At 44.2% G+C, this 144,179-nt stretch overlaps 1 protein-coding gene and 1 non-coding gene across 2 annotated transcripts; both read right to left on the reverse strand.

The window, feature by feature from the left end:
- Nucleotides 1-522: 522 nt before the first annotated feature.
- On the reverse strand, nt 523-67,607 carry Flt1 (fms related receptor tyrosine kinase 1). Its single transcript, XM_035443177.1, has 12 exons — nt 67,516-67,607; nt 66,927-67,153; nt 48,998-49,122; nt 47,805-47,967; nt 47,554-47,690; nt 44,744-44,918; nt 42,041-42,158; nt 38,976-39,145; nt 37,961-38,120; nt 20,531-20,645; nt 10,788-10,896; nt 523-4,279 (listed from the first exon to the last, which is right to left on the reverse strand). Exons 1-12 carry the CDS (start codon nt 67,548-67,550, stop codon nt 3,876-3,878), a joined length of 1,938 nt encoding a protein of 645 aa, XP_035299068.1. The 5' UTR covers nt 67,551-67,607; the 3' UTR covers nt 523-3,875.
- LOC113830990 lies at nt 40,773-40,878 on the reverse strand. Its single transcript, XR_003485047.1, has one exon. It is a non-coding gene; the product is annotated as a U6 spliceosomal RNA (small nuclear RNA).
- Nucleotides 67,608-144,179: the final 76,572 nt, after the last annotated feature.

Genomic DNA, 144,179 nt, shown 5'->3' on the forward strand with positions numbered 1-144,179 from the left:
CTACATGTGGAGGCAGCAGACCAAACAGGAAAATTCTGACATTTTCAAAGCTTTATTGGTTACTTCTCTCCCTCCATTCCCTTCCCAAATGCAAGCAACCAAAAAGTTAATTCAAGAGGCAGAGGCACAAATTGTAGGTTTTGCGCTATATAATAGCACAAATATTGTATTTTATATTATTTTCTCTTAAAACATACAAATATGGTACAATACAATTTATTTTAATAAAATGCCAACCAATATAGTACAACAAAAATGAACTTAATACATTAAGATGCAATACATTATAATATTAAAATCCCACATAGGAACCGCAGTACCCCCCAGGGCCCCAAATGAGTACAGTGTTTCTGTGTAAATGAAATAGACGGTCAGTCCTGCTGATGTGTATACATTCTAGTGAGGCGGGATTGGATCAGGGGCTCAAGCCCAACAGAGAATAAAGAAATGCCTCCTAACATGGTTTCCCACCCCCAAACCCCGCCCCAGCCCTCCTTCCCCATCTTGTTTATAAATTCTAGGACAGAAATCCCAAGGGTTTGGGTATGACTTACATATTCTGCACACTGGTCTGAGCTTTCTCTGACCAGGTTTGGTTCCTCGTCTTAGGGCATTAACACGGGGAGAGAGCAGCATAGGAATGGTTACTACAAAGTGATGCTGTGGCCTGGGTTCCATGTCCCCTGCAGAAGTCTGCTGCATCCCCACACCTTTCTCTTTAAGTCCCTGCAGGAAAACTCTCAGGGTCAGCATTCGTTAAGGCCATTTTGAAATCCCAGGTTAAGAAGTGTATCATCACATAACACGGGGAAACAGCAATAACGTGGCAGGGTTACTATCCATGAGGAGAGTTCTCAAGGGTTTTGGGTTCCATAGCTTATCATTAGTCTTCTTGTTTTACATAAAATGAAATTGGAAGGCAAGAGTGTTGAAGGAGGTGCTGGCTGATTAAAAACCTTCTTCCAGAGTAGGCTGCATGAGAACGCTCTTATCCTTGCCTCGTTCAGGGTCTCTCCTCACTTAGCTCACCCTCCTAGGCAGACCCATCCCTGCATTTCTGTGTCCCCAGTCTACGCAATCTGTCAGCTTCTCTTGATTGAAAATGCAGCCAATAAAAAACTTTCAATATATGGTAATTTGTGCATGCTCGCTCATTACAGTGTTGACATTGTTACAAAACATCAGTGAAATATGACAAGATAATAAAGAGCACATGACTAATTAGCATATAACAGCGGCCAACTGACTTGGACAGTTTTAAGCTCAAACTTAAGCACTTCCTTCAGCACATTTTATTATTACCAATATGTTAATTATGACAAAACAATCTATCACTTCTCATAGGCCTTAAAGAAAGTATGAATACAGGGCCTATAAAACACCGGTTACTTTCATAGCTACAGTTTATAATTTCATCTGTACAAATAGGTTTTGAGTTTCTCTGACAGATGTACTTAGAAGAGAATGCTTGTTTTAGCAAAAAACATTGCAAGGAACACTCAAAAGGCCTATTTGTCCGATACAAACTTCACACAAGCAGCATAAAAAGCTGTGGAATAAACACAGAACTCTCCATTTAAATATAAGGTTCATGCATACCTTCTGAAGCACACAGTATTAGGATTTGTCTATGAAAAATGTTTTCTCTATGCTAAGTGTCTCAGTTTTGGCTACTGTCTACAGGACCATTCAACCTAATAGTCATATTTTGTTAACTCTACCTCATGCTTTGTAACAATGTATTTTGACATTTTAAGTTAGAAAGGTACATGGAACCCATACATAGTTGGTAGAAACAGAAACTTGAGCCCTCTACTAAAATAATCTGAATTAACAGAATATTTTTGCTGGTTATCAGTAGCCAAAGACAACTGCTCACAAAGGGTTCTTTTCCTTTTTAGGTATGACCCCGGGTTGCTGGCAAGGTCTTAAGTCCCAGAAGATATGGTTTCTTTTCTCCATTTTTGGAAGGGGCCGAGGAGCCAGCCTCATTACCCCTATTCTTCAGCTACTCTCATCTCTAGGCTCTTTCTCTCTCTTTCACCCTCCTCTCTCTTCATACCCCAAAGAAGGACAAAAAAGAATCTATATAATAGTTTCTTTTCTTAAAAGAATCTTCTGGAAGGATTAATTATACAACAGACAATGAATGGAATTCTTAAAATTGTCTTTTGGATTACATACCTCCCTGTCCTCCCGGGGAAGGAGTTGGAAGGCTTTGCATGTTCAGTTCAGCTTTTCTGAGAAGGCGCCCTAAATCCTCAATTCCTTTTTTTTAAGCTTTCCTAAAAGCTGAGCCCCCAAAGTCTTCTTAACGGGTGCTGAGGTTTTGTTTCCTGAAGGAACACATTGCCTCAGAACGAACAAAGAGGTCAGGCCAAAGAACCATAGGTAAAACTTCAAGACACAATTGATTATTCTTTCCTCTGGGCTGACAACTTCCAGGCTACTGATTGTTTTCACAGCGTTTGGGGCTCCATAAAACCGGCATTTGGGGGAAATGCTATTGTTTACTCTTTCACACTCTTTCACACAAAAGCAATTCCCACGTGAAAGACAAGTTTAGCCATGGGACCCAGTCTGTTACCTAAAGGAGGAAACAGGCTGGTGAGTTCCCAAGGTTGAGGAGTTGTCATATTGTCACCTCCTATTAAACTGCCCAGCCACTGTGTTTCTCAGCCATGCTATTTTGGTCATTATTGCTGGCTTCCCCGACCCCTATAGTTCACATACAAAGATCAATCATACATGGAAACAGAACAATGCATATTAAAAGTACCTTTCCTTCAAATGCAAGTTGAAAATGTAATTGCTCTTGATATTTCAAAAAGGCACACATCTAAATAATTGCAATGCTGTTCTTACTTTTGCAATTTCTTAACCCCAGAAACATTCTATTAACATTTGCATATATAGAGAAGGTGGCCTTTTCTTTTTTTAGTGGGTAGATTTTCTAATAGATATTAAGAAGGTTGCATGAAATCTCTAGTCACAATATTTCCTGGATACATGGATTGTGGACACCTGTGAATGCCATGGAAGCATGATGAAGGGCTATAAAACAGTGCCCAGGGGTCATGAGTATTGAGAATGAAGGCTTGCTGTACTTTCACTGGCTGTCAGGGGTTGTTGGTACAGTCCAGGGCAGTGAGGAGCAGTGCCTAATTGCTGGACTCCCTACTGGGGACATAACTGTGTAATTACCTGGAATGGACAGAGGAAGGTGGAGCTGACTTATGGACCTTCATAAACATAATGAGACAAAGCTTTGCTCTTGGAATTACATCAACATCTTGTGCCCCTGGGAACCCATCTTAGAACCCCCAGTTTAAGGTCAACATACTTCATGTAAAAAAAATACTTTCAAATAAATAAGCATTATAACTTGTTATCCAGGTACTATTTACAAGTCAAGAGCAAATGAAACAGTTAAAAATAAAACCAGGTAGACACCAAACAAAGACTCAAAATGCAACTGTACTCATCCTGTGCTGAAAAATTAACTTATTCATGTCCATCTTTGGCAGAAACCAGCATTTGCTTAAATTATTCAGTTTGTGCAGCTTCACGACTTAAAAAAAATATCAAAAGAGGTTGGCATCAGAGTGGAATAAAAGGTGAGTCCCAGGTTGCTGTCTATCAGGCAGGAGAAGACAGAAGAGCAAACACAAGAGAAGGCAGAGTACAGGGATCTTCATCCAAACATACACCAGGTGGCCCAGAAAGTGCCCTGGGCCAGCAGGCACTGGGGATCCTTATTACACTGTCATGTCCAAACTCATTTTGAGAGGAACATCTCCTCTGGGCCTGAAAGTTAGCAACAGTAACAATAAACCAAGATGATAGGAGACAACTGTTACTTTTCAATGAGTCCTTTAATGTTTGACATTACTTTGTGTGGTACAATCATTCCTCCTGCTTTTAAATTTGGAGATCCGAGAGAAAATAGCCTTTTTGTTGCAGTGCTCACCTCTAATGAGAACTTCTGTCTTCCGAAGGATTTCTTCCCCTGTGTATGTGTTCCTGGCTCTGCAGGCATAGGTGCCCGAATCTTCTAGGGACACGTTCTTGATGACAAGGTTCAGAGTGATGGAGTACTCTTGAGTGGTGGCCATTTTTTGCTTGCTGATGCTGTGTTGCATGGTCCGGTTATTAACTGTCCGTAGCAGAATCCAGGTAATGTCTCTGTACAGGAACTTGTTGACCGTGCAGGAGAGTTTCAGGTCCTCTCCCTCTGTTGGCATCTTTTCCAAGGAAATGTGAAAGCCATTCGGTACATCTATAAAATAAGAATGAAGAACTTCAGACCACTTTTTCCCAAGGAGATACTCAGTTACAGCAAGCACCATTCATTCCCCCACAGATTCTCTAAGTATGAGCACAAGCCAGGACAAGGGTTCTGTTTTTTTGTGTCTGCGGAAGTGATGATCAAACAAAGCAGGGAGAACCTGTGGAGTTGAGCCCATCCCAAGTGACACAGGAAATGCAAAACCAGGGCAGTTTGGGGAAGGTAATGTTTTCTTATTTGTCCCCAGTTGCTCTTTATGGTGAAATGGGTTTTCCTAACCTCTTTCTCTATCTCTACCACACACAGTCCTGGTAAGTTGACATTTGAGGGAGTAAAATAATAAAATAACCAAAGAGCAATTTGTACCAAAACTCAAAGGTCCGTGTACAGGCAAGCTAGTTCCAAACAGCAACTTTCAACTGGGTATGGAAAGGCTGGTCAGAGCCAGTCAGTGCCAGTACTCCAGGGACCGCCCTCACTACACAGTGGCCTCCTCCCTACTAATTCTGAATGCTCCCAGGTCTCTCTACTAGTCCAGGAGGCCAGAAAACAACCAGGGTACTCACCCACTCAGGCTCCTCTAGTGGAATGACTGTACTCATACACAAAAAGCAACAAGTTGTCTTTTGAAAATGTAGGCAAATCTGGACCAGTTTCCAGATTCCAAACATGTTCAATAGTTTTAAAAGTCAAATTTAGGGCTAGTAGCATATCTCAGAGGCAGAGAGTTTGTCTAGTTAGTGTTCACGAGCTCCTAGATTTAATACCCAGCACCACAAGGCCAGGAGGTCATATTTATTCTAAAGAAAAAAAGGGGTGGGGCATGGAGGTGCACACCTGTCATCCCAGCACTTGGGAGACAGAAGCAGGAGGACTAGGAGTTCAAGGTCATCCTCAGTTATATAGGAAGTTTGAAGAGGTTCTGGGCTACTTGAGACAGTCTCAGAAACAATAAGAAATAGTTTTGAAGGTAATGGTGTCAACAAGAGCCATTCTGTTCAGGATCAGTTCCCATCCTTTCTCTACATCTCCTAAGCCCCTCCCCATTCCATGCCAGCCTGTGCACCCCACCTCTCAGTAGTCCTTCCAGAACCAGCATTTGAGTTTAGGCCCCCTCAGGGCCATTCTAGAACATTCATTGGAGGGTTTTAAAAATCATGGTTATTGGCATCGAACTGACTTATTCTTAATACCCCCCCACTGCTTGTTGCTGGTGATGTATCTATATTTGAGCAAAGAATTTGGGCCAACATTTTACAAAGAGCTTTGAAGATGAAAAGAGCTGTTGTCTGTTGTTATTATTATCCTCCGTACACAAAGCTATAAAGAGACCTTTAAACCTTAAGGGGACAATAGTCCAAAATTAGACATCGTATCAGCTCTTTCCTAAATCTCAGTTTGCTTGTTTTTCTGATTTTTCTGGCTTTGGCTGTATTATAAAATGTCTCGTCTGAAGAAATGCCAAAGTATTCATTTGAAACCTGGAAGCAGGGGGTAACTGAAGCCTATGAGGTGGGGTGTCTGAGTAGCAAGGAGTAGAGGGGAGACACTTTTGGTTGAAAATGAAAATCAGAGGATGTGACAGAGGACACAGCAGCAATCTGAGAACAACATATTTGCTGTCACCATCCACACACATATGAGGACAGAGGGCTGCACATAGGCTGCTTGCCGGCCATTTCCTAAGACCGGAGCCCTTCTACATCCCTCTGGATTCATCCTGGTGGGTTGGCACCCAGGGATACCGGTCACACCACAGAGGTCATGTACCGAGTCTCTATTTACTTTAGTGATTTGAAACTTCCTGTGGAAATAGCTCACAGGTTTCCTGATGGAAGATTTTGTTTATCTTTGCCAAGCGCCACCAGGAATCTCAAAATAAAATGCATTTAGTGACATTGGGAAACGAAGGAGATAAGACATTGCTGTTCCGGTTTCACCCTTGGTGATGGCTCACATACCCATAGTCACACCGGGTGCCAGACCAAAAAACAAACAAACAAACAGAAAAACAAAAACAAACAAACAAACAAAAAAGCACGCAAAATCCACCAGAAGGAGAGAAAAAACAAACAACTAAAACAAGCAAGCAAACAAACAAAACCACAGATCTATCTTGCAAGCCTGTTTCTGGCGATGGAAACGCAGTTCCTGAAGCCATCAGACAGTCCTTAGGATTGTCTGTTTCTCAGTGTAACCCCTCTCAGTGTTTGTTTTCAATCCACAGAAGACTGTAGACAAACATCTTTGTCTACAAAATAGGATTTTTCTCCTAATTTGTTTTAAGCCTGAGTATAGAAATGGACCTAAGAAAGGGCTCTTCTCCAGCTCTCCAATGAGAACAAGAGATGATTCCTCCCTAAAACAACCATCATCAATACCAAATAACACTGCTAATCTGGGTGGGGCTCATCCACAGTCTCCTGAGGGATCCAGGAGAGAAGCTGGCCTCACTCTGGAGACACAGGCAATCTTCTGTAGGCAGAGCATGCCTGAGTACAAATGGGCACCTGGAGGGCGTGTTCTCCTTCCTGGGGCGGCCCACATAGAAACGGACAAGGGTGGGTGTGATCTCATTTGGAACCCTGAACATTTACTCCCACTGCAAACTGGCAGTAATATTCCCTGAAAGAACAAGAATGGCTACTAGAGAGCTTTGCTTAGTTTCTAGGTACCAGGTACAAGTGCCAAATCAGGAGAGGACATGGCCAAGGATGCCAATGACCATAGCTAGCTGCTTCCCCAGGAAGAAGGGGAAGTTACTGTGTTTTAAGAATGGGGACATAATTAAAACGAGAACCACTAAAAGTGCCAAATCGATTTTCAGAGCCTTAAAAGTTTAGATGGCCACCTTAGGGGTGGGGATCCCAGGGATTGAACTCACTGCCACCTACATGATATTAGGGGGAGGGAACTCTACCACTGAGGTCACTGTGTAAGTTGCTGCCATAAGTTCAAGGCCAGTCTGTTTTACATAGGAGTTCCTGGGCAACCAGGGATACACAGTGAGTCCTGTCTTAAAATAAAATAAAATATAAAAAATCTGGAGCAAAGATTTAATATGAAAAATATAATAATTAGCTAAAAGCCAGTAGTGAATTGGCAGTTCAACCACTCATCAACCTACACATACACTTTCCAGGGCTGGTAGAGGAGAGTTGTGGGGAGAATATCTTAGACAACAAGACCTAGATTATGAACTGTTTCAGGCTTAAGTTAAAGTTTGTATGTTTTCAGAAGTGTTGTGAGTTTCCAGCAGTCTATCCTCTCCCAGAACAAACACTCCAATGTAAGCAAGAGGCATCCCTCCCTGGGCCTCTGAGTGGTCTGTTTGGTTGGACCCCTCCTTATAATGTGAAATATCCATGGGCCAAAGGAGTGTGCCTACCCTGAGCCTGTGTCACTCTCTTTCAATAACACTCAAGGGCCTTGGGGGTTCCAAAATTCCCAGAAAAAGACAGATGGTTCCCAAGTGTGCCTCTAGACTGGCTCAGTCTCTTCCTTTGCTATAGGGCAGGCCTCATCAGTGTGCTCACTGCAGGGTCAGCAAACAAGAAGTGGCCTAAGGAAAAACTCAATGAGGGGTCAGGGGACAGGCAAAGATAGGGGAGCAGATGTGGGCATGGATGTGGGCATGGCTCCCACCCACATGGATGGATGGATGGATGGATGGAGAGGCAAGCCAGGTATGGCTACAGGCTGCTAAGCAGCCCCCGAACAGCCTCAGGACTCCAAGCCTTGCCAGGCCTTGAGGTCCAGATGAAGGTACAGTTGTTGCTAAGAAGTCAGAACATATGGAAAGGTAGCAGAATGATTTTAGATGAGTCAGTGGCTAGAGCAGTAGCCCCAGTGGCACTGTCCCTTGGATCTGAACACACAGGGGTGAGCCCAGCCTCTTTCCTCATCTGTTCACATTCTTACCCAGTCCATTGCCCTCTCTCACTCTGCTTCCCTATCAGAGGCTCAGGGCCGACACTACAGCATAGGAAGGACCCTTTTAGCCACACATGGTTTTGGACCACTGGCTAGTGGTTTGTGTGAGTGAAGGTCTGGATTTTTAAAAAATATTTTATTTATTTATTATGTATCCAAAATTCTGCTTCCATGTATATCTGCACACCAGAAGAGGGCACCAGATCTCATAACGGGTGGTTGTGAGCCACCATGTGGTTGCTGGGAATTGAACTCAGGACCTCTGGAAGAGCAGTCAGTGCTCTTAACCTCTGAGCCATCTCTCCTGCCCCGAAGGTCTGAATTTTATTTCACTTACTTTAAATCGATTAACATTAAAGCAGAGCAGTGGGGCCCGAGTGCATGCATGTGTGTGTGTGTGTGAGAGTGCATGCATGCCCGTGTATGTGTGCACACACATGTGTGCTGTGTGTGCCTCAGTGTGTATGTGGCTGTGTTCTTTTGAACACATGACTGTGGGCATAGCTCAATGGTAAAACTCATGCATGAGATCTTAGGTTCAATCACCAGGAAAACCGTCCCCTAAATGTTGACTACATATTAAAAATATAATAGTATTTTAGATATACTGGCTTAAATAAAATGTTATTCTTTTTTTTTATTTTAAATGGGGGTGGTGTTTTGGGGCAGGGTTTCTCAGTTTAGCCCTGGCTGTCCTGGAACTTGCTCTGTAGAGCAGGCTGGCCTCCAACTTAAGAGATCAACCTGCCTCTGCCTCCCAAGTGATGAGATTAAAGGTATGTGCCACCATTGCCCAACCTCTAAATCATTATCCTATAAAATAAATGAACACTAGAAAAAATGTTAAAGATTTCATTTTGTTTTATGTGTATATGTCTGTGAGTATACACATGTCTGTGCATTTGCCATGGAGGCCAGAAAGAGGGCATGGAATCAACCTGGAACTGGAGTTTCAGGCAGTTGTGGGCTGCCTGATGTGGTATTGGGAACCAAACCCTAGTCTTCTGCAACAGTAGCAATCAAGCACTCTTAATCACTAAACCAGTGTAAGTTACATATGTGCTTCCATCTGTTGGACAGTGGTGGTACCAAAGAGCAAATCCAAACACCATGCTACTGCAACAGACGATATATACTGATTCTAGGACATGCACAAGGTAATACATGCTCTCATATTTTTTCTGGGGTACCTGGGCCCATGCTGATATGTCATCAGAGCTGATGTGTGATACTCCCCAGTGAGTGCCATCAACCATTGCAAGCTAGTGGACCGTTCAACACAGATGTGTTCAACACAGATGTGTTGAAAGTTCAAAATAGAAGGCATTGTCCCAGCTTTCATCTTCCAAACCATACATGCTTTGACCATGGATTCAGATTGTATAAACCTGTTTCCAACTAAATAAGAACAATGCAAACTTTTGTATTTAATTAGTTCAAAGCACCTGGATTTAATCTTGGACTAATTTGAGTGAAATCTCTATGAGAATCCATCCCCAGCATTTTTTCTGCTGGGTGTGAACACAAAAGATGCACTCCTTTCTGTTCCTGTAAGGTGAGACGGCAGGGGCCAAGCCTTGGTCTAGGGGGACTTTGCTGGTGATCTCCCCTCTCCAGAAAATGCAGGGCCACTGTTCAGGTCTGACCTATGAGAATGACCTTCTGGATGTCTTCATGGCCCAGATGCTTTCGGGCTTGGCTCACTGGCCACAGACTCCTATCACCTAACAACCCAAACTGTGTCATGAAATTAGACCTGCTTGTTCTTTCTGGAGACTTCTAGGCAAAATCAGCAGCAGCCTGCTTCAAGCACTGTGAAGTTTCCACAGTGTTGGCAGACTGCCCGGGTTTCCTCCGAAATTGGGGGAGCATGGAGCCAGGCAATTGTTTTTAGACTTTGAGTTACTTATTTCCTTCCTGAACCCGTGGAGGGACATAGGGAGTGCCACTTGAGTACCTTGCAGGTTTAAGATTTGCAGAGCCCATCAGGTTTAAAATTAAAAATCCCTAAATGCTCAAAAAAAAAAAAAAAAAAAAAGGCCATTAATTACGAGGAACAAAGTTCAGTTTCAGATTCTGACAGGAGAATCTCAGTCCCCCAAAAGTCTAAACGACTTCAACTACAAACTTCTAAGCTTAAAACAAACAAACAAACAAACAAACAAACAAACAAAAAACCCACAAACCAAAAACAACCCCCTCAATAAAAAACAAAAACAAAAACAAAAGAGTAAAATATAAACAACAACAACAAACCCTCTAACACCATAGAGGTTGGGGGTGAACTAGTTGTCTTTTCTGGGAGTGGGTCCTGAAGGGGGTGAAAAGCGAGCATATCGGCTCCCAAATTTAGAATCCAGTGTGGGAAAGAGACATAGACACAACTGAGAGAGAATTCAGGGAAGTGGCTTTTTACAGAAGCCAATGGTATTGTGGAATTCTACTCCTCAGAGCAAGAATGGAGGTCCTCACAGCTTGACGTGTCTACAGAATGCTAAAAGCAAAGAGGGTTGAAGAGAGACAGAGGCCACCCAGTCTCTCTGTGGGTGGAGACAATATAGCTTACCTGTGACGTAAAATTTTATGTTTCTTTCCACAGTCCCTATTTTATTGAAGGCCTTGCAGCTGTAGATTCCAGAAGTTCTTGAGTCAGCCACCACTAAGGTGCTAACCGTCTGCAAAAGAGACAAAGTTCAGCTAGAGGACAGAGATCTTTTGGAACAACCCTAAGCAACTCAGGAGGGCTGGAGTGATACAGCTATTCCTTCACGTAGCCTTTAAAGAGGGCATTGCAGGCAGGGGTGGTAGCCACCAGCAAGCTCTTTGCTTGTGGAGCCCCAGCACGAACAGAAAAATAACAGGAAGGCAGGTCCTCAGGAGACCGGAGCCCATGACATCCGACTCCTTGTAGGGTTTTTAGGCTTATCTCAGTCTGCTAGCATAACAATCACAGACCTGAAGCTGAGGTGTGGGACTGCACGTCCCACCCCACGAGGTGGTCAGTCCACATCTGTGAGAGGAACAGGTGATGCCCGGGCCTTTCCTTGTTTGGGTACCCTAAGAGCGTGGGTGCCAGCTGGTCATAGGAGGCATTTATGTGAGCATGTGAAGTGTGTAAGGACAGGAAAGGTGGCTCAGCGGTTTCTCGTCAATGCAAAAAGGGCGTGGCATGCAGCCCCCGGGGGTCTTGAAGGAGACAGGAAGATGAGAAGCTAAGGGAGCCGTGTGTATGTGTGTGTGCTTATAGATCATGCATTCTCAGTCTACAAAAATGAAGACATAAACTGACATTTTCACATTGTGATTTAGCAGGACTGTCCCCAGACAGTGAGTGGTCAAGTTGGTGTGAACTTGAAGTACTTTTCAAACGAAATAATATCTACTATAATAATGAGTTGAAAATTTAGACAGCTTAAAGACATCCCCCGTTTCCTTTAAAGAAAACATTAGAAATATATGGACACACTGCTGAATGGTCTTACATTGAATTCATCGTTCCATGAATAGGTTATGAGAAAAAAAAAGTAAAGATACCCTTTAATACTTCAAATTACAAACAAATACACAAAAATTGATTCAGTTACTTAGAGATCCTAGTCTGTGGTCATGGGCTGCGGGATTGTGGTATTGTTCTGAGGGTTCTAGATGAATTAGGTGTGCTGGCTGAAGACAAAGATTATGCCATATGAGGCCCAGACACTTTCCTGAGCAAGCATTCCCACAAGTGACTAGTCTTGGAGAAGGGTCTTAACATTTTCTTAGTGGTTAAGCAACATGGTGGACACTTTATGTGTGGTCTCTCAGCTCCTCTAAGAAATTAAGGCATTTCTGTTTTTAATCTACAAACCAAGAAGACTAAAAACAAGGACTGGAGAAATGGCTCAGTGGTTAAGAGCGCTTGTTGCTCTTGTGGAGGACCTGGGTTCAGTTCCCAGCACCCAATGGTGGCTGTAATTCCAGTTCCAGGGTTTCTGATGCCTTCTTCTGGCTCTGTCAACACCAGACACATATGTGGTGCACAGACATACATGTAAGCAGAACACTTCTTACACATAAAATATAATAGGTGGATCTGAAAAGACTACAAGCATGCTCAATGTTTTTAGCCAGAAAACTCCTGTCTCCACCCCCCACCCACCCACCCAGTGGTTTCCTGACCGTTGGAAGTATCCACTTAATCATACGCACTCATAGGTCCTCTTTGTGTTATCAAGACTCTAGATAATGAAGACGGCTGTAATATGTGGTATTTTAAATTCAGTTGTTTGAACATTCACCACACGGCTGTGAAGGCACTGCCAGGAAGTCAATGGGAAGACAAGAGAGTGCAATCCCCCTAGCCAATGACTTTAAAAGTATTTGGAATCAATCATTCCCTACTTAAGGTTCCAATAAATGCTATTTCTTTTGCAAGACGGGAGGCCAGGTCTGAAAGAATGTTCAGCTGTCTATTTTGATTGTTAATTTTAATTAAGAGTGGGGACTGATGAGTTCTGATAAAGCCACCTTCTTTTAATTATCATATACGCACTAACAAGAGGCATGGAAGAAGTGGAGAGTAGTGATGAGTCGAGCTTGTTGGGGGGAGGGGCACTGTGAGGGGGGCCGTTGGCTGGTGACGGCTGGAAGGACAAAGAGATGACCAAGCACATTGTGACCCCCAGTGTTGTCCTGGAAGTTTGGGCCCTGGCATGTCCAAGCTCTTCACTGGATGGTCAGAAGCAAGTGGCTGGACTAAGGCTTCCTCTGCTTGCAGCCAGCTTTATAGGCCAACTTCCTTACGAAGTAAGTTCTTACTGTTAACCCTAAAGGACCCAGGTAGACTTGTTTAGGTTCTTGGATTTATTGTTGTCCAGTAAGGAAGCAGAAACCCATTTCTGCTGGCTTGAGATTATTTGACATTTCAGACAGTCGCTAACTGCCTTTCTCTCTCTAAGTCGCATTTGTACTGTTGTTAGAGTTTGACTTTGCTGAATTCTGAGCAGCTGAGGAGCTGGGTTTTGTGGCAAGGTGAAGCCGACTTTCATGTGTATCTTTGCCACATTTAATAGCTGCCCACAATGGTATGAGTGATTGTTCTTGCAGAGGATCAGGGTTTGATTCCCAGCACCCACATGGTAGCTCACAACAGTCTGTAACTTCAGGTCCAGGGGATGGGATGCCCTCCCTCTTCTGACCTCCATGGGCACCAGGCATGCACATGGTATACATACATACATGTATGCAAAACACTCAGACACATACAGTAAAAATAAATAAATCAACCTGCCCAGACTGTCTGGAATGGTTACCACCATTTTAAATGGATTATGTCAGACTTTTTGTGTAATCAGAGAATAAAGCCGAGATGCCCAGAGGTGATATGACTCCATGTCAAAAAAATGGATCATGGTGAAATAAATATAATTCAATTTTTTTCTTTGCTTGAATGATGCCTTCCAAAACAAGACACCTTATACACAGGCAGGCATCCTCTAGAATTGAGCCTCACCGTGGTTTCTGTTCAAGTAGAAATTATGTTGGTGGGAGTGTTTATTATTTCTTTGTGGTGGGACCTTCATGTTGTCATTGATTTGTACTGGATAGCATTACCTCATTGAATCTTAGCCCTATGAGATGGGTGCATCAGTCTGCTAAACAAATAAGGCAATCAAGATTTCTAGGGGCTAAATGAAAAACCGCAAAACACCAGAGACCATAGACAGGCCTGAGGAGAGTGGCTGGCCTGGCATGTAGAACTATAGAACCTACATTCTTAATCTGATCGCTTACCCACCCAGTTCATAAGAGTCTGCCTACCATTTGAAAGGGATTTTCCTTGAAAGACCATTTCATTAGGAGCAGTTGGTGACATGAGTTAACACCGCTTTCCTTCTGGGATAGGATTTCATGCAAACAAACATTTTTTTTTAAGTGACATGATTTGAAATTATTGGTGAATGAAAAGGTTCTAACTAGAGAAAAACTTTTTACCATAAGGTGAAATATAAAACTTATGATCAATTTTACTAGAAGTTGCTTTGCTTCTAGAATATTCTTTTTCTAGCAAATATGTTTTAAAGTTACAAAACTAAATATCTTTTCATATAACATCAGAGATATAGGCTGAGTGTGGCAGTGCACACCTTTAGTCCCGGCGACAGGAGGCAGAGGCAAGCGGATCTTTGTGGGTTGGAGGCCAACCTGGTCTACGTATTGAGGCAGGCCAGCCAGGGCTATATAGTGAGACCCCTGTCTCAAAAACAACATAAACTCCATGAAAGATGTTTGACAACTATAAGCCAGGTCAGGGCAGAGATAGGGGCTTAAGTGTGACTGTCCTCAGCATCCTTTGTGTGGACTGGAGGACAGCTTCTCATGAGACAGGAAGGTTGCATGAGTTTCTTGTGTTAAAGGGACCAACCTGATAGATGCTCACAACCAATGGGGAAAGTGAATAAAAGCAGAAGAGAACACCAAATTATTCCCTTTACACTTTAGAAGAGAAAGTGCAGAAGATTTGAGATGTAACAGGTATTTAGAGTTGTAAACATGTATTTTCTAGGGCACACTAAAAGGACATCTCAAGATGCACTAATTCTATAATTAGTTCTCATTCTCCATAAATGAACGGAAGAGAACTGAGAACCAGCAATGAAGGCAGAAACATAGGCTAAACTCTAATTAGGATATTCACATTTGACTCAGTCAGAGAGAAGTTGTAACAACTCATTCACAGCGACTTAAAATCCACAGTGACCTTAGACAGAGGATGATCACAGCAAATTACAACATTAAAAAAAGATAAAAACCCTTCTGCTGATGGGCTTGTTTGGGGTTAACAACTTCTAGCAAGGTTTCTAGTCCAGCATACTCTGCATTCTTAAAGGTTTTGTGCTTGTTACACGGTCCCTTTTCTTTTCTATGACCCAGGGACATGCAACAAAACTGTCACCAGAAGCCAGACATGGTAGTGCACATCGTTAATCCCACCACTTGGGAGGCAGAGGCAGGCAGATGGATTCCTGAGTTACAGGTCAGCCTGGTCTACAAAACAAGTTCCAGGACAGCCAGGAATATATAGAGAAACCGTGTCTCAAAAAATAAAAGGATAAAAAAAGGCCAACCAACCCCCTAAAAAAACCAAAACAACAACAAAAACCAATCAACCAAAAACCTGTCATTAGTGAATGTAAGCTTGTATTTCTTCATATTCCTTCCTTCTGGTTTGCAAAGCCTTAGTAATGTTACAGTGTTGTTTGAGCCTCAGGAAATAGACTGAACAGAGGTAATGTGTCATTCAGCCTATTTTCTAAAACAAGGGTTTGTTTGTCTTTCTCTGTCCCACTAGCCAGCTCCCAAATAATGACACTGAGACTTCTTTTAATTATGAAAGCTTGGCCTTTAGCTTAGATTTCTTTCTAAATAGCTCTTTTTGTCTGTTTTTCAAGACGGGGTTTCTCTGTGCAGCTCTGGCTGTCCTGGAACTCACTCTGTAGCCCAGGCTGGCCTTGAACTTGCAGAGATCCTCCTGCCTCTGTCTCCCGAGTGCTGTGATTAAAGGTGTGTGCCACCACCGCCCGACTCTAAATAGTTCTTATAGCTTAAATTAACCTAGTTATATTAATTTATGTTCTGCCATGTGACTCACGGCTATTACCTCTCCTCCTGTACCTCCTGCTTGTTCTACATCTCCTCGAGTCTCTGCCTTTCTTCTTCGAGTCCTTCTCTGTTCCAGGAAGTCCCACCTAACCTCTTCCTGCTTAACTGTTGACCATTCAGCTCTTTATTGAACCAATCAGAAAGCTCCTTGGCAAAGACACAACTTCACAGTGTAAACAAATATTCCACAACAAGGATTTTTTTAAAAAAAATCTATTTATGGAATGGTGATTTTAATCTCAGGATGCTTCTAATACAGTTCTCTTTTAAGCATTTTAGGGAGAAATAGAAGTAGGTGTATAATGAAAGAGCTGAAATGAACCTAGAATGGCATGCTAGAACTACATGGTGGGCAAACAGAATCAGGGACTGTGTGGGAACTGGACTACAGCCGTAGTTCTGGGGTTAGTATGACTCTTTGTTATGGATTGTCTCGGATATTTACACACTTGCTTCTGTATCCTCACACAAGTCCTTAGCAATGTCACTATTTCAGTCAGACTGTCCCCATTCTCCAGTCTTCACAAAAGCAGTTCAGGGTTCTGTCCACCTCTGATTTTAGACCCACAGACTTCCAGACCTGGTGGTTCATTTGAACAATGTGAAAATTCAACACTCACTTTTAGCCACTTATAAATGTGGGCCAAAGCTCACCAACAAGGAAATGGAATTTGGGAATTTTGTTTCCCTCTGTGCGCTTCACTGACCTAAACAACAAAAAACAAAACCCCCTGACACTCCCCAGGGCTCCCACTGTGAAACTTCCCGACCCACACCAATCCACAGAGGAGCATTGCTGGGTAAGGCTACGGTGTGACTGTGACTGTGGAACTTTAGTGTACTTCAGACTGTACCAAAGAAACTAAACGGTCTCAATTGTAAAGAACATTGCATGCAATACCCGGCGTGGTGGCGCACACCTTTAACCCCAGCACTCTGGAGGCAGAGGTAGACAAATCTATGTGAGTTCAAGGCCAGCCTGGCCTTCAGAGTGAGTTCCAAGATAGCCAGAGAAGCCCTGTCTCAAAAGAAAGAAAGAAAAGAACAGAAAAGAATCAACATTGTATGCAATTTAGAAACAGCAAAACTATGCTATTAACTGTCGAATGAGGGATAGCTTTTTTCTCCCCGCCACACAAACATAAAGTTAATTAATGCTACAACTAAACACAGTAAGTTCTTCTAAATCCAGAACATGAAATCATCTATTTATTTCTAGCATAATTATATCAGCAACTGCCCGAAGCATCGGGGCTCTATGTTTATTTCCACTTCCTTTATGAAGAACATTAAACGTTTTATGATATAAATTGTCTTGGGTAGATACTCTTCATTATCTGTAACTGTGGCCTTCTGGGGGATTACACTGCAGTCTGTGTGGCAGTCATTGTGTTAAAGTCCTGTGTGTAGAGGGTCCCCTCTCCAGTCATTTCATCTTTACCACAGGAAACTAGGGAGGATAAACACCATTAACTCCATTTCTTTGGAGGAGTTGAGGGATGTGGACAACTTTGCCCTTGGCTAAGGAGGAGGAGCTTGACTTGGACCTCCTGAATGTGGGCCAGGTATTACAAATGCCAACTGTGCATAGAAGCATAGAAGTTCTTATCTATACAACTACACAACTATAAGACAATACATTTATTTCCAGCCTGAGTGGAAAATTGGGGTAGACTTTTTTTTTTAAGTCTCAGCCAAGATTTTCCTCTGCTCTCACCAGGTTCTTTATTAGCAGGCCTTATACATGGAGCCAGGTAATTCCATGAGTTCACACCCATCAGGAATCTCAACCAGTTTTTATCCTGTTCAGTTTTATTGGTCACTGTTTGCTTTTATGGTAAGAAAACAAGATAGAAATCCCACTGAAACCACGCTCATAAATTCTCTTTGTAAATTTCCAGGATTAACAGTATATTCACCTGTGTGGCCAGGAAGAAGCAAAAAATGAATGGACACCAGTGATCTCATCTGGAGAATCCTTGTGGCAGTACAAACTTGCTTTCTAATGTTAGTGAACATTATCTACCCAAGTCAAACGTTCAAGTTTGAGTAGAGAGAATTCCCTCTCGTCTAACTCTTTCATTAAAGTCTTTCACCAATGGCTAGACACCATGGAACTTTCTAGCTTCTGATAACTGTAATGTTAGGGGGGAAAGCTATAAGCCACCCCAACTACTGCAGTGCCTAAAAACATACCCAAATCTTAGCAAGTGACTGTTGATGTTGTCACAAAATGGACTCTAATTATTTTCTTTTGGCTTAGTTGGTCATGAGAGTGCAGAGTTTGGAATCTGGAGACTTTGGTTTGAATTTCTTTACCCTTTTATGCTGTGTGGCTTCGGGTTGTCCATGTTCAAAATGGGGAAACCACTCTAGCTTTCCAAAAAAAAAAAAAAAAGATGCTGACATTAGCATCTTCAAAGATGTTGAAAAATGCAGGGCCAGTTGTTGATGAAAGTTTTCTGGTCCCACCAGGTCCCGCTGCTTCAGCCCCAAATGAGCACACAGATGCTAGGGCTTCTTATTGGCTAGCTCTATCTTAATTTGTTAACCCATTTCTATTAATCTAAGTATTTCCACGTGGTTTTATCTTACCAGAGAATGGTTCAGACCTCTTACTCCTTTGGCGGCTACATGTTGTCTCTCTCTGGCGAGCTTTCTCTGCCTCCCTTTCCCAGAATTCTCCTCATCTCCTAGTCTCGCCTATCTTCCTGCCTCATTGGCCAGACAGTGTTTTATTCATCAACCAGCAAGAGAAACATATCTACAGAGGGACATCCCCCATCAGCCCGCTGTGGTGGTGCATGCACGCTGTTAATCTCAGCACTCAGGAGGCAGAGACAGGTAGATCACTGTGAATTTTTTTTTTCAGGCCAGCTAGGGCTACAGTTAGACCCTGTCTGAAAGAGGACTCAAGTTTGGTTCTTAGAACCTACACAGCAGCTCACAACCATTTGTAACTCCACACATACACACACACAGGCCAAACTGGAATATACACGAAGTAAAAAAAAAAAAAAAAAAAAAAAAAAAAACACAAAAAAACAATTAAGTATTTAAAAAGAGAAAAGAAGCATCCTACATAGGGAACGGTGTATCTGCTTTTCATCTTTTAATCCAAGGACACAGCAGAATAAATGGTTATTTTAAGTATAACCCTACTTGAACAGGCAATGGGATTTATAGAGACAAGTTCTACTTCAGATCAAGAGGAGCATGTAAAAACAGATGTTGGCAAGGGGTTATTTGGTTTGCTTTTAAAAACATTTCTAGTCCCATGCCCAACAACAGCTGGTTTCTAAGCACATCCTTCACTACTTCAAGGGGAAAGTGAAAGGTTCAGGCATTATGCTGGCCCGCCCCTGTTACCTGGTGAAACAGGCAGTACGCTGGTCAGCCCAAGGTTCCATGGGAACTAAGTCTGCACGCAGATACAGAGGACCCCTTTAAAAGATAGGCCCCTGCCCATTTACGCTCTCTGTGCTCTCTGTTCCCTCTCTCTGTTTACCTGCTCTGTTTCCTCTCAGCTTCCTTTCTACTCTCTCTCACCTATGCGCTCTCTCTATGGCAAACAGCCATGGCGGTCAGCCATTTACCCCTTTCCTCTTCTTAGTCTCCCCATTCTGCCAGGCCTTATAATAAACTTATAGTCTAATATCTCATGTCTCAGCATTTCTCTTTTCTTCTTTTTAAACAAAAGAATAACAGAAAGTATCTTGATTTGCAGTCCACAGGGCTTTTCTGACTCCCAGGGTGCCAGCTGTTTCCTCCGCTCAGAGGAACGTTAAGGCACAAGAGTGGAAGAGGAAAATACCCTGCAGGCCCAGTTAGTCTGGGGAACCTTGAGAGATGGTGTGTGTTTACATGCCCAGCCTAGACTTCACCTGGCAGGGACAGAAGAGCAGATGATATGTTGTGAGACAAAAAATGTTCAACTTTGGGTTGAAGCCTTATCCCAGTTTTTATTTACTAGAATCCCACTTTCTGTAAACCAGAAGAACCTAGGCACAGTTGTAAACTAGAATCACCTGGTAGTGTATGGCATTAATCCCAGCACTTGTGTGGACTCCAGGTCCCACCCCCAAAAAATGTGACTGTAATGGCAATTGGTAGAGGCTTGAATGTGTAGTTGGTATGGGGAGCCACTGATATGCACCTTCTTGGTGTTCATTAAGAATGAGTTCTCCAGGCTGGAGGAATAGCTCAGTGGTTAAGGACATGTATTGCTCATGCACAGGACCCAAGCTCAGTTCTCATTCCCAGCACCTACATGGGAGAATGAGAGAGGACACTCACAACCACCTTTATCTCTCGCTTCAGGGAAGCCTGACGCCCCCTTCTGGGCTCTGAGGGTACTGCACACACATGGCGCAGGCAGGCAGGCAGGCAGGCAGGCAGGCAGGCAGACAGACAGACAGACAGACAGACAGACATATATGTGTGGGGGAACAGGAAGGAAGAGGAGGACCAGGAGTCTGAAGAATTCAGTCAGGGAAGTATAGCAACTCGAATAATTTTAATGTGTGGTTTCATGAAGACACACCTAAGAGGTTCTCTTTCTCTCTGCATTTTGAACTTTTGGATTACATCTGGGTCTAATAAACCTAGGCACATGATCTGAGGGCATGTTTTGAGACTATCCCAACACCTGTTTCCTACAAATGGTACCTTGTTGGTTCCTTCTATGACCATCATGCGCTGAGTGATGCTCTCAATTCTGTTTCCTACATTGCTGTCAGGATCCAGGATGGAGGAGTCTTCACTCTTGGAACAGAAGTCATACCTATAGAAAAGAGGAAGCCATCACAATGTCACAATGCTGCCTTCAGCACAGAACAGGGAGATGGAGACAGTCCTCAGGGAGAAAACCACAAACTTATGAGAATCTTCTTTGTCTTAGGCCCTCTCCTCATATTTAGAAACTAAAAATAGCAACTGTATCTACCAAGTAGGGAGACATTCCCACAGCATGCTATCAAATGTTTTTCCTGATCCCAATATTAAAGAAAATACATAAGGTAGGACATTTAATGCCTGGATTTTAGTTAGTTAGTTCCTAGTGTGTGTGTGTGGTGGTGATAGTGGTGGTGGTGGGTGTGTTATATTAATGAATGGAAACCTTGAGAAAATAAGGGCATTTCACATCTATGCAGGGTGACTTCAAGTCATAATATTTAGTTAGGTAGACAATCTTTATTTTATTTTATTTTTTTTGATGCAAACAGCAAGAGGTTTTATTGCAGTTGTTTAACCAGCTAACCCCATGTTAGCTCAGGCCTTTCTCCCATCCACCATGGTGGATGGCTAGGAAAGACGGCAAGAAGCCACTGCATAGAGATCTTATAGGGAAGCATAAGGGGAGTGTGTAGGGGTACGCACAGGCTCGGGTTTGGTGTGCCTCCAGGCTTGGAGGGCCTGCCCTGTGTTGATTGGTCAACTGGTGGTTAATGGTCCTTAGGCCCTCCCATGGCGATTGCTATGCTCTGCGCATCATTGCTGTGTACTTTAAGGTAGACAATCTTTATCTACCCCCAAAGTTAAGTAAGTGTCCATGGAAACAAATATTTTGGCGTCATTTATTTAATTTAATTAATTTCTCTCCCAATTTGGTGTTAGCATAGCAAGGCCTTAACTCCTTGGGCTTCAAGTGTTTAATTATCAAAGGAAAGTGGTAACAGTGTTGACTTTTAAAGTCTATGAACTCCCTCTTTTTTAATTTTTAAAATAAGATGTATTTGTTAGTTTATGTGCATGGGTGTTTTGCTTACTTGTGTCTGTGCAACATGTGTGTGCCTATGCCTGTGGAGGCCAGAAGAGGGCATCAGATCCCTGGAACTGGAGTTGTGGATGGTTATGGGCGTTGAGAATTGAACCCAGGTCCTCTGCAAGAGCAGCCAGTGCTCTTAACTACTGAGTCATTTCTTTAGTAATGACTAAAGCTTTGTAAACATTTCATTGTCTTGTACTGTGGTGATATATTATTTATAATTTATTAAAGCTTCAAGATGAAGATCAGAAAAGCAGAGCAGCCTGGCCCTAGCTCTTACCTGTACCTCAGGCTGAAAGGTGATCCTGGCTCCACCAAACCTCAGACTGCTAGGCTCTCCTCAATGTGGCTGGAGAATGCTGAGACTGAATGACAGCTCTGAGACCTTGTTCCTATTTTATGTAACTCCCTAATGCTGGGGATTAAAGGCGTGTGATCCCAGGTGCTGGGATCAAAGGCATGAGCCCTGTTACTCTTCACTCTTGTGTAGGTCAGTGTGACCTTGAACTAACATCGATCCATCTGCCTCTTAATCCTGAGTCCTGGGATTAAAGGTGTGTGCCACCACTGCCTGTTAGAGAACTGACTTTGCCTTCTGAATCCTCAGGCAAGCTTTAATAAATCATAAATAATATATCACCACATGTTGCTCTCACCAGCTGGTCTAGAACTTTTGGTGGACAGAAAGCTTACTGGCCACAATTTAAACATAACTCAGGCAGAAGAACCTGGAGACTCTCAAATGGAGGAGTTTTGAATCCATCTCAAGGATTGAGTGGCAGGTCCTAAGTAACCCAGAGCAGTGATGACTTACATGAAATAAAACAGTAGGGGCTGGAGTGATGGCTCAGTGGTTAAGAGCACTGGCTGCTCTTCCAGAGGACCCGGGTTCAATTCCCAGCACCCACATGGCAGCTCACAACTGTCTTTACCTCCAGTTCCAGAGGACCCCAAGACCCATGGTAAAACACCAATGCACATAAAAATAAAAAAATTAATTTAAAAAAGAATATAGAAAAGTGCGACAGTAGAGCAAATGAGAGAGACAGGCTGGAGAGGGCAGGAGAGCCTCCAGAGGCCTTGAGCTGGGAATGGCTTCAGAAGGTTAATATCTGCTGGCTTAGGCCTTCCACTTCCATTGTATAACCCATAATAGTCTCTTGTTCTGCACTCCCCTGCTTCTGAGTCCCTAGCCTAGCCCAATGCTACATGAAGATGTGGTTAGTGTGTGTGTGTGTGTGTGTGTGTGTGTGTGTGTGTGTGTGTGTGTAGGTGTGTTTCTAAGGATGAAACCTAGCCTCAGGCAACATGAATGTTCTACCACCAAGCCATGCCCCGTCCCCTACTGCCCAGTTTTCATAGTCAGACATACAAGCTAAAGAATATGCACATCTTTTATTACAGCCACAATGTCACTTTGGTAACTAGATTAAATAATTGAATGCCTGTATCTGGCCCATATGACAGAGCTCTTCAAACGTCTAAGCTCAATTCCCACCACCACCACCAAAATCACCTTGCAGTTAAATGAGAAGATTTAAAATAAAAAGGGACAAAGGCTGATCCCTTCTTGGGGGCACTTATGAGGTTTCTATTAACTGGTTTTGTAATCCTCAAGTAATTAGAAATCTTTTTTTTTTTTTTTTTTTTTTTTTTTTTTTTTTTTTTTTGAGACAGGGTTTCTCTGTGGCTTTGGAGGCTGCCCTGGAACTCACTCAGTAGACCAGGCTGATATGGAACTCACAGAGATCCACCTGCTTCTGCCTCCCGAGTGCTGGGACTAATGGTGTGCGCCGACACGCCACCACTGCCTGGCAGAAATCTTTTAACAATCGGGTTCAAAGATGATTATGTGAATGCCACTTTCCCCTTGTTTGCATGATCAATATTCTGAGTCTCAGGCTACAGCATTGGTATCTTGAACTGTTAGTGACTGTCCACCCTTGCCACATCATCAGTGCCTACAGGAGCTCGTGCAATCTGTGTATGCACTCCCACACACTGGATTAGACATGTGCATTCGCACTCACTTGGTTCTCCACTGACCGGAAGAGGCTTCAGGTACCTTTTTTTTTTTTACCCCTCAAAGCGTTGAAAAGAATGAGGAGAGGCTTCCTCAAAGATCTTAAAACTTGTTACATTTCATCTTCAGGAAATGCAAAGAAATATGCTTGAGTAAAGCAAACCTAATCATTTCCCAAGGGAAATGCGGTGGGCTCAGCTCATTTGGGGCCACTGGCCTCCAAACCCCTTCCCCCACTGCTATCCTCACCTCTGAGGACATTTACCAAGACTCAAGCCCTACTGTGGAAACTAGACTTCACAGCTCCTTCCAATGAAAAGGACAGGTTCTGTGGCTTTTTCCCAATTTAAGGGCTATTATTTTTCTCTCTTTGTCATTGAACCATAAAAATAGAATGTCAATGAGGATCTGCCTCTATAACACCACTTGAAAAGAGACTGGGGGGGAGGGGTGCTTGCCCAAGTCTTAAGAATACATCAAGCTCTTGAGGAAGTAGATTGTGCCATGTTTGAAGACACAAAGATAACCACGGTGCTGGGAACAGTCTTGAGGGAGGCGGAAGCCGAACAACAAGAGGAAAGCAGAGCTTGCCCCTGGTTTCCCACAGGAAGCCCACGGCAGCTCCTGCCAGAGAGAGATAAGAAAGCTCCCATGCACTACTCTGGACAAGGCCACTGTCACCAGCTCTGCTCTGTCCTCTGCAGCACTCCAAGCCCCTGTCCTTTCCTAATGAGCATCAGGACTCCAGCCTCTGCTTGCATAAGGCCATACAGGCCATACAGCGTGTCAGCCACAATGAGGCAGAGGTATTTATAACCAACGAAAGGGAAATAATTCTGGGGGCAAGGGTGGGTTTGCCATCTCTGTCCACTGCTCTGGGGCTGGCTGAACAACTTCGTTAGGATTAGAGACCAGTATAAATAAATTAAAAGAAGTCAGCCAATTAGATACTGACATATGGAGCTGGGCCCCACTCACCAAACTGTCTAACTCCAAGCGGGACTGCTCAGAGTTCCTAGTTCCAACGTTCTTCCCTTGACACGCAGTGGGGACTGCCACCCTCGCTGCAGATGACAGAGACCTCTGTGTTTCCCATTGGTTTCTTTGTGGGGATGGGTTTGCACTGCTCCCTCCTGGCTCTCTTATAACCCAAAACAGGAGGCAGGTTGGGCCCACAAAGAACAACGATGCAAGTCAAAGCGCCCATCCTGACCATACTGCCGTTTTTCCCTTCTGGCACATTTCTGAAAATCACACTCAACTCTTTCACCTCATGTACCATGACACCCACAGACTGTCATCATGTACCAGGATCTCACTGTACTCTACGCTCCTTTAAGAAATTAAGTTTATTTATTTATCAATTTCTTTCATTGCTTACTTACTTATTTATTATTGTATGTTTGAGTTTGCACAAGTGCACAGCCACCGAGTACACGTGGAAGTCAGAGGACAACTCCATGGAGTCTGTCCTTTCCTTCCACTTTTCCATGGGCTCCAGGGATGGAACTCGGGTGGTTGGGCCTGTGTGGCAAGTGCCTTTACCCGCTGAGCCATCTTCTCGCCCCCCCCCCCATGCTTCTTTTTGTATAACAAGAATGCCTTCTGCTCTTTATCAATACCATTATGACATTGGGGAGTTTTGCCTTTTTTAAGCTCCCCACCCCCAACATGGTCAGCTTCTTCTCTCATCTCGGTATGCAATTTCATCTTATATATTGCTCACTGAGTTGACAAATTCTACAGCTCCTGAAGTCAAGGCCATCCCCATGACTAGCAAGTATGGTGTAGAGTGTGCACCTCGGAGCATTCCTGTGACTAACAAGTATGAAGAATGGAGAGTGTGCATCCTGTATCACCTGTGCTTTTTCTTTTATGCTGGCTTTGAACAATTTTGAGTTTCAGATTTCCTCAGGCCTCCTGTCTTCTCCTCTCATCTCAAACTTGGGCCTATTCTTCCCTTTCTTTGGAGGGTGGAGTGGTGCATCTGGTGGAATCAGAAGGGGGATGCTGTGTGGGCTTAGCCACTGATGAAGTGGTCCTTTCATTTGAGAAGGTGAGCACCAGGCTCAGGACTGAGCAAAGCTGACAGAAGTTCACCTTGTTTTAATAGGACTCCAGTACTTTAGAGGGCACCCCTATGGCGGGATTAGAGGGGGCAGTTCTGGGCTGAGTACCCCAACACCTACCAAATGCCTACATTAAGCCTGAATCATTGCCCAAGTGTATTAAATATATATTTAAATTTTAATCAAGGAAGAAAAATCAAGACTAGAAAATTCTACAAAGCCCCAAATCAAATGTTCTCCATTTCTTTGATTCTGTTCTGGAGAGTGATATAAGAGGATGGGCATGGGCTGAACTCATCTGTTTAATTTCAGTGAGATTTCATCGCTGGTGCTAACCATGGCTACACTCTGTAAAAAGCAGAATCATTACAAGTCAGGGAACAAAAGGGCAGTGGAGCAACAAAGAGAAAATGGAAGCTGCAAAATATCTTTAAAACAAAACAAAATAAAAACCAGGGAGGAAAAGAAAAACTTGCTTGGAGGTGGGCCAGAAGGGTCAGGCTGGTTGAAGTCTCGCCATCATGGCCTCCGTCCTGCAAGAGGGCCTGATGTAAACATCTCACTGCTACTGCGGGTGTTGTGTCAAAACACTGGTGATAACGAGTCCAAAGCAACAGATTGATAGACTCTGCCAGTGCTCTTCCCCCCTCCTCACGTTCTCTCAAAACAAATTAAACGATATGGGGAGAGGATGCTGACAGAAGAGGCGTGGGGCTGGAAGGTGTGTTTAGACAAAATGGTTCCTGCTCCCTCTGCTCAGGAAGAGAGCCTGGGCCTTCAGGGTGGTCATGGGGTCAGGCCAAGGGGACTCTGGAGGAGTGACTTTATTGGGAGACCTTGTGACGCCTTAGAGGCCATACTGAAAATTACTTCTTATTTCAATGAGGGGGTGGAGCAGTGAAGAGTTTTGGGGACTGTAGGTAAGCTTTGGGTCAGCTCCTTGGACAATGGTGGAGGGGATCCAGAGCCCTGGGCCACCCCCTGTTTAGATAAGAGCTTTTCCGTGAGTGCCTTGGCTTGGCTGGCTTCCTGCTCTAGAGGCCCCGTGGTCCATTCACACTCAGGCCTGTCCTCAAGCCTCTGCCTCCTGCTCCTCATGCTGGCCTCTGCACCCAGCTATAGTGTGAGCTCCGACAGCTCCCACCCCAACTCCCAGGGTCTTCCAGAGTTTTACACCAAGATCAGGGCTCCTCAGCCTAACACCTGGGTGGACCTGGAGACCAAAAGTGTTACACCCAGATAGGAACCTCAGTGAAAACATTTATTTTGTTCATTCATTTTTTTTCCTCTCAGTGAAGGACTGTTTGGCCAGCCGAGGAAGGGTGACTTTAATAACGAGATCTTTAAGGAAATGTTAGGTGTGGCTACCAATAATATCCTTTAACACACTCAGGAAGGACACGTAAGAGGCTGGTTCAATCGCTCAGTGATGAACATGTCAGACTGTCATTGTGGTTTGTTCTTGCAGAAAGGAAGACAGCTTACTTGCTAAACAGTAGGGCATGGAGTCATGGTTTAGCCCGGGTGGGGGTGGGTGGCTTTTTAGCTCATTCCCTCGGGTAAGCAGATGTCTGACTACAGGAATGATGGTCACAGAAAAATCGTAAGGACTGTGGATCCTTTTGCTTTCCTAAACAACTTCAAAATTTTGTCTTTGGATCACAGATGACAAAAATCATTTGTAACAAATTCTGCTTGGTGTTCTGTCATTGACCAACACTGAGCGATGTTATGATGACCAGCCCTGAGGTCCTCACTGTGACAGAAACATGGATATGCAGTCTACCTGCTGTGCCCCAGAGAGCCCAAGAAAAGTCCCTTTCTTAGATCCTTTTTTATCTTCTCTCTCTCTCTCTCTCTCTCTCTCTCTCTCTCTCTCTCTCTCTCTCTCTCTCCATCTGAACCACCTCTGGTTCTGTGGCAATGTGGTTGTTCACCTTGTGAATTGCAGCAAGTCAGCCCCATGCAACCATAGCTCACTAGTTTAGGTATTAAAAAGCAAATGGAAGAACTGAAAGATGACCCTTTGACATCAGCAAGCATCAAACTGCTACTGAATGAGTTAATTTAGACAACCGGCTGAGCATCATGCCAGCACACAGGAAGCAGACTGGCATATCCCTTATCATCTGGTTGCACTGAGAGCTACAGAGGAGCAGATGCTGTCTTACTAATCATTCTGAGCTGACTGCCCAGAGCGTCCACGTGGGCTCATCAGTGAGGAGACTGAGTCCCCACAAGGATGGCCTATCTGGATGTGGTGCCCAACTGCCATAGGTCACTGACCTCAAATGTGCTGAAAAGAGAGGTACTAGTGACCATCAAATGACCTCAAACCACCTCTTAAATTAATCACTATGTCACACCATCAGTGTCCATCCACTCAGAGTGACACTATTAGTGACGACAGGATCTGATAGGGACCAGGATGAAGTCAGCTTGGCAGAATCAGTGCCTGACAAAGTGACATTCCTGGACAGTCTCAGTGCAGACAGGGGTGCTGACATGGGAAAGAGGCATCTTCTAGTTTAGTGAAAACCAGGAGATGGACCACTGGCGCTCTTCTCCAGCCTGCAAGGGTGGGTAGAAGTCCTGGGTCATAGTCACGGCAGCATTTTAATTCAAACTACTTCCCGCCCCCTTCCTCATGCACATTCCCCTTCCTTGTCTCTTGGAAGAAGCAGATGGTTTTTGCTTCCTGCTTTTATTGAAGGGTGGCTGTGTCTATCAAAGAGACAAGTCACATTTATGGAAAAATAGCAGAATACATTAGAGACCATAAAAGCAAAAAACACCAAGAGCTGAGAAGAGGGCTCAGCGAGCATTTCATGGCTGAGGAAGAACTGGCTACTGTAGATACGGCTGCTGTAACCCTCCAACCCAAATAACTGAGGCAACATGTCATTTCTGGTCCTGTTTCTTTGGAGTAAGCTGTCAGAGATTTGTTGAAAGACAAAAGCATGCTCCTTGGGAGAGAACATTTGCCAAACGGCAGGGATCGTCTTGCGAGATGGTTGATGATCAGTATGCACAGGCTCTCATCGGGTGTGGTTTGGCAGTGAGCCACCCCAGAGTTGCCTAAAGGGCACCCTAAACGATCTAGGCAACTTCCACCAAAGAAGCTCAGCATATGCGATATGCTAGCCACAGGGCTGAGTGCGTCGGATACATTGTTCCTCTTAACCCTCCATAATCTGCCCATGTCAATGCCAACTCCATGGCACAATGAGGAAACACAGACTCAGAGCGATAGAGGATCCCATGGCTGAGAGACGGCAGTGGGTGGCAAAGCCAGATCTTAGGTTACACAGTTTATGTCCTTAAATAAATATGTCCTTAAATGTCCTTAGGTCACATAGCCTTTCTGCATCCTAACACCTTGGACAATGGCCTAGATGGCCACTCCTCTAAGCCACCATACTAGCCATTAGCCATCCACCACTGACCCATTTTGTTCAGCCTGATAATAAACACAGACCATGGGGACCCAATGCAGTTCTGGGATGGAAATAATAAAGGAGTGGAAACAGGGGCATGGCCTGTGGGGGGCTAAGTGCTTGCTGAATCCTGGTCCAGAACATTCATCCTGAACAGTAAATGAGTAAACGGAGCTTTTCTGTCACAAATCAATTGCCACTGCACAGTGAGAAAGTCACAGAGGGTCACTGTCACGAGGGAAAAGTAGACAATAAATAGATTCATTAACTCTCTGTCTCACTATTCCCGAGTTCACCCCTCAGCTTCGTTTCATTCAGACCTGCTGTTCACACTGGCTCACACACCTTTCCTTTTATTCTACAATCTGAAAATACCTGAGAAACAAACTCTGAGCTTCAGGCTCATTATGGAAAAACCAGAGAAATCGTAACTCCCATAGAGAATGGCTATGTAGACTAGAGAGAATGTATATAAAAGAGATGGACACACCAGTCAAATCTATGAGATCTGCTACAACGCAGCAGACCATTGTCTTAAGGACCAAATAAGGGGAATGTGAAGAAGCAAGGACCGGGAGTAGGTGTGCACTGTCAGGTACCACTGAGGCTACAGTCCACATCCTCCCATGCCTCCCATCTCCATTCACCAGGCTCTGTTTTTGTGCTAAAGGGGCACTGAGTTATATTCAAACTGCCTATTAAGTTCGTATTCCAACAAACAATTCCACAAGGTCAACGGTTACAGAGCTAAAGCATTCTCATCCAAGCACAGGTCTACGGTCCAGTCTATCATCCACCAGCTAAGGGTCATCCGTATCCAGATCACAATAAAAATGCTCACCCCATATTTAAAAGTCTTTCTCTACATGGACAAGGATAACCCGAAAGGCTCAGCCCATCTTCTTGAGGCATTTTCTTAAATTGTGTGTCACTGTCTTTTGCTACCATGAATCCTGGGAAACAATGTCCACCCCAGCTGAAAAGGCCACAATAAAACCCATGCAGCATGGACTTCCTAGGACACAGCCTTCTGGCTTAATTTAAAACACATAATGAAATGTTTGATAGCAATTACAGGAGACAGTTAATTCATTAGAAACAATCACTTGTTGGGTTCCCTGCAGTAGTATCAACAGTGGGAAAAGAGAAATGTTATGAAGCATGGGCAAGTGGAAAGGCGCATTTGTCTGGAAGATAAAGCAGCACTTCTCAGGACTGTGAATGAAATATTAATAAGGGCTGTTGTCTGAACACTCACATTGGGCAGTATGTGCTTCCTCATCCCACAATTATCCCAGAGAACATAAGAAGTGTCTCATTAGTAAGTGAGCATTCACTCCTGGCTAGTGATAAAAGTTTCCTGTATAAGACGGCCAGTCTTTTTTCGGCTTAGTTTGCTCTCACATGTCCTGCTGAAGTGCTCTGGGCAAGTGGTCTTCTTGAGTCCTCATTTGGGCTCTAAGGTTTGTTTGTGGCCAGTTAAAATTCCCACTGTGTGTCTGGTTCGAGCCTGCATGCCTAGACACGCCTGGCAAAGAGTGTATGTCAGACACTTGGGTGTAAGACTTCAGATTATTTAAGTAGAATGTGGTAGATACTAAAAGAGGAGGGGGGTGATTATATTTACAAAGATGCAGCCTTCTTAAATGACCACTTCCCTCAGACATCTGACCTACATTTTGCCCCCGGGGCATGCAGACTCTTTCCATTTAATTATGAAAACTCTCCTGAAGAAAGAAAGCAGAATAGAGGACCTTAAATGGTGACAGCATAAAAATAATAGACATTCTTGCCAGCCATCGACTCAATTGGGTCCTTGAGGACATGTCTAATTAACTACCAGCAACAATTGTTTTGTTTGTGTCTTGTTCACTCTGCATACCCCACCAATGCCCAAATTACGATTCTCCAGAACGAGATGAGCTATCCCTGACACATCCCTAATAATGCAGGCTCTCTTTGCTTGCTGATGTGCAAATATAAACAATAGAGAAATGCAATTAGGACGGCCCTTCTCAGAGGCTCGTCTTTCCCTGATTTTGTAGGCCACCCCTCCTCCCACAGGCGCAAAGAGCCAACAGCACTTAGTCCTGAACCGGTGAACTTGTTCTAGATGTGCACCCCCCAAACCCTTCTATTCAATATTTCAGAGATGGATGTCAAAGTGTCATTGCGTGGCAGGGAATATTTTTTTTCCTACTTGTCTTCTAAAATATATAATTAGTTTAGACTCCATATGTGACCTACTTAAGAGTTTTAGAAACAGTGATTTTTTTTTTTTTAAGGTCCATCACAGATCAATTGAGTTTTTCTTAGAAAACCCACCAGCATAGTTAAGAAAGTCATAAAAGTAACTCTACCCCCGAAGCCTTCTACAAGCTAAGACTTCACTGTCTTTCCCTCCCAGTGGGCTCAGGGGAAAAAGAACAAATAAATCAGAAAAAAATTTTAGAGCCAGATGGACAGGGGTGATGTCTCTGCTGGGCCATGGTCCAGGGAAGATGTGGGATGGCATCAGTGGTGGAGGATAGCTACACATTCATATTCTCTCTCTCTCTCTCTCTCTCTCTCTCTCTCTCTCTCTCTGTGTGTGTGTGTGTGTGTGTGTGTGTATTGCTGACATAGAATTTAGGGTTTCATGCATGCTAGGCAAGTACTCTAGCATTGAGCGCTGCCTTTTTTTTTTTTTTTTAACTTGGTAATTATTTGTGTTTAAATCACAGAGCCAATTGTACTTGGCAGAATATTACCTACATAAGCACCCAGCTTTTATCAGTTAAAAGGTTGTTCATTTGTCAGCTGGGTGCTTATGTAGGTAATATTATTGGCTAAGTTAATTCATAATTTATGCATGCAAGATTCATGCATATCATCTGGGATGTTATTTCGTGGCTTTTTGAAAGGAGAACATGTGATTTAAAGGGAGGGTTTTTTTTTTTTTTTTTTTTTTTTTTTTTTTTGAGCTCCTCCATTCCTGGGAATGAGAGGAAAGGGGAGACTAGGAACTGCCATTCACAGAGGGGAAGTTGCTCAAATTAACTAACTGGCCAGGGTCCCACAGAGGTCAGGGGCAGTGCCAAGAATAGACCCCATTTCCTTGATTGCTAGCTCTCTAGCTCCATAATAGTACATAATAGATATTCTGCAGGTACACACATAAGCAACCACCAAGCTGGATCCTACACAATCAAATGACAAGTGATGTTTAACATGACCAGTAGCTACTACATATTAATGTATGAGATGCTTGATATTGCACATTTGTGTTGAAGACCAATGATGTGCAAAAATCAATCTATGTGACACAGAAAATATTAATGCAATTCCTCCAATGGGCCATCACTGCTTTTCTTTTTTAAGACAGGATCTTATTATATAGGCCTGGCTGGGCTGGAATTTATTATATAGGCTAGCTTCAAACTCACAGAGATCCACCTGCCTCTGCCTCTCAAGTGCTGGGATTAAAGTTGTGCGCCACCACAGCCAGCACAGTTGATTCTTAAAAATGACATTTTTGCAAAGAAGTCAATACTGTCTAACATTTTCTCTATTGCAGAGACTAAATTAGTATGCTTCGTGACTGTATCTGTTATAAATGATCAATGTCATTTATTACTCTGAATTTAAAACTGTGACCATTAGATGGTGTCCTAGTTTGCTTTCTTATTGCTGTGATAAAATACTGACCAGAAGCAACTTGTGGGCAGGGCAGGAGAAGGATTTACCTGTCTTACAAGTTAAAGTCTATCATCCAGGGAAGTCAAGGCAGGAACTGAAGCAGAGACCATGGAGGAATGCTGCTATGGACTTGCTTCCTCTGGCTTGCTCAGCTACATGACATTGCCCACAGTTGGCTGGATCTCCTCATGTTAATCAGTAATGAAGAAAATGTTCCACAGTCATGCCCATGGGCCAACCTGATGGAGGTAACTACTCAGCCAAGATTCCCCCTCCCTGGGGGTGTTTAGGTTTGTGACAAGCTGGCAAAAACTATGGGAGATGGGAACAGAGAATTAAAGTAGCTTGTGCCCTATAGTAAAGACCCAGACATACTTTAAAAGCAAAAACTTGAGCTTTTAAAAAGAAGAAAACACACCTAAAACAACCATGTTGCTCTGGCTACTGGTGGGGCAGATGAGCTAAGCTGGCAGAAAGTACAAGCCAGAATGACCTAGATGAAGCCCACTCCCTACCTTGTGCCTGTGGGGTAAGATGAAATGAGCTCAAACATCATAGTCAGTTACCCGAAGGTCTCGTGAAACACACACAAACAAGAGCAGCCTTTGAACATCTGGATTCTTCCTGAGAAAACAGAGCTGATGACTGGGGGCACAGATAGACAATGCCCAAACTCCTCTCCTCATCCTCTCTTGGGAACCCCATATCCCCCGGGACAGGACGGACTCCTTGCTGCCAGTCTGTCACTTGTCAACAGAGACGGGCCTCTTTACCCTGCACAGTCTTCTGTGAAGTCTCCCATGTGAGTGTGTGCACCAGTGCTGCAGGGGCAGAGCTCATCGGGGATCCGCCATTAAAAACAATGTCTATGGCTGGACAGGTGGCTCAGTGGTTAAGAGCACTGGTTGTTCTTGCAGAAGACCTGGGTTCAGTTTCCAGCACATACGTAATGGCTCACAAACATCTGTAACTCAGGTTCCAGGAGATCGAATGCCCTCTTTGGGCCTCTCCAGGCACCGCATGTACCTGTTGCATATACATGCAAGCATACAAAGGTTCATATATTATATTTTTAATCTTTAAAATTAAGTAAGAGTTATCACCTGGCCCAAGAGGATTAATCCTATTTTATTCTTAAAAATCAAGGGCCAAGTGAATTCCAGGAACTGAGCATGGAACTACGGAGGAGGCAGCTGGTTCACCAGCCTGTCCTGTCCCACCCCAACGTTATCATCCTTGCAGGGCAGGGCAGCGCAGGGCAGGGCAGGGCAGGGCAGGGCAGGGCAGGGCAGGGGAAGGCAGGGCAGAACCACTTCCTGCCAGGGTGGGAAAGGATGAATGGGATGGTCACTGAGTGGGGAGTTGCATCATGTTTCCAGCCCTCCTCTCTGGTCTTCCTTTTACTTTTAACTCTTCTTCGTTCCTTAATTTTTCTTCTTCTGACTCTCCTGCTTCCCCCAGACTTACTAGATTTCTATTTTTAAAGCGAAGTTGCCTCTAACTTCCCATCATCTCTATTCACTTTTCAGAAATAGTCATGAACAAATCTCATGTTGTGAAATTGGCTGATGTAGGCAAACATTTTCCCTCCATGTCCCTTAGAAGTGTACTGGTCTTCGAGAAATGTGGTCCTCAATATGCTTTTAAGAGCCTAGTCTCAAATTTCTCTGTCACTGTGGGCTTTCCCCAGACATGTTACCTTTGCCTGTATGTTTAATCATCTTTATTTAATGTTAACAGGTGATGTGTGAAGTGTACCCAACATTTAATGCTCTCATGGAAGCTTCCTAGGTAGATGCTAGGCTAACACGGAAGAGGGTTAGCAAGTATCTAGAAGTCTCTACTGGTTGCTAAAGAAAACTAGTCCCCAAACCCTTCTTCACTCAGTGCTGACAATTTACTTCAATTGTGTGTGTGTTGGGGCGTGGTTTTTAGAGACAGGGTTTCTCTGTAGCTGTAGAGCCTGTCCTGGAACTCGCTCAGTAGACCAGGCTAGCCTCAAACTCACAGAAACCTACCTGCCTCTGCCTCCCAAGTGCTCGAGCTAAAGGCGTGCACAACCACCACCCAGCCAGACAATTTGCTTCAACTCTATTAAACATTCACAAGAAATTGTCTCCTTCTTTGACCACCTTTCCATACAAATACATAGGAAAGGGACATGAGAAACATTCAGTTACTTCTTCTTGCTCATTAGTTATACAAGTTTAAATAATAGCCTCACTTTATTCTTATGTTTTGTTAAGCTGATGTATGAAATCCTATAAACTAGACATTTTATGGGGAGCTGTGTGAAACTTTCATATGCATTAAATTGCAGAATGTTTAAATCAGGTTAAACATAGCTGGAACATTTATCTTTTTCTTTTTTTATGGTGGCAAGAACACTGAGTATCCTTTCGTAAATCCTTTTGAGTTATAGAACATATAATTGTTATTTATAGCTATCCTGCTGTGTAATAGCCCACCAGGGCATCTTACTAATGCTTTGCAAGAATGAATTATAGGGGAAACAAAAACCACAGTGTTACTCAGTTGAAATGGAGTTCATTTGCATAAAGCATTTTACCACATATTTTTAAGAAATTTCTAGCTGCATTGTACTTCCGAAGTTTTAAATTATTTGTCAGACTCCAGGAAATGTTGAAATTTGAGTGGTGTGAATCTCTCTTTGTATTAATTTGGATATATTAAGTGGTTGGTCATGGAAAACCAATGAATAATGTTGGGATACCAAAATAAACTACTGCTTGAGCTGTGGCCATAAACAGATATGCCCTTGAATAAGAGTCTCAAAGGTAAGCACTAATAATTATTCGGCACATATATAGTTATTACATTTAAAAGAATTCTAAAATGTTAGGCATATTTATAATCAAAGATCATGGGTAAATACTACCATGCAAATATGTAACTCAAAAGAGGCATAAGAGAATACCCTGAATCATGATTCATGCCACCAATGAAAGTTCCTATCTACCAATGAATCTAAGTTAATCAAAGATATATACAAATTTACACAAAGACACTTGTAAATTTTTAGTAATGACCAAGGGCTTCATTTGGGTATAAATCTAGCTTTTCCCTCCCAATATAGTGGAATGAAGTTGTTCTGTTATTTTTAGTGTGTCAAAGTCTCATTGGTGACTCTGAATACGTCTTACCCAGCCACCAAGCACCAAGTCTCAGGCAGGTACTCCATTAGTACCCTCTGACCAAAGAACAAAAGCTGCTCACAGGTATATACAATTTCTGCAGATAATTTCAAACAACACCATATTAAAAAAAGAACCATTATGGAGAAGAGTCAAACCATCCATGTTTGATCTATCTCATGTATTATTAAATTAAATTAAAAAATAATAAAATGACTTTAACAGAATAATTCCAATAGTCAACAAATATTTAAGGTGACACTTCTGAGTCTTGAAGGATGTTTTTACTAAAAGACGTAAGACATCTTTCCTTGGTGAGCATCCTCCACAGAAGGGGAGAAAGACCCCACACACCACAGAGACATAAAAAGGGAGGTTGGTGTTCACCTGAGTCCCCCCCCCCCCAGTCATATGTCATTAGTGTCATTCAACCCCAAACTCATAATATGGTGTCCCGTCCCTCATAACTGAATTTTTCTAACATGGTTACTGTTAAAATTCAGTAAGACTAGAGTTGACATTTTAGATTTGCTGTTATTGAAACAAAAATTTGAATACCTATAAAAGGCTATGCCATTTCATTAAAAAATGGAACTCTAAACTTTTATCCTAAATGACAAGTTTTAACTGTTTCATTTATTTGTATGGTAGTACAAAATTCTTGAAACAGGTGGACTCACGAAGTGGGGATTGATGCCTAACTCAAACTAGCAAATAATACAAAATCTTAGTAGGTGTCTTGTGTTCTCAACAGAACATACATAAGTCCTGAATATTTTCCATGTCTATTCTTAGAAAATGACTCTCAAATGAAAAATCAGATTTCTGTGGAAATAGCTGCTCTGCATGATGAATCCCATAAGTACCCAGTAACTTTCCACTATCGTCACACTGGTTCCTAAACAAGGGATTAAGACACATTTGAAGAATCAAGATTGTCAGGACAGCCTAGAAAACCAAAGAGCCATCATAGAATTATCCCTTGCTTGCTCTTTATCAAGCAAGTTTGGAAGTTTGTTTGCTTTGGTTTAACAGCTATTGTCTCCAACCTTCTGCAGGCAGGGTTAAAAGCAATAAGAATAGATAGGCATAATGGTAACCCATGGGTAGTTTCAATGGAATCTCCCTGTTGTACTTGTCCATTCTGTTCCTGTTCCTCCAGTTAGCTCCCATGGACTAGCACAGGTATCATGTCTCTAGACTAAACAAACAGGGAACAAAAACAAACAGGGCTCAGTCACAGACAGGATGCAAGGAAATTGTCATGTAACTCACGGAGGGTAGGGATGCATTCAATGTGGGGCAGCTACTGAGTATCTGCTAAGTGGTTGCAGTTAGCTGATCCAGAGCCTAAAGACAGACAAATCTGATCTCATGGACTGCTGTAATGATGATGGTGTGTGAACAATCGCAGAGGGAGAAATGAGCTGGAATGAGGCAGTCCAGAGGTTTCACAGAGAAGGTCACATAAGAGCTGAGCCTTGGGGCTTGATGAAAACCGGCTTCTTATGAGACAGACAATGAGTGGAAGCAAAATTGAGAAGATGAAAAAGCATGGGCCACGCCCAAGATAGGAAACAGTAGCCATGTGTTGGGAAGACCTTGGATTCCAGCCAATGAAGAGAAAAGGAAGGAATGGGAAGACAGGAGTAAGTGACACAGTGGAAAGGTCTTAGCAGTGCTACTCAACTGGGAAAAGTCACATGCAAGCTCCAAACAAGCCACATAAGAGCTCCCAGGTTCCAAGAAAACCATGGTTCTGTCCCATGCTCCTGTATACTTGAGCAAAAAGTGACCCTGTGAGCCCAGGGCACATGCCAATGAGAAACAGTAACTGTTGTCAACCTACTTGAATGCAGGAGAAGCCTCTGCCCAAATTCAATGCATATCCAGTGAGTGACTCCCAACTGTGGCCATTAGAGAATCTAGTTAACCTTTGAAAATTACTCAAGAAGTTAATTGTCCCTACCTTTCCTTAGAATGATTGTAGTAACAGGGGTGCCAGAGCCACTTGATTGCAGGCTGAGGGATTCCATACACAGTGCAAGTGAGGGCTTGTCTGCTGCCCAGTGGGTAGAGAGCCGGGCTTGCAAAGGACGACACAGACTTTTCATAGATCTGAGGTTTCGCTGGAGAGGAGGAGAAACAGAGAGAAGTCAGGGGCAGAGGCAAGGATTTCCTCCAGGGTCTCACATGAGAGACCAGTCACATTGGTTTTGATGTCAGGGAAACATCACCACAAATAAATACTCATATTATGTAGGAAAATGCCTATTTGATTCTATGGTATGAATACCGTGATGGTGGTAAGTAAAGCCACCTTGCCTGCAGGAGGTAAGAAAACAATAAGTAATAGCTGGGCATGGTGGAACACACTTTTAATCCCAGCACACAGGAGGCAGGGCCAGCCTGGTCTACAGAGCGAGTTCCAGGACAGCCAGGGCTCCACAGACAGACCCTATCTCAAAAAAACAACCAACCAACCAAACAAACAGAAAAGATGAAGTAGTCATGATGCAGGCAGAAGTGTGACATTTTTTTCTTTTGTTTCTCTCTGGCACTGGGGCTGGAGCCCAGGGCTTTGTTCTTACCAGACAAGAACTCTACTGTTGAGCTTCATCCCAACCATTAGAAATGGAATATAAAGATGTATGTGGGACTGGAGAGATAGCTCAGCAGTTAAGAGCACTGGCTGCTCTTGCAGAGAACCCAGGTTCGATTCCCAGCACCTCGGTGGCTCACAACTATTTGCAATTGCAGAAAAAGATTTTACATCTTTTTCTGACTTTCTCAGATACCAGGTATGCATGTGGTATACATACTTGCATACACCAGTGCAGGAAAAACACTCATAGAACAAAAGAAAATACTCAAAACCAAATATTTTTAAAGTTTGTTTTCTTTGACAGTTTATACTGACTTTTGAACTCACAAATTGTCAATAATAGCTGTAGAACCCAAAGATCACACAAAATTAAACTTACCATTTACAATCAGAGTGGCAGTGAGGTTTTTAAATAGGTTTGACTGCTTTATGCCCAGCAAGATTGTATAGTCCCCTGCGTCCTCAGTAGTTACATCTTTGATAACTAATGAATAGCCATGCACCGAATAACGAGCAGACTTCTCCGTTGCAGGTGAGCCATCTTTTAACCTGTGGTTAACAGCATGGTGAGTAAGTCACTTCATTTGCTTCATGGTGTCACTTTGATGGCATTTGCCATTTCAGTTTGTAACCTCAAGGGGAATCTTTGGACATCAGCACTGTTTGTTTGTTTATTTATTTATTTATTTATTTATTTATTTATTTTACTCTTTAAGCTTTAGGCACTTAACTGTTCAGTAAAATCAGGTGAGGGACTTAGACTGGGTGGCATTTCATCTTTATCCACAAGGAGGAAGGAAAAAAATATGAAGAAAAGAAAGTGGTAGCTTGGGCTGGAGAGATGGCTCAGAGGTTAAGAGCACCGGCTGCTCTTCCAGAGGTCCTGAGTTCAATTCCCAGCAACCACATGGTGACTCACAACCATCTGTTAGGAGATCTGGTACCCTCTTCTGGTGTGCAGATATACATTATATACATAATGAATAAAATCTTAAAAAAAAAGTGGTGGTTTTATAAACACACAAGGTACCTAAGAACCAAGTCAGAGGTTCTGTACTGGGTCTGTCAAGCTGTCTGTCAAGTTTTTCCTTTAAGGCTCCATGAGAAGTCCCAGAACAACTCTTACATATCAGATCAACTAGACCTGATAAAAATTAAAAATAGACGCTCCTATTGTGGGCTCATGTGGAGTTCTTATTAATTACATAAATGGTCATACCAATTGTCCCTTTCATAGAGAAACTGTAGTGAAATCAAAATAATCCCCCTCAAGGAAGAACAATGAAAGGCACCAGGCAACAGGAATTTAAAAATGTTTTTAATGTAAAATCAATGCCTTGATGTCATCTGTTTGTACTGAGAGTCAGGTGACCTAGCTCTGCCCTATCTTCCTGCTGCCACCTGTATAACAGATAGACCAACTTGAACTACAGTGTCCCTCAAAACTTCTAGAAGTTCTCAAGACCCCTTTGAACTCAGCTAGTCTATGTCTTACTTTCATATTTTGTTATTTTTTAAAGATTTACTTTTATTTGATATTTAAGTGTTTGCTTGTACGCATGTATGTATGTGCACCATGTGTGTGCAGTACCCGCAAAGGTGAGAAGAGGGCGCTGGACCCCTTGAACTGAGTTACAGATGATTGTGAGCTTCCATGTGGGTGCTGGAAATGGATCCAGGTCCTCTACAAGAACAGCCAGTGCTCTTAACCCCTGAGCCATCTCTCCAGCCCATGATTTTAAATGCACAGTTCTTTCAATAGGCCCTTTCATTTGTAGGCCATGTACTGTGTTACAGAAAGGTAAAATGGCTCTTAGGCTGGCAGACCAGGGGACAAACTCTCCAGGTATCAGCTCCAATACAGTTAATATGGCTATGCTGTATTTTGTGATTACAAATAGCATTTTAGTATTGTTTCAATTGTATTCTATTTTTCTTTTAAGTTTTTTAAATTTCATATGGCATTGCTAACCACAGTTCTCCCTCCCACCCCTCTATCACTTCTCACCTCCCCCCACCAGCCCATCACCTATCCACTCCTCTCACAGGGTAGTGGCTCCATAGTAGGTGGTCCACAAAGCCTGGTCCATTAAGCTGGGGCATAACCAAGCTCCTGCCCCCTGCATTAAGGCTGACCATGGCATCCTACCATAGGGAATGGGCTCCAACAAGCTAGAAAAATAGGGAACACTTCACAAATTTGTGTGTCATTCTTGCATAGGGGCATGCTAATCTTCTCTGTATCATTCCAATTTTAGTGTATGTGCTGCTGAAGCGAGTACCAGTTGCATCTTATGAATAAGGCATCATTTTAAAAGTAGATACTTTGTTTTATTTGTTCCTTGCTATTTAGTGACTGAATAAATCAGTATGAATAGACAAAGGGTGTGTTTAGACATGAAAGTGTGAGTATGCTTCGTGGTCATTAAATTACCGTGAACTGTTCTTTTAAATTTAATAATTTTTCTCTTCTTAAACCATACTTTATATGTCTAGCAAGAAAATTATAATGTTCTATTAACTTTTTAGACATTGTAAAATAAAAATATCCATTTATTTCCCACTGCAATGCTGCAAAGGTGCAGTATACAGTTTTGACTTGTTATTTAACTTCCTATTAAATATTTGAGTTAGATGCAAACAAACACTGAAGGACTGAGGGCCAGACAAGCTCTGGTGAGGATTTTCCAAATGGCAGGGCTTCTGTATTGTATGGATTGTTTTTCTAATCAACTGTGAATAGACCTGCTGTTTAAAATGTAGTAATTTAAGCCAAAGATAACGACATTAAAAAGTAATTTAGCAAAATGACTGCAGAGTCTAAACAGATTGCATTGTTTTACATAGGTGCTGTACTGGTCTGACTTTTTAAAGAAAAAAAAATGTGTAAGGTATTTCTGAATACTTCAAGCCAAAGAAAACCTTCATCAATTCAAGTTGGTCCACTTGTCTACACCTACCAACGAGTAAGTCCCACCACCATTAATGTTTGTTAAAATTTTAATACAAGGCTGAGACTTTCAACCCAGTTGCACATAAAGGAATTATTTTTAGCATCCTCATTACAAGGGCTCTCTTCTTCAGGGTTAATAGAGCATGCCACACACTCAAGATTCCTCTGAGTTATTGCCCAACACATCTCATTCAGAGAATGTTGGCATCACATGAAGGTTTGGAGATGTGGGGATTTACTATGTGTGAGGGACTCCTGAGCTGAATGGAGCACTCAAACCCTCACCTCTTGCTTTACCTCTGGGCACCACTTCCAGGCCCATCCTGCCCTCCCCAGTGTCACCACCCGGAAATCAACACAGTGTCCAGCTCCCCAGAGTTTCTCCAAGCAACTTCTCTTGGTGTCTCTTTCAGGACTGTGAGCCACTGAAGTTCCTAAGTTCCTACTTATAAAAAGTATCTCAACTGACATGGAAATGATTTCGGTCCTACCATACAACTTCTGGCGAGGGGAAGGCCTTCACTTTCATGGACAGCCGATAGGACCGCTTTCCCACTATGGTCTCTTGTACCTGCTGCTTCCGATGCTTCACACTGATGAATCCCTTTCCTTTGAAAGAAGAAATGAAGGCATCAGGAAGGGATGCACTTATGTAAACATAAGCTCACTCCTTCCTTTAGTGGAGATTCGGTCAATGAATGAATCATGGTGGAGCCTGTTAAAGGGCCCAAGTGTCAATCAGTGATGCCTTCAGGTCAACTGTCAGCAAGTCCTAGAGATGCAAAGCAGTGTATAGGCAACTGGAGCATCACTATAAACTGGTCACAATAACCAGTTTAGATTTCTAAAATCTACTCAGTTGATACAGCAAAGATGGAGAAAGTTGCTCTGGGCTGAAAAGTCAAGCTGAGAAAGCTGTAGGGATAGAAAGTGCCTCTGTAACCCAATTACAAAAAGACAAACATGGTATTTACTCACTCATATGCAGATTTTAGACATAGAGTAAAGGATTACCAGCCTACAATCCACACTGCCAGAGAAGCTAGGAAACAAGGAGGACCCTAAGAGACATACATGGTCCCCTGGAGAAGGGGAAAGGGTCAAGATTCCCTGAGCAAATTGGGAGCACGGGAAGAGGGGGTAGGGAGCTAGGAGAATGAGAAGGTGAGAAGAGGAGGGATGCAGAGGACATGAGAGAGCAGAAAGGTTGACTCAGGGGAAGAATAGAAGATAACAAGAATGGAGATAGCATAATAGAGGGAAACATTTTAGGTTTACAGAGAAATCAGGCACTAGGGAAATGTCTGGAGATCTACAAAGATGACACCAGCTAACAATCTAAGCAACAGAGGAGAGGTTACCTTAAATGCCCTCCCTTGATAATGAGATTGATGACTGACTTATATGTCACCCAATAGCCCTCATCCAGCAGCTGGTGGAAGTAGAAGCCAACACCCACAACTAATCACTGAACTGAACTGGAATCCAGATACAGAGAAGGATGAGTGAAGAGCAAAGGGCTCCAGACCAGGCTGTGGAACCCACAGAAACAGCTGACTTGAACATCGGGGAACTTTTGCTCCTCAGACTGATAGCTGGGATACCAGCATGGGACTGATCCAGACCCCAGGAACATGGATTTCAGTGAGGAAACCTCGGAAATCTATGGGACCTCCTGTAGTAGTTCAGTACTTATCCCTAGGATAGGTGTGGACTTTGGGAGCCCATTCCACATAGAGGAATACTCCCTGAGCAAAGACACACAGGGTGTGGGCCTAGGCCCTATCCCAAAGGATAAGATAGACTCTGATGACACCCTATGGAAGGCTTCACCCTCCCTGGGGAGCAGAAAGGATATATGATAGATAGGGTTTTAGTGTGTGTGGGGGGAGGTAGTAGGGGAGGCTGGGAGGGAAAAGGAAACTGGGATTGTCATGTAAAACAATCTTGTTTCTAATTCAAATAGAAAATCTGAAAAAAAAAAACAAAACAAAACAAAAAAAAAAACGAAAGTGCCTCTGATAGCATGGAGCTCTTCTCAGAACACTGTTTTCCTTTGCAACAATGGACACAAAGCCTTGCACTTGTCCTTACAGAATTTACATCTAATAATTAAGCAACCATTTGGGTATTCCATGATCATTAAACCGGAAGTAGAAGATCATGAATTCCATGTGATTTATTATAATTTTCTACATCTACTTGATGGCAGTATCAGGGAGATTTCCCCCAGATAAGGTAAGACTGATCAATGGGTTCTGTTTTGCTTATATGGGACAGTAAATGAGGAAGTCATGACTGCCCTACAGTCTACATTATTAACTGGAGCAAGCATGTAAAATCAAAACTGCCCAAATCAAAAGTAGTATTTTTGAAAGTTAGCATTAATCTGAGAATTTCATATAGTATATATTGATCATATTCACCTCCCCTTCTCCTTTCGTCAAGTCCTTGCAGATCTAACCCATCTCCCCACTGCCCAACTTCATATCCTGTCTTTTATTTAATTACCCATCAATTCCAGCTCATGCTGGCATATACTTCTGGGTGTGGGGCCATCCGTTGGGGGCACAATTGACCTACAATTGGCCACACCCTTAAGGAAAACTGACTCTCCCTCCCCCAGTAGCCATCAGCTGTCCATAGCTCCTCAGTTAGGGGTGTGGGCTTGTGAATCCCTTCCCTATCCATGTGGGAATGTTAACTGACTTAGTCTTGTGTAGACTCTGTGCCAGCAACCACAGCTGCTGAGGGTTCAGGAGTGCTGAGGTCTTGTCACATCCACAAGACATTGTTTTGCTCTGGTTCCCCCAAACCTCAGACTCTTATAATCTTTCCACCCCCTCTTCCCAAAAGTATTCAATTTAAAAACTATGAAATGGCTTAATTTGCCTTTAGGGGCTCAAGTGAAAGCAGCCTTTGTTCATGGTTGCATAACTCTTAGCCAAAAGAACATTGACTTATTTTTGCCTGCATGAATGTCTGTATGAAGGCATTGGATCCCTTGGAACAGGAGTTAGAGACAGTTGTAAGCTGCCATGTGGGTGCTGGAAATCGAACCCGAGTCCTCTGGAAGAGCAGGCAAGGCTCTTAACCTCTGAGCTATCTCTCCAGGCCTCCTTTTGCCAACTCTTAATGTCTAGAGTGCTCAGCAAGTACAGGGTAAGTCTGCTCGTCAAACTTCTGCTGCTTACCGTACACATGAACAGAGGCGTTGAAAGACCTGAATGATGATCCACTTTTCACACGACAAGTGTAGAGTCCCTTGTCGTGGCTCTGCACGTCACTGATCTTCAGAACGCTGTGGAACACATTGTTGTGGGGATTGCTTTGGTCAATCCGTTGCCTTATAGAAGCTCTCTTAGTTGCCTAGAAAGAGAAGGCACAGTGAGTGTAGAAGTCACCATTGTTTCCTGCTTAAAGTTCCAGAGTGTTAGCGTTCCTCAAATCAGGATTTAGATTAGGGGGCGGATCCACCACAGGACAAACATTAGGAAACTACACCTCTGGTCCAGATGTGCATCAAATACAAGTATTCTAGCCTTTATTTAGCACTCCGTTTCTTTAAATGGGCTTTCACACACACACACACACACACACACACACACACACACACACACACACACACACACTGTGTCAGTTGCTTTCTGAAAGCATGTGGTGAGGTGGGAGGGGCTTTGCGTTGTTACTGATGAGGAAATGGAAGTCACAAGAGCTAGCTATTGGCCATGGATACCAGGAATTTGGGGCTCTTGGGTGTGCATTTAGTGATTTCTCCCCATCACAGGCTCTCTTGTAAACAATAGCCTGTCCCCTCAGACTCAGCTGTGGCGTTCCTGTGAATAAACACAAGTTCCCCCTCCTACTGATGGGAATGAAAATTCAAGTCCTGCTTCACCTACTCCCATTTCGTTAGTTCACATGTTGAGTCACGTTCATCAGCTTCTGATGAACGCTGGTGAAGGGGCCGGGGATGTACACACCCCGAGGTCATTTCAGCCATCATCTGCAGGGTCTGTCCCTTATCTCAGGGAAAGACCTCATTCCGCTGTCTGGTTGGCTACAGTGGCTCACTGTTCGGAGAAGAAGATGCAGTCTCCTTCAATTGTTCCTCTTATAACCCACAACGCGTCATTTCCTCCTCTTAAGTCCTTCCCTGGGGAGGGTCATGGGAAAAAGATCTGGCAGCTATCCAGACAGAGCTGAGGGTCTTGGACCTAGTTCCCTCTACCATGCTTAGTCAACTTTCAACCACCTACCTTTTTAATTCCCTGCTGGCACAGACATATGTTTAGGCCATTTGCAAGGTTCTCAGCAATAACAAAAGATGCAACTGTCAATCATTGCTGTGAAAAGTCAGACAAAGTCCCCAGTGTAATAGACCCAGGAGCCTTTCGGCCACTTGGTCTAGAGGCATGACTTCCCCCTCTGAAGAGTTGTCTTCCCAAGTGTGTTGTTGGCACAGTTTGGCCCTTGGGAAATAACTCATCCAGGCCTCCAGAAGTGCCTTGTCCAGCTCTGTAGCCTCTAGCTGCATATGGCTGTTTAATGCAGTTAATCAGGATGAAGAATTCCTCACTACAGCTAGTCATACTTTATAAGTGTTCATCTACCACAGTGGTTAATGGATACTTTATTGTACAAGACAGGCAGAGAATATTTCTATCACAGAAAATCCCATTGGACAGCACTGTTTTAGAAGGTTATTGGTACTCGGTAGATATAGTACTAAAACCATCTTTAAATTTTTGTTATTGATTTTTTTTCTGTGTATGGTATGGGTGTTTTGTCGGCATGTATGTCTACACAACATGTGTGTTCCTGGAGCTTGAGGAAACCAGAAGAGGGCTTTGGATTCCCTGGGACTGGAGTTACTGACGGTTGTGAGCCACCATGTGGGTGCTGGGAATTGAACCTGGGTCCTCTGCAAAAGCAGCCAGTGTTCTTAACCTTTGAGACATCTCTCCAGCCTCCAGTATCAACATTCTTAATAGCAATAGGAACCGGATAAAAGTCTATTCCCTCTTGACATTTACTGAGAATTTTTATTTCTATCAGAAAGATTTTGCTTCATGTTATAGCATTCTTATTTAAATGAAACAACAGTATTTTCTAGAAAATTGTCAATATCTGATCAGTTCCTATAGGGAACAGACTACATCTTCTGTTATGAAGTTTTTCTATTTTCCACAGGTGGGGGGAGGGGGAAGAAAACAAGTTGGAGCTGAAGCATTAATCTTTTGTTCATTATTTAATCATAAATTGATTTTGATTGGCAGCCTGAATGACATAACAAACGCCCGTCCTTGGGATCTGCTACATAAATCACACTGGCACATGAGAAATGAGAGCGAGCGGGCCTCCTGCCAGCATTTCTTCCCAGCTTATCATTGTTTTCCCATCTGTGTATTTCAATAAATAAGTGCTGCTCGAAAGGGAGTTCCACCTGAATAAGGATACCGACTGTCTCATTCTTCTCATTTTTGTTTTTGAAGGACAGAATGGCCCCCTTGAGGGTGAATGAGTGCAGTATTGGATGGCTGGCTTGAAGTATCTTTACCAAACACACCGTAATCAGGTGCCTGACTGTCTGCCAGAACCTTCCATGAACGCACTAACAAGGACAATCTCCTCAAAAGTTGTTATGACAAAAGATAGTCCCTGCCTGTCATTTAGTGATAAATTCCCCTCTCATCTTGAAACCCTAATGCACCGTTGCCAAGGATAAAACGGTCCCTCTTGCCTTCCAGACTCACCAGTGGAAACAGCAGCCCTTAGCCTTCAAAACAAGCTCCAGACATCAAAGCCAGGATTCGCACTATCACACCCAGAGACCGCCAGGCGAGGGAGGCACCCGTTCAAACCTGCCGCTTTCCTGTCCACCCACACCACCCTGGGAGCAGGATTTTCTCATTTTTCCCACTTCAAAAACCCAGTGGGGTTTCACTTGCTCAAAGCGGATACAAATAGTGCCCTGCCGAAGAACTAGAAAGCAGCCACTCACTTTACCAGGGTAATTCCAGCTCATTTGCACTCTTGTGTTCAGGTCGGTGGTAGTGGTGCAGTTGAGGACAAGAGTTTGACCTCGGAGCAATCTCACCGGGCTTGAAGGACTTATGCGGACATCTAAGATGGTATTGGCTGCAAGCATAAGAGTAAATAAATAAATAAAATATTAAAGATCACGGTTTCACAGGCCAGGTGGAGCTCAAAGGACTGTGCCTGGTGTCCACGCCCTGGGGGACAGCCACTTACTTTGCCTATGGGTCAAATAGTTTGTCTGGTATAGGCGCCCATTGACTGTGGCTTCGCAGTTCAGAAGTCCTATTTCTCTGTACGTGGCATTTGTTATTATAAAGCCTTTGCGACTGTCCCACGTTATTCTTTCTCCATCAGGGGTCAGAGTATCAGATGGAAACTGCAAAGAGAGAAGCACTTTAAACAAGAGTCCTGACAGTAATGTGTCAGAACCACACGAGAAAACACGGTTTTCATTTATAGTGAGAACTACTGCACTGAACCATTCAAAGAAGTGCAGGGACACTGACTGCGAAGATTAACACCAGGGCCCAGCGTGACCAGGAGTCTCCTGCACTCTAACCTAGGTATTTTCTTGAGCAGTTGAGTCAGTCTACTGGTTCCAGTCCTGACACCTACTGGCAACAGGACACAGATGGGATGGGGACTCAAACCTGTCCCTGGGGGACACTTCAGAAATCTGTCAATCACAGCTAAAATTTTTCTGGCTTCCCAATTACAGCCACTGCACAAAGTTTAGCTGATAGCCACTTGTGTGGACTAGTGAGGTGCTGCCTTGGGCGGAGTTGGGGGCTGGTTGGTCCTTACCTCTGCACTTCTCTGTGGGAAAGCTTTTGAACAGCCTTTTGTTCCAGTGGCCTTCTGGCTCATTGGCTGTCTGACATTTTCATTCTGTTTTCACGGGGCTTGATTGAAACCATGGAGGAGTCTCCCGGATGGATTTCTTTCCCTCCTTTTTTCTAAGATGTTAAGTTGGGGTACCACCCAGGACTTAGGCCTTTGTCACTAGGACATGACAAACTCAGACCTGAGGGTGGCTCCTTATGTGTGGATCCCAAACAGACGATCCAGTGGTGCTACTGATGGCCCCAGCTCCGGCAATGGTACCCTAGCCAGACACCAGCTTATCCATGTGATCAACGAAATTAACACTTACATTTGGATGTGTGGCAATATATCAAAACTGTCATGAGTTTGGTTCTTTCGTTATCTAGATATATGCTTAGGACATTATCATTTGACTTTACTTAAATACACAATAACTCCCACTAGTGTTTCTTGGTAGGAAAAGGATGTTACAGATAGGTTCACTGAAAAGCCCAGATGTCTGTAAGAAAATTATTCCAGAGACTTAAAATGTCATAACACCCATTTGAAGCAAAAAACGTGATGGAAGTAAAGAGTTTTACCTTTTTCAGAGTGACTGTGATGTTGGGTGACGTCACCCGACAGGGGATGATGAGTTCTCTTCCTTCCGTCATATACACAACTTTAGGTATGTCACTGTACATCTCTATGAAAGGACTCGCTGCATCTGAGTGGGGAAAAACACAGAGAGGTAATTGAAGATTAAGACTTTGTAGACTGGGACTGTCCCTGGGACTCTGCTGCAGCCATGAAAATCCCTCCTCATAGGACAGATTGTGCTCTGTCTTTGAATCTGGCCTTCCACAGGTCTGTCTCCCAAAGAAACCCAGTTTCTTCTTCAGTTCTTGGCCTTCAGTGGGATTACCCTGACACCCTAATATGCAATGGAGTTACAGAGACCACTGAGTGCCAAAGCTTTAGAAGTGCAAAGAAGGACAAAGAGGGAGATGCTGCATAAACTTCAGCTATGTTAAGTGCCCCAGGAAGTTCCCTCCAGGGTCTTTGTGACCACTGGAAAAACACAGGTGCTACTACATGGGAGAGTCAGGGGCAAGACAGAAGTAAGCAAACCAGAGGGATTATCATTTGAATGGCAGAGGCACCACTTGAAGGCTTTCTAGACCTTGCCTAGTAGACAAGAATGAATGAGAAAGGGATCTAGGAAATGCATACATTTCATTGGTGATTAGGTCCATTCTTCAACGTGCAAGGTTTATTTGCTAAGAGTAAAGCTCGCAGAGAGGTCTGGAGGGGCCTTTGCATAATCACCAAAACATCTTTTTTCAAAGTGTGGCAGTGTCTCTGAGAGGATTCTAACTACCTGTTCGACTTCCCTGTAATTCCTCTAGAGAATCAGAAGGAACATCAGACATTTCTAGAAACACTGTCCACCCTTATCTTGTCTTCAAACGATCCCTTTCAGGAGTGCTTGGCACCAGGCTTTAGGGGGATCAGGAGTCCTGTATGAAAGAACCAAGGAGGCCCCAGACCTGCTGGCTGGTCCTCAAAACTGGATGCTGACACAGAATGGATACTAGAGAAACAAGCGCTGTTAGCAGGCAACAGTTGTCAGACATCCACAGTGGCTGTCATGGGTGAAACTGGTAAGGTCCTAAGCACTTTGCACTTCTGAATGGGGCCTATATGGAAAGAGAGTTGAATGAATGTAATTTTTAAGCTAGAGACCCTTAGCCTATAATAGGCATCTTTTTAAAAAAATATTTTATGTTAATTGGTGTGAAGGTATCAGATCCTCTAGAACTGGATTCACAGAGAGTTGTGAGCTGCCATGTGGTTCTGGGAACTGAACCCAGGTCTGCTGGAAGAGCAGCCAGTGGTCCCAGATACTGAGCCACCTTTTCAGGCCCTGAAAGAACAAAGGCAGAGACTGATGTGACATCGGCAAGTCAAAGAATGCTGGGAAACCAGGACAAGGAAGTGGTAGGAGAGGACCTAACAGGACCTAGCAGGTTAGCCCTGGAAGCAACTTCATTTCAGACATGCAGTGGCAGAGAAAAAAGAAAACAAACAAACAAACAAAAGCTGGACCCAGGCTTTGTGGTCTACACCTATAACCCCAGCAGGTTAGTCATGAAAGCAGAACAAATGGCCAGCCTCAACTATTCTGCTAGGTATCCAGTTTTTTTAAAAAAAGAAGGAATTGGGGACAGAAGTGTGGAAAATATGGGGGGGGGGAGAGTTAGCTACCCGCGGGTGCTAGTTTTATGAGTTATTGTCTCCTCTCTCCTTTCCTTTCCTTTTTTTTTAAAAAATTTTTTGACATAAGGTCTATGTAGCTTTGGCTGGCCCGAAACTCACTTTGTAGACCAGGCTGGCCTTGAACTCACATAGACTCTCCTGCCTCTGCCTCTAACGCTCAGCTCAGTTATTTTCTCTGTTGGTTTTTCTAGAATGATTACATGTCATTTAATAATAGCTGTTAAAGTTAACATTCAAATTAGAAATCACTATCCATTTGCACTTGAGGAAAACAATATATTTGTCGTTGACTGGCTTTCATTTTGACTGTCACAGTTAATAGAGCTGTTTGTTGATTAGGAATTCTCAGTGGGTGGAGAACACCATGGACAAAGACAGAAAATGAATGACTGGAAACAAAGTGTGCTGGTCAAAGACAAATCCTCCACCAGATGAGGTTGCAGAGGCAGACACCCAGTAGAGCCAGGGAACTGCATCATGCTCTCTTCCTTCTGCAGCTCTCTCTCTCTCTCTCTCTCTCTCTCTCTCTCTCTCTCTCTCTAATGTGTGTGTGTGTGTGTTTATGTATGTATGTATGTATGTATGTATGTATGTATGTATATACATTGTGTGTCCCAAAGGTGTATACAGAAACACCAGGAAACAGCTTAATTCATTTAACTGAACTGTAAATCCTCCATATTGGCTTACTGACTTCAGACAGCACTTTCCAACAAAGAACACTGACATCAAAAGTTTCTAGAGGTGACAGTAAACATGGGTGTCATCGGCTCTTGGCTAATGAATCAGCAATTTCAAATGGAACTGTCTTTACCTCTGAGTTCCTTTGTCCCTTTGCTTATATGGATTCCCCTAAACACTTAAATTTCACCCAGTTATTATCTCCTAAAGGCTTGCTTCAGTGTCAGTAGTGGGCCCCACCACAAATCAAAGGTGCTAAAATACTGTGTCAGTCCAAACATAACTAAAAACACATTGTTTGTCAATAGTGGCATTATAAATCAATATCTGCAAATGACTCCATGCCTGTACACACACACACACACACACACACACACACACACACACACACACACACCACACACCAATCACTCTACTCTTTGGACTTATTAAGAGTACATTTCCTTTGCAACTTGCTTTAAGGAAAGGCTAAGAATGAACTTGCCAGACATAATACAAACATTTTTTGTTTTGTAGGACCATAGATATGGGAGAGGTCACGGTTCCATTAATATCACCAGTAAAACCACTTACTGCTCCCATAGGATTCATTTGTCTTTGTCACAAAATTAAAAATGACTTCTACACCCAGCCAGTGGGTTCCTGCAATCAGAGTGGCTTCGGTATGAAAGAGTGAGGAGGCCAGTGCTCCGGCCACTCACACAGTCACTGGGGATTCAAGACAATGCACATCTAGGTGAAAGTCATGCCGCCTTGCCTTCACTCCCTGGCAGGAAACTGGCAGGGCAAATTCAGTCTTCCCACCCAGGAGGAGAACCTGGGCTGTCACTCTCCAGTACAAGTGAACAGACAGAGCTCAAACAGAGACCCTTGCTCAGAATGCAGCTGTGTCTGTTTTTAATAGCGTTTTTTTCTTTTGAGACCTGTAACCACCATGGCACATGAAGGCACAGTGCAGAGAATGTCATTCTTAACCTAGCTTTGCTGATGTCACTGAAAGTGAATGATACTCCCTCCCCCAACATTTTAAAAGGCCTTTTTTCTTTTACCTGAAAGCGGGTTTAAAAGTAAGCCCCAGGTTTCCTAGCGCACACACATTTTAAATATGCGTGTAGACTTTTTCCTGATTGTCTTTGCTTGGTTTTTATTTTCCGCCAAGTCCTGGTCATGGGGACTCTTGGGGAGTAAAAAGGGAGAGTGTGGTTTTCATTTATTGAAGAAGTGGAGAGGACTAACACTCACTAACCAGTCCCATGAAGACCTCTGCATCGGGACACGAATTCTCCACATTACACAGGTTTTCACACTGTGGATTATACCTAATGCTCAGAATGGTTTGTTGATTGGTGAAAAAAAAATTCTTTGAAATATAAGCAACAAAAATAAAGAGGCAAATTCTTCACAGACTTACACTGTCCTCTAAGTTTTTCTAGTTCACTCTCACATGGTAACTGTTGAGTGCCTGTGACATCAGACAAAATAATCTTTAAAAAGATTTGCTCTCTCTCTCTCTCTCTCTCTCTCTCTCTCTCTCTCTCTCTCTCTCTCTCTCTCTCTGTGTGTGTGTGTGTGTGTGTGTGTGTATTGGCCACCTGTGTGCAGGTGTCTGCAGAGGCTAGAAGGTGGTGGATCTCCTGGAGCTGTCTCTCTAGCCCCAAATAGACTTTAAAGCAGAAAATGTTGCTAGAGATAAAAAATATTTCATAATAGTAAGAGAATCAATCTATCAGGAAGACATGACAATGATACATGAATTCATCTAACAACATGACAATAAAACACAAGAAGCAAAAACTAACAGAATGGGAGGGAGAAATGTAGTAAAACAACAACATAAACATTTAAGCCTCTTTTCTTTTTTGAGGCAGGGTTTCTCTGTGTAGCCTTGGCTGTCCTGGAACTTGCTCTGTAGACCAGGCCGGCCTTGAACTCACAGAGATCCACCTGTCTCTGCCTCCCCAGTGCTGGGATTAAAGGCATGCATCACCATGCCCAACTAGCCTCCTACTTTTTTAAAAATTAGTTAATTAATTACTTTCGCGCGCGCTCGTGTGCGTGTGTGTGTGTGTGTGTGTGTGTGTGTGTGTGTGTGTGTGTGTGTGTGTTCATGTGCAATGAAGGAAGCCAGAAAAGGATATCGAATTTCCTGGAACTGGAGTTACAGGCAGTTGTAGGCAGTTTACCATTTAAGTGCTAAGAATTGAACCCAGGTCCTCTACAAGAGCAACCAGTGCACCTAACCACTGAGCCATCTCTCTAGCCCCTTATTACTTTCAGTGAAGATGGAATAACTAGACAAAACAACGAAGTGGAAGAAAATACTTGAGCAACACTAGTAGCCAACTATACCTAATACATGAATAGAACACCCCACTCATCCAAGCAGGCTGCACATTTTTCTTAAGTGCACAAAGAGAATTTCAGTCACAGAGCATATCCTAGGCCATAAAACAAACCTCAATAAAGAATAGAATTAATGCAAAGTGCATTATTTAGAAATCAGTAACAGAAACAGGAGACTTAAAAAAAAAAAAAAAAAAAAAAAAAACTAGAGATGACATATTGGTCAAAGAGGAACTCAAAGAGGGACCAGAAGATGTCATGGATGCTGGGCAGTGGTGGCGCACGCCTCTAATCCCAGCACTCAGGAGGCAGAGGCAGGTGGATCTCTGTGAGTTTGAGGCCAGCCTGGTCTCCAGAGTGAGTGCCAGGATAGGCTCCAAAGCTACACAGAGAAACCCTGTCTCGAAAAACCAAAAAAATATAAAAAAATAAAAATAAAAATCAGTTATTAGAAAACAAAACAAACCTACCTGCTCACAAGTAAATGCCAAGACCCAGATGTCAAATGAATTCTACCAAATATAAGACTACCAATTCTTCATAAACTTTTCCCCAAAAAATAGAACAAAGAAAACTTTCTAACTCATCCTATGATACAATGAAGCCCAGACTGAAGACTTTACAACAAAACTATCAAATGAGTATGGATGTATGATCAAAAACAAATCTCAACAAAATAAATATGTTAAAAATGTAAGACCTTTTATACTTCAATAATAAAGACAAATAACTCCATTTAAGAGTGCAGAAGGGTGGGGCTGGAGAAATGGCTTTAACAGTTTAGAGTACTGACTGCTCTTGCAAAAGACTCAAGTGCGGTTCTCAGCACCCACATCAGGTGGCTCACGATCCCATGTAACTCCAGCTCCAGGGAATCTGATGTCCTCTTCTGGCCTCTGCCGGGACCCCCATACACTTACACAAGCACTCACATTTACATAAATTAAAAGACATAATAAAAATATTTCTTAAGTATAATACAAAAGGATTTCAACTGATACTTCTCTCACGATTGAGACACAAAGGATTCTATAAACACGTGAAAAGTTGTCCAAGATCATGAGCAATCAGGAAAATACTAATCAAAGCTGTGAGTGACCATTTCATATCCACTAAAATGGCTAAAAGAAAAGGACATAATAACAAATGTTGACAAGGATAAGGAACAACAGATGGGAATGTAAAATGGTACAACTACATTAAAACAATAAAATAATGGTTATTCCCCCCCAAAGTTTAAACATAGAATTAGCTAGTTGCCTTACTACTCAGAAATGCTACCTATAGGTGCATATTCAAGACAATGGGCACTTATATCCACACAAAAGCTTGTATACAATATTTACTGAAGTGCTACTAAAAGTAGCCATATGTCAGGTGTGGAACAGCCATGTCTTTAGTCCCAGCACTGGGGAGGCAGAGACAGTTGGATCGCTGTAAGTTCACGGCCTAATCTACATAGTTAGCTTTAGGATAGCCAAGGCTATATAGAGAGACTTTGCCAAGAGAGAGAGAGAGAGAGAGAGAGAGAGAGAGAACAATAAAAAGTCAGGAAGTAGAAACTAAAATATCTATCAGCTAATATGTGGATCACTGAAGTGTGGTCTATCTATACCATGTAGCATGATTCAGTTAGCTATAGGAAGGAAGAAAAGAGGGTGATGTAATATGGGTGAACCTCAAAAATACTCTGTGTAAAAGGAGCCAGATACGGCTGGACTCCTGTGCAATATTCAGAAGAGGCAGAAAGTAGACCAATGCTTGCTAAGGACAGAAGACACATGGGCTGCGGGTATGGACCAGGGACCACAGGGCCCAGCTTTGCTTCAAAGGTGGTGGGATGTGGTATATTCTATCAACAGACTGAAGCCCACTGAACTCTCTATTGTAAACAAGTGAATCGTACAATATGTAGACTATATCCCTACACGACTTATCCAGAAAGAAAACCTTGGACCCTGTTTTCTGAGCTGGAATGACTCCTGCTCACCTTCTGGGTTCCACAGTCTTTCTCTCCAACCCCAAGTTGCATCCTTTCCAGACCATTCACAAATGACAGAATCTGCCCCTGTGCCAAAGCCATCGTGGACAAATGTGTCCTCCGTTCCTCCTGGCGGCTCCAAGTCAATGATAGAACAATGAAAACCTTTCTGTCTTCATTTAGATGGCCAAAGCTTGCCCACTGTGTCCAAGAGGTGTGTACACATAGGGTGTGCATATTGGTAGACCCTGAAATGTTGTCCTGGTTACCCAGATGATCAGCTTCCAGATTTAAGAGGGATAAAAAATGCCACTGAGGCTGGCCCAGTGCCTTAGCTAATTTTCTTGTTGCTACAACAAGATACCAGTAAGTTAAAGAAGGGAGGATTCAGTGTGGCTGTATTTCAGGAAATTGAGTTCATCATAGCAGTGGGCACAGAGACTCTGAGTGGGTCAGTCTGTGGTTGAGGGTGCATATAGCCACAGCTTCTCACATGGTATTGGTTAAGAAGCAGAGGCTGTGTTTGAAGAGAACCTGGGCCATAATCTTCCAGGTCTACCCACCAGTGGGCCTTGGTCTAAAAGGTTCCACAGCTTCTCAACCCAGTACCACCGCAAAGGACCAAGTATTCAAACACAGTAGCCTGTGCGGACCTTTCATATCCAAATGCTAACACTCAGCAGTACGCTCACCAATTTCTGTCAAAAAGACAGATACCTTACATAAAACATGTCTGTTAGAGCAAGGGACATAGAGAAGGGCCATCACATTTACCATCCAAGAGGCCATTGTAAACAACAACAAAAACAGTACTTCTAAAATTAGCAATTCATTATTTGTGTGCTACAAAGTTAGCTGCACATCTCCGGAGAAGGCCCCTTCTAACTACTTGTCTGTCTGCAGTGAGTAGACTTGGGCTTCCTAGTGCTTTCCTTACAGCAGAGGACTGAATAGCAGCAGAAGAGAAAGGAGACAATGGCTCAGTCTTGCCCTCCTATTGTTCCTCCCCTAACAGGGAACCAAGGTCACCCTCTCTGTCCACTGTGCAGGAGCATTAAACACATAGGCCTGTGACTCATGGGCAAAGATGTTTCTGGAGAAGACATCCACTGAGGCGGTTTGAAGAGTGTGGGTGATGCATTCAACTCTATGCACAAACACATTTCAGGACTCAGGTCTTTAGTAGTCTGAGGCACGGTGCGGCATGGCATGCACATGTCATACAGCAGGAATGGTCGTTTCCATTCCTGGGGTTAAGTTCTAAATTCTGCCTGGAAGGGGAAAATGGAACCTCTATTTTTTAAACTGTGCAGCACAAACTAAGTCGATTTGTTGAGGAACTCAGTGAGCGTGGAATGCTAGGTTCAGGGCAGGCCTTCCATCTCCCAGGGGCTCACACACAGCAGGCTGGCCCATGCCAGTGTCCTGCTTACCACACAACCTGAGCCGCATCTCAGAGAGAAGGCAGGCAGGGGTGGGGATGGAGAGAGGAAGCAGAAAAGAAGGACAAAGATCCTGTAACTTTTCTACTCCAAAATCGGAAGCATTTATTTCTTGATTGTACTCGTCTTGTTTGCCTTGTGGACACATGAAATTATGAAATCTCCACGGATATTACAGACACCTCAGTGAGGGAACTGAGACCCACAGGGAAGGAAGGACCTCCCACAAGCACAGGGATGGCAGAGCCAAATGGAATTTAGGTTTTCTGTCTCAATAACCCGTGTCACCAAGGGGAAAGCTACTACCATGGCTGTTATTCACACACAGTGGGAGAAACCTCCACCCAGAAACAGAGTCAACACAGAACATTCTGACAGACTCAGCAGTACATAAGCAGGTTGAAGGCTCATGGCTAGAACCAAGCTCTGGTCATTGGATCCCTTTAAGAAGGCTAAGGCCTTCACTGGGGTCCCAGCAAAGAAGGCAGGTGAGTAGAGGAACCTGCCTCTAGCCAATTAGTGGGCGTGGTGGCTGTGTCTGAAGAGGGTAGCTCCAGCTTACAGCGGGTGCCAAGTGACAATATGGATCAGTTTGGGTCGGTTTGTTTTTTGAGACAGGTTCTCTCTGTGCAGCCCTGGTTGTCCTGGAACTCACTCTGTAGACCAGCCTGGCCTTGAACGTAAAGATTGACCTCCCTCTGCCTCCCGAGTGCTGGGATTAAAGATGTGTGCCACCATCATCCAGCCCAATTTTTAAAGTAATTAGGAAATCATATTTTTAACTCTTCCAATTATTAAATATTGGTAGCAAAAAGTGCTGTGCCTGCCCATTGGGCCTGGCCCTGGTCTTCAGGCTTCCACTTGGTAGCACTGCACATCTCGGGAAAGTTGGGATGGATGCTGAGGCGAAGACAAAACAGTCAGAGGCCTCACTAGGAACCAGACCTGAACCTGAAGCTTAATCGATAATGTCCATTCTCTGACATGAAATTCAGTATAAAATATAGAAAGCATAGTAACTGACTTTGATATACCAGCATACCCCCAATAGAATTTGTAATGGAGCTTAGCTTGTTGGGTTGCAATGGAATGGGCCCAAGAAGATAGCCACAAATGACAGGAGCCATTTCCAGGAAAATCTCAGCACTAGAAAGGTGATGGGCGCCACAGGAGCATCCAGTCCCATCCAGTGAGCACCTGACTTGTCCCGAATCCCTGCACACGTGGGATCTTCACTTCCCAAGACAGTTCACGCCACTTTCGAATAACTTTCTATCAATGTCACAAAGTGCTTCCTCATGTCACTATACAATCTGCCAGTTCTGACTTCGCTCCTGCTCAGGTATTCTGCCATCAGGATTCTAAAGGCAATTCTATAGCCTGATCTTTTTTCATATAAGCATGGGATGGCCATCGCCTTCCCTACTTCCAAGACAGGCTTGTACTGTTTACTTTTATGTGTACGGGTATTCTGTCTGTCGATATGTCTGTGCACCACATGTACACGGTGCTGAAGGAGACCAGAAGAGAGCACTGGATCCCCTAGACTGGAGTTACAAATGGCTGTGAGCTGCCATGTGGGTGCTGGGAATATAACCCAGGTCCTTTGCAAGTGTAGCCAGTGCCTTCACAGGTGGGCCATCTCTCTAGGCCCTACACTCATCTTAAAAATTACTCTTTGCAAGTGGATATCTGCTTGTTCTAGAAGCATTTCCCCAAAAGACATGCAGGCAAACACTCGTGCACATAAAATAAAAATAAACATAAACACAATATTACAAACATTAACTCAGAGTGGGTCACAGTCTTAAGCATAAAATGAGGATCCTCCAGTAAAGATCATATCAAAAGAATGAAAAATGGGCCAATGATGCTCAAAAACATCTCACCAAACAATATATATGCTTCAATAAGCCACTGGGGAGATGTACTCCAATACAGTGGGACACCACTGCACATGCCACCTAATAATACAAATGCCTCACAACATGCTGCCAGGAAGATATACTCCAAAACACCAGTGAGACACCACAATACATCTCACCAAATAATATATATGCTTCACAACCTGCCACTGGGAAGATATACTCCAAAACAGTGAGACACCACTACACACCAGTGAGAACCGCTAGAGGCCAGAACATTGACAACACTGGATGCTGGTGAGGCTGTAGAGCAGTGGTTCTCAACCTGGGGGGGGTCATAACCCCTTTGGGGGGTGGTGTCAGATACTCTGCATATCAGATATTTACATTCCAATTCTTTTTTTTTAAGATTTTATTTATTATGTATACAACATTCTGCTTCCATGTATATCTGCACACCAGAAGAGGGCACCAGATCTCATAATGGATGGTTGTGAGCCACTATGTGGCTGCTGGGAATTGAATTCAGGACCTCTGGAAGAGCAGTCAGTGCTCTTAACCTCTGAGCCATCTCTCCAGCCCCCCAATTATTAACAGTAGCAAAATTATTCATTGTTATGAGTATTGATGAAATAATTTTATGGTTGGGGTCACCACAACATGAGGAACTGTATTAAAGGGTCACAGCCTTAGGAAGGTTGAGACCCACGGCTGTAGAGTAACGTGAACTCTCTTCATTGCTGGTGGGAATGGAAGATGGTGTGGCTGTGATGGCCATTCTGAAAGGTAGCTTGGCAACTTCTTAAAAGCAATCATAGAGTTACCATGCAATCCAGCTGTCATACTCCTTGATACTCACCTGAGGAGGTGATAGCTATGTCTGTGGGTGTTCATAGCATCCTTAGTCATGCTTTCCAAGACTGCACAGCAGCCAAGACCTTCTTCAATAAGCAAAGGGGCAAATAAACTGTGGTATCTCCAGACAGGAGAATATTATTTAGTGCTAAAGGTCTGGGGATTTGGTTCAGTGGGTTAAGTATTTCCCTGGTATGCATGAAGCCCTGGGTTTGACCCCAGGTCTGCATAAACCCTGTGTGTTGGTGCATGCCTGTAATCTCAAGTCATTCTCACATAACAAAGCTGAAGCCTTTCTGGGATACATGAGACAGAAGGGTGAGGAGGAAGTGGAGGAGAAGGAAGAGGGAAAAAAAGGAAAGAAGCATCAAGGTTATAAGAAAACAGGGATGAATCTTGTTATTTTGTTTTGTTTGTTTGCTTTGGGATAGGGTTTCTCTATGCAGCCTTGGCTGTCCTGGAACTCTCGATGAAGGCTGGTCTTGAACTCAGAGATCTGCCCACTTCTGCCTCCCCAGTGCTGGGATTAAAGGGGCATGCCTCCATGCAACATGGAGGAATCTATCTAATGAATATTACAAAGGAAAGAAGCTGACCTATAAAGGACACTGTATGATTCATGTACATAAACTCTGGTGGAGGAAAACTATGCGGATTGGGGAGGTAGGGCAGTGGTTTCTTGGGGTGGGGGAGGGGCAACTAAGTGGAGCACAGGGAGTTTTTAGGGAGGGGAAATCACCCTGTGTGACACTATGATGATGAATATGTGCCATTATGTATTACTTTAAATTCAAGATTACACAACATCAAGATGACCCCCTAAGCCAGGCACGGAAGCACAGGCTCTGATTTACAGCATTCAGGAGATCGAGGCGGGAGAATTGTCACAACTTCAAGGCCAGTTGTGTCTACAGAGCTTCAGGACAGCCTAGGCTATACATTGTAAAGCCCTGTCATCCTGTCTACAGACTTTTTTGATTATGATGGTAAATGTCAGTTGTACCACTCTGGCAGGTGTGAACAGTGGAGGACATCCTCGTAGGGCAGAAGGCACCCAGGATGTCTCTGTTTCTCCTGATCAATTTTGGTGAGAACTTTTCATGTAAACTATGAGTAAAGTCATTTTTTTTTTAACCCACAAATGGAGCTGGAGAGATGGCTCAATGGTTAAGAGTACTTGCTATTCTTCCAGAGGACCTGAGTTCAGATACATAACAGGCAACTGACAACCACCTGGAACCCCAGCTCCTGGAAGATCCAGCACCCTCTTCATGCTTACTCTCTCTCTCTCTCTCTCACTCACACACATACATATACAGAAACAAAACAGTAGGTACTGCCACCTCCTAGGCTGGTACCTGTTAAGTGTAGAGAATGAGGTCCCTTTAACATAGCCATTATCCTTCTAATCATTTTGCACAAGGTTGAAGACCTCGTGAGAGCCATAGCAGGAGTTCAAATCAAGTATAAAGTTCAGGCTCTACTGTGTCATTGGTCACTTATTAACTGATACCTGATGGAAGAAGTAGGGGACCATGGGTGCCGAATAGCACGTCAGTCACACAGGTCAGTGTAGCTCCGGGAAGATGCAACTCATGGAGGACAAATACACTCCACAGTGTGTGTGTGGGGAAGATGGTCACCAAGCGCCATCGGCTATAGGGACACAGATTTCTGCCCTCCCGTCTCTAGATGGGGCAGACATTCCATTGAGAGTGTTAAAGTTACAAAAGCTCATATATCTAAAGCCTTTTCAGAATACCCGCAACAGGAATGGCTTCCACCCTGACAAGGAGTTTAATGGCACAAATGTTTCTTTAAGAGAAACACGAAATGGCAGGGCTTAGAGACATCAAGAGTGTCTTCCATCAAAGTCTGTGTCCCTGAAAAGGAAATTGGTGGAGTTGAGTTACTCCTCTCTGAACTCTGACCATGTGGTCCTAATCAACCACTATGGAGTGATGGATAGAATGGATAATCTCCATCATGCTTCAGCCCCAGAGGGAGCACACAGCCAGGTCCTGTTTTCCAAGGGGGAAATCCATGGTTCCAAAGCACGTCCATGCCTGTTGTAAATGATAGAAGTATCTGTTTCTCTTCTTTCATAATTTCACCAAAATGAAAATGACCGAAGCAAAACTTAACCCTGTTTTTTTTTTTTTTTTTTTTTTTTTTTTTTTTTTTTTTTTTTTATGAAGCTATGGGTAAACAGGTCAGAAGATTCCTAGGAACTCTACAGAGGACCCACTTGAGATAGAATTCTACAGATGCAAATCGGCCTTAGACTATCACCATTTTCAGAAACCCACCTCAGCTCCCGGCAAGGGGCCCGTAGGCTTCTAGGAAGACATGGCTTGCCCTGACGTGTTCATGTGACCATATGAGATAAAAACAAAAGACAAAAACAAAAAAAAAACTACCCAACCCATGAGCACCTGCTACTGCTGGTTTTGAAGGGCTAGAAGTGACAACTTGTAGGAACCACAGACAATACCCTGGAACAAAACTCCACAACAGAAGTGGCCCAGCGCAGTAATTAGGGTCATTTCTAAGGTATGAGAGAGGGGTCCTCTTTATCATTTAGAGGCCACTTCTGAACCATAACTATTCCAGGAATAATAAAAATAAAGCTGGGCTTTGTTTTAAAGGTCCACGAACTGGTACCATGGTCCTACAAAGTATCCAGTGGATTCAATTTCAAAACTATACAATTCTGTATTTCAGTCTTCAGTACAGAACAAACCACAGGGTCTTACACATAGTGGGGTTTGCTATCAATAAGTGTAGGTAGACCCCTGCCCATAGAAGCTCAGGGACAGGTCTTGTGAGATAGTTTGAGTTTGATCCCAGGAATATCCACTGCAGAAGGAAAGAAGCAATTTGCAAAGTTGTCCTCTGACCTTCACACACTCACTGGGGCGCACACACACATCAAAACCTCTGTGGGTCAGTTTCCTGCTGTCCACTAAAAACTCATAAAGATACTTTTAATGAAATCCTTGGACTTCTAGAAAAGACTGTCCCATAGCCAAATCCCTGCCCAAGTACCTGAAGTATGAGCAGAATCCTTTCCTATCCATGGGAGACAGAGCATGCACAGCCTGGGCATTAGCACAGCTCTGGAGAAACTTTGTAAGGAGGAGCCAGGGAGAAGTGTGTTGTGATGCTTCATTTCTGGAGAACTCCATTTTAGCAGCAATTCCCATTCAAACACCACTTGTCCAGACCACATTAAGAGTATATCCGAGGGGATGACCTCACATCAATGCCATTTACTCCGTGCAGCTGTGACCTCGAGCAAGCTGCCTAGCTACCTTGACAGAATTTAAGTGTCCCTCTGACTCTTCCCAGCCTCACGCAGCATCAAGGCAGACTGCATTCCCCAGAGCTACCAGCACTCTGCAGTCCACTCCATCTGTAACAGCAAGAGCCCTTTGCTCTCTGTAAAGCTTGCTGCAACAGAATTCCCATAGTAACTGGGTTAAGAGTGGGGATAAATGATGCTCTATAAACACAACCCACTGCTTATGTGAAAGGAAACTTCAACAAATGGAAGAAGTTATTTTAGTGGAAATTCTAATGTGCCAGCCCACTTAGTTAAGTCAACTGAAGTAGTCATACACGATTCCTTGGATAATAAATTGCCTGAATGCTGCGTTCTAGTGGAAGGCTTGGTGGCTGGGTGCAAGTCCTGGTGACAGAGTGGTGGTAACTAGTGTTCTGTAGGCAACTGGATGCTCTGCCCACATCAGAGCTTAGCTGGTGACTGTGCCTGCGAAACAGTGGGTGCTCTACACTGTCCTAAACACTCCTTTGCTCATAGTTCACCTTCCGTATTTGGCAGTAAATAGGAAAGGCTATCTAGGCTTGAGTCTTTTTCTCCAAACCCCTGGGGCTACGCAGATGTCTTTCAAAGCACATCTGTACAAGGTTTCTCATCTTTCTAAGATGTAACAATGAAGTGCCAACTCATCTGCAGATGCAGAAAGTCTCCACACAAAACGCTTCCTGCAATAGCTATTCTGTGAGAAGTGAGTGACAGCCAGTTAGTGTGTAGTGAAAAAGGCTGGAATTCATTAACCTCAGAGACAATGTCTGCACTATCAGAGACAAGCTTTGTGCCCAATGGCTAACATGCACCTCTGTGGGAGCGGTCAATAAAAATGGAAGCAGCCCTAATTACCTCAGAAGAGAATTAAAGTAATGAAAAAAATTTTTAAAGTTTTGGCAATGGGAGTTCCAGTTGTTTAGTAGATCATCATCTTGGCTTTAAGAAGGTATCTGAGACTAAAGACAACCTCCAGAAAAAGACAACAAAATAGATGATAAATTCACAACACAGCGGCTATTGTTTCTCCACCTATCCCATGACAGACATCAGTAATTAGTTTTGGCACATTTTCCTACTAATCCAAAGTATATCCTCAGTATCAGTTTGAACACAATATTCCTTCCATATGGCAGTGGTAGGCAGTTCGTTTATCCATGGAACGAATGACTCTGGCTATGCATCTGGACTTTCCCAAATGACCCACTGCAGATATAAGCAGTGAAGACACTTCCGAGCCTTACCCTCCCAGCATCTGTGTTAACCAGCGCTTTACCATGCAGAGTAATGGCTTTTTGCTGGATCTGCTTTGTCTTATATTTGAAATGGGAACGATTATGATAATGAAGTTTCTTTTCAGTGGTGAAAGGGAAATGGAGTGGAGGGTATATACTGAAATTGCTCATTCCACGAACTCGTGAGATCTATGGAATGGTATAGGAGTTAAAGGGGAAATCACTAAATCTTGTTTTATAAGGAGCTAAGACATTACTAGTGCTATTATTATCATTATTAATTTCAGTGTTTTCTTGTAAGCGGTCTCTTCCAAACCCACAGGAGAAAGGTGGATGATGAGTTCTAATGTGGATGGGTGCTTTCTTCCCTCCCGCTTAGCACTCTGTCTCAAGTGTCAGAAGGAACAAATATCCACAGGATACATTCTGTACAACTAGAAAAAGAAAGCACAAGGCTTGGTATGCCTGGCCAGCAGGTGCCATGTCTGCTTTCCCCTTGGCCCAAGCAGCTCTGGAAAGCGGTTGACCCTGCACCATTCCCATCCACCTCGCTTCCTGCCTGCCGCTCTCTCTTCCCTCCTCACCTGTGGTTCCCTGGCCACGGTACTCTAGTTTTAAGTGGATTGTGGCCTCCCTATAATGGCAAAGTGAGCTAACTCTGGAAGGAGGCAAACTGTAGGAATGGGGACGGGGACATAAAAGTGGTTCTGTTCAAATGAGGGTGACAGCCAAGCACAGTGTGGCTTACTCATGGGACCATAGTTACTTAGATGGCTGAAGAAGAGGGTTACAATTTTGAGGCCTGTCTGGGCTACACTATGAGTTCAAGGCCAGACAGGCAACTCAGTGAGGGCCTGTCCCCCAAATACAAAAGGGCTGTGGATATAGCTCAATGATAGTGTGCTTAACTAGCATGTATAAAGTCCTGGGCTCCATATCAGTGCGGAAAGGAAATTCCAATGACAGTAGCTGGAAAGAGCTCACTGTCATGATCACACTGTGATGACTGTCTCCTGAGACTAGCCCCTAATCTGGGTAATTACATACTCTGCTTAGGAATCTAACTCCAAGACACTATTTATCCCACCAGGAGGTAGACTCACAATGTTTTTTTTTTTTTTTAAGATTTATTTATTTATTTTATGTGCATTAGTGTTTTGCCTGCATATGTGTCTGTGTGAGGATGTTGGATCCCCCGGGACTGGAGTGACAGACAGTTGTGAGCTGTCATATGGGTGCTGGGAATCAAACCTGGGCCCTCTGGAAGAGCAGTTAGTGCTCTTAACCCACTGAGCCGTCTCTGCTTTTTATTGAAGCTGATGGCTGTCCGCTTTTTTTTTACAACTAGAGTCTGTGATTGATGTGCAAAATGATTTCATGTTACTGTCTTTAGACCTCAACGAGTTTCCAGTTTCAGGAAAACTGAACAAGGAAGAAAGGGCACAGCAATGGCGGTTTTCCTCGTCTTCCTCAGAGAGTTGCTTCTATCGTTGATGTCTACTTTTAGAGGGTCTTACAATCCCTCATTCTCTAAGGATGCAAAAGGCAGTACTGCAAGGTTATGACCCACAGACCCATTTCTGCCTTTTGTCCTTCTCACTAAAATACATCTGCTCTTCTACCACTAATATTTGCTTAATGCCAGTGAACTAATACACTGTAGCCAATTGCAACAAATATGGAAAGTCTTAAAAGACAGCACTACATGTATTAGATTATTATTTTATTATTTTTAATGATTTATTTTCATTTTATGTGTATCAGTGCTCATCTGCATGTATGTATATGTACCATGTGAGTATAGTGCCCAAGGACTGTGTCAGATCCCATGGAACTGTAGTAACAGACAGCTGTGATCTGTGACGTGGGCGCTGGGAATTAAATCTGGGCCTTCTTCAGGAGTAGCATGTGCCCTTAACAACAGAGCTCTCTCTCTAGTCCCTCAATGATTAATTTAGTAGAGAAAGCTGTTCAAGCACACCCCCAACCCTGTGTGTGTGTGTGTGTGTGTGTGTGTGTGTGTGTGTGTATGTGTGTGTGTGACTCGCAGAGTGCATATGTGTACATACACCTAGAGCTTTTTTTTTGCCACTGACCTGTATTTATTCCCAGTTCCCCAAAGTATTTTACAATTCTAATACGTAAGAGATTGCATCATGCTGAAAGCCCACCACCTTGTACCACAGGCTGAACATCTCAATAATTAACACATGGAATTCTGATCCTACCACTTGGTCTAACAAAATAAAGCTCTATCTGGTGTTGTGGGAGTCAACAAAACAGACAAGAGTCTCTTCCCACAGGGAACATTGTACTCACTGGGTCTTGAAAATTCTCATTGAAGCTGAGCACTAAAAATGCACCAAGACATATTTCCCAGGTTTCTGAATTCAGGCTGGCAGTCCTCTGCTGCCCATTTGTGTCACGTTTACTAGGAAAACTGTATTCTGACCCAGTCATGGTAGACCTCAGACCCAATGCCAAACAAAAGCAAAGAGAACGTGACAGGGTGACGTCTTACCACTAACAAATATGTAGATTGCAGATTCTGTTTTCTTCTTCTTGGAAGCCGATTTGGGGAGGTATCTACAGGTGTAGAGGCCTGTGTGGTTGGCCTGCGCCATGTTCAAGGTCAAGGTGCTGCAGAATTGTCTGTTGTTCCTGCCGCAGGCAGACCTAGTGACGCTCAGCCTCTTCTCCTCCTTACTCACTGTTGCAGGCAGAGACCACGAGTGGGCTGCCTCCCCTCTGCAACCAAAGCAAAGCACAGTCAAGGCTGAGGCCAGGCTCAGGACCGGGGCTGGAGAGTTTGTTATTCTCAGGAACACATTATTCCGAGGGCTCTTGAGTGTCCATCTGTTTCATTAAGAACAAGCCACATATTCTAAGGGGCTTTAGGACCACAGTCAGGATAAAGAGGTGACAATATTTGGGCATCATTCCCTCAAGGGATGTGAAGCACTCACCTCCATGGGACGAATTCTCTATGTGAAGCTTAACATAGGAGCCCCTGAGGCTCTGCCCCTCTCTCTCTGGTTCTGAGGGTGACCTCTCTGTCAGGGAATCAGCGGGTTTGATTTGATTACTATACCCATAAGTACCTTACTCACCTGCACTTGAGAAAGAGAGTCTGGCCAGCCTGCATGACATGCTGTGTGCCTTTTAAACTCAGCTCAGGGCCTTTCAACTTCGACCCTGAACCAGATCCTATAAAACAGAAAATTTTAAATGTGTTATTTGTAAATGGTTTATTACCTCTTCTAAAAGATTGCTTTTTTTCCCCTTAAACATATGCAAAAGGATGCATTGGATGCAAGTCTCTCTCTCTCTCTCTCTCTCTCTCTCTCTCTCTCTCTCTCTCTCTCTCTCTCTCTCTCTCTGTTTGTTTCCTGGAGTCAGGGTCTCACTAGGCAAACCTCTGGCCTCAAGCTCCCAAATGTTGGGATTGCAACCGTGAGCCACCATACCTGGCTGTGGCTTCTGGATGTCATTCATTCATTCATTAGTTGAGCAATATTTGGGGCCAGCCATTGAGTCATTTTTCTTCCTAAACTTGTTTCCTCATTTGGAAAACTAATTTTAGACTCAAAGTCAATTTTAGAAGCTACTTGGCTTGGCTTGCATAATCTGTGTGTTGCACAATCCTTCTCGAGTGATCCAGTAAAACAGATTATTCACTCTTACACGGTATCTGACAAGCCCACTTGGGATCATTGGGCAGCAGTAAAATAAAGCACGTGAAAGTGGGTTCTGATCTGTGTGTCTTTACACAATGCAATAATGACATCCATCCCAGGGACTATGTGAGCCTGGACATCTCTGTCTCTCTGTCCCTGTCTCTGTCTCCCTCTTCTCTCTATGAACTAACTGCACTGGAAGCTCTTGCATGTCTAACTCCCATGTGGACGCTCTGAGTCACATGACTCTGAGTTTCTCTGGGCCCTCCAAATAGCATCTAAGGGGCTAGAGCCTCCTTCTTCCTTTGCCCCTCCCTGTTTCCCCCTTCTCCCTCCTTCCTATTCCTGCTCTAACCCCTGCCTGCTTCCCCCTCCTTCCTCTTCCTGACCACTGTAATGACAGGTAAAAGGCAAGGTTGGAAGTGATAGTGGTCCCTAGAAAAGAATGGGGACTGAAAGAGTGGGGGTCTTGGGGATAGATACATCTGTCACCAATCTTAGAGAGTATTTTTACTTGAAATGGGTTTTCACAGCAGGAGTTAAGGGAGAAACTTGAAGTCCTCTAGATCCCTTGCCAGGTCACAGATGTGTGAGGTGAGGTCTTCATGTCAAATCCCTGGGCCACCCCTGACTGTGATTGACAGTGTTCCTCTGGGGTCCTAGTATCTTAAAGAATACAGGACTCTTTAAAACTCTATATTGCATAGATATCTCCCTTTCCTTCTTTCCAACTGTGTGGCCTTAGTTTGCCATCCCTTAGCATCCATCTCTACCACCATGCAGTGGGTACAGGCTCAGAACCATGTCCTACAAGAGGCTGACTCACCACCCACCATGTGACACATGCATGCCCCCAGCATAACTGCTGCCAGAAAGTGTTCTGTTGGGTATCAAGTTTCAAAGGAAGATATTATGTGACCCTTACATTTTCTAAATGTTGCTGTTGGTAAAACTTTTTGAAGGTATTTCAATTAACAAGGATTAATGATATCAAATTATTAACAGGTTAATTGGCAGAATACTCATGACTTTAAATAAAAAACACTGCTTCATCTAGACACAGCTATTATGTTGAAAAAAAAAAAAAAACCCATAGAAGTCAACCCGCCTGGGTAAAAACAAATTTTATACTTAATTCATCCCTTTGGGTTTCCTGATGCAATGACCCCCAAGAACAGTAGGTTTTCCTAAAGCCACAGCTAGCGGTTGGTGACACCTACCCTAAAAATATTCCAGGCCAGAATTGTTTCTGTCCTTCTTGTGTCATGGAACTTTGGGGATTTAATTGAGCAATTGTCTCTGTGCTGGGAAAGACCCAGCACAGCTTCCTGCGGAAAATTCTGGCATTACTTGCAATTATCAGCAGTCTAGGTAGAGTTGACAAAGCTTTCCCTGCAGGAGAGACTATGCGAAGAAACCTCACTTTCACAACTTGAGGTTCCCAGCTGTATTCATCTTTCTTTGTGGGGTGGCTAAGAATGCCAATACCTCAATCCTTGTCAAGGGAAGCTGTGGCTTCAAAGCACATACCCCACAGCTAAGAAGTGCCACTGAGAAAGTCCCATAAGGAACAAACCCTCCATGGTGTCTTCTCTACACTTTGCACTGTCTCCTGACCCAGACACACCTGGAATGAGTGATTAGAGACACTGGAGAGAAACGGGGTTACTGGAAAGTTTAGGGGAGAAATGCTAAGAAAATAAAATCTCACTGGGTAGTTCGTCATCACTAACACCAATGAATTCTTCATTTGGAATGAAGAAGCTAGATAACAGCTGCTTTGGAAAAGAAGAATGAGCTAGACATCTGAGCAGGTAAGAGCACTGGCTGCTCATACAGAGGACGCAGGTTCAAATCTTAGCACTTCCATGATGGCTCACAAGCATCTGCATCTCCAGTACTAGGGGATCTGGCACTGTCTTCTGGCACCCATGTGGTACACAGACATACATGCAGATAAAACATCAATATAATAAAATAGAAAATACTTCCAAAAGATATTTAGAAAAGGAAAAAAAATAAGGGCACTATATTTCTGAGTTGTTGGATGCTTTAAGACCCCCTCTTTAGTGAACAGGAAATTGGGCTCACATGAGGATTAGCAGGAACTGGATATGATGGCACTTGTCTATAATCCCAGCATATGGGAGGCTGAAGCTGGAGGACTGTGAGTTCAAGGCCAGGCTGGGCTACACAGTGAGGCCCCATCTCAAGAAAGCAACAATTATAGATAGCAGAAAACTAATAAGGAAAACATTCTCTAATGTTTCTAGAAAATACCATTAGTCCTTAAAACATTTCTAGCCAGGCAGTGGTGATGCACGGCTTTAATTATAGCACTTGGGAGACAGCGGCAAGCAGATCTCTGTGAGTTAGAGGCCAGCCTGGTCTACAGGAGTTTCAGGACAGCCAGGACTGTTTCACAGAGAAATTGTCTCAGAAAACAAAACAAAACAAACCCTCGCAACGCCACCCCCCCAAAAAAAAAACCATTTCTTTGAGGCAGGTGGATATCCATGTCCGAGCAATAAAAGTCAAGGACCAACTTGTAAACATCTGTTGCTCATCAGACACTTGCTGCATCATTAGTGGTGCCCAGAGTAGACACATCCTTGCTCAGGGTAGCACAGAGTGGGGCTGCCCATTTTGATAATAAATCAACAAAATGTTCCATTTTCAAGGGTGGAGTACTCCATGTTAATGATTCCCTGTTGTAAAGCTTGGGTGGGTATCAAAACTTTCCACTGTTTGCCACAGTAGCCTTATCACCTGGACTTAAAGAATAATTTTTCTCCCTCATCATCAAAGTCAGCTATAGTATGAAAAACATAGAAATCTTTTTGCATCAGGAAAAGTATTGCTTAACATAATAATGGAAAATCTCGATGCAGCCTAGGACAATGGGCTTCGTTGTACGTGTATTTTTTTAGGGTCAAGTACTGTAGCAAATAGCACTAAAAAAAAAAAAAAAAAAAGTGGAGGCAAGTGGATCTCTATGAGTTTGAGGCCAGCGTGATCTACATAGGAACACTCTTACTAAGAAATAAAATAAAAAACAGCCTGTGAATTTATTCTTAATAAACATTGATAACTTTATATTGATTTTTTCTGCATATGTTCATTATTTTTCAGCTCTTTATTGCCCTTCCTATCTGCCCTTACCTTTTTTTATGAAGGTAAAAAAAAAAAAAAGACACACTTTCCAACTTTGCCTTCATTCCATGGTGCAAAATGGAATGCATTCTTTAACTTTAACAGAAAGACTAAGTCCATTTCAAACAACGTATGGCTTTATTGTAAAACCAAATCCAAGACCAAATCGAGTCCCCTTCAAAAGTTCTTCAGGGCTGCATGATGGATTTAAAAGAAAGAAGTTTTCCAGAGGTCATTAGGGATGTGACAACCTTGTAATCACTTAAGAATCAGTTCAGAAACTCTAAAGAGATGACTATGTGGATAAGGACACTTGCTGCTCTTGGAGAGGACCAGGATTTGGGGTTCAGCACCCACATCAGATGCCTCAAGATGAACTCTAACTCCTGTTCCAGTGACCTTGACACCCTCTTCTGGTCTCCAAGGGCACCTGCACTCACATGGAGCACATACAAACACACAGACACAAACACATAACGCATAAAACAAATCTTTCAGAAAAGATTCTAGGTAGACTGACTAAAGCATCTGCAGGAAACTGCTCATTTTAGCGATTTAAGTAAAAAGTGACCTTGTTTGTTGAACACAGCAAGAAGACAAGTCCTTTAAACTTCTCTTCCAAAAATGTCCGCATGGGCCTTATTATAGAGAATCACAAGATTATTCTCTTTAAGGAAGGCATTTTAGTAAATATAATGCCACAATTTGGTCCACATTGGAAAGTTTATACCATAGTGGGAACACAGGCCTCATAACGGCATGTCCCAATTACTTTATGGTACACATAGTCTATGGTGTTCACACAAGAAGGACTTTTTCTAAAATGCATCTCTTAAGAAGTATCCTTTCCAATAAGCAATGAACAACTGAGTACATCATGAAACATCCTTTCTATTTTGAGTCATCCACCACCTCCCTTCCTGGCGCTGCTCCTAACTAGCCCAGTGTGGCCCCAGGAATCCATGTAAGCATCTGAGGTGGGACTCATTTGCACAACCTCTTCCAGCCTCTGACCTCTGTGACCTTTGACTCTGAGGTCTCAGCTTTCAATAACAAATTAGAAATCTCATGTTTAGTCTGGATGTGGTAGCACACACCTTTAATCCCAGAGCTTGGTTGGAGAGACAGGTTTACATATTGAGTTCTAGACCAGGCAGGGCTACACAGTGAAAACTACCAGCATCATCATCATCACCACCATCATCACCATTACCACCATCATCATTGCCATTATCATCATCACTGTTATCATCACCATCACATGCTGAAAATATGGCATGCTTAATAAAAAGTCAGATAGCTCAATTTGAAAATTGACAATGAATCTGAACAGACATTTTCACAAAAAAGATATGAAAAAATGAAGATGACATCTTTCATCAGCAAGAAAACAAAAAGCAAAAGTATAATGAAAAACCACTTTATAAAAGTTCCAGGATGGCCAAAGTCATAAGAGGAGGGAAATACCCAATGTTGTCACATAAGCAGGGTAGAGAAATCAGGAGTAGGGACACTGCTGGGTGCAGTCACTTGGAAAACAGTAGCTGCTTAAAAACCTCAATACTATGTTAACCATGGGTTTAGTGGATTTTCCAGAAACTACATTCCTAAATACCTTCCCAAAAGAACTAAAAATACACAACCACATTCAAACTCAGACAGAGCCAGGCGGTGGTGGCACACACCTTTAGTTCCAGCACTCAGGAGACAGAGGCAGGTGGATCTCTATGAGTTTGAGACCAGCCTTGTCTACAAGACCTAGTTCCAGGACAGCCTCCAAAGCTACAGAGAAACCCTGTCTCAATAAATAAATAAATAAATAAATAAATATAAAAAACCCCACCAAACTCATACAGAGAGCATGCACTGCTCTCACAGAGGACCAAGTTGGTTCCCAGCACCCACATCAGGTGGCTCACAACCACTGTAACTCCAGTTGCAGGGAAACTGATGTCTATGATCTCCCTGTGTGTGTGCACGCATGCACACGCGCGCGTGCGTGCACACACACACACAAACACACACACTCACACACTCACACACACTTATACTCATACACACACAAGTGTGTACATACATACACACACATAATCCAAAGTAAAACACATCTTAAAAACAAACAATAGTGCTGTGTGGTGGCACATACCTTTACTACCAGTACTTAACTGACTGAGCCAACAACCAGCTCTCCATATGAGGTGTTACATTTGTTTTTCACCTTAAATTTTTAGAAGGCTGATTTTAGAGAAATAATTTATCTTTCATGTGGTAACATCACTATTCATGTACAGGTTTTACAATACATTGAAAAAAAAATCTCAAACTTACTTACTGTCTACTCCACCGTAACACTTTAAATTAAATTTATTGTTAATTTTCAATCATTTCTAACTGCATAAAAATATGCACTAACTATTTAATGGGAATTTTAATCAGATTGGGTCACACTGACAGTTCAGATGTAGACAGAAATCTTTTAAGAAAACTACTAATGTTCCATTTTATATTAAAATTCTTGATTTTTGCCAGGTGTTAGGGCACACATCTTTAATCCCAGCACTCCACAGGAAGGGGCAGGCAGATCTCTGAGTTTGAGCCAACCTGTTTCGCATACTGCAGGCTCGCCATGGCTACACAGTAAGGCTCTATCTCAAACAAAACAAAACAAAAAATGAAGAAGAACCTGGCTTCTAATTTATTTGTTTTAAACTCAAAGCTCTGTATAAACTTATTTCATATGTAAAACATCTGCTTTTCATTTTGCATATCACGTTTCCAATAGAACATAATCCTACATGATAAATGGCCTCTTTATCTAAATATAATTCAAATATCGTGTTTCCAAAAATTGAACTGGAGGACAATGAGCCATTTCCCAAGGTTATGTGAGGTCAATTAAACACAATTCATAATAAAAGAAGGTTCCCCCTTTGAAATGGAGCTTATGAAAAGCCCACATCCCGTAGTCTGAATAGCAAAGAACAGTTGTGGCTGGCAGTGGGGTGTGGGGGGGACAACTGTAAATTTCTAGAAGCTACTGAAATTTGTATCTGAGGATCTAAGTCCTCCAGAGCTCGTGAATTTAAGAGAAAATATCAGTGTTGGTCCCTGGGTCATGCCTCTGCCCCAGTGCTTGCAGATGGTGCATCAATTCTAACTAACACCTTTGCTAAGACAACTGAGTGGCCTTCCCATCTCATTCCCAGGAAGATGGAGGAAGGCTACAGGGATCATGTTTCACCTGCAAACACACTATGCACAAGGTGAGAACATATGAAGTCCCAACTGTGAACCCAAATTACGTTTTGAGTTTTTTCCTCCCAAACGCCTGTCTTTGTTATCTATTTGTTTTTAGTGCCTCATGCATGCTATGGACTGGTGCTATCACTTGCTGGGACCCAGGCCCTATTTCTTTTAAAAGCCTTTAAACCAAGGGCAAAGTCAAAGACAAAAAGCTTATCAAGCATACAGCAGGGAGCACTTGCTGCTGCTTCTCTCTGTTTGAACTACTGGGCCAGGAGGGGGTGGGGGTGGAGCAGGGGTGCAGGGTGTGGGGGAGGTTTCGAGGAAGAGAAAGCCCCTCCCTAGCTGGGATTCCCAAATTAAATTCTGTTTAGGACTAGCAGGCAGCTGAGATACAGTGCTGACTAATACTTTTGGAAAAGAAATGACTCATGACTTTCTGATGGACAGCAGCACTGCATGGAACACCTTAGACTCAAAATAATGGTGGTACTCACTACTCTTCAGGGTCCAGAAGGGCCTTAAATGTCCACAAAGCTGCTGTTCAGAAATCACATACTCACCTTGTGGAAAGCTTTAAATCCCAGCGAGTTGCTGTTCACCTTAAAGTCCTAGTATAGCTACCTTATTCTCACACTAAACCCATGGAGAAAAGTCACTAGTTTCTGGCAAGTTTTTGCTATTTCTAGGTAACACTCAAGTCATTAGACTCAAATAATGAACTCTGACATTTTTGTATTCATAGAAAATGTAATACTGCTTGCCTCTTGAATCCAGGTGCCACAAGTCAAGTCAAGAAGTTATCTAAGGAGGGGCCTGGGGGACAGCTTGGTGGATAAACACACTTGCTTGTACAACTCTGACCATTTTGAGTTCATTCTCTGGAACTCTGGTGGGAGGAGAAATGGAGTCCCAAAAGTCTGACCTGTGCTGTGATATGCATGCATTCATATGGACACACACACACACACACACACACACACACACACACACACACGTACATGAATGCATGCGAACACACAAATAATAATTGTAAGGATTCAGTCATCGTGCGGGACTGCCACTGTCACCTGGCAGAATGCACTCAGGCAGTACCCTGGTCAGCCGAGGGTTCCATGAGTACAAGTCTGCATGCAGGTGCAAAGGACCCCTTTAAAAGACAGACCCCGCCCACTTACACTCTCTTTCCTGATGTTCCCGCAGGGCAGACAGGACTTTTACTGTCTCTCTCTTCTCTGCTGTCCTCTCTCTGTCTCTGTGTCTCTTTACCTGTTTTCTCTTTCTAATAAAACTTCTCACTTAAGCACTGTCTGACTGGCCTGTTTGTCCCTCCGCCGCAGTTACCCTCGCAGCTGACATTTGAATTCTGTACACACACACACACACACACACACACACACACACACACACACACTTGAGTTTGTGTGTGTGTGTTGATGTGTCGTGTTAGGGGTAGAGGTGCTCTGTGGTCTTGTGCATTCTAGGCAAGCACTCCACCATCAGATTATCCCTCCATACTCACAATTCACATTTTAGATGTCAGTCAGTAAAATCTATAGGCAGGTATTTCAGGCCACAGCACAGGGACGTGGGCTGAGGTGGCGGTGTCCAAAATGACCTGGTCTGGTACACTCACTCACTCCAGCCTCACATCCACACGCTATTGAATTTATTCCTTTTCTCTTCCCCTTCATAGAAATTATTAAAAGAAGAAACATCTGTGTGTTTTAAAATGTTTACCAAAGAAAATTCCTTTGCCCACATCACACCCTCACTGCTGACACATAGTGGGGCCGTATCTGCAGCTTGTCTCCTGGACACTGGTTTCTCTGGACACCGGTTTCTCTGAGGGTCACAGGTTAACCTTCATCCATCATTAGCCTTGTCACCAGCTACCATCAGGAGCCTACCCTTCCAATGACCTATAGCCACGCACAGCTTCTTTTCATGTGGCATCGGAATTAATTGGGTTGACAGGGGGAAAATGTCACTTTGACCAAGTGGCTACCTTTTCCCCAGATGTTCTCCTCCCATGAACTGTTCTTTTATTGAATGAAACCACCCTCCATAGAGCCTACCACTGTGTCATTTCATCTTACCACTCCATGTCACAGAAGGGTCACGATATGGTTAGCAGGACATGAAATATGGCTTGTATTTAGCGGAGACACCTGTCAGCCCCCTCATCTGGTTATACAAAGGGACCATGAACAGAGACAAATACCCTCTAAGAAAGCATTGGGTGTGTTTTATGTTAGATTCATCTCTGTTTATCGATCATCAGCTGACATTCTTCGCCAATGCCACTGCTCAGAGCACTGCAGGGAAGCTGGGCCCTGATACCATGTCTTACAGAATGGATCATAGTCACTATCGCTCAAGTTGAAAATCACATGTTGTCCATCAAATTAACACCTGAAATAACCACAGTAGCTGATGAGGGCTCAGTGGTGCTGTTTTAGCAAACACATAAGTGAAAGTAAGTGTGCAAACTTTTGTCAGTTGATGTAGCCTGCACGTTCCACTAAGAATCACAGTTCTATACTGTCATATACAATGCTCCAGAATCAGTAACAGAATTCTGTGAGTGAAAAAGCAACTGGGTAAAGTTGCACTGTTAGGTGTGGTGGTAAAATGCTGGTGTTGTCCTAAGTATTAGAAGGATAATGTTCAATTACTTAGAACTATATATAAACTCCAGTTTGGTTAAAGGCATTCTCCATAACCTCAGTAAGTAATGAGTTACTAGTCTGAAAGCAGTGGATGGTACATACACCACCCAGAGTTTACACTGCAGAGTCTCTTCCTCCTTTCTGTTCAATGGCAAAGACTCAAGCACACACAGACCATGACAACAGTTAGGCTAGAGATGGTTGAGCAGTCTAGAGCACTGGCTACTCTTCCAGAGGACCAGAGTTTGGTTCCCAGCACCTACATGATGCCTCACAACCATGTGTAATTCCAGTTCCAGGGAAATCAAATGCTCTCTTCTGGCCTTTACGGGTATTGCACACATGGTACTCATACATACAGGCAAAACACCTCCACACATAAAATTTTAAAACTTGCTAAAGCATATTTTGTTCAGGTTTTAATTCTGAATCACAAGTAATGCTTCTTTGTGTAATAAAATGAAGAAGACAGTCATGCACACATGTGTGCAGGCAGGCAAGCATGTACTGAGCTATCTATGCAAGAAAAAGGCCAGAAAAGATGAGTGTAACCAACAAAGTTTCCTGTTTTCTTCAATGGCTCCAGCTTTGTAATCTAGAGTCCTGTGGGATTGACTCTCCATAAAGGGGATGTTTGAAATCCATTCACTGCCAGGCATTGGTGGAGCACGCCTTGAATCCCAGCACTCGGGAGGCAGAGGCAGGTGGATCTCTGTGAGTTCGAGCCCAACCTGGTCTACAGAGTGAGTTCCAGGACAACCTCCAAAGCAATACAGAGAAACCCTGTCTCAAAAAAACCAAAAACCAATAAATAATAAATAAATAAGTAAATAAATAATCCATTCATTAAGAGGAAATTGAGACACTATGTAGCCAATACAATACATACAAATCCTCTGACCTTTGAGACTTAAGTGTCCAGGGGCGACAATAAGGTGATCTATCACATGGGAACTGATATTTTGAAATCTTCAGCAGCATAGTATTCTTAAGCCTCATATTTTTCACTTTTCTTTTTCCACTTTCGTGTGTGTGTGTGTGTGTGTGTGTGTGTGTGTGTGATGCATGGATACATATGGCATGTTTATATGTATGTGGACACATGTGTGTGAGTATGCCTACATATATGCACATGAAGGGAGGCCCAAGGTTAATGTCCACTGTCATCCTCGACTGTCTGTCTCCTTATTCACTGTGGCAAGGTTTCTCAGTCAAGCACAGGGCTCACCCACATGGCCAGTCTCTCTGGCTTGCTCTGGGGGAATCCCTGTTTCTGTCTTTCCAAGGCTGGAATTACAGGTTTGTCACCATGCCTGCCTGCCATTTACATGAGTTCTAGGGACCCAAACCATGGTGGTGCTCATGTTTGCACAGCAAACCCTTTAACCAATGTGCTACCTCTCCAGACATACATGCATACACACATAATACACATATTGTTTTTAAACAGAGTCTCCCTATGATGCTTAGGATGGCCTAGAACTCACTATGTCACCAGCAGGCGTGGAACTCAAGCCTTCGCACCACCACCTCTCGAGTCCTGAGATTACAAGCAAGTATCACCACAACTAGCTCAAGGAACATATTTGAACATACAGAGAGAAGAGTAACTAGTCATCAAGATCATGTTCTCTTTTTGTATTTTGTGAATTAATTAATTAATTAATTAATTTATGTGTGCATATGTCATGGTGTGTGTGTGTATGTGTGAGTGTGTGTGTGTGTGTGTGTGTGTGTGTGTGGATGACTTGCACAAGTTGGTTCTCCACCTCCATTACATGGGTCCCGGGGTCCGGGGAGTTGAACTCAGGTAGTCAGGCTTGGCAGCAGGCACATTTATCCACTTGAGCCATCTCACTGACCCCAGATTGCTTTCTTGAAAGTGTTTATAACTTAATATTGATAACAAATAAGCTATTATATATTGTTCCACTGGGGCCAAACCAACACCCATGTGAGGCCCACATGTATCCTAGGCAAGTCTTCAACCGCTGAGCCAAACCACCAACCTAACAATTATCTCCTTTCAAACATCCTTGCCACTTAAAACTTTACATTCCTTGACCTGTTAGCTGAGAGGAGAAAACTTTGTTTCATCTTCTTTGGTCCACAGATGTTTTTAGTCTGGGATCTACCTTGCCACCAGGAAAAAGCCACAAGTAAACATTGGATGTCACACTGCGTTTTCTGAAACAGAGCATCATAGCAGATATCTGTGGGAAACTCATCAACGGAGAGAGTAACAGACAACTCTCTGATGAGGTGTACAAGCCAGGACTAACATTCTACCAATCTCTGTTCAGCTAGTCCGGTGGTTCTCAACCTGTGGGTCATGACCCACTTGACAAACCTCTATCTCCAGAATTCTTTATAGCGTGATTCCTATCAGTAGCACACTTACAATTATAAAGTAGCAATGAAAATAATTTTAAGGTCAGGGGTCACCACAACACGAGGAACTGCATGAAAGAGTTGCAGGATTGGGAAGGTTGAAAACCACCTATTTAGTCTATACCATGCATGGTTGGCAGGAAGAGGAGACAGCTTTCAACCAGAATTTTCTGACCCAAGGTAGGGAATGCCACTGTGTCAGCTGGATTCTCAGGCTGTGTTGACGTACCTAGGTTCTGTGCTGGGAGCCTCCACCTGATGAGAGAGCCTTAGCCTGAGAGTCCATTTCCAGGACAGCATCTCTCTTCTCGGGAGCCAATTCTTCAGTGGCTGGACAACCTATACCCCCATTCTCAGTCCTGGGTTTGGTGTCAATCAGGAGAACATCGCCAGTTCAGCCCAGGCCAAGAAAATGGGCTCAACCCAGAGGATGACGAACAAAGCAGAAAAGCAAAGCATCCCCCACACTGGGAGAGTTATTGCCACTCCTGGGTGTGCGCTTCCGGCCTCTTCCATCCCCACATTCACCTGCGTGCGGTTCTTAGATGGTGAACAGGAGTCGAGACTCCTGAAAGTGCCTCTGAAGCCCCTAAGAATGGCTTAAGACAGCTCATCACTTACTGAGGGACTACTATGTGCCAGGGACTGTACTAGCACCACCCGACAAAGATGGCTCAGAGTCAGTTCTTTTTTGTCAAGGATCTTCCTTCCTCCTGAAGGTGACCTCTTAGATGTCACTCAGATACAGAACAGCTGATACCAAGAAATCTAGACTATCACTGAAGTCATCCATGAAACTATTTATGCCTTGTGCTTAATTATTAGTTTATACTGTCAGTCCCCAAATTCTTCATTTCATTAAATGACTCACCTTCATAAAATTTGCTATATGATTCACAAAGTATAAGCATGTATTTAATGGCAAGCATGAAGCATCGAGAATTATTATTGTATCTGTTTTCATAAATAAGTATGAAAGGTCCCTTATGATAATCACCATAGTATCTTCTGAGGGAACAGATTAAAATGTCCTCAAATAAAAGAGTCTTTGTTTTGTTTTATTTTGTTTTGAAACAAAGTCTCTTATGTAGACCAGGCTGGCCTCAAACCCACAGACCCACCTGCCTCTGCCTCCTTCCCGCCACCACGCCCGGAACAATGAAAGTCTTCTAAGCATGCCTCCACTCTAGTTGGAATTTGGACAGTGATGGCTGGCTGTGAAACTGGCATGAGAATTAACACTCCTCCAATCCCTGTTTTTTGTCATGAAATAGGAGGAAAAAACACAGCATCCCCAACCCTTTTGAGAACATAACTTTCTGTGTTCTCTCTTGCCCAATTTACAGTCAACAGCCTTGCCAAACAGGGACTGGGTCTCACGAGAACAGAGGGTACTTCTAGACCCATGCATTTGGATTTTAAGACACAAAAATCACAGCCACAACGATGATGGCCACACCCCAAACCAGCTGTGTGTCTATGCTTTAGGTTTTACTATGCACACAAAATTCTATATCTGGTCTCTGACTCCTTAGGAGAGCTAAAGAAAAACTGAAATTTCTGAAGATTGGCATTTTTGTCCATGTCCTGGACAAGTGACTTTTGTGTGGGAAATGCCCTACATGGAGTATTTTTCCCTCCCCCATTCTGAGGGCAGGGCTAGATGATGAAGGATGGGGAAGAGAATCTTAATTTCTACATCAACAATTTGGGTGAAACACTCCTTAGTGTCAAGCAGTCACGGGTACTCAAATTCTATCCCAGGTAATACTGTTATTCAGTCTGCACATGCCCCTGCCTCCCCCAGTTCTAGAAGAATTCCCTTTGGAGAGGATTCTAACAATATAAAAACTTTGTATATAAAGACAACCTCACAGGAAAATCTGGCCCAGCAGGAGACGGTCAGTGGAAGAAGACCTTTCAATGGTGTTTTCTAGAAAGATAACGGTACCATTGATCACAGGTGAAACACTGCCCTTTCACCCACTTAAATATGTTTTTGGTTTCCCTAAAGATAACTTGGAAAACTGGTAAACATCAAGCATGGTGGCCACTATTCTATATCGTTTCCATCTAAAGCATGTGACCGAATTTGGCCACATTTTCCAGCTATTTCCTTGGAGCAAAAGCTAAAAGTCCTCAGTAGGTGGCAGGATAGGATTTTTCTCCGGATTTTGGCAAATGTGATCTACTCTGGGAATGAAACAGTGTCTGTCCCTTTCCAAGCATTAGGACAAACAAGTTAACACTGCTTTGTCTTTCTTGGCTTTTTGCAGGAATGAACATCTCAAGACAGAAAGGAGGAGACAGGAGAGGCAGCAGAACCCAGCTCAGTGTGAGAGAGCTGCCCAGTATCCAGAGTTGCTCAATGTCCAGCCACAACACAACACAACACACACTTATATAAATATACACATACACACACTCACACATACTCACACATACACTCATATAAATATACACATACACACACTCACATACACTCATAACTATACACATACACTCACACATATATACACATACACATAAACATACATACACACTAACATGAACACACACATACACATACACACATATACATACATATAACATATGTACACACATATACACATACACTCACACACATATACATATATACAAGCATATGTATATACACTCACACAAACCTATGTACATAAAAACATACATACACATATATACATACACACAACCTTTCAGCATCCATTGTACAAGGACTCAAGTAGGAAAATCAATCCCAGTCGGAAAACAACAGCTTCTACCAAAGGTCTCTGAACTATTATCTTCCCACAGATGCACTGGCTTTTTATTCTAATCCCCCCAAACAAAACCCATTGCCTTTTCTTGAATCTCAAGGCTTCCCCAGTCAAGTTATTTTAGGAAGACTTTGGGGCAAGGGCTGATTTTGAAATCCAGAGGAACGTATTTGCATTCCAGCCTGGCTAATCCACAGTGTGTAGCTCTTAGCAAATCCATCAAAGCTGAAAGTGCCTGTGTTGGATGGTTACCAAGAAGCCTGCAGGGAGTCATTCCAAATCTGGGTCCCTTCCTGGTCCCCCGAGGAACAGAATGAGCAGTCACCCTCACTCCAGGCCACAGAGCATCTGCCTTCACAGTATGAAACACTTCCAAACACACCTCTAGCCTTTCCTACAGGTAACTCTAAGTCTCTGAGAGTGCAGGGAGTAGAGGATGCTGGAGGAGCATGGGATTTCTGGAAACTGTCAGACAGCAGCCCTGGCTTTCACTGCAGACCTCCTCATGAGAGCTTTGCTAGAATCTGTTGCGGCCCTCAGCCAGCACTCCCAACTAGTTTATAGCCATGTCTACGAGAGCAGTTTGGAAGGGCATGTCATGCCATATTCACAATGGCTTTGGGCATCCTATTCTGACATTTCTGTGCATGTGTTCTTGATTATTCATGATAAGAAAACCCACAGGAAGAAACGTCTGCCTTAATCAAGATCTTAACTATGTCTTTAACACACAGCAGTGAAATCTCCCAAGGCCACTTTAAGATGGAGTAGCAATGGCTTCTCACATTCCTTGAGAATGGCAAAACTCCAAGGACAGACAGACCTGGAGGCCCAGGAAAAACAAACAGCCCGCTTTCTCCTCTGCTTTTCAGTTGGATTGCAACATGCCAAGAGGGAATTTGGTGTCTGACAAAAGAGGACTAAAACAACACCAGCTTTACATACTGATTAAGGCAAGTGTTCTGTTTACCCACAGCCATCACTTTCCTAGAGGCTAGGTGTACCCCAAGAAGAGCCGCTGCACCCTGATATGGTGGCACTGAAGCATACTTTTCTGTTAGTAGATGTCACTCAGCATTGTAAGTGCCATACACACCTCTGGGACAGAGTGGATGAGATATGTAGTAAAAGTGCCTAACAATTGGGATACAGGCTACTCTATCCCCTCCCCCCCCCAGCTTCTCTGTCTCTGGAGAAGAGGGTCAAGGATCAAGGATGAATAAGCTAAGACCTCAAGAAACTACAGAGCTGCAGGGTATGGTGGCGCATGTCTTTAATCCCAGCACTCAGGAGTCAGAGGCAGGAGGATCTCTGCGAATTTGAGGCCAGCCTGGTCTACAGAGTGAGTTCCAGGTCAGCTAGAGCTACACAGTGAGACTCTTTCTGGGGAAAAAAAAGAGGGAGGAGGTGGTGGCTGCAGCAGCAACAGCAACAGAGCAGCTTACACTCCAGCACCAGCTGACTATCTCACTGGAGTCACAGTAATCCTATGAGGCTGCTGTGCCAACTCAGCATGCCAGGCTAACCCTGGCCTGTGTGCCACGAACAAGATTTATGAATGGGAACCTCGTCCCATAGGTCAGTATGGTGCCATTCCCAAGTACTGTTGTAGGGGCCAAGACATTATTTAGCACTCATCATTATTCATCAGTTACTATAATTTTCTTGGCCAAACTCCAGCCAAGATGGAATAGCAAAGTGGAAGTGTCAAATGATACTGTCCCTTCCCTCAGAAAAGGCTGCCTCCCCAGCCTAGGAATCTGGGCCAGGACTAGCTTTGAGCAACAGAATGTGACAGAGTGATGTGGGAATTCCAAAACCTAGGCCTTCAGACACTGCAGTCTGCAATGAATTGCAGGAATGCTAGGGCCTCTGTGAGACAGCCCCAGTTGCACTGCCAAGCAAGGAAAGGCCATGGAGGTGGGGGTGAAGGAAAGTGCCAAGGTCTCAGTGAAACTGTCATGGACTCAGATGAGACCTAAAGGACCTCGGCGGAGTCTCCAGATGTCTAACCTGAAGCATTCTAGATGTATCAAATTGACAAGGCCACCAAGTCTGGGGACAGCTTGCTATGCTGGATAGATGGCAAATACAATTGGCCTCCGTCCTGCAGAAGCTAGGGCTGTGTACTGTGTCTGAGGATAATGGTGTCACCCATTATCACATCAAACACCAGAGAATTCCTAGTGTCCTCAAGGAGAGGAAAGCTACTTGGATGTCTGGTGTCTCACAAGGAGCATTCCAGTGTCACATTTCCACTGGGCAGTGACTTTTGATAATGAAGATCCCACCATTAAGCATCAGTATATTTTTCTAGCAGGTAATCAAGAAACTGACCCCAGCCAAGGAGACAGAGATGGGCAGTTTCCTTAACTAACAAAATGTCTATGAGGCATCAGACAGCATCTTGCCGGGCCCACTGGAATGGCATGGGGTTGGACTGGGCTCATAGTGTGACCATGCCTAGTGTAGAAGTAGAAAAAAAGGCTAAGTGCCATGTAAAGGAAGATGGGGGCTGGGGCACTGTTAGGGGTGTTATCTAAATATGCATTCAGTTCTGGCTGTAGCTTCTACTGTCCAATCACCAGAGCAGGCCAATCTCAGAACGCAACTGACTTCATCACATTGGCTGGGTACCTGGTTTGCCCTTGGTGTCTAGGTATTTCTTCTGTCAAAATTCACTGACGTGTACTCTTTATGACGGGACTCCTCTGAAACAGTCTCCTCCCCCTCAGTCTAGACATGATTTATTTAGTGTCTGTTACAGATCAACACCTGCAGAATGGCCTCCCACACAGCCAGGCCCCGATACCAAGCCCTAGACTGTGATCGCCAGGATGCCTTCTAGGCCAGGAATATCAGCCTCTCCCAAGACAGTGTTTCTCTATAGCTTTGGAGCCTGTCCTGGCCTCAAACTCACAGACAACCACCTACCTCTGCCTCCGAGTGCTGGGATTAAAGGCGTGCAGCACTACCACCCAGCAAAATTTACAATTCTTGATCTCAGCTAGCAACTGGAATCCTCTGAAGTCTTTGAGTGATCGATCGTTGTTGGGTTCCACCTAAAATACTGAGTAAAGCAGGCCAAGGGTACAGAGCTGGTAGACTGATTCTTATAGCTCCCAAAGTGGTCTAACAGAGAGCCCAGGCTGAGGACCCGAGTTCTAAAGAAATGAGGGGTCCTCAGAAATCCTCTGTCAGGCTAAGTCCTCATCAGAGTTTTGTTGAAGGTAGCCTCGAATTTAGAAGGGATTTTTATATTTGTGTAAAATAGAAGCAAGGCCTTTTGGTCATACCAGGCTCACTTGAGGCCCTTTGCAGCAAAAGAATCTGTTAATTGTCACAGCTTTGCTTCTGGAGACCCCATGGGTGGGTGTGGCTTGAAAGGAAATCTCATGTAGACCCCACCCATGCAATGAAAGGATAGAAGGCCTGCTGACAACAGGTGACCAGAACAGTGTGATTATCTTAGAACAGAATAAAGCGTTTGTCAGGACTGTTCCATGGTGGACTCACAGAGTCTAGACACAAAACACACTGGCCTCCCAGCCAGATAGAGAATATGGGGTCTGGCCACCACAGCACTAGGCAGTGACGCCCCCTTCACAACCAAGCATTCTGGAAAAGGGTACTTGGGTATCAGGGTTCTTTCCAGTGTCTGGAAGCAAATGCCTCAGAGAGCTTCATTTCTGGTTAAAGCTTGGCTAGTTAATGCCATCTTTACTCTTCTAAGACTTGGATTTTGTCTCCGATGATCTGGTTTATCCCACGACTAGGGGTCCCAGCTAAGTCTGTGAAAAGAGACTAGAAATAGGATACAGGAGTCCCACTGGCCACAAAGCTATTTGGGAGACAGGAGAGACTTGTGGCTAACCTGGCCTTTGTCTCTTTGTAACACAGCCAATGGCTATCACTAGGGCATAAGGGCAGAGAAACTAGACCCTGGCACAGGAGCTGACCACAAATCCTTCACTAAAACCCATACTTCTCCATTTTAAATGTGAAAACCAAAAGCACCTGGGGATTTTGACAGTAACCAACTCTGATGCAGTGTGTGTGTGTGTGTTTGTGTGTATGTGTGTGTGAGTGTGTGTCTGATGCTGCTGCCATAGGACACATATTGAGAAGGGTGTTGGGGTGTTCTGTGAGTGTGCAGTATGGGGGTGGGGTGGAGGAAGGGGTCAACTTTCACGCTACCCATGGATACAGGGTTTTGTTGTTGTTTTTTTTAAAAAAAAATTCAGTGATGTACTTTTATTATCAGTTATTTTCTGGTTCTTTCTTTGATTGAATTTTAATTCAAAAAATTAGGATGTGCACGTGTCTGAGTGTCAGCCTTGCGTGTGGTACCTTCAGAGGTTAGAAGGCATTGGATCTTGGGGATCTGGAGGTAGTTGTGAGCTGCCCATCATGGCTGCCAGAACTGAACTCTGGTCTTTGGAAGAACAACTGCTCTTAATCACTGAGTCATCTCTCCGGGCCTTAATTTTTTTTCTTTTTTTTTGGGGGGGGCAGGGTTTCTCTGTGTAGCTTTGGAGCCTATCCTGGCACTCACTCTGGAGACCAGGCTGGCCTCGAACTCACAGAGCTCTGCCTGCCTCTGCCTCCCGAGTGCTGGGATTAAAGGTTTGTGCCACCAACGCCCAGCTTTTCTTTTCATCTTTAAGTGAGAAAATAATCACTTATTTATGGGGTAAAGTGTGATGCTTCCCATAAATAAGGCTATTGAGAGCAATTCCATTGAATAACCAAACCCATGTAACTAAGGCCTAGTGGTTAAGCAAGAACACATGGAAGGACAGGAATTAATGCATACCTGGCTGTAAAATATGACTGTGAAAGGGCTCTCCAGCAACGTTTCTGAAGGATCAAAGAACTAAGACATAGGTTCTTCCCTCAAAGAGGAAGAACCCAGGCACCTAACATGCAAATAGCACAGGTGACAGACCCTACAGGAGGGCAGAAGAAGCCCTCCTTCTGTCCAGAGACACCAGGAGGAGCTGCCCTGCTGCACTGGGTTTCCCAGGTAGGGAGCAAGGAATGAGGAAGAAGCCAATGGTCTTGTATGGGCCAGACAGCCCAGCAGCAGGAAGGCCCTTTGGAAGGAGGGTAATTTATTTGACAGGGGCAGAATTAGCATAGATGGAACAGAATGTGGAGGGAGAAAATGACAGATTAATCCAGCACCATAAACCACAGCCATCTCAAAGAGGGAGCCCAAGGGCTCAGGAAGAGAATTAATCTTGGCACAAATATCTTCATGGGTTTCTAAGCAGTGATCCTTTTGAATCCTTTATGTAAACCCCTTATGGGCTTTGATAGAAGACAAGCTCAAGCTAAAGGAGATGTTGGGAAGGTAGCTCAATGGTAGAGTCCTTGTCCAGCCTGTGACAGATCCTAGGCTTGATACCCAGAACCACAAAATTCTAATAGTACTATTATTATTATAACCATTATTATATTATAAATAAGTAAATAGATACCATGGTTTAGAAAAATTTGGATTGAAATGATAACAAATATCTGGATATCCCCACTTGGTCTATGGTAGAGGAAATACACAAAATGAAGAAGAAACGATGATTGTGGAATGACCTGCACGTGTCTTCCTGGGTCTGCCAATGGCCAATGGCAGAGCTGAGAAAACATCACAAAACTGCTTTCTCAATTCCTGAAGCTGGGTCAATGAGGTCCCATGTAGCTTTTACGGGGGGGGGGGGCAGATCAAGTCTCCCTCCCAAGGAGCTTGACATGGGAGACAGATGCAGTCATCAGAAATGGTCTTCAAGCATCCAGGTTTGCAAAGGCGGATGGGAAATGCCCAGAAATTCTTGACATCCCCCCACATCCGCCCAGCAACAATGCAGGAAATCTAGCCCACTATCTTCAGCAGACTGAGGAGAACCATTTCCTTAATGAACACCCCCACACCCCCGACAGTGCTGCTAAGTCGGAGGCTTTGCTCTCCAGCTTTCCCTCAAATACTCCATTCCCCCCATTTCCTTCCTTCAGTCTGGTATAAAGCCCAGCAATTCAATCGTCAGCACGCAGCATCCAAGGCACCGGCTGCATTGGGCCTTCACAGCAGCCCTGGAAAGCATCCTTGGAGCCCCTCAGCAGAAGGAAGCCAGTACACAGGATGCCCTGTTCTGCTCTGTTAAGCTAAACCCAATGCACCAGATGTTTTTATGCTTTCAGCCACTCATAGTAATACATTTTTTACTTACAATAAACAGGGCCTGCGGAGATCTTCAAATATCTTCCCTCATATGTACACAATGTTAAGTACACTGAAAATGGTTTTTACCTGTGATGACCTAGCATCGCTTAGCTTGAGCTGAACCAAACCCTGCTTACCAGTGCCCAGCTGCCAGCAGACAGCTTGCACTCTCTTCCTAGCTCAACTGCACCAGGCAGGGAAAAAACCAGCTGTGTTACACTATGTAATTTCCCTAGGGGAATCACTTTCTTGAAGGTATGGGTGGGTGAGTATCATTATAAAGCCTTTTTCTTTTTTCCTTTTTGGTGACATATCACTTCAAGTTCTATGTGATACACATTCAATGATTTAGAAATGCCTCCATATTTTGGAGATGAAAAAAGAAAGTAATTATTTGGTTTGTCTTTTAGAAGTCACAAAAAAATAGGTTCAATTATCAAATAAGTTTAGTAGCCTTGTTGGGATCTAGAACAGTTCCGGAACATTGCCGTTTTTTAAAAAGTGTTAACTTTTTTTCTTTAAAACCAAGCCATACATAGGGGACTAAAGTGACTGATATCCTCAGAAAGATTAATGTGACTTGTCTCGGTCATAATTACACATTCTGCTGGAGGCAGATGGGGGGCAAGCTAATGACCTGGTCGCTGAGGCATCCTCCACCAGCTCACCCCTTGCAAAAGGAAGTCCACTAAGGACCAAGTTAATTGGTCTAGTACATTCTACCAGAGAAGACTAGTTGTAAGCCTCATAGCAGAGGCCTAGCTCACCAGCCACAGTGTCAACGGCTTAGCATCCACTACCATGCATAAGAATGGAGAGGAGCAGAGAAAAGAGAAAGACTCCATTCTGTTTGTTTCTTGAAATTCCTTCACTGAATTTTATTGGAAAGGAGCCTTAGAAATCACCCATATTTTTATGTCAGGCAGCAGTGGCACACACCTTTAACCCCAGCACTGGAGAGGCAGAGGCAGAGGCAGAGGCAGAGGCAGAGGCAGAGGCAGAGGCAGAGGCAGCGGCAGAGGCAGAGGCAGAGGCAGAGGCAGAGGCAGAGGCAGAGGCAGAGGCAGAGGCAGAGGCAGAGCAGAGGCAGAGGCAGAGGCAGAGGCAGGTGGATCTCTCTGAGTTCCAGGACAGCCAAGGGCTGTTATACAGAGAAACTCTGTCGAAAAAACAAAAAACAAACAAAAAAAAAAAAAAACAAACTAAAGGAAAAACAACAACAACAAAAAACCTGTATTTTCTAATTTCTGCATTTTTAGAAGAAAAATACCAACTGGGGATCATCTGAAAAGAAGCTATATAGCCTATTAAAGACTTTTCAACCATAAAAAAATTAATACTGCACATTTTTTAAAAAAGAAACTAGGTGGCCACCTAGTTTACAGCTTATCTGCAAGATGATTGATCAATCGATCAATCAATCAGATGATTGACCAGAGAACAACATGGACTCTAAAGGGTCCTAAATAATGATCATTTAAAGTATGTAATTTTTGGAAAAACACAATTCTGTAAGCACTGGAGAAAACAATAAAAAACACCATGTAAGTAATATGAGAATTGCATTATATTCAATTCAGGAATGGGCATTGTTTATTGAGAGAGGGATTCCTTGTGTAGTTCAGGCTAGCTTTTTAATTTGTTCCACAGACGATGTCCATGCTTGGTTAGAACTCGCCGACTTTCCTCTGCTTTAGGCCCTGAGTTCTAGGGTTGCAGACAAGGACCTTACCACCTGTGTGGTGTGTTGTTTGCATAATTTTCTTTTTAAATTTAGTGTTACTGTGGAGAACATTCCCCCCTCCCCAAATCCCCACAATTTAAGTATTTCCCATTAGTTCTACCAAACTCTAAACTTCAGCTGCTTGAAGAAAAGTGGGGGAAGGGAGAAAGGGATCGAGACAGAAAGAGACAGAGACAGACAGACAGACAGACAGACAGACAGACAGACACACACACACACACACACACACACACACACACACACACACACAGAGAGAGAGAGAGAGAGAGAGAGAGAGAGAGAGAGAGAGAGAGAGAGAGAGATTCTAATAAAGAGTGTGGTGCCCCACGAATAACGCGACATAGAGAAGACCGGAAAGCATCCGAATCACGGCGTTAGTAACAGTAAATATTGGGTCTCAGCGCCTGGCGAGCGAGCTGTGTAAAGCGACCCTAATAAATCGGCAGTCAGACCCTCTCATTTTCCCATACAGCTTCAATCTGCCTCCGCTATTCTCAAACACAGATAAAATGACTCTTAGCTAAAACCAAGCACGCTTTAAAAACAAAAGGTAAAGACATCCGTCTGAGTGAAGCAGAAAATACAATAAAACGAGTGCTTTTCCCTCTGTAATTTGGAGGTTCAAAGTAATTTTTTAACTTAGCCTTGACTTTACATAATAAGTCAGTATTTCAGCTCTCTAAGCAATTATATTGTCATAGAAGCAGCTTTTCAAAAGTATTCGTGAGACAGAAAATATTTAATATCATTATTTTAGCATCTACCCGCATCGAGTTCTTTTGCCATCTCAATCTATTTTAATTATTAACCTCTGCTCATTACTTTGAAACGACGTTCTGTCTTCACAATCCAAAAGGCTTATTTTTACTGCCTTTAAAAACCATGCTTAACCTAGACGCCTTTCTTTCTGGGAACACTACAATTCTACTTGACTATTTTCCTTCTTCTTTCCTCACCAAGTAGCTTTAAAGAAAGGCGCTCTCGCGCTCTCTTATCCGGCTCTGCGGAAAGGACCACACGGGACCTCTCGCCGCTCCTGCCCCCTGAGCTGGGACTCTGAGTCGGAGTTCCCGTGGTCCATTCAGCTTTGACCTCTGGGTGACAACGGCCTCCACAGTAAATGCTCCTAAAAGATTTTAGGACCTGATGGGTCCACCGCGGGTTTTTCACATCCCAGCGAAGGCTAATTTAGGAGGTGCGCATACCTCACTAACTCCTCAAATCACATCTTTTGGTCCAAATTGGCAGTTCTTTCTAGATTCACAGCCTAAAGCCAGGGCTAACGATTCCGAAACTTGAAGCTATCTAGACCCTAAGCTGCCCCGGTCGCTTTGGGTCACTCAAGCCGACCACCGGGATCTCGCACCCGGCCGGCTCCCACGGAGGCCCCACCCGGGAGACGGCGTCTAGCGAACCGCTGGGAAGAACGGCGCTAGCTGAGAGTTCCCCGACTTCCCTGGGACTATCTCAAGCGGGTCCGGGAATCAGAGCTGACCCTCTTCTGGGCTCCATCTGCTCCCCGCCAGCACGCGACCCGCCCCAAATTTGTCCTCCTCCTTAGCTCTAGAGGCAGCTCTAGAGATCCTGGATAGTGACCAGAATCTATCTTTAACGCCCCCTCCTCTGTCCAGCTCCCTGCAGCCTCTCCTATGTCTTGCTTGCTCCAGCCACTGCCTGGGAGAAGGCTCTGGATGCCAGGAAGGTCCACGCGTGTGGCAATCTGCTCACCCAGAGTCTAGGGAAGGAGACCCTACCCAGGAGCCAGGCAGGGGACTAGCGACTCCGGCTGCAACCGGTAACCCGAATGTGACCCCAGCGTGGGGCTAAGGAGAGTCTGGACGGTGATGCCAACCGGTCCATGCTAGCCACTTCCAGCGGCGCCCACTCCGGGAGGTTTAAAAAAAAAAAAAAAAAAAAAAAAAAAAAGTGTGCCCCCAGGAGTGTCCGCTGCAACAAGTGTCCCGGCTCCCGCCGAAGCTCGCTTCCCGGGCTTCAGCCTCGCTCCTCCGGAACACCCCGCGGCGGCTGCCCATCCCGACTCGGGTTCTCTGGCGCGCCTCACCTGTGCGAAGCAGACAGCCGAGCAGCACGCACAGCAGGACCGCGGTGTCCCAGCAGCTGACCATGGTGAGCGCGACGCGGCCTGCTGTCCCGGTGCCCGCGCTCTCCGAGGCCGACAGCGCAGCCGACCTAGCCCGTCCCCTCGCACTCCTGCCTGGTGCCGCGAGAGCCCTTCTCTGCGCCTGCAGCCCCGGGGTGATCTTCACCGTCCGGCGTCCTCTAGACGGTGCACTCGATTCCCGGAGCCCGCTCCGAGCCGCCGCCGCCACTACCGCCGGGGAGTGTCCGCCGCCGCGCTCCGAGCCTCCTGCGGACCTCGCTGAAGCGCAGCAGAGGGCGGGGGCGATTTATAACCTTCCCCAGCCCACTTCCTACCCCGGCACCTCCTTCCAGTGACGTCAAGGGGTCCCCCACCCCTCATCCGCCTCCCCACCTACCCTCTTCTTCCTCCCGGAGGGGCGGGGGCCAGCGAGGGCGGGTAGCCCGGATCAGGAGCGCGCGTGCGGAGGCGCTGGGCGCGCGGGTCCCCGGGCAGGTTCGCAGGTTCAGGGTCCTTGCTCTGTGCCCTCCTGCCCCCGCCCCTCCTGCCCATCTTTCTCAGGAAATCCTTGCCCGGTTCCCTCCACCGGGCTTACTCAGCTCTGGTGACTGCCCGAAACCGAGGAGGGGAACCGGCTAAGTGCACCGCCCTGCCCCTGGGGCGGGAAGTCTTATCCTAGGGAAGCTGGCCGCGCCTCCGCGACGGTGTCCCTGGCACCGGGGAACGAGGCTCAGTCGGGCCCTCTCCCGAGCTGTCCCGCCGGTCTCTGACCCGGCCAGACTGTTCCCAGACAGCGAAGGAAGGCGCCAGAGACCCTCCGCAGAAGGCACTTGGACCCGGAGCGTCCGAAAAAACCGGACGCTTTGCCAGGCACCTTCGGAAAGATTGCGGGCCGTGCAGATCCCAGGGGAGGGAGTCTGTCTTTTTCGGCTGCATTAACGCACCCGCCCAAGTCATTTCCTCAACCCTCTGCTTCCTAGAAGCAAAACAAGGAATAACATGTTACCTTTATAAAAGACAAGGCGTGAAACATGCTCCTGCAACTTGTAAGGGCCAAGAATTTGAACTCTATGTCTGGATGGAAAAGAAATCTTTTTTGGTGGGAGCTGGCTAGCCAAGATGACTGACCTGAATGTTCTTGGAACACAAACGGGTGAAATTAACTTGAGGCACTAGATCATTTACGATGACACTAATTCCACGTTGTTCCTCAATTATGTATCCATTAACTCAAAGGCTGAAGTCGTCCCGGCCTCACAGAGCAGCCCAGTCTTGTCCTTGTAAATAATGCAGGTTTGAAAAATAGCTCATTGGAACCTGCCAGATGCCCATGATAAAATGGCTCCTAAATGGGACCAGCAGCTCTTCCTGAAGGACTAGACTAAATCTCTGGCAGGGAAGGTTGCGCAACCTGAGTTGCCTCACTGTTAAAAAAAAGTTTTGGGCCACCACCACCGACAGCTTCACATTGTTACCCGGAGCCGCCTCAGAGCCCCAGCGAACCAGACTGCTCTTTCCTTCATGGTCCAGGAGAAAAGAAAGGCCGCTATGAATCTGCGGGCTTCCCCATCGGGTTCTGATTTCCCCATACCTCTCCACTACGGTCGGTGGGTGCTCCCGCACTCTGGCTCTGGCTTTGCCTCCAGCGCCTCAGATTCTCCTACCGAGAATCACGCTCGGTAGCTATCATTTTCCCCACTGAATCTCCAGCCCCAGACGGTTTGAGACACACCCACAGCTTCCAACTGTCCCTCTGCCTCTCCTCCAACGCTCTTGTCACGCCCACACATCTTCCACGAAATCGGTATGGCCCTTAAGCAGCCCCAGGTGTTTGGGCTGGAGAGAGCTGGTCAATGAAAAGCCTCGGGATGGAGGGACTTGGCGTGCGCTGAGCAGGCTGACAAATCAAGAAGCCAAGATGACAACAACGCAGACGTTCATGGTGTTGGAGAGGTGTGGAGTCTTCCACAAGCACAGAAAACAGGCATGACCACTGTAGGGGAAGACCAGGGAGGGGCACCACTGGCTTGGGGGCAAGGGCGCCCCATGCACATCCCTCAAAGGTTTAGTTTAATGTGTTGTTTTCAAAAGGCATTTTGATATTTTTAAGTACTCAAAGAGACATTAGCCTGTTGCCAGAATTGATCCCACAATGAGTTTATGAAGCCAGACAGGTATTTGACCGACAGCCAAAGCAATCTATAACCTAAGATGTACATCAATGATGCTGAAATATTACTCAATTGCCTAAGACTGATGAACTCATAATTGACCTAACTTAGATTTGTATGCTGTGGTTCTCCGTAAGTTCTTTCAACTCTTCCTTTGAAAAGTCCCAGGCTTTTATGCACAGTCAGCAATTTCCTCACTGCTACTTCTTCTTCTATAATTATTATTGTTATTATTAAGAATTTTAAAATGACACAATTGTTTTGCTGGTGATTTCAATTTCACTTTTATGTGGAGAATAAAGGAGTGAGGCTTAGCCCTTCCACCGAAAGTGCTAGCACCTTTGAATAAGGGACTACAGGACTCTTCAAACTCAATCATGAAAGAGGTTCGCTAGATCCTACTGATGGGAAAGATCAAATTCAACACGCTTGGTATGTATGAAAGGCTATTTGCCGTAGATTATCTGCTTGCTTCCTGCTCACATACAAAAGAACATTCATCTCCTGCTTGCCTAGCAAAACCAGACACTCTCTCGTGTTATCAGCCACATTCTCTTGACGTTTCTTTCTTGCCTCTATTCAAGAACGCTGTTGTCCAGCCAGTAGCTTAAATATTCGGGGCTGAAAGAGGGTAGAGCATCAGGAAGAGTGACAAGAGGGGAACTGAGCAGGTCTTCCCACCCCCCCCAAAAAAAAAAAAAAAAGAATCAGGACACACTAAACTTAGTTGTTGGAGAAAAAATCCCCATCGATACACAACACAGCTTGTTTACAGCCACTGATGATCTTATCAAACCCTGCCACATTGTTGGAAGAAAAACAGACAAACCCCCTAGGACATCTTCTTGGGACATGGAGGCTCTTTGGTCTAAGAACACACCCTTCCACATCTGTTGCGGGAAGTTCTGACCAGGTAGTATCTTACAGATTTAATGATCAGAAATGGATCAGCCTGTTAGAACAATAACAACTAAAGGCTGGTTTATTTCAGCCACCCAGAAGTAGACCATGGGATACCTAATGTGCACTGGATTTGGTCCCCAGCCCTGTAAGAAGAGGAGGGGAGCAAGGTCCTTCTACTTATCTGCTGAACCAAGTCCTAGATGTCAGGCATAACCTCCTCTTCATGGCTCTGATAACCCCTCATGAACATTTACTGAACACTCTGGAAAACTTTATGTCTCGGCTTCCTGTCTGTTTCTCCTTGACCACTGACTGCTCAAATGACATGTTCTAGGAATTTCTCTAAGCTTCCCTTGGAAGAGTTCATCTTATTAACATTGCTGCAGGTAAACATATACTCAGTATTGAGCAAGTGTCATAACCACTATTTCCCTCCTTTTAAAGTTAAGGGTTTTGTTTTGTTTTATAGACAGGGTCTCATGGATGTAATCCTAGCTGTCCTGAATTCACTCTTGAAAAACAAAACAGTAAAACCCACAGGCTAGTTGTTTCAGACTCACGTATCCTGGGCAGGTAATAAACTTCACATTTTCTTGCTTTAAAATCATTAACTAGGGATAGAGCAGAACAGTTTAATAAGAGAGTGAATGAATGAGGGGCCTGTGGAAGGGCCTGTGGAAGTTTTTGGTTTGGTTTTTTTTTTTTTTTTTTTTTTTTTTTTTTGGGGGGGGAAGACAGGGTTTCTCTGTGGCTTTGGAGGTTGTCCTGGAAACTAGCTTTTGTAGACCAGGCTGGTCTCAAACTCACAGAGATCTATCTGCCTCTGCCTCCCAAGTGCTGGGATTAAAGGCATGCGCCACCAGCGCCCGGCTGGGAAATTTTTTAAATCATGGAAAAACAGATTATTCCTTTGTGTCACTATTCCCAGGTGCATGCCCACCATGAGAGGCTGCAAATAAACCAATCATTAGTCGGTATGTCCTGTTTGGAAACAAAGATCTTGCAAGAGAGAACTAGACCACTAGGACTTATTAAAAGCCATCTAAGAAATAAAAGAAAAGCTTAAAAAAAAAATTAGCCAGGGACGCATCTTTAATCCTAGAAGAGGCAGGTGGATCTCTGAGTTCAAGGCCAGACTGGTCTATAGGGCAATTTCCAGGACAGTCAGGGCTGCACAGAGAAAACCTGTCTAGAAAAAAAAAAAAAAAAAAAAAAAAAAAACAGAAAAAAAACCCTAGAAGAAGCAATCTCTGAAAGATAAAGGATCCACTCAGGGAATATGCAGAAGGTTTTCTAGTCACCGTCACCCTTTCCCTCAGGACTGTGTCTGTCACTCCACTGTCAGCCCTGGTCTTGCCCCCTTGCATTTTTGCTCATGTTTTTTCCACTTTGAACACATTCCTTTATTTTGAAACATAATCTCGGAGAAAGTTGAAAAGATAGGCTGAGTTAGAGGCTGTTGTTATTTCATCCTGTCAACAAAGCCACACAGAGTGACCACCTTGGGGCGTTTTATGGTAGCTACTGTTCACAGTGGAGGGCTGTGTTTCATTTTTCTATACCACCTACATAGCTTTTATGGCTTAATTCCTATGCTAGCATACAGTTAGACATTCTGGGTTCTGATTTATAAACGATTCTAAAATTGATAGAGTTTGACAGAGGGTTGTCAGTTAGACATTGCCCTCAACCCCTGTATGAGTGTGTGTGTGTGTGTGTGTGCGCGCGCGTGTGCGCACACGCTCGCGCACAGGTGTATCCATGTGCATGCACATATCTTCAATAGTGTTACGTCACGTAAAACTCCCACCAGCTTGGTGTCAGCAGAAGAAAAAGGCTCATGGTGTACAGTCTAAGACATGTCTTTTATTTAGTACTCACTAAATACGCATTTCTTGAACACATGCCCCCATCACACTACTGTGTTAGTCTGATTGCAATAGCAACAAGGAAGACATAATTATTGTCCTAAACGACCTTACAATAAACTTGAGGAGACCATGCTTAGATGAAACATCAACAAGCAATCCAAGGCAATTAAAAAGCAAGATACAATCCTAAATATTAAAGGGCTTGCTCCTTACTCCTCTGAAAAGTGGTCTAGAAGGTAGTAACAGATTTACATCAGCAGAGAGAAACCCTTCTGAGGGCAGGCGAGGAGAAAAGCTGTGACTGTGGAGGAGAAAGAGTGTGGGAGGAGATAGGATTGAAGATGGAAGTGTGGGGGTGGGGTGGTGAGGTCTCCGTGGATAAGGCTGAGGGGCCTCGCATGTGTTTTCATATCACCAGTGCCAATGAGGCTGAAGGAAAAGAAAACATCTGTGAAGAAACAGACCACCTAAAGGCACAGGATATGTTTGGTGGCTCTATGTTGAGCAGGAGAAAGGACAAGGTGGCTCTGCTCAGTGGTTGTGGGTAGGGATGGCTGGCATCAATGAACCCTGGGGTAGAAGAAGAAAAAGGAGAGAGCCTGGGAAATCTCCAGGGTTCCAAGCCAGTATGTGTGGTGATGGGGACAGAGGGAGGGTAGAAAGGGATGAAATCAACCCTGTGTACTTGCCTAAACTGAGGGAGATTTTGAAGGGATGGTATGGTTCAGGTTTGGATATAGGAAGGAAGCAGAATTGCAACAAGTTTTTGTAATCCTGGATATATTCATATATACATGAGACAGATTATAGACAGACAGGAAAGAGATGAGATAGGTAGGTACACAGGGCAACGATGGGGTAATATAGACAGAAACAGATGGCAGAGGAAGACTGGGAGAACCATAATGTTTGTGTAATGGCTGCCTTGCTAGGGCATTTAAATGCAGAGTTTAAATGGATAGCGTGGCTTGGATATCCCTTCTGACTAGGGAAGCATGGCTAGCATCCATCTTTAGTCTTCCTTCTTCAAAAGTTCCCTGAAATCCAGACACACCCTCAGGGAAGGCTTGCTGGCCACATCAGTGGAAGACCAGCCCTTTCCTTCCTGCGCCTCTTCCAGGCTCCTCCTGGCCGCTTTTCCAGAGGAGTTGCAGGGGCTGCCAGTGGAGGCCAGCTGTACTCAGCCTGCCCCCTGGATCGTCCTACCACAGATTCTGGAGCCTCCACAGCCTCAGGTGCAGTACCCAGACTACAGACACTTGTAAGGCCTTAGATCCTAAAGCCTTTGACTCTGACTTGGAGAGTGGAAATAAAAAACTTACGACTTTAGAAGATTTTTTTCCTGTTTTATAAAAAATGTCAAATTCTAACCAAATCAGAACATTGCCTGAAAATGACATCCTCAGCCGCTTTATTTATTGGCTATATGGTAACTTTGTTTCTGTTGTTTCAAAGATAAGAACCTTGCTCAGAACACTTATATAAAAGTGACCCTAAGTATGGTGGTTCATCCCTGGTAAGCAGGAGAACATGTGTCCTAGGCCACTGGGCAACACAGAAGGACCCTGTCTCAAAATAGATGAACAAAAGATATTAGCCTGGAGAGATGGCTCAGCGTTTAAGAGCACTGGCTGAGCTCCTGCAGAGGACCTGGGTTCGATTCTCAGCACCTACACAGCAGCTCTCAACTGACTAACTCTATTTCTGGGGGTTCCCGGAGATATTCCAACTCTGTCTTTTGGCCTCTGTGGGCACTGCATGCATGCAGTACACATTCACAAATGCAGGCAAAACACCCATACATATAAAACAATAAATAATAAAAATTAAAAGTAAAACCCAGCCAAATAACGATTTATTCTTTAAGTGGTATTTCCTAACTGTATATACTCAAACAGTCCACACAAAGTAATAAACAACTGAGATTGCTTCAAAGTTACCCAAGACAAACAATGATCACAGGAGACAGGTAGTGCGAAGTTTTATACTCTTGTACTTTTGGGCCTTTTTTTTTTTTTTTTTTTTTTTTTTTCTCGAGACAGGGTTTCTCTGTGGCTTTGGAGGCTGTCCTGGAACCATCTCTTGTAGACCAGGCTGGTCTCGAACTCAGAGATCTGCCTCTGCCTCTGCCTCTGCCTCTCTGCCTCTCTGCCTCTCTGCCTCTCTGCCTCTCTGCCTCTCTGCCTCTCTGCCTCTCTGCCTCTCTGCCTCTCTGCCTCTGCCTCTCTGCCTCTGCCTCTCTGCCTCTGCCTCTGCTTCTGCCTCTGCCTCTGCCTCTGCCTCCCAAGGGTTGGGATTAAAGGTGTGCACCACCAACTCCCAGCCCTTTTTAGCCTTTTTGATGGGCCTGCCATACACACATGAAAGCGTACTCGTATTCTTAGTTATAAATGCCTGGCTTTAGCTTGGCTCTTTCTTTTTCCTTTCCTTTTCTTTCTTCCTTTCTTTCTTTCTTTCTTTCTTTTCTTTTCTTTTTTTTTTTCTGAGATAGGTTTTCTCTGTGTAGCTTTGGAGCCTATCCTGGAACTTGCTCTGGAGACCAGGCTGGCCTCGAAATCACAGAGATCCGCCTGCCCAACTGCTGGGATTAAAGGCGTGCGCCACCAACGCCTGGCTAGCTTGGCTCTTTCTTGCTATCTTTTCTTAACTTAAATTATTCCACCTACCTTTTGTCTCTGGGCTTTTTCCTTTTCTTCTGTATAGCTTACTTTCACTCTTGCTCTGTGATTGGGTGGCTGGGTGGCTGACCCCTGATATCCTACCCTTGTTCTCTTATTGCCCTTCCTTTAAAAAACCCTCCTCCACCTGGCTCCTCCCTACAATTTCCCCAGCCGCCTGACTGCAGGTGAATTTTATTTAATCAAACACATCTTTGCATCATTAAACAAATGTTCCGAAGCATAAACAAAATTGACACACCTTAAAATAATATTATACAACAGAGAGACATGTATTGACAGTGTCAAAGCCAATTATGGATGTATAATCTATATACATATAGAGAAAATATTTACTTTATTGTTTATTTATGTGTACATGTGTGTGTGGAGGTTGTGGGGAGGTCAGAACACATGTATGAGGATGCCCACAGAGGCCGGAAGAGGGCATTGGATTCCCAGGAGCTGGAGTTACAGGAAGCTGTAAACTGCCCAGTGTGGGTGCTGGCAACAGAACTCTGCCCTCTGCAAATGCTCTTAGCTTCTAGGCCATCTCTATAGCCCCATACTTTTTCTTTCTTTCTGGGGAATGGAACCCATGCTTCTAAGACCCCATTCTCTGGAACTGTAAATCCAGACAGTGAACCCAAAGAAAATGTTAGGGCCTGAGACTGAGCACAGAAAGTCAGGGACCATCCTTCCCATGCATTCCAGGATCGGGATTGCAAAATAAGTGGAAAAAAACCTGGTAAATTCTTGAAGAGAAAAAACAGAGCTGGTAAGAGGGCTCAGAGTGATAGATGGTCTGGGTTCAGTCCTGTGGATCCACATGAGGTACAGAGAGGACAGACTGCTGACTCACACAGATTCTCTCTCTCTCTCTCTCTCTCTCTCTCTCTCTCTCTCTCTCTCTCACACACACACTTAAATAAAGAAAATTGCAACTTATAGGAGAAAGACTCATGGTTCATCATCTAATGAAATTATTATTATTATTAGTAGTAGTAGTAGTAGTATTACTATTATTTTGGCTTTTGAGACAGGGTTTCTTTATATAGTCCTGGCTGCTCTAGCACTCACTCTATAGACCAGGCTGGCCTGGAACTCACAGAGATCCACCTGCCTCTGCCTCCCAAGTGCTGGGATTAAAGGCTATCACACCTATCATGACATTATTTTAAAAGACCTTTAAAACTATTCGTTTGAGAAGTGGCAATGTAGCTCAGTGGTAGAAGCATTTGCCTAGCATGCAGAAGGTCCTGGATTTAATGCTCAGAATAGCAAAAACTAAGTTATATTTTAACACATGCATATATATAGCCATCTTAACCCTTTGCCCCCAAAACCCATGACACTTCCCATTCCCCAAGCCCCAAAAGCAGCAAATGGAGCTGGAGATGTCTCAGCAGTTAAGAACACTTGTTGCTCTTTTAGAAGACCTGGGCTCAGCTCCCAGCACCCATGTGGCAGCTCACAACTGTCTGTAGCTCTAGTTTCAGGGGAGCCAATTCCCTCCTCTGCCTCTTGCAGGCCAGATGCACCCACATTCTATATAGATGCAAAATACCCACACACATAAAATAAAACAACATACAAAAAAATCAGGATTTGTTAGCAAATATACTTGAGATATACTTGGCTTGCTTTTGAGATGGGAATTCCCCATGTAGCCCAGGGTAGCTCCCAATTCACCATCCTTCTGCTCAAGCCTCTCAAGTCCTAGGATCACAAGGCTATGCCACTACAACTGGCCAATCTGAGATATTGTGAGACAATTGGCCATCTCTTTTCTTTTCTGTAACTTAGGAAGAATATAAGACCCAGTGATTAGAAAAGAAAAGAAACTACAGAAATCTGATGGGTGGTGATGGATCATAGATTCATAGCATCTTAGTGCAGAAGTGGGCCTGCGATGTGGCTTCCATCCAATTCACTAAAGCATGAAGGGAGCTGACCTGCTTGGTCCACAGTCACACTTAACTCAGAAAGTGAAGTGACATGACTTCCCGAGGTCTTTGGCTTAGGTATCTTTGCTCCATGCCCCTGTGTGTGGTGATTACCCTGCTCTGCCACAGTGCCAGGGAGAGGAAGGCAGGCCTCCATGTACATATCAGCTCCAAGCCACTCAGTCAAGACCCCACCTTAGGACTCTGGGTACCTCACATCCAGAAAGCTTTTCCAGTAAAGTGAGTATTTACACAACCTCAAAGGGTCAACCCGCCAGGAGTTCAAATCTTGGCCTTGCCTCCTATAGCTTCCATGACCTAGAGCAAGCTGCCCAATCTCTGTAGAACCCTAACTCTTCAAAACAAGATAATAGAGCCATGAGGGTATGCTAATGAATAAAGGAAGCATCCAGAAAAGCATGCCGGAACCAAAACAAGCCCTGAATCAGTGCCATTATTGACATTAGTAATATAGGGCATACCTTCTGCACTCTGCCTTGCTGCCCTTCTAGTACTGATCCCCATGGCTTGGTGGCACTGCATCCTCAAATCCCAAACTCAGAAATTCTGAGTGAAATATTAGTAAGCCAAAGAATAAACGACATTTTGATGTTGCAGTCACACTATGTGTCCTGTCTTTTCACACTGTGTGATAAGGTTCCCCATCTCTCACAGCCATAGTGTTTAATTTGATATCCACATTTTTTTAGGGACACAGAAAAATAGAAATAATTTAAAGATTATTTCACTGTGCAGTAACTAAGAGAACAGAGAACTCTGTTTTTTTTTTTTTAAAAGAAAAGACAATGAATTGATTGACATAGAAAGTCAAAACACTAGAAAACAGATTCAATTTTTTTCTTTTTTTCTTTTTTGTTTTTGTTTGTTTTTTGAGATAGGCTTTCTCCGTATAACAGTCCTGGCTGTCCTGGAAGTCACTCTGTAGACCAGGCTGGCCTCGAACTCATAGAGATCTGCCTGCCTAGGCTCTGCAGTGCTGGGATTAAAGATGAACACCACCACCTCAGGCTCATATTATAATTTTTTTAAATACTTCTTCATTTATTTGAGACAAAGTAGTTCATGTAGGCTTCAAATTTGCAATGCTTCTTTATCAATCTTCCGAATGCTGGGATGACCAATGTGTACTGCCCTACCTGCTTATATCTGAATTTTGAAGAACTTATAGTCTTATTGTAAAGACCATGCTTTTAAGACTAGAAATGAAATGACCTCACCAATGAGTCACTTGATAAGTTTGTTCCATGCTGAAACTTTCTCTCTCTCTCTCTCTCTCTCTCTCTCTCTCTCTCTCTCTCTGTCTCTCTCCCTCACACACACACACACACACACACACACACACACACACACACACACACACCCTGAGGCTCATGATCATTGCTGACGAGGAAATAAGCGTAAGCGTTAAGAGCCTGGGGGCGGTGACCAGGTGATCTGCACACAGCAGGGCAGTGCACATAAGAAGTCACAGCTGTGGTGACAAGCTGCCTGAGGCCTGTCTGAGCTTGAGCCAGACAAAATCCCAGCATAGAGAAGGGAGGTTGGCAGGAAGTCCCACCCCAAGCCAAGGAGATATTGATAACTGATGGCCACTGGGAGAGGAAGAGTCAGTTTTATGAATGTGAACCCTCCCACCCTCTACACCCATCCCCACCCTTCCACTCCCCAGCCTCCCTGCCCCACACCCCCACTCCTCCATTTCCCCACCCCACCCCTCTCTGGCATTCAAGACAAGAGCGGGAGGAGACGAGGACATAACCAAGTTAGATGTGTAGGGAAGGGGGTGGATCCAGGGAAAACTGGGAGAACAGGGGTGAATATGATCTAAACACATTGTATGAAATTCTCAAAGAACTAAGAAAAATAATTCTTTTATTAAGAGGAGGCAGGTCCCTGAGGATACACAGAAGCCACTGAGTTGACTAGAGCCATGATCTTGGATTTCCCACCTTCAGAATTAGAAGGAATAACTGTTTGCTACTTATGAGGGCCCACTCTAAGGCCTTTTATTATAGTAGCCTGAATGGACCAGGAGAACCTCCAATGTTGCTGGAGTTTCTCTTGTCCCACCAGGCCCTGCCGCTTCAACCCCAAATGAACACACAGAGATGCTATATTAATTATTAAACTGTTGGCCAATGGCTAGGACTTCTTATTGGCTAGCTCTGTCTTACTTATTAACCCATAACTACTAATCTATGTATTTCTACATGACTTTATCTTACCAGAGAATGCCTGGTGCATCCTATCCTCCCAGTCACTACATGGCATCTTTTTTTTTTTTTTTTTTTTTTGATTTTTTGAGACAGGGTTTCTCTGTGGCTTTGGAGGCTGTCCTGGAACTAGCTCTTGTAGACCAGGCTGGTCTTGAACTCACAGAGATCCACCTGCCTCTGCCTCCCAAGTGCTGGGATTAAAGGCATGAGCCATCAACGCCCGGCTCATGGCATCTCTTTCATGCCTCTTTGCCTACCTTTCCCATAACTCTCCTTGTCTCCTAGTCCGGCCTATTTTCCTGCTTCTATTGGCCAAACAGTGTTTTATTCATCATCCAATAAGAGAAACATATATACAGAAGGATATCCCCCATCACTCCAAGGCATGAAGAGTAGAAGCAAGGCCAGTTGATTCATGCTGTCTTTCACTCCAGGGTCCAGCTCAGAGCCTCATTCTAAATGTCACACCTGGCAGCTGCCATGCTGAAATGCCTCATCAATTTCCAAAAGGGGCTTTAGAAATCCAATAGCCGAGCTGGAGAAATGGCTCAGAGGTTAAAAGCACCGACTGCTCTTCTAGAGGTCCTGAGTTCAATTCCCAGTATTCACCTGGTGGCTCACAACCATCCGTTATGAGATCTGGTGCCCTCTTCTGGTGTGCAGATATACATGGAAGCAGAATGTTGTATACATAATAAATAAATAAAATAAAAAGAAATCCAATAACCAGGAAGACTAAGGAAGGTGTGCTAAGGGAATATAGACACCTCAGGCTAGAGGAGATCTTGTTGGCCATGATTCAGCTCCAGGAGGCTGGGGAGACTGAGATGGGTCTGCCATGTATTTTTTTCTGATCACGTCTCACCATGACTTGTTAAGGTGGAAGATACAATAACTAAGATTAGTATGGCCAGATAGCACCTGGAGAGCCATCCATCTGCCTCTGAGATGCCATTGAGATACTTAAGTTATTCACCGTCTCGGCATTTTAATAGTGATCGAGCTGAAACAACCAGGAAGCATTATCTTGAAGGCTCTATAAGTCCCAATGTAAATAAATTGTGTGATGTGGAGAGGAGAGTAGCATGCACGCTGGAACCAGCAGTGTACATCTCTGAGGATCAAACCCTCCTGAGTAGGATCCTCTGTGATGGGAACTGAAGCCAGGCAATCCTCTCTAGTCCAGTATACCCCATGAGTCCCAAGATACACCAACGCTCTGTGTGATTGTAGCATTAGAACTCTGCTTTCAAAGGCTCTGCAGACATCCTGCCAAATACATTTTGATGTCAGAAGATATTAAAGGGGCTGGAGAAGTGGCTCAGCTGGTAAGATCCTTGTCAAGCATGAGGACTTAAGTATGGGCTCCCAGCACCCATGGAAAAGCCCAAGTGCCAGTATACACTTGTAATCCTGTTGGGGGTTAGATACAGGCAGATGCTCAGGGCTTGCTAGCCATTCATCTGGCTCAGTGTGAAACTGACGGTCTCAACAAAAAGAAGGTAGAGAAGTGATGAAGGATTGCATCTCAGCATCAGCCTCTGGCCTCTGCATGTGCCTCAAGCACACCTGAATACACACAAGCACACACACATACAAACACTCAAGTGCACCCTCCCACACACACATACACAACATTAAGGAGCTGGGCATACAGTACTTGAGAGACTGGGGCAGGAGGATTGCTGTGACTACAGGGTGAGACCTTGCTGCAAAGAAACTAAAGACAAAAAGTGTTAAGGAAAAGAGTGAAAACAGTAATTGACAGCTGTGATGCTGAACCGCACACCCTAAAGGTACACTTTAGCAGATAAAGACAGGTCCCAGGATGTGATCTGCACACTCTCTCACACACTGAGTGGCAGATTATCTGTCTGTCTTTGGCTTCTCTGCAGTGCCCCACAGTGTGGACATAGTATGGATCTCCTGAAGCCATCACTACAAAGGGTCATTAGCTTGAGGCCCCCAAACCACCACAGCCCCCTGGCATTCATCAGAATCAGTGCTGAGCAGACACAATTTAGTATTTTCATCTTCATCTGATTTATTTTGTTTGTTTGTTTGTTTATTCGGTTTTTTGAGACAGGGTTTCTCTGTGCAACCCTGATTGTCCTGTAACTCTCACTGTAGACCAGGCTGGCCTCAAACTCAGAGATCTGCCTGTCTGCCTCCTGAATGCTGGGATTAAAGGTGTATACCACCATCACCACCTGGCTTCTTCATCTGTTTTAAATGGTAACATCTTGGAAAATTATTGCTGGGAGGATGCAGACATGTTCAGCAAACCAAATAGATGCTATCAAGAAGTTAAGTGTGACTTTAAGTTAGCACACACACAAAGGTTTCCTGATTAGGCCAATTATTCATTTAGTAAACATAGGAGTGCCAGCAGTGAACCATTTGTCATCCAAGATCTTTAAAAATCCTATAGCAGAACTTTTTTCATGAAATCAAAAGTTCATAAACTCTGTCTATAAACTGTATCACCCAAGAATTGAGGGGAAATGTGCAGAAATTTAGAACCTTTTAACATGTATGTCAAGTGTTTCTTAAACCTGAGTACCAACTTTTCACCCCTATACAATCATTGAATGTGACATGGTGTAAAAATCTTAGCATCACAGCTGTCCTGTCCGGGAGCAGGACAACAGAGGGTCATGTCATGATCTTCACTGTCAGGGTCTGCAAATCTACCACAGCTCAGGAGAATTCAGCTGAGTGGCTATGGGTCAGGGGTCAATTACAGTTGAGTAGCCATGAGTCAAGGGTCAATCACATGAGAAATATAAGCTTCTGGAGTGTCACCCAAGGCTCTCCTACCTTCCTATTCTTTTTTTTTTTAAACAAAGGTGTACGTATATACATATATATGAATATGTATGTATTTAATTTTATTCATATGAGTGTTCACCTGCATGTATGTGTACATCATGCACATGTAGTACCCACAGAAGCCAGAAGAGCATGTCAGATCCCCTGGAATTGGAGTTAGATGTTGATGAGCTGTCATGTGGGTGCTGGGAACCAAACCCAAGTCCTCTGCAAGAGCAGCCAATGTTGTTAACAGCTGGGATCCCCTATTCTTTTCTTTTCTTGTTTTGGCTTGTCTTTTCTTTCCTTCCTTCCTTCCTTCCTTCCTTCCTTCCTTCCTTCCTTCCTTCCTTCCTTCCTTACCCCCCTTGTTTTTTCTTTCTTCTTTTTATTTATTTTGAAAACAGGGTTTCTCTGTGTGGCCTTGACTGTCCTGGAACTCGCTCTGTAGACCAGGCTGTCCTTGAACTCAGAGATTCACTTACCTCTGCCTCCTGAGTGCTGGAATTAAAAGCAAACTTTGCCACTACCACCAAGCCCCATTCTTTTTCCTAAAGAAGGTTTCTAAAAGTGCATATACAGATGAATCCTTGGGCCTCCACCATATAAATCACATGTGATCCTGATTGGTTCAAATTACTTTACCTGCCTGTCCTTTCTGTTCACTCTCCTTACAAACAGGCATGATCAGGGTTTTATCAGTTAGCTTTCCTTTGCTTTAACAAAATGCCAGAGAAGCAAATTTACAAGGAGGAAAGGTTTGTCTTAGCTTGCAATCTATAGTATCACAGTTATGTCATGGTGGGAGGGTGTGGCAGAGGAAACAAAGGAGATCTAGGCATGGGGATATGGCTTAACAGTAGAATGCTCACCTGGAGTGTGGGCTACCCTCGGCCCAATCTCTGACACTAGGAGTCTGGGGGAAGTGATGATGACCAAACCTTTAGCAAATAGGTCTTTGGAGGACATTTAGGATCCAAATAACAACAGCAGGATAATAACATTATGTCACTGGGGAAACTATATGAGATAATATACTTAAAACAGTATAATGAGTGACTCACAGTAAGTGCGCAATAAATGAAAGCTATTATTTGTTTGATTGATTGATTATGTCACAGGGTCTCACTATGTAACCCTGGCCTGGAACTCACTATGCATACCAGGCTGGCTTCCAACTCACAGAGATCCTCCTGCCTCTACCTCCTGAGTGTTGGGTTTAAAGTGGTGTGCCACCATGCCTGGCTTGAAAACTGTTATTTAAATGTTAATTATCACTCTCTCATGTTGGGAGCTGTGTGGTATATTTTTGGACCAGCATATGAGTATTTGTCCAGCAGGTCTCCAGATGGGGCAAAAGCCCATGTGGATAGTCTCACTTGGCAAGAACCAGTGGACCTTGGGGACAGAGCAGAATACTACTGGGACTGCCCAGCCTGTGGACTGTCTTCTGTCTTATATTGACTGATGATTCTCTTGGTGGCTTTAGTGTCATTTTGTCAATCATACATGGGACAGATGTGATCATTTCTGGAAGCCCCATTTTTTCTCGAATATTTTTCCCTAAACTTCTTTGGGAGCTGATGCTTCTCAGGGTTCTTGTTGGGGGATGCCAGCAATCACTCCAGACCCCGAGAGCTGTTCTAATTCAGTGCTGACAGGATGGGAGGTAGATCAGCCCATTTTTGTAAACATGTCTGGAACAAGTGTTGTTCTTAAAAATGTGTGCCTATGTCAATCACCTTTTAGTTTTGTAAAGACAGGATGTATCTGGCTAGATATTTGGCCAAGCTAGCAAAATGATAATGTTGTCTTTGGTTTAAAGATGCTTTGATGTAGAAGTTGATACATTTGTTTTTGCCAGAGGTTAAATTAGAGGATGGGAAAAACTTGTTTTTTAGTTTGGAAAAACATGCTTGTTTTTGATGTATAAATAAAGAAGGCTGGAGCTTTGGGGCTGGCCACTTGTGTGAAACTCATCTGGTGGTCACACCAAGGCCTCCTTCCCCACTTCAGCGGGACCTTGGCATTCTCATTACTGAATGTATTGTTTCCATTCTGGCAGATTAAGCATTCTGTGCTGCTAGGAGTTCCAATGGCTTTAAGGACTCTTGGACCCTTGTGTTGGGGGTTTGGTTCCCCATAAAAGGGGACTCTACATGTCTCAACAACTTAACAGGAAGTCTTAAATCTGTGGGCACCTTCATCTTGGAGCTCCTAGCTGTCACAGGCACATTTTCGTGGTTTAAAGTCACTCAGTTTATGGGATTTTGTCAAAAAAAAAAATCTTCACTTTTATTTTGAAACAGGGTCTTGCTAAATTGTCTGGGATGGCCTTGAACTCACTCTGCAGTCCTTGAATTTACAATGCTTCTATTTCAGCCTCCTAAGTACTAGCATCACAGACCTGCACCACCACCACCACCACCACCACCCACCACCACCACCACCAGCACCAGCACCACCACCACCACCACCTGCAAACCCCAACTTTGTTTTGTGGGGGGACAGTTTTAGGTTGGTAGTGGCTTACCTGGGTGGGTATAAATCAGGTGTCTTTAAACCACACAGACACCAAAGGCAAACCTTTATGTTAACTATGCACCCTCCTTACCTCTTGAATGATGTCACAAATGTTCCAGCCTGATGTGGGATGGTGGTGGTGGGAGTGACCAGGGGTGTTGCTTGCACATGGGGAAGGGACATGCAGTTACTCTTCTCCTGATCTTAGTTTTTGTGTTTTTAAACAAAACAAAAAACTGAGAAGCAAAGCCGGTGGGACTCTGTGTTTTCCTAATTTCACTACCAACCTAAAACTGTCTCCCTAAAACAAAGTCAGATAGAGCCTGGGGTGCAGGTCTGTGGGAGGTTGGGGTGTGAGAACTGTAAATTCAAGGCTTGGGTAGGCTACAAAGTGAGTTCAAGGCCAACCCAGGCAACTTAGCAAGACCCTGTTTCAAAATAAAAAGTGAAGAGATTTGGCTCAGTGGTAGAGCACTTGCCTAGCATGTTGAGGTTTAGTCCCTAGTAGTGCCCAAATAATGAGGAGGGAGAAGAGAAGAAGGAAGGGGAGAGTGGGAGGGAGGGGGGAAAGGGGAAGTCTACTAAAGTTTTTAAAAGAAGTTGACTTTCAGTTTCTCTCTCTTTTTTAATGTTCTCTTTTCTTCCTTTCTTTTTAATTTTTATTTTATGTGCATTGGAGTTTTGCCTGCATGTCAAGTGAGGGTGTCAGTTCCCTGAAACTGGAGTTACAGACAGCTGTGAGTTGCCATGTGGGTACCGGGAACTGAACCCAGGTCCTCTGGAAGAGCAGCCAGTGCTCTTAACTGCTGAGCCAGCTCTCCAGCTCCTAACTTTCAGTTTCTTGATTAACTATTGTGAGACCACATTGCAATCTTGATTTACCACTCTATTTTAAAAAGTTATTAATATGGGATGGAAGGATGGCTCAGTGGTTAAGAGCACTGGCTGCTCCTCCAGAGGACCTGGGTTTGATTCCAGACACCCACATGGCAGCTCACAATTATCTGTAATTGCAGTTCCATGGTATCTGATACCTTTGCATGAACAAACATGCAGGCAAAACACCAATGTGCATAAAAGGAAAGTCATTAAGTTACTTATACTGTATGTGTAAATGATGTGTGGGGGAGAGCAGCTAGCACAGCACATGTGTGGAGGACAGAGAATAGCTCTGCGCAGACAATTCTCCCCTACTTTTATGTGGGTATCTGGGGTGGAATTCTGCTCATTAGACTGACACCGTCCAGCAGCAAGCAGCTTTATCTCTTGAGCCATCTCACTGGCCCCCTACTCTTTTCTAAGGATCCATAACAATCAAAGGCCTAATTTTGTCCATTATTTCCCAGTCTTTGTCAAAGAAGCCCAATTCAATATTTCTATCCAAAGATTAAAAATGCTACAATTTTTCATTTTCTGTTTAAAAAACAAAAACCTGCCAGACGCCAGGACCCCCTCTCTGCCATTAGGAGTGTACCATCCATCACAGACAAGCTTTCCCCATTTGCAGGTTGCATGAACTAAAACTCTCAAATAATCAGGATTCGTCTCATCCTTTTCAAACTGATTTCCCCGAGCCCCGTGACATTAGTGGCAGTCACCTTCTCAAACATTGTAGGAATCTTCTTCCAGCCCCTTTTCTTTCTGTCTCTAGCTGACAAATAAAATCAGTGTGTTGGTGGCATACTTGATATTGTGAAGTATATGCATATTTCTTTTTTATTTAATTTTTTATTTAATTTTTACAAATTATAATTTCACATGTCAATCCCTTCTCCCTCTCCCCCCTCCCGCCCAGGCCTAGGCCCTCCCCCATGTGTCCCGGATGAGAGCATCCCTTCACGTGGGATGGGCTCTCAAAGTCCCTTCTTTTTTTTTTTCCATTCATTTATTTAGCTCAGTATATGCATATTTCACAATAGGAGATATGGCTGGAAGGACCCCTCCCCCCCCCACACATAGTCTAAGTTTGAATGCTACTTCTTGGTCACTTTTGCTATTAACTCTGTGGAATTTTCAGGCACATAGTGACACACCTTCACTAAGTGTCATCACCAGGGCATCTTAGCCCCCTTGACGAACTTTCTTAGGGATTCTCCTCTCGTCTTCAGTTCCTATAATCCATTCCTCTGCTTGCTTTCATGTCTTCATCTAAAGGGGTAGAAGAATTTAAAAGAAGTTTCAGTTCCTTGGGTAGGGTGGGCCTTGGATCCTTCACAATAGCTCTGAATGGTTCTTGCCAACCACAGACCAAAAACGATTAGGGCAGATTTGTTGTTTAAGGTGGCAGAGAGTCAGGCAGGGTGGCACACACCTGTAATCCTAGCACTTGGTAGGATAAGGAAAGGGAATTATGAGCTGAGGCAAGCCTGGGCTGCATAGTCAGATTCTATCTAAAACAAACAGAATGCCAGAAGACAGACCAAAAAAAAAAAATGGTATAACTATATACCTACCTTGGGGTTTTGGCACCATTCTTCAGAAGTTTTCAGTCTTAGGTCACATGTATATACTTGGAGACCATTTTCCAACTGTGATTCTAGGTTGTATGAGAAGGCAGACTGAGCAAGCCATGGAGAGCAAGTCAGAAAGCAATGTTCCTTCATGCCCTCTGCTTTAGTTTCTGCCTCCAGGTTCCTGCCCTGACATCCACTGACGATAGACTATGACTTGGAAATGTTAGATAAAACAAACCCTCTTCTTTCCAAGCTGCTTTTGGTCATAGTATTTATCACAGCAACAGAAAGCAAACTAGGGCAGTAGCCAAAATGTGGCATCTTCTGAGTGACAAGAGAACTAACTGTGCATCCCTGCTGAGGATCGTGAGAGCCTCAGGATGTGCAGTGGACTAAACACTTGTGTGACCCTCAAATGCATGCACTAGAACCCTAATCTGAGCGTGGTAGTATTTAGAAATGTAACATTTAGAAGATAATTAGGTCACAAGGGTGAAGCCCTAATCAACAGGATTAACAACATCAGAAGAAGCCAGAATGTGTGCCCTTACCCGAACCTGACCAGGCCTTCACCCTGACCTTGAACTTGCAGCTTCTAGAACTGTGGGCAATGAATGTTGTTGTTTTAGCCACCCGGTGTATGGTGACTAAGAAGGGAGGGGAACACAGAAGGAAGAGACCAGGAGAAGGAAGGTGGTTTTATGTTTGTTTGCAGCACTGGGGAGTGAGCTCACAGCCTCCCACATCCTAAGCAAAGATTCTTTCATTGAGCTAAATCCCCAGCCCAGTGTGTTTGGGGGAGGAAAGGCTCCATCTCCAGAGGCAGGCAGCCTCTGGAGCTTGTTATGGACCAAGACTTAACATGGAGAAGAGGATGTAGGAGAGGCAGGTGCAGAGAGAAACCAGAAAGGCCTGGGGGAAGTTGGGAAGGTATTTCCACTTTGAGTATATATGTAGGGAACAAGACTGAGAACTGCTGGTTGATGACAAAAACCCCAGTCTGCCTCAAATTTGTGATCCTTCTGCCTCAGCTTCCTGAGTTCTGGGATTCCAGGTATCTTTCCATGCCCCTCCTGAATTGTGTGCAATCTGTTCTTTTTAAATCTGGTGTTTTTTTTTTTTGTTTGTTTGTTTTTTTTGTTTTTTGTTTTATTGTGCTTGGTGTATTCTCTTTCCACACCCCATCCCCAGTGCTGTGAATGGAACTCAAGGTTCTGAAAGTACAAGGCTAGACTCCAGCTGCAAATCTGCATTCTGCATCTTCTCTGAATGCTTAAATAATACCCCTGTTCACACATATACATACCAGATACATACACATACAGTTTTTAAAAAGAGAGAGAAAAATGAAAGCTCATACTATTGTAAGTTTTGCCAACAGGTCAATGTATTGCTCTTCAATATTTGGGTTTAAGATTTTATTTTATTTATTTAGATTTATTATTATTACAAGTGCCACAGTGCGTGTGTGGAGGTCAGAGGACAACATTGGAGAGTTGGTTTTCTCCTCCATTTACATGGCTTCTGGGGGTTGAAATCAGGTCTCTAGATTCCTGTGGTTTGCTCAGCTTTTGCCACTGAGCCATCTTGCTGTTTCGTGGAGAGTTCCTATATTAACAGTTTCGTCTTGAGTCAGGGACTGGTGAGGTACTACTGTAATCACAGCATGCTGGAGGCTGAGGCAGGAGGATGAAGAGTTAGTTCTAGGCTAGCCTTGTCTACATATTAAGATTCCCATCTTAAAAAGCAAAACCCCAAGACAAAACCTACAAAACAGTCTCCTGTTTCATGTGCATGATTTATTCACTTATAGGTAAACTTCTCTTGGACTTACCAAGAATTTAGCCATTTAAAAGCCTAAGGTGAGCAAGGCTGGTGTGATGGCTCAGCAGATAAAGCCTCCACATCAAGGTGAAAAGAGAGAACTGTGCCCCCGCCCCACAAAGCTGTCCTCCGGCTTCCAAATCTATGTAATGACACCTCATATACCCACACTGATAAGAAATACAATTTTAGGAATAAAATAAAAGTCTAAGATGGATAGCTCAATGGTAGCCTAGCTAGCATGCACAAAACCCCTGATTTGGTCTCCAGCACTGCAAAAATAAATTAATAAATATAAAGCAGTTGAACATTTCAATCAAAGGTGCTACAGTAACTCACCTGATCATAGTGCATCTATTAAATTGTGCTCAGGAAGAAACCAAGTCATGAGAACCTGCAAGGCCATTGCACATTTTGCTGGCCTTTCACGTCACGTGACTCACATTAGTATTTTTTTTAAGGCATTCAAAAAATGATCCGGTAATTTTATTTTCATTTAGACTCTTCTCAGAAAAGTTCTGAGCTTGTTCTTCGAGTCAGAGGCCGAGGGCAAGCCACAAATGGGGAAGGAAGCCCCAGCAACCGAGCCATGTTGGGGCCTGGGGAAGCCCCTATTGAGGGTGTGCATGCTGCAGAGGCGGCCATAGGAGACCATGATCATCGGTGCAAACCCATCAACAATGAGAACAGGAACCTGAGCTGAAGGATTTGTGACAGACAACGTGGGCAGAACAGGGCAGTGAGGATCCGGGTGGACAGATTTCATAAGACAGTATTAAGCAAGAGGTATGTGACTAAGCTGGCAACCCTGCCCCAGCTGAAGGATCAGTTCTAGAAACAGAGACCTGGCAACAGTCTCAGGAGACAAGCTGTAGGCAGGAAGTCAGCTAGATCCACCACCCAGGAATAGAGAGGGGGAGGGGCAGCAGGCAGGGAACAACAACAACAACAAAAAACCCAAAAACCCCGAGTTCCAAGGACGTTTGGTTTCCAAGTCCTGGAATTGATCTAGTTCATTACAGACTTAACTTCTGGTTGGAGACGAGGAACAGCTTTGCTGGTGGTTGCAAGAGGGCAAGAAGAAAATAGTTCACCAATAGCCACCTAAGTGGGGCCACACAAGCACCAGAAGGGGAGATGGCGTTCAGCCACCCAGCATCTGCCTGCGGCAGGAAACCCAAGCTGAAAGTTATAAGTGATGCCCCCAGAAGCACCCAGCCCCTGATGTGGGTCCATTTAAATCCCCGCTAATTCTTTCGTGAGAGAGAAGACTGTGGGAAACAGTCTTCCTCAAGCCCCTGTCATGTGGGGTGGAAATGCCACCAGGGTGTAGGGACAGGTAGAGGCTTGGGAATCGGGGCTACCAGGTACAGATGAAGAACATGACAGGTTCCAACCTTCTTTGCTCTTGCCCAGCTCTTAGCAGGGTCTTTGCTGAGTCTTTCCCTGTTAATTCATACCTAGTTCAGAGCAAACAGTTAAGGGCTAATAATGGGGAATGTTCACTCTTGAATGTCCCCTCACTTTATAGACTTGTAGTAGCCTGCACTGTGTGTTCACCATTCTTCTGGGACAGCTATTTGCAAAATTCTCCTGAACAGGAGCACCTGGAATAGAAAATGCCTTTAGGAGCTAACACTTCTCCACATGTCTTGAACACACCCACAGAACGGTGATGGCACTGTGCACCTGAGTTTCCACTAACTGGCTCAATGATGACTTTTGGCCTCTGGATTGTTTTTTTTCTTTGTCACCAGTTAGCTCATACTTATCTCTGTCACACCTAGAAATAAGGGGTTCTTTTAAGGATCATTTTTTGTTGTTGTTGTTCAAGCAGTGTTTTTCTCTGTGTAACAGCTCTGGTTGTCCCAGAATTCACTTTGTAGACCAGGTTGGCCTCGAACTCAGAGAGATCTGCCTCTGCCTCCTGAGTTCTGGGATTAAAAGCTTGGGCCACCATGTCCTGCTCTTCAAAGAGGGTCATTCTGTACTGAAAGCTTCTCCCTACTCTGTTACCCCCAAGCCACACTTCATTCTGGCTCCCACAGGGCGAGGCATACCTTTGGTCTTTGTTGTTTTTTTATTTGTTTGTTTCAGTTTTCAAGACAGGCTTTCTCTGTGTAGCCCTGGCTGTCCATCCTGTCCACCTTTGTTGATATTAAAAGTTTTCCAAGTGTATTCCTAGAGACCACAAGTTACAATCTTCTTTTCTCTGGGCTTATAGATACTATGAAAAGCAGTCATTTATTCATTCACACATTCATTCAAGAAGCAGAGAACAGCTAGAATTTCGTGCCTGGCTCCACTGAGCTCCAATAGAAGACCTACATGGTAAGAGGGACACCTAAAACAAAGCAATTAGAGGACAATTTACATGCTACAAAGGGCAACAAAGCCTTCTTTAAGTGCTTCCCCAGAGGATTTAAACATTGCATATTGTTTTACAGACCACTGGCATCTGAGGGACAAAAGGTTTCCGACTTTTTTTTTTCAGGGGAAAAAAAAATGATGGTTTAGACTTGAGGCTTAGTAACTAACTCATCTAGCTAAGAGAGGCCTCAGGGCTCTCCAGGCTTCTCCAGTTGATCTTATATCATTTAGACATGTGATAGACTCTAAACTGGAGGGTTGGATTAAGCATGTAGCTCAGTAGTACAGCAATTGCCTAGCAAGTGTGAGACCTGGAGTTTCATTGGCTGCATCATAAAGAAAGAAAAAAATATAAAGAAATAAGATCAGTAGTCTAAAAAATGAGATAGGAAATAACATGTTCAAAAGGCTGAATTTCTAGGCAGGCGAGATGTTTTAGCTTGTAAAGGGGCTGGCCCTTAAACTTGAAGATCTGAGTTCAATCCCCAGGACCTACATGGAAGAAGGCGACAAGTGACTCCCATAAGTTGTCCTCTGACCTCCATATGCACCCTGTGGCATGAGAGTGCCTCCCCTACCCACCCCTCTACTGTAAATACATGAATAAATACATTTAAAAGCTTCACTTCCAACAAATGTTTGCAGTTTTTAACAGAAGACTAATGAGAAGGGGGTCATAATAAATTTCAAATATATTTTTCATTCTCTCTCTCTCTTTCTCTCTCTCTCTCTCTCTCTCTCTCTCTCTCTCTCTCTCTCTCTCTCTCTCTCGCCAGCCAGGAGTTTCATAAACACGAAACTTATTGTAGAAGATGTGCATATGCAGGACATCTAATAAGACATGAATGTCATAAATACACATACATCCCGTGTAGGTTCAACATCTGGGTGTCAGTGTTGTAACTGTGGACAAAGAGATAGTGCAGGTTCAGCGGGAGTAGCCAGATCAGGCAAGAGTGTTCTAGTGTGCCTTTTTAGCGATAGACCACCTACTGTGTACCACCACCCCCTCCGATTGATTTTCCAATCGAGTACTATTCTAAGAGATAAGGACTACTATATAATTGAGGGCAGGGTGGAATGAATGTCAAAATAGAAATCCTCAGTGGGATAGGAGGCATTTCTTTCTTTCTAGTGTTGATGCTGGGGATTGAACACGTCCCCCCACCCTCACTCCCAGCCTCCCCCAGGCTAAGCACACTCCCAGCCCTAGGACTAGGGAAAGCTAACTAGCAGCTTAATAAATTTAGGGATCACCTGGGAAGTTCCTCCCAAGGCCTTGGCGGGGCTGCTTGGCGCAGACTGCCATACCCAAGAGGTGGGGTCTCCGGGCAGTGGGGAGCCCCTCCTGCTGAGCTCGCTTCTGCCCTGGCCGCCCGGGGCAGGGGAGCTTGGCACGGTTGTCTCCGATGGCCCCAGTGGGAGGGTCACGGCTAAGACACCCGGCCCATCTCATTGTTTCAGGCCCGGCTTCCTCTTCTGGCAGAGGCCAGCGGGAGCGGGAAGGGGCCGGGACGCGGCTGGAGCCCTCGGGATGTCTACCTCTGCTGCTCCTTCCCCTCTCCAGGAGCTCGCGTTTCCCGGGGTGTGTGAGCATTCCCAATAAAAAGGGAAAAGAACCATCCAAGTGAATTTTCCAGCGCCGAGAGGAAATGCTGTTTCCTGCATCGTACAAAACTGGTGCCAATAAGACTGACACAGGAGTCCATTGTCCGGCTAACAATGTGTGATGGGGAAGGGCGCCTGAGAAAATAGACCTGGGGCCACCGAGAGCGTTTGATCCTTCCCTGCAGGGCTAGTGTGTGTGTGTGTGTGTGTGTGTGTGTGTGTGTGTGTGTGTGTGTGTGTGTGTGTGTGTGTGTGTGTATTGCGGAGTGTGAAGTGATATATATCTGTGCAGGAGTGCGTGCATCGGTCTGCGTGGGGGAGTGTGAGTCTGTGTGGAAGAGTACGCATTAGACTGTGTGTGGGAATGTGTGAGATGTGTGTCTGTATGAGTGTGCATGACCCTGTATGTGTGCATGATGAGCCCGTGTGTGGTATCTTTATAGGTGTAATGTGTGCATGCGTATGTCTGTACATGTGCACGAGCTTGTGTGTGTGCGAGGATGCTCAGGCTGGTCAAGGCACAATGAATCCCTTTCTGTAGGCTGGTGCTCCTCTGGTGGGCTCTTTAAGGTGGGAACAAACTGGAAAACTAGCAAAGAAAAGCACAGAAATGGAAGGGGAAAAAAAAAAAAGAAAGGAAGAACAAACAATCTCCAGGTCACTGAACTACACATAGAGCCAGCCAGCAAGTCAGCTGCACGATGCAGGCGCAGAACCCCTGCAGTCTCGCAGTCAGCAGGGTCCTGCACCCAGCCCAGACACAGGGGCTTGAGCGCCAGTGTTCCATGCGTGCCCGGCAGGGTACCCGGCTCCGGAGGCGACTCGGCGCGCGCACACCGGCATCTGCTCACCTGGGCGCCCGAGGTCAGGGCCTCGGCCAGAGTGTCACCTCCTTCCCCTCGGCGCTCACGTACTCGTCGTGTTCGGGACGTGAAGTGCCGACCCAGAGGCTGCTCGGGCCAGGGCATGGGCTGGGCGATAAACAATCACACAGGATACACAACACCCTGGACTGTCACAAGTCCCTCGCAGGAAAAGACAAATAACATCTGAGGAGCCGCGGGCGCAGCTTCCCCCAGCAGAACAAAAAACTTTGGAGAAGTAAACAACAGGGCCGGGAAGAGTTCACACACTAGCCCTGGAAGCTGAGAGAGGCCAAGCCATCTCTTCCCTGAGGGCGGTTCACTTAGGGGCTTCTTCCAGCGCAAGGGACACACACGCACAAAGGCACGCACACGCATGCACGGTTCAAACTGAGCCCTTTACAATGACTGGCAAAGCAGGGCGTAGTGGCACAAACCTGTACTATGCTTCCAAGGTAGGAAGTTGCAGGCCAGCCTGGTTGCAGGTCATACCTGCATACCTGACTTCCATACTGAATCCCACACCAGTAAACAAGAGATTGGCAGTTGTCACGCTCTGGGTAGGAACCTTGTTTTCTGGGCTCTGCAAGAGATGCCTGTGCAACAGGCAAGGAGGGGAGGTGTGTTTTTCTGGACTGGAAAGCTGAGGATTTCCTGAAAATACAACTTTTTCCTTAAGGTTTGCTCTTGAAGACATAGCTAGCCCTTCAAGGAGATTACAGCTATTCAAACTTGAGAAGCACAAATGCTCCGTGACTACAATAAAATGTTCAAGATACACACTCAAGAGGTTCACTTCGTTTTCTCTCACCTGGCGTTGATTCCCAAAGCAGCCTCCACCTTGTGTGAGGCAGCTAGACCTCTACATTTCCCTAGCCACAGCACAGATCACATCGCTGCTACACCAGCGCTAGCTGTCCTCTCTGTATCATTCAATTTAGTCATGTTTGTCTCCTGGCAAATAATTCACTGTGGTGGTTTGAATGGAAATGGTCACACTCAAATGCTTGGTCTCCAGTTGGTGGGACTGTATGTGAGGGGAAAAATTAGAGAGGTGTGGCCTGGTTGGAGGAGGAGTGTCACTGGGGTGGGCTTTAAGGTTTCAGAAACCCTAGCTATTCCCCAAGTTAGCTCTCCCATCTTGTGCTTGTGGATCAAGATGTAAGCTCTCAGCTACCGATACAGGGCCATGCCTGCCTGCCCGCTGCCGTGCTCCCCACCATGACGGTCATGGACTCTAACCCTCTGAAACTATAAGCCCCCAATAAACTCTTTATTCAATAAGTTGCCTTGATCATGGTGTTTCAGCACTGCAATAGAAAAGTAATTAAGACATTCATGTAATGTTTTAGGGGTACACAGAGGAAGCTAAAGACGGGGGGGGGGGGGAGTGTATGAGACAGCCAGTTGCTAAATATAATTCATGTCAGCCTAGTATCTATGTACCATTTGGAGCTCAGACCCTGCATTCTGAGTGACCTGCAGACACAGTATATCTCCTTTTCTGGATTCTTTCTCATGCCTCTCGTTTAAGTCAAGTGGTTACATCTGGGTTGGATGTGGGCACAAGTAAGTGTATTAGTGATTGGCTGGATAACAGGGTCCATGTATTCTGATTCCAACACTGATGGAATCCCATGGGACTTCTCAGTTTGTGACACTGTCCTTCCCATGCTTTGTAAAGGTGATACATGCTCTCCTAGACAAGTGGTTCCAATGTGGCTCATCTTTGGCCGAGAACACAGCATACTGGGAACATAGTAGATTCTCAGTGTATACTTACTCACTGCAGAGCAGAGATGCTGTGAACTAATGGATCTGATTGGGAAGTGACACAAGTTAAGATGGTCCATGTAGCTCATTATACTACCACAGCCACTGGAAGACCACATTGGAGCAATGGATAACTCTATAATGAGGACATTTTTGTCCCTTTGCTTCTTCCAGGGTTGATCATGCAAGGGCAGAGTGGGAAGAACTAAGTAGCCAGCCACACAGGTTACAACTTGCAGGGAGTCTAGCACAAGGCACCCGAGACATTGTCAAGAAATGAGCGTGGCTACAGTCTGTGTTAAAAGTGAGGGCTTTCTGTGTAAAATCTATATACGAGTGAGTGCATACCATGTTTGTCTTGTTGTGACTGGGTTACCTCGCTCAGAATAGTTTCTTCTAGCCGGGCATTGGTGGCAAGCCTTTAATCCTAGCACTAAGGAGGCAGGGGCAGGCGGATCTCTGTGAGTTCGAAGCCAGCCTGGTCTCCAGAGCAAGTGCCAGGATAGGCTCCAAAGATACACAGAGAAATCCTGTCTCGAAAAACATAAAAAAAAAAAAAGAATAGTTTCTTCTAGTTCCATCCATTTGCCTGTGAATTTCAAGATTCCATTGTTTTTCCCCGCTGAGTAGTACTCCATTGTGTAAATGTAACATGTTTTTTTCTCTATTCATTCTTCACCTGAGGGGCATCTAGGTTGCTTCCAGGTTCTGGCTATTACAAATAATGCTGCTATGAACATAGTTGAACAGATGTCCTTGTTGTATGGATGTGCTTCTTTTGTGTATATGCCTAAGAGTGGAATTGCTGGATCTTGTGGTAGACTGATTCCCATTTTCCTGAGGAATTGCCATACTGATTTCCAAAGTGGCTGTAGTTAGCACTATTATCTGACTCCTTCATGGTACTTTCTACCTGTCAGAATGGCTAAAATCAAAAACACCAATGACAGTTTATTACCAGCCTACAAATCCACACCACCAGAGAAGCTAGGAAGCAAGGACTCTAAGAGAGACATACATGTTCCCTGGGAGAAGAGGAAAGGGACAAGATCTCCTGAGCAAATTTGGGAGTATAGGGGAGGGGAGAAGAAGCTAGGAGAATAAGAAGGGGAGAAGAGGAGGAATGAGGAGGACATAAGGGAGCAGGAAGGTTGTGTAGGGGGAAGAATAGAGGAGAGCGAAATAAGAGATGCCATAAGAGAGGGAGCTATTATAGATTTAAAGAGAAATCAGGCACTAGAGAAATGTCCAGAGATCTACAAGGATGACACCAATTAACAATCTAAGCAACAGTGGAGAGGCTACCTTAAATGCCCTCCCCTGATAATGAGAATGATGACTAACTTACATGCCGTCCTAGAGCCTTCATCCAGCAGCTGATGGAAGTAGAAGCAGATAATTTAAATAAAAAAAATTTTGAGAAAAAAAAAGTGAGGGCTTTTATCCAGGATCCACTCTGCTTGGTCTAAGCCAGCTCTGTGCTTCAGCCCTGAATCCTCAGAGCAGGAGGGATTAAGATAGAACACCTTGGGGCATGTGAGATGACTCCACGTGTAATGGCACTTGCTGTAAAGCCCAGCAATGTGAATGACCATTCCTTGGCATCCTTATGGTGGAAGGGGAGAATTGACTCCTGCAGATGTTACACACACACACACACACACACACACACACACACACACACACACAGTGATATGCATGTTCCTCCCAAAATAAATAAATAAATGTTTAAAAACTGAGAGGAGAGGGACCAGAGGAAAGAGAAGCTAGGTGTCACATTGCATGAATGGGCTTTCAATGTTTGAAACTATTAGGTTGAAATGGGCACTGAAACTGTGTAGATTCTCTTGGGACCAGGGGAGATAGCCCAATTAGTGGTAGAGTGATTGACTAGCATGTAATGGTCCAGTATGGATCAGGAGGTCTGTAGGTTTACACACCCCTGAAAAAAGTGAACAGAGACTTTGGCGAAGCTAATTGGCTGAGACTCAGTAGCACCAATGCACGTTGCCTAGTATAAGTGTTTCCATGATGGAGAAGCCCCAAATGAGAACAGTTACTATACATAACCACACAGCTACTGATAACTGTGTGTTCAGTTCATGTGGGCTCTTAACTGAGGAGGGAGGGAAATCCACTAAAGTCCATTATAGAATAACCTGGACACGCTTTACAAGGGACATAGTAAGAAAGGATTCGAGCATTACCTTGAGAGCTTTAGTTAGTTTGTTGTTGTTTTTTGTTTGTTTGTTTTTCAAGACAGGGTTTCTCTGTGTAACAGCTGTGCTGGAATTAAAGGCATGAGCCACCACACCTGGCTTGAGAGCCCATTCTAAGGTCTCTCTACAACTGTTAACTGTCTACTTCTATTTTGCTGAGTTTTACTTTGTCCTCCTATAATTTTTAAAAACCTAATGAGACCATTAAGGTACATTTCTACTACTGTCTTACAGAGAAAAATGAACACCATGGAAGTAAACAAAAAATCAAATTTCTGGTTCCCAGACTAGATGTCAAGATATTGCAAGCTACATAGAACTAGTTGATCTGGAAATTAGCTTAGTGATGGAGTACTTGCCTAGCATCTCAGGGCCATGAGTTCCATTGCCTGGATTGTAAAGATGGCTAAGTCATTGCTGATGACTCAGTGTTCAGGGCTGAGACTAGAACTCGGGGCTAACCTCTTGCGTAGTGTGGGAGATGCTCCAGATTCCATCCTGGTTCCTCTAAAGGAGAAAAAAAGGAGTATGACAGGTTTGAAAAAAGCAAGATGCTAATATTTGCAAAAAGCTTTGTCTGGCTGCCCAGGATACAGGACAACTGGAAACTATATGTATTGTTGTTAAGAATGCCAAAGGAGCCAGGAGGTGGTGGCACAGGCCTTTAATCCTCCGGAGGCAGAGGTGGGCAGATCTCTAGCCAGCCTGATCTACAAAGCAAGTTCCAGAACAGCTGGGGCTATTACACAGAGAAACCCTGTCTCTAAAAACCAAAAAACAAACAAACAAGCAAGCAAACAAAACAAAAGCCAAAGGACCACCCAAGATAATTTGTTTGGTGGTTTGTTATAAATCAAAAGCTTATTGCTACACAAAGACGCTTGAAAATGTTTGTGGTGGCAATATCCAGAATGCTGAAACTGGAAACAAAATGTCAGCTGGTGGATGGATAAACTGTGGCATATTCACATAGCAGAGGACTGTTAACAGGAAAAAGAGCAAATTGCTGGTACATGCAACAACATAGGTGAATCTTTAATGCATTATGCCAAAGAAATTAAACACAAAAGGTCCACACCTGTGATTGAACTTATGCGACTTTTTAAAAAAGGCAGAACTGTGGGCACAGATATCAGATTAGTGCTTGCGTGGATCCAGGGGTGTGGAGAGGGATTGATAAGAATTAGAATAGGATGTTTGGAACAATTCTGTTCTGTTCGTGGTAGGGTTAACATGACAGTGTAAACTAACTCACAGAACTGAACTCCTAAAAGTTGATTTTACTTTATATAGACTGAACTTCAATAGCAGGGCAAAGTGGTGCATGTGTTTAATCCCAGCACTTGGGAGGCAGAGGCAGGCAGATCTCAGTGAGTCTGAGGCCAGCTGGTCTACATAATGAGTCCTAGGACAGTCAGAGCTACATAGTAAGACCCTGTCTCAAAACAAAACAAAACAAAATTATACGGCAAGAAACCTGACTTCAAAGCTAAATTCATCAGCATTTTTAAAAAGATTGTTTTTTATTTTATGTGCATGAGTGTTTTTGCCTGCATGTGTGTTTGTACACCATGTGTATGAAGTGCTCATGCATGGAGTCCAGAAGAGGGAAGGCATTGGATCTCCTAGGACTGGAGTTACACACAGTTGTGAGTGGCCATGTTGGGTGCTGGCAACTGAACCAGGTCCTCTACAAGAGCAGTCAGTGCTCTTAAATGTTGAGCCATCTTTCCAGCCCCTCTATTATGATTTTAATAGTTATCTTTTGATAATTTGCCTAAAATTGCTCTTCAATAAATTTTGAGTGAATGAAAGAGTAAGTAGAAGTTCTACTTCTTTAGCAGTCAAATTTTTACAAAGTGAAATTGGAAAGGCATGAGTGCTGGTCTCTTCCTGGTCTCTTGGAGATGGCATGGGAGGGCGTGGGCAGGCCACAGGGAGCAGCCTCTGTGAGATAGGAGACTTTCCCAGGAATTCTTACTCATTCAGGGAAACTCCCAGCCACAGCCCTGAGAGTGGTGGAAAGTGCAGACGTTGTTGGAGGGTCTTCACAGTCAGCCTGTGGCGGAGGCGTTTAGGATCCCACTGCTTGAATAGGAGCCCATGTCCATCATCACACATGTGCGCACACTTGTGTCTAGTGGGAAGCCCCGAGCCTCTCTGGATATGACTTAGCAAAGGAGGGTTACTGAGTGAGATCACTACTTAGCAGATAATGTCTATAGAATCAAGGTCCAGGCTAGGACTTCTGTGGGCAGCAGAAGATTCTCAAAGTGAAAATAGCACTCCAAGGAGCCCCAATCCTTCCCAATTCCAACCCCGAAATCGCCTTTTAAGATTCATTATACAGAACAAGTAATCAGGGACTACCCCTTCTGATTAAAATAACCCACTACCACAAATCCCTGGAAAACTGTGGCTGGCTTTAGACAGGCAGGAAAATATGCAGATTTGTATTTAGACAGCAATTGTTTCGCTTTCATTTTGTCAAGTGACCTCTTCCATAATACCTCCATCTTCCTCTTCTTCCTCCTCTTCCTCTTCTTTCTTCCCCTTTCATTTTAAAACCATCTTAGCCACATAGTTAACACTGACCATATTCATATTGCTAGCTGGGTGGTGGTGGCACATGCCTTTAATCCCAGCACCCAGGAGGCTGTGAGTTCGAACTCTGTCCTTAGCCAACTGTGGTTGGACTCCCAGATTGTGTATCCCAACCTAGGTGACACCTAGATATATGGGTCTTCCACGCTATAGGAAGTGTTATAGGTAGGCCACTGAACTTCAGGTTCAGTCTTCACCTGGTCCTTTTCCCCTTTCAAACTTCTGATCTATGTGTCTGTCAAAGCCAGAAACCTGGTGATCAGCCTGTCACATAATCATTACACCACTTTTCCACTCAGCCGTGGGTCAGTCAGGCTCACTGCTGATGCAGGTGCACACACTCACACACACATAAACCTTGTTTGAAGGGTGGAATACATCTGGTGGGTAGCCAATGGCGTGTGTGAGGCGGGAAGGTAGTTTTCAGCCCAGGAGACATTTGGCAGTGTCTAGACAGACTCTGGGATGATGGAGAGGAATGTTGCTAGCATCCAGTGGGCACAAGCTCATGAGGCACAGCCCCTAGATGGTTCTAGACCTTTGCCCTCCCCACCCAGGTTCTGCTCACTGGAGACTGAGGCCAGCCTTGGCAGCACAAAGTTGTTTACTATCTATAGTCCTGTGCACAGAAAGAGCTCCGTGTCTTCAGGGTACCCACTCCTGCTTCTTACCACTACCAAGGCAAATGTGTGACTGACCAACATGGGAGTCTAAAAGCCTGGATTCCTAGCTTCAAGCAGGTAACCATAAGCGATTGACTGAATGTGCATTTGCCCCCAAATGTCACATGGCATGAATCCCAGTGTGACTCCATTTGAAAGGACCCTTTGGGAAACACATGGGTCATGAAAGTGAAGCCAGCACAGAATTTAAAGAAACAGGGTGCACTGGGGTTCTTTCAGTGCTGCAGAGAGTGCCTCCTGGGATTGACTCCCTTCTCTCTCAACTCTGTAATGTGTTATCCTCAGAGCTTGGACAAGGCCCTTTGATTCTGTTTCATCATCTTAAAAATGAAGATAGGGACATCAGCTTCTTTTCAAGTTATTGTGAGCAGTGGCAAGCTTATCCAGGTAGATCCAGTGTCCCGGAACAGGCAGACAAGGGCTGGAGCACAAAGCCCAGTTCCCGACACAAGGTAAGTACTTGGTATCTGCTCATTGTTACAAATGTTTGTTGAGTATTTTGACCACAAGCTTCTAGAACTGATGAATAAACAAGGAATACACAGAAATGCTGTTTTACCAGACAGTTAAATCAAGATGTTTATTTACTACTTAAGGAGACTGACGTGAGGGCTGTTTACATAACCTGCCATCAGACCTTCCCTCTGATGGTTGTTTCGGGGTGTTTGAGCCAAATCCTGAAAGAGGAGATTAAACCAATAGAAACTGAAAGGGAATGTTCCCTGGGCAGAGAGAATAACTACGGCCCCCAGGCAGATCAAACAACCCCTACCCCCTATCACCACCACTCACCAGAGTGTCCCAAAGAACAAAGAAGGCCAGTGGACCCTGGGCTTGAGGAGTCAGGCAAAGGAGGATGGGATGGAGTTGAGAGGAAGGTGAAAACCAGACCAGGCAAAGAAAGCCTCCAAGGGCAGGCGTGTGGCTCTTATCTGTGATGTAATGGAAAGGATTCAGGTTGCCCATGGCAACGAGCTGTTATCTCTTTTAGAAAAGATTGTCTGACTCCAGAGTCCACAGGTAAACTTCTGGAACACAAAGGAAAATGACTGACGATTTCAAGATTGTTATTCCAGGTTTCATTCAAGTAAAGAAATGATATTTCCACGTGGATTTGAAACTGTTAAAAGCTGTTTTGAATTTCCAGGACTGTGAAGGGATGGGGGAAAGAGGACAGTTGGTTTGTTTTAAAATGTGAATTTTACAAGTGCTTATGGGATATGGGAAGCTCTCTCTCTCTCTCTCTCTCTCTCTCTCTCTCTCTCTCTCTCTGTGTGTGTGTGTGTGTGTGTGTGTGTGTGTGGTGTCTGTGTCTGTGTCTGTGTCTCTGTGTCTCTGTGTGTGTGTCCATTCCTGACACAGTACATGTGTGGAGATCAGAGGACACCTATGTGGTAGACCCCAGGGACTGAACTCAGGTTATCAGTCAGGTTCAGTCAAGAAAACAGCAAGTACCTTTACCTGCTGAGCCATCTCACAGGCCCCTTTACAAGATATTAATGTGTTTCTTATGTCATAGCAAATGATAGATATTAGTTGAGGGTTTTATTTTTTATTGAATTAGACAACTTCGGGAAGACAGGTATTCAATAATTTTTATTTGTTTCTGTTAATGTCAAAATGATAGTTTTATTCTGACACATTCACAGACACTTATCATGCAGCTGGTTCACACCACACACTTTGTTATCCGTGCTTTTCCCCTCCCCAGCCCAGGGTTTCCCTTCCCCCTCTCAGTGTTCCCCTACTCCTCCCAAGGATTCCACCTTCGTCTTTCACGGTTTGTTTTAAATATAGATTCTGGGGCTGGAGAGATGGCTCAGGGGTTAAGAATGTGTACCTGTTCTCACAGAGGACCTGAGTGATGATCTCATCTGGGGGGTTTATTAAGCTTCAAACTGTAAAATTCTGCTTGCTTAAGTTTGTTGTTTTTGAATGAGAGCTACTATCTTAGAGCTTGTGCTAAGGCATCGGGAATGATCTATGTAAGAGGAATGACATTTATGCAAATTCCCTAAACTTTAAAGAGGAATGTTTTCTACCAAAAAGAACATTTTTTATATATTTTAATTTCAAATATTTTGCATACTTATTACAACTTTGCTATAAAGTATTTGCAAATTAAAAAAAAAAAAGTCCCAGCAAAATAGACCAGATCCCCAAATCTGTACATCTCAGTGAAGTTCTATATAGTTAGTGTAGCCATCTGAAGCTGTGGCTCTTCATATTGGGTTCTATGATTTCACTATCAAAGATGTTTTTATGTATTTGTCCACCACCAACAAAGAACAACAAACTGAAAAAGTCATGACTGAGTTAAAACTCGGAAACTATCTGCCGGGTGTGGTGGTGCACACAGGAGATAGGAAGGCTGACTCTGTGAATTTGAGGCCATCCTGGTATGTGTAGCAAGTTCAGAACAGCCAGGGCTTATGGAGAGAAACTGTCTCAAACAAACAAACAAAAATCTGGGAAAAACTAAATTAGCTTTATTACGACTCTTGTAACTCAAGTGTCCATCACTCTCATCCAGTCCTTCCTCATCACGGACATTTACCCTTGCTTGTTCTCCTGTCTACATTATTATACTGAACCCACATACACATTGGTTTATCTATATACATGTATACATATGTGTGACAGGCCTAAACTTCTTCATTGGCATATAATTATAAAATTTTTCTTATTTATAGATTATTTTTATATATTCTCCTCATCTCATGGTCAGAGTTATGTTCAAATAAACTCATCATAAATTAAAAATATTATCAGTCAAAAATGCATTTAATCCCTGTAATCTGACAGAAACCCTGACTCACCCCAACCTACCTTAGACATACTCAGGACACTCCATCAACCCAGAGCAAAATCATCTAACCTAACCTGAACTCACAATACAGTCTTGGATCTTTCAAGAAATCTATCATGTACCATGTTGAAGGTATCTCCACAAAGCCCCAAATAATTATAAACTCTCAAATCAGGGGCTGTCTATACATTCTGACAATTGGCAGTGTCAACAGTGAAATACATTTCTGTGTACGCCTAAAATTGTCCAGGTTTAAGTAAGACCTGCATAATGACAATACCAGTGGACAGGCCACCATGGATGGGGGAATCACCTGGGTCCAACTCCTAGATGAAGAGCTACAGACAATTAACAACTGTGGAGACGGTAGAATGAACTTTTATAAGGACAAGCACTCTAACTGATTATCACATACCAAGGGGACAGCTATAAAAATGTGTGTGTGTGTGTGTGTGTGTGTGTGTGTGTGTGTGTGTGTAAAACACTAAATGAACTCAGCAGGTCATATTTATGTAATTATTTATCTATACTTAATAGCGATAATTTTTTAAAAAAAGAAGCCATGAATTTGAGAGGGAGTAGCAGTGTGTGTCAGAAATGATGCAAATTCAGTACACACAAATGAAATTAAAAAATAAATGTGATTAAAAGAAAAAGGAAAAAAGGCATTTTGATTCATTTTATTTATTTATTCATTTACATTTGAGATAGTTTCACTCTAGCCAAGATGTGGTGATATATTATTTATGATTTATTAAAGCTTGCCTGAGGATTCAGAAATCAAAGTCAGCCTCAAGCTATAGAAGCTGGTCGGTGGTGGTACACGCCTTTAATCCCAGGACTCAAGAAACAGGCAGCTGGATCTCTCTGAGTTCAAGGCCACCCTGGCCTACAAAAGAGTAAAGAGTAACAGAGCTCACGTTCTTTGCTCCCAGCACTTGGGATCACATGCTTTTAATTCCAGCACTAGGGAGGTGCAGACAGGAGTGGTATGGCTGGGCCACACTGAGCTACATGAAATTGATCCAGTCCTAAGAGAAACAGTTCACACAAAGATGATCTCAGCACGGGATCACACACCTTTAATCCTAGGACTCATGAGAGGTATTTAAGACAGGAACAGGGTCTCAGAGCTGGTATTCATTCTCCAGCCACATTGAGTATAGGAAGACATTCTGAGAGTTAGTCTCTAGTCACATTGAGGAGAGCATAGCAATATGAGTGAATCTGAGGAGCAGTGAAGTCCAGAGTCTAAGGATCAGATCGTCCCTTTGGTCTGAGCTGAGGCAGAGGTAAGAGCTAGTGGCTGGCTGCTTTGCTTTTCTGATCTTTAGCTTGAAGCTTGAACCCCAATCTCTGTTTTTATTATTATTATTATTATTTTTGCTATACCCAGGTGACAGAGAAATCACTAAGCCTAGCTTGACCTTGAATTTATAGCGATCCTACTGCCTCAGCTTCCCACATTTGGAGAGATTCTGAATGGATTCCAAAGAAGTTCCCTTCCCCTACCTTAATGGTCTGACAGTTCCATACATGTATATCATGGATTTTGGTCATTTTCAGCCCCCATTGCCATCTCTCATTGCTGAGTACCTTCTTCCTGGGCCTGGAGAGATGGCTTAGCAGTTAAGAGCACTTGTTGCTCTTCCAGAAGACCTGGGTTCAGTTTCTAGCACCCACCAGGTGCCTCACAACTGCCTGTATCTCCAGCTTCAGAGGATCTGACACTTTCTTCTCACCTCTGAGGGCAGCTGCACGCGCGCGCGCTTGCACACACACACACACACACACACACACACACACACACACACACACACACCTAAAAAAAAAAGAAAAGAAAAAGAAGCCCTTCTTTCCAACAAGTTTAAAAACCATTTAACTTCCAGTATTTTCTTTTGTGACAATTTACTCTAATTGGATTAATGAGGGTATACTATTTGCAACATGGTGAGAATCCAAATGGGATTCAAGAAATTCCTGTGTGACCCTCTGGAGTGGAGTGAGAGTGGGCACACAGATTCTAAGGAGGCAAAGCCACAGTCTTGCCATGCATGGATGTGGCACTCAGGAGGAATGTCTTAGTTAGGATTTCTATTGTGATAAATCACTCTGACCAAAAAATGACTTGGGGAGGAAAGGGTTTATATTTCTGCATCATAGTCCATCATCAAAGGAAGTCAGAGCAGGAAACTGGAGGCAGGAACTGACCTGGAGGCAGGAACTGATACAGAGGCCACGAAGGAGTGCTGCTTACTGGCTTGCTCTCCATGCCTTGCTCAGATTGTTTCCTGTGTACCCTGGACCACCGGCCTAGGGGTAGCACCACCCTTGGTGGGCTGGCTCCTCCCACATCAATCACTAATTTAAAAATGCCCTTTAGGTTGATCTTAGGAAGACATTTTCTCAGTTGTAGAACACTCTTCTCAGACAAGTCTAGGTTTATGTTGTGCTGGCAAAACCCAATCAGCACAGGGAAGGAGGACCCTGGGGGACAGTCACCTTTCAAGTTCAAGCAAACAGCTAAACAGAGGTAGGGTGGGGAGTGAGGGTAGGGCACCAGCGAAGCAGGGGGAGCTGGCAAAGGGGCGACTGCACCTGGGGTGAGGGACTCCAGTTCTGATTTGGATGTTTACAGTAACATTCTGAGCTGAAGCTGGAAGAGAAAGTTGAATGGAGGAGAGAATGGAGATGTCTAAGCTGTCCTTCCCAGGACAGCTTCAAAATGGCATGGGTGAGAACAACCAACCAGGAAAGGAGAGAAGGGAGTCTCGAGTTAAGACAGTGCTTAGCTGTGTGGCTACAGAGAGATGTGTGACAGATCTAAGGCGTGAACATCAGGAGGCATGGGAGGCCCGTGTTCAGGAATGAGGGCATGAGTGGGGAAATTTAAAGCCAAGGTCAAAATAGAGAAAGACCTTATTCTGATGTGCAGTCAGGGATTAAGACGAGCAATTAGAGGGAGTAAAGGGAAGGTGTGAGATTGGAGCAGTGTGAGGAGTATATGGGGTCAGCCTTTGAGAAATGGAGTTCTAAGTTGCGTAGGAGCAGAGAAGGGCATAGAAAGCTGCAAGAAGTAACAAGTTCAAGCCACTGTGTGATGGAAAATAGTTTTCAAATCACAGTCTGGAAAGCCTGTGTGTGTGTGTGTGTGTGTGTGTGTGTGTGTGTGTGTGTGTGTGTCCTATCACTATGGCCAATTTCCAGTTTCCAGCCTGACAGAAACTCTGAGATTTAAACACTTGGTTCTCAGGAGCCAGAGTGACCCAGCTCCGGATGTCACTGCATCTGGGTCGGGCAGTGGATACTCAAATGTACAGAATGGTGGTGGCAAGGAAGGCTAGACCAGACACAGCCAGGGAAGGGTTTAGTGGTCTACTCCACATGGGTACCAGGTGCTTGCATCCTTGAACAAGGAACTGGACATCGATATGGGGATAAGGGTAAGCAAAGGGAGATAGTTTACTAAAAAAGAACACATTTCCACAGAGGAAGTGGGCTAGAGCCCAGAAAAAGTTTAAAAGCTCAATGACAAAGGGGGTGGGAGAGGTAACCCAGGCTTCCATTTTGTCAGTGGATTTTTCTCACATATGCTAATTCCGTGGTCTTTGTGTAAGGTGGTCTAAACTTCTCTCTACCCTATCCCCCTGCCTCAGAATCTCCCATGGTTTTAGTGAAAACTTTCTGTCAGGTGGGCACAGGTGATGCAAGCACCCTGTCTCCTGGGAGCTGAAGGACTATTTGAGTAGATACAACAGAAGGATAGGACATAGTGGTGACCCAGGGAGGGGCTGGGATTGGAGACCGTGCTGTGAGAGAGATAAGGACACAGTTTAGGGTGTGGTCAGCCTGTGGATAGCTGCTGTGGAGACTGGAGCAGTTCAGGGGTTGAGTCACCCATGAGGTGGACGGCCCACAATGCTGCAGGAGTTGGTGTGGACACAAAGGTAGGCCACAGACTTGAATATCACAAAAGCTGGTCTACAAAGTGAGTTTCAAAAAACCAAAAGAGAAGAAAAAAAATGAAGTTGCTTTGTTCTGAATAGCTCAATAAGGTGGGCACAGCCACATGATGGTGAGACACTGCATGACATGAGTTTGGGGGAAGGATAAGGGTTCTATCTCACTAAGGGGGTAATTACCCCCTCATCTCCTTAACATCACTTTAAGTGAATCAGCCTTCCTGAGGGGTGGTGTCTTGGCCATGTGATTGGCAGGCTCAGCTAGATGAACTTTTTAAAAATATTCTTTTATCTACAGAGCGAGTGCCAGGATAGGCTCCAAAGCCACAGTGAAACCCTGTCTCAAACAAACAAACAAACAAACAAACAACAACAACAAATATATATATATGTAAGAATATATATATTCTTTTATTACACAGCATTTATTTATTTTTTGTGAGTACCTGAGTGCATGTGTGCTTGTGTATATGTGTATATATGTGTACATGTCATGGAGTGGGTGTGTAAGTCAGAGGACAACTTATGGGAGTCAGTTCCCTCCATCTCCACCATGTGGTCTTGGGGACTGAACTCTGGTTGTTAGACTTGGCAGCAAGCACCTTTGCTTGCTGAGTCATCTCACAGGCCCTGGATTAACTCTTGTCTCAGGAGCCAATAGTACATAATGCCTTCATCTTCAATCATCAGAATTGTCCATGTGTCTGCCTGGGGCCAGGAGGAAATCACTTTTCTCTTAAAGGGCCTTATATTTTTGGTTTCGAGTCCAGCCTTTAACGACTGAGCTATCCCTCCAGCCCCCCTTAAAGGGTCTTAATGGAGTCCTGACATCAGTCGGCCTCCCAGGTGACTGTAACAATTTTAGAATGGAGCAGCAGGCAGCCTGGGGTCTGAAAGCTCCTCTGTCTCTCAGAGAGCAGGAGACAGGCATGAAGGTTCAGAGAAAGCAAGAAAGCAGCTGAGGCAGGTGCATTGTTTGAATGGGGCAGTCGACTGCCTGTGACTGGCCAAGGTTTGCTGGCCGTGGTTAATTACTTGTCACAGAAACAAATTCCTAAGCTAGGTTTTCAGTGGTATGAGTCTCAAAAGGCCGTGGCTGAATAGGAAGGAAATAAACGGTCTGCTAGTGACCATAGTGACTACAGGGACACACAACATTTGTTTGTTTCTGGCTCAGGTCCTGTGTGTGTGTGTAAGTGTGTATGTATGTATATGTGTATATATGTGTATGTTTGTTTGTGCATGTGTGCATGTATGTGTGTGAGTGTGTGTGTGTGTGTGTGTGTGTGTGTGTGTGTGTGTGTATGAGAGAAGAGAGAGAGAGAGAGAGAGAGAGAGAGAGAGAGAGAGAGAGAGAGAGACCATTTCTCCTGGAGGAAGGTGAAGGTAATGAGCAGGAGAGCTGTGCAACTATGTAGTGGCGTCTGTGGGGTCAGAAAGAAAACTGGAAGGAGGTGGGGTTGGATCCTCCTGAAGATGCATGGCAATGTGGGAGTGAAATTTTGGGCTTCCAGAGAAGCCTGGCTTTTTTTTTTCTGACAGTGGCTGAGAGAACAGATTGGAGTTACGTAATCTTGTTTAGTCTGCCTCCAGCACCATCGAGGGATGCCAGACTTGATTTCCCCAGAGACTTCACCTGGCTTAACCTCCAGGCAGACTGCAATTCTTCCAAGAATCACACGACATCCCAGTCACCCAGCCCTTTGTTCCTTCCCTTAGGACAGTCTGAGTTCCACTCAGGTTTCCGGCAGCCAGCAGTAGCTCCTGGCCCAGGGCACCCAAGCTTTACTGGTGTCTCTTCCAAAGGTGATTTTACATTGTATCTTCCTGTTTCTAGTCTGGAAAACAGAGTCCTTATCAGGCTTGGTTTCCCTTTAGCTGTCAGGTTGTCTGTCAACTCAAAATGTCACTTCGAAGTCTGTTAAGTCTTTTTTCTCTTTCTGTTTAGAAAAGTATTCATCTCTGAGTGTGCATGTGTGTGGGAGTATGTATCTAAGTACACACACGCGTGCTGCTGGTGCAGAGGAGGGCATAGTGTGCCTTGCTATGTCACTTTCTGCCTTACTCCCTTGAGATAGCTCTCTCCCTAAACCTAGAACCTGCCCTTCTATATATAGCAAGGCTAGACAGCCAAGGAGCCCCAGAGATGCCCCTATCTCTGCCTACTCCTCCATTTGGCCTTTACTGGGGGGGGGGAGGGGCGTGGCGTTGGGAGATCTGAACTCAGGTCCCCATACTTGCAGAGCAAGCCCTCTATTCACCGAGCTGTCTCCCCAGCCCCTCCCTTTTCCAGTGTTGGAGACTGAATCTAGGATCTCAAGCAAAATGGACATTTCCTGTGGCTCTGAGCCATGCCCCAGACTATGAGAATATTGCCTTTGAACACAAAAATCTCTCTCCTGAAACACAAGAGAAGTCTATAACAGGGGCTGGAAGGATGGGTCAGTGGTTAAGGGCACATACTGCTTTCCAAGAGGACTGGAGTTGGGTTCCCAACGCCTGTATTGGGTGACTAGAAACCACCTGTAACTCTAGCTTCAGGGGATCTGTTGTCATCTTCTGGCCTCTTTGGGTGCACTCTCTCTCTCCCCCATCCCCTTCCCCTCTCCCTCTCATCTTTAAAGTTAAAAAAAAGAGAAGTCCATAATAAATGTCATAGGCCAATTGATTTCTTTTATTCAGGAATATTTGTAGCATTAGTAGGAGTAATCCAGTAACACCCCCACTTCTTTGTAAAAGCCCTTTAAAAACATACTCAGAGAACACAATGACCACAGATTTCTGCAAAACTAAGAAGTGTCCTAGTTGTCAACCAAACACGATGCTATGTTCAGGTCTTTTGTGGAGCGACAACACTAGAGAGCTGCCAAGTTCCATTCAGAGGAAAAACATCACAATTATGCTGAAAGACACACACAGGATTTTAAGTCCTGGGCCTTATAACTTGGAATTTCTATTTTTAGCTTCCCGCCTCTGCAAACAAGAGAGATGCTTGATTGGGTTTCTGTTTTCCAGGGTGGTGGCCTTAAGGGCAGGAAGAGTCCAAACGAGAAACTCAACAAGGGAGCAGGAGCTCCTGATGAGAAGACTGTGTGGGTGGTGTCCGCATTAACTTCCAGTTCTGAATTCCCTAAACTGTCCTCTGATGAAATGTCCCAAGTGCTTTAGAACAAACAATAATGAAACAGTAACATCACTTGGTCCCCTGGCCACACTACAAAAAGAGCCAAACTGTTTTACACGTCTCCTTGAATAATGAAGATGAACTTAAACAATGTGTCGGCCAACATTGCTCTTGCCTAGCCCCAGTTAACGATACACAGAAACTCCGTCTGAATTAGTAAACGATTCCTTTGCTTTGATACTGCTGGATTGGCTCTTAGGGAGGAGACCATAGCATGTAATATTCTAATCACAGGAGCAGGCCAGAATGCCCTGTCTACTTAGGACTCTTCCTTCCCCTCCCCCCATGATATTTCATAGATGCCTATAGATGTAAAACATCACTAGACTCGTGTACATGCAGGGCAGCAACACATAGCACATGTCCTTAGAGAGAGGAAGTCCCGATCGCCCTGGAATTTAAACAAAGGGTCTTATTTCTGGCAGGGTACAGGAGAAGACATCTTAGAAGTGGCTTGACACTGAAGGAGATCATAGGAAGGACAGCCAAGGTGGGAGAGCCCTCAAGAGCAAAGTTTTTCCCATAGCCTGGGTGACTTGTAAAGAAAAGAAACTTACTGCTCGAGTTCTGGAGGCGGGGAAATCCAGGGTCAAGGCTGCTCTGGTGTCTGGAAGGTTTGTCTTGCTCTTGGCAACCGCTCTTTGTAAAGCCACTAAAGCGTCATGGAGACTCCACAATCATGCCCTCATCAAACCTTAAAGAACTTCTAGAAGATACATTTGTTGCTACCATCATATGTTCCCAGCACATGAACTATGGGGAGACACCTTCAACCATTGCACCAAATAGCCAGGGTTAGTGGGTGAATACAGGGCACCAAAATAAGAGAAACGGAGGGTGTGTCCAGATGTAGATACCACACAAAGAATTATGGGGTCTCAGGAAATGGGGGCGGTCAAGAGCTGAGAGCCAGGGAGGATAGCTTGGGGAAAAGACATGGCTGATACAGAGCTATGTGTGTCCCTTGTGTAGGATCTTTAACCATTGTTATCTTCCAAAACATTCATTCATGCTTACCATGTACAATATAGTATGCTAGGCTCTGGCATCAAGACAAAATGGAGTAGAACCCTGACAAACTGGGAAACGTTAATGGCATGCATCATCACACCTGGTATAAACTATATTTTAAAGAAACCCTCTTTTGGGGCTGGGACATAGCCCCGCAGTAGAATGCTTACATAGCATTCAGGAAGCCCTGAATTTGATTCCTAGTCTTGGAACCAAAACCCATCTAGAGAGATCAGATACCATCATTAGGAACTTGCTGGACTGGAACCTGTGAGAAAGGAAAGCCAGGGTTAGGTGCCAGCTGCAGCTGCTTTACCTGAGGGCAAATGGAATGCTTCAAGTCAGGAGTTGTGGCCCAGGGAAATTCTTAGGTCCTCTCCTCTCCCCCTCCTTCCCTCAGCCCTTCTTCTCTCTCCCTCCTCCCCTCAGGTGGGGTGCTAGTATCAAACATCCTATCATATCAAGTTTTATTTAATTTAGAAACAATCTTATTTTGCATATCAACCCCAGTTCCCTCTCCTTCCCATCTGCCCACGCCCCCCACTGACCCTTCCATCCCACCCCCATCCACTGCCCAGGGAGGGTGAGGCCTTCCATGGGGGATCACCAAAGTCTGTCATATCTGCCTAGGCCCTCCCCCACATAAGGGCACAAATATTTTTAGAAAGTTTTATCACAGTGTGTGTGTGTGTGTGTGTGTGTGTGTGTGTGTGTGTGTGTCTGTGTGTGTGTGTGTGTGTGTGTGCTTCTACAACCTCTTACGAGTCAGTGGTTTCTGAATTATTTGTAAGAAGCCCTGACTCACAGGTATAGAGTCCATCATTACAGCCCCATCATATATAAATTTTTATACAAAAATGTGTTTTGAGTAAAGTCAAATTACTTGATCTCTGGTTTGTCAAAGTGTTTCCCAAGTATGCTTTGAGACACTTCCATCCATTTGGAGCACCTATTCTCTTTAAAATTTATTTACTTATTTACTTAATGTGTATGTATACCTTGTGTATACAGGAGGCCACAGGGGCCAAAGGAGGGCACTGTATCCCCTGGAGCTGGAGTTACAGACATTTATGAGGTGCCATGTGGGTTTTGGGAATTGAATCTGGGTCCTCTTCAAGAGCAGTCAGTGCTCTAACCACTGAGCAATCTCTCTAGCCTGTTTGGGTTTTTTTTTTTTTTTTTTTTTTTTGTATTATTCATTCTCAACCTTCACCACAAGGATTGTGCACAGGCCCCTCAGCATGGTATGTACTCTGGGACAACTCCCAAGGCCAGGCAGATGGAGGGTGGTGATGGTGGCTGGAAGCTCCGTCTTCCTGTCTGTGTTCCCATTTGATTCTCCAATGGTGCAGCTTAGCGGACCATGTCAGTTTGGGTGAGACACTTCTGCACATGTTAGCATGCCATTCTTCTGATGTGTTGAATTTCAGCTCCCATGACTGGCAGTACTGGATACAAGCATTTACGAATTTGAAGTGCTTGTTCTGAAATATAGCCCCAAGTGCTTAAACAGCACGCTCCACTCCTGGAGCATCTAGGATTTTATAGTAACTCTCACAGGTCACCTGAGAGTCTGGGTTAACTTGCTGAGCTCTATGGCCTCTCCCCAGGAAGTGCTTTTCAATGTCGTTTGGTTGCCAAAGCTGTGGCTTCCTCATGCTAAACTTGAGGGTTTTCCCACCACTTTGTTGAGTGTACCTAGAACTGCAGTCAAGCTACTGGCTGCAAAAAAGACATGAGATGCTTATCCTTGGAGAGTCAAGACATGAGATGCTTATCCTTGGAGAGTCAAGACATGAGATGCTTATCCCTGGAGAGTCTCCACAAAGCCCTTGCAAAAGATTAGACATGCTAAATGACAATGGAAAGAATGAAATCAAACCTGTCCTTACACTCCAGAAAACAAATGCTGGATCAGCTATACAGTTATTCCATTTGTAACAATATTTCTATCATCTAAGCACAAAACAAGAGCAGGCAAAAAAATCTCAAGAGCTTCATGCTTGTTGTAACCATGTGACTAGGTAATCACACATTCTGCTTGCCCTCTCCTCAAGGGTTAAGGGTAAAATGTCTGCATCCTGCTGGCTCACTCTCCCCTGTTTGCACTGGGGTCCTGAGCATCATTACTTCTTGTTCCTGTTCAGAAACTTCATTTTTGTTTGTTTCCACATCCTGATTTCATCTTCACTCAATTGTTTTGCTTTCTGTGACTGCTACGTGACTGCTAAGAGCAGACACCGTTGGTATTTCAGTCTCCGAGAACTGATTGAAGGCAGGATAGGAAGATAGGGCAGTTATGCAGACATGAGAGAGGACAGGACCCCTCATCCTACAGCCCCATTAAAGCCACTCACTAATTGAAAAGCAAGAATTCCAGCACAAACATTTTCTGGGGAAGCTGCTAACACAGATAGAACATTGTTTTCATATACAGATACTTTATGTTAAATTGGCAGTAAACCTGGATTTGGGCCTCTGTGGCTAGCACTTGGGTGGAATCTTATTTTTTCTGCAGACATGCCTTTAGAAACTCAGAAAAACAAAACAAAACAAAACTATTTACAATAAAGATGTGTATCTTCCTGGGTGCCTGTGGGCTAGAGTTTAAGTTATCTGTTGTAATCCTGCCAGATGCCCCCAGGGATCACTTACTAATAAGTTAGTAAATTAAAACCCCAACAAAAATCCTGCATTTGACAATGTAAGAGTCAATGAGCTATGCAACTGTTTTGTTTTAAAGATTTATTGTTCTGATCCATGTGTACGTGTGTCTGTGTCAGCATGTACTGTATGTGCAGTACCCACAGAAACCAAAAGAGGGCGTCAGATTCCCCTGAGCAGGAGTTACAGGTGAGCTGTCTAATGTGACTGCTGGGAACTGAACCTGGTTCCTCTGGAGGAGTAGCAAGTGCTCTTAACTGTTGAGCCAACCTTCCAGAGCCTAATGAGCTGAAACTGTCTTTGAGAAGCCCACATTTAACATTCTTGGGAGTGTCTTTCTCTTAACTCCGTGCTTAAGCCTACATTTAAAAATCTTGTCTGGAAGGAGATGGCGCATGCCTTTAGTTTGAGCACTTGGGAGGCAGAGGCAGGTGGACCTCTGTGAGTTTGAGGCCAACCTGGTCTACAAAGTGAGTTTCAGGAAAGCCAGAGCTACACAGAGAAAAACCCTAATTTTTGGGGGGGCGGGGGTGGGATGGGGGTGTGTGAAATTTTCTTTAAGCCCCAGTTCTGCTCCATACACTGACCAGTTTTGTTTTGGGTTTTGTTTTGTTTTTGTTTTTTTGAGACAGAGTTTCTCTATAGGTTTGGAGACTGTCCTGAAACTCTCTTTGAAGACTAGGCTGGCCTTGAACTCACAGAGATCCACCTGCCTCTGCCTGCCTGGTACTGGGATTGAAGGCATGCACCACTACCGCCTGACTGCCCAGCTCTATTTTTAATAATTTTTAAAGTGTGTGTGTGTGTGTGTGTGTAGGTACATGCACAAGTGCAGCACCCCCAGAGGCCAGAGGAGTTAGACCCTCCTGAGTTACAGGGGGTTGTGAGTAGCCTGATAAGGGTATCAGGAATTGAACTCAGGTCCTCCAGAAGACCTCTTCACCACAGAGTCCTCTCTCCAGCCCAGAAAGGGTTTATTTTAGCTAATAATTCCACATTCGGTGCTATCAGGAGGTTGAAGTGGCTGGTCACATTACATGTGTACTCGGAAGACAGCAATGAATCCACACTAGTACTGACCTGTGAAGAAACGGAAAAGGGAGCCACACCCCAAAATGGTTGGGGTCTGTGGAGGTAACACCTGACCAAGGGAGGAAGCTGGGAAGACTGCATGGAGGAGGTGACATTTGACCTGCCTCAAGGACTGAGCCTGAGTTCACGAGGCTTAGATGAGAAGGAGAACTTCATAGTAAGAGGTCATCTCTCTCTAGCAAAGGTAGCAGGGCAGAAGCAGAGGGAACAAGGTAGATGACATTAGGGGACAAACTGTTCTGGTGTGAGACAAGAGATATAACACTTAAATATTTTGTTCCAGCTGGTGTAGCAGCCCTACGACTGACAGGCCTCAGGTTTCTCCACCTGGAGGAGATAGGGACAGAAACTAGAGATGTCTCCTCCAGTCCTGCCTCCCAGGGCAGGACTTTCTTTCTATCCAGAAAGAAACCAGGCCCAGACCCCACCTGCTTCTTTCCTTGTCACTTCTTTCCAGTGAGCTTGATTGGGGGTGACCTTGACCTTTAAAACCAAGTCTATTTTACAGGGACCTCTTCTCTCTCCCCTCTTCTGCCTCCCAGCCATGGTGTGGACATGGGACATCAAGTCCCACCTAGTGCAGTTCATGATGTGGGAAATCCTTAAGCTAAGCTAGACTAGTGTGTGAACTGGTGGATGACCTTGTGAGACCCTAGGAGGAGGAGGAGTCTGTTTTCTGCAGTAAGGTTCATCTTCCTGCACCCTTTGTATTTCCCTATAGCATGAACATCAAAATGCTGGCGTCAAGATGCTACATGAGTTAATACGAGGTTGTAACAAAGCACTCTTGTTTCATTGGCAAGAAGGTAAAAGCCAAGGTTTGGCCAAACAGAAGGGGCAATCATGTAGAAAGTTCCATCCTGATTATAAGAATGGTTCTGAAAAATCCAGAGATATCCCAGCCTTCAAAATTAACCTTGACTTCTATCGATGCTCCTACTGGGGTCTCCTGAAAGGTCTGTCGATATAAACAATTTTCTGTCAGAGACGGATTTGTAAATTCCCAGAAAAAAATGCTTGAGGTTGTTAAATCTGGGAAATACACAGAAGGAAGAGCCAGCCAAGCAGCACCCCCCACCCCAACAATGTCAGAACGAGTCTTGGGAAGAAGTTTCAAATTAAAGGGCTCTAAACATCTGGCTTTCATTTGGAATATAATTAGAAATGCATCTTACTATGTAAGGAATTTTAAAAGCCAAGAGGAAGTACATTTCTTGGTGACCAAGTGTTTAGGATGATGTCACGACCATGGCATGAAGAGGAATACCTAAGACTATTTGGTAGTATTTGGAAAGATCCCCCAGCACCAGTGTTGAATTACAATCCAAGCAAGAGAGACAACCAGGTTCTGTGACACGTGATTCAGAATCAGAAGTTTCTGGACCCCGGCAGTGAGTGTAAGGGGGAAAGATGGCTGATCGGCAGTGAGTGTAAGGGGGAAAGATGGCTGATAAGATGCAAGTTCAGAAAGCCAAGCCAGCATTACACAAATGTTTCCACGGCTCTGTTTTCTGTTCCCTGACCTTTCTCACTCGTGTTTGTTTTTCTTCTAGCTTCCACTTGAGGAGTAATGAAGAAAGGAAACCTCAAGAAAGGCAAGCGCTTGCCTTGCACTTTGAGGCATCCTCACAGTTCTCGGACAGCTCCCACCAGCAGCCTCCTGTTCCTCAGCTTTATAACAGCAAACCAGGACACACCAGAAGACAGCGTGGGAGCAACATGTATTGTGGCTTGTTAAGGCATGACACCTACCAATTATGACCTATTATGATGATATTTTTTGTGAAGGGCTTTTTCAATAAACAGAATAGCAGATTAGCTCAGAAAACTCTAGAAATATCCCTAGTCTACAAAATTAACCTCTAGTTCTCCTAATACTCAGACTTGAGTTTTATGAAGTCAGTTGATGAAATATAATAATAAATATAATAAATCTTATATTTTTATACACATACACCTATATGTTTATATTTATGGATATATGTGCATATACATGCAGACTTTTTTTCTTTGAAAAACTAGTGTCAACTGTGAACCCTATAATTGCCCACAGGTGCAATTGTGGTGCAAATATCATGGGGGGAAACTCTGCTTCCTGATCAGAAGGAAGATCAGCTCAGTGAGATGAAATATATACACTGTAAATCTGGCTGAGAACCCACACCTGAAGGGCTCATAGGTCCCAGAGGTGAAACTAGTACTATTATTTGCTACGTGGACAGAGTGTCAAACTGCTGTCTGAAGTTAAACCTGTATATCCATAGATCAGTGCAGCTCTCAGACCTCATCAGAGAAGTTCCATTGTGCAGAGGACAGCAGTTAATACAGAAACTCACAACTGGTCCAAGTGTGGAGAATAAGTGTCAATGTTCAGCCATTAAGGGGACATCCATATCACACACACCCCTCAGGGCTCAGGGACCATCTCAGAAGAGGGGGCAGATAGACTGTAAGAGTTGGAGGTCTCAGAGAATCAAGACAAAACAGTATCTTCTGGATAAGACAGGGCACACCCACCCTGATCCCTCACAGAAGGAAGGGCACTCCTTGACTTGCTTCTCCTTGTCTGTCCGTTAATGAGAAACAGTGGCGTAATGGCTGGCCAGATGGTGATAATCTGGACAGCACACCTCTCAGGCTGGCTAGGTTCTCCTCAGTAGTCTGAAGGTTTGGGGCAGGACCTTGGAAATCTGGCTCATTCTTTGCTATCTGAGAGCCCTGTGTGCCTACCTAAAAGCCCATTACAACTGGACTGTGGTCACTGTTGACAAGACCCGAGAACAAGAAAGACTGTGTCCCAGTGAAAAGTGGCTCATAGATGGAGTTCAGCTCCTACAGGGGGATCTACCTTGATGGCACAATTTGGGGAAGCCAGAGGTCTGTGCCAGCATTGTTACACCTACAAAAGCATTCAAAATATCACAGGTCTGGATAATATATGTAAGTGCCCACTAAGGAAAGTGAGGAAGCTTAGAGGAGGGGCTTCCACATAGATCCGGGAGCAGAGCAGGCCATCGAGCCTGTCCTGTGCACACTGCATGTGAGCAGAGTCCTGGAGGACTGTGCACATCTATGAGGTGAAAAGAAATGCCACACAGGAGAGAAACGGGTCAAGAGGCAGATGAGGACATGCCTGCTGGATATTCAGGGATCGGCTTACTTCTCAAAACGAACAGAGCACACACAGTGTCTATAACCTCGGGGCAAGAAATAAAGCAGAGGGGCAGGCAGAGAAAGAATCTTGAAACACTCTGAATGTCCCGTCACAGACCTTCTTATTTCACTCTGCCTTGGATCGTATCTGTTGCTATGACAGAACATCCAAGACTGGACAACTTATAAAGGAAAGAAGTTCACGGTTCTCAGTGAGGCAGCCACATCTGGCAAGGGCCTCCTGCTCTATCCTAATTCTTGAAAAGAAGAAAAGCCAGTGGCCGCACATAGAGACAATGAGCCAAAAGGGGCAGCCGAGCTTTCTGTCAACCTGCTCTTAAGGCACCCAACTCCTGAAGAACTTCACTATCTCTCTCACCCAGTCATCTCTTAAAGCCCCCAACACCA

The sequence above is a fragment of the Cricetulus griseus genome, chromosome 4 (assembly GCF_003668045.3).
Source record: "Cricetulus griseus strain 17A/GY chromosome 4, alternate assembly CriGri-PICRH-1.0, whole genome shotgun sequence".
Classification (NCBI taxonomy): Eukaryota; Metazoa; Chordata; class Mammalia; order Rodentia; family Cricetidae; genus Cricetulus; species Cricetulus griseus.

Coding starts and splice junctions, on each gene's coding strand:
- Flt1 (XM_035443177.1), bottom strand. CDS start 67,550: ATGCAGGCTGGCCAGACTCTCTTTCTCAAGTGCAG. Junction 47,968..48,997: donor TCACAGTCACTCTGAAAAAG/GTAAAACTCTTT, acceptor CTCTCTTTGCAG/TTTCCATCTGATACTCTGAC. Junction 4,280..10,787: donor CATAAAATTTTACGTCACAG/GTAAGCTATATT, acceptor CTTATTTTATAG/ATGTACCGAATGGCTTTCAC.